Genomic DNA, 133,244 nt, shown 5'->3' on the forward strand with positions numbered 1-133,244 from the left:
TTTGTCTCACAATGTGATTCCTGCATCAGACAGAATAATTCGGGAAGAAGTAAGGCACCATTACAAAAACTGCCGGAAACTAGTCAACCTTTTGAAAGAATTGGGTTAGACGTCGTCGGTGCTCTGCCGAAGACTAAGGATGGAAACAAGTACATATTGACGATATTAGATCATTTCTACAGATATCTTATGATGGTACCAATACCTGACCAAAGCGCTGAAACCATAGCTAAAGTTTTTGTGAAGGAATGGATTCTAAAGTTTGGATCTCCATTAAGCATTATCAGTGACCATGGGACGAATTTTATGAGTGATTTACTTAAACAAACATGTAATCAGATGCAAATAACGCAGTTGAGAACCACACCTGCACACCCTGAAGGCAGTGGTCGCATCGAGAGAGTACAGAGAATCATCATTAAAATGCTTAACCACTATGTAAGGAGCAAACACGATAATTGGGGCGTCTGTCTTCCGTATGTTGTAAATGCCTACAACGCTAAAATGCACTCATCAATGGGCCTCAGTCACTATGAAATTGTATATCAACGGAATATGCGTTCACCCTTGGACTTTGCACGATCGACAGCTGGAATCAGCAATAAACACGTAAGGGAGTTAGCTCGCAAACTGAAGGACGCATGGAGGGGAGTGAAACAGCGGAATTATCAGTCCTTCCTTCAGCAAGCCAAGCAACATGATTGCCAAGCAGTCACGCCACAGTATCGAGTGGGAGACTATGTCTACCTGAGCAATGTAGTGCTAAAAAAGTCGCAGGTCAAAAAGTCTAAGAAGTTTTGGAAGGGACCAGACCCAATATTGGAGGTGGTGTCAACTGTCTTTCTAAAGCTCCAACTGCCTTTTCGTTCGGTTGTCGTCCATGTCAACCGTGTAAAGCCCTACCAGGGTAGATTCTCTGTAGCAACGCAGGACGACGACGAGGACCGACTGTGGGGCAGACCAGCTGCTCCAAAATCCAGGAGCCGAGCACCACGAGTTCACAGTCCAGACTTCGAGCCCGAGGCGTCGCCGCCGCCAACCCAGCAATCCAGTCCAAGGCACACTTAAAGCCTCCGTAAGCATGTGTAGTGTGAGTGAATGCATGGTGTGTTGCGTTTAGCCAAGTGCATATATGAATGTGCTGTGCAACATAATATCGCAGCTATTGCGCAAGGTGCTCAAGCGAAAATAATATCTGTTCCACAGGTCACCGAAGACGCATATCTCTTCATATTCATTGTTTAATTCTAGTGTGTAGAACTTTTTAACCATGTTTATTGTAATTCCATTACTTGTTATGTTAGTGTGTTCCATTAATGCTGTAGACATAGTATCACAGAACGCAGGTGTGTTGTTTGAACCACAATCAGACATGGCAGCCCCAACGCACAGTGCTAAAATTGTGTTAAATATAATTTGTCTGAGATTCACCAACAATTTTATTCTGTTAAAAAACAAATTGATTTGATCCGTTCAATTAAGAATAATGATACAGTCTTGGAAACTGGAACCATTTGGTATAACAACTGGATTACTGCAAAAATGCAAGTAGAATACACTTTCGCTAGCTATGAGCAAGAGATTAACTGTTTCTTAAAACTCTTGCCACATAAAAACTTGATTAGGCGCAAATGTGCCTGGTTGGATTTTTGAGGTAGAGTTCTTTGTACTGTGTTTGGTACCTTAGCTAGCCAAGATCTATAAGACATAAAGGATAAAACACTAGCCCTAGAGCAGCAGTCTAACACAAATTCAATTAAACTTTCTAATGAAATAATTGTGTTAAGAAATATGCAAAAGACCATTACTAACTACACATTGTTTATTGAACAAATTGTGAAAGAGTTCATTACACATTTTAACACAATTCGTGGTGAAATGAATGCAACCATCTGTGAATTATATGCAATTCTTCAAGCTGTGAGTGCACATTTAGATTTAAACAACCTACTGTTAAGAATTACTGATAATTATCAAACGCTAAATTTGATGCTCTGTATTTAAGAATAGTCTTAGAAAGTAGTTCAAATGATTGCTTGAGTAGTGTTTTATTGCATCCAGACCATTTTTTACAACTGTTGCTGTTGATTGAATGTAAGCTAGATGAATCATCTACCATGATTTCCCTGTCAATTCCTACAATTTATATGCTTATTACAGATTAACTACCACATATTCTTTAATGATTGAAGATCATTTAACTGTAATTGTTTCTATACCAATTGCCAGATCCAAGCATAATTTTGAAATGTATAAAATTCATACTGACCCTGTGAAATGGAGCCAAGTAGGTATTCATGCAATGTATCGGTCAAAGGTTTATTTATTAATCAGTAAAGATAGAAGATATTTTGTATCCCTGAATGAACATAATGTTCGTATGTGTAAATGTAGTCATAAACTAATTTACCCAGAGATGGCAGTATTCTTAGATAATAGAGTGTACAGTTGTGAGAAAGATTTGTTTATGAACAATCCCCACAGTGATTGCCCTAGGAATTTAATGCATCTTCATCAACCATGCATTAAAAGATTTTCTGAAGGTATAATATATTTGTTTAACTCAACTCTCGAAAACACATTTACTTGTAAAACGTTTGACACACCTGAACTACCTTTCACATACAAATTAACTGGTAGGGGATTAATTCTGAATGTTACGCACTGCGATTTATGATGTGATCTGTTTGAAATACCTTCTGTATTACCAACCACCTGTCATGCAGATGCAAAATTCCCTTTAACAAGGATATTACCCGTTTATTACAATGAATCATACTTACTGACCTATGCAAATCATTCTCTGTCCAGCTAACCTGAGTATGACAATTTAATTGCGGATATCCATGAAAGTGTAATAAATACTAATGAGTTAAATTTCTTAGAAGTAGCAACTAAAATTAAATCTATTGAATCTTCCAATAATGCTAATCCATATTTGATTGTCAGTATTGTGTTCTTTATGCTTTTATTGTATTCTTGTATGTACAGCCTATGTAATGTATGAAATTGTTGTCCTGAAAACCCACTCGTCAGTGTCCATCGTCACTATGTCGGCAAACAGAATAAATGTTGAAGTGCCCCCCAACACTGCCATTGGCGAGACAAACTCATGACGCCCAGGAGGTCGTCTCGAGCAACCTTCGGTAGCTCGTTTTCATGAGAGAGGGTGATTGTAAAGGCAGAATTTATGACCGTAGCGGACAGCGCCAGAGTCACCGCGCTGTGCGCTTATCATGCGGAATGCTCACGGGAAATGCAATCTGATACGCGCGGTGTGGCGTGTACACAGCCACCAGCTATGAAGAACAGTCTGAGACTGGCCAGTTGCGAACATGTATCGCTCTCGACACAGTGATGACGGGATACCAGACGAGCGTAATGCATTGTCGCACCGTCTTTATTAATAAATGGTAAAACTAAGTTTTCCATGTTCCACATTCTGCACTACCCGAATCTACCGCCCACGCATCCCATCCTAACAGCAAATGGACGCAATAACATTTTACTCGGCTGTCCAAAAGACCCTGTTAGACTATGCACTTTTAGTAAAGTTATCATATGCAAAATATCTGATTTGAGTCTTGCAATCAGGTGCTATCAAAACCTAAATCTAACAGGCATTTTTACTTAACGTGGTCTAACAATCCCAGTTAAGATATTCAACTATAGAGTAGAAGGACTTGTCTATCAAAAAGACTCTCAAATTCTATTTAAACCGTGCTTTATCTGAAACCAAGTTTCTAATGGCTGTTGGCAACTTATTGAAAATGTGTGTTCCTGAATATTGGAAAGCTTTTTGGACCAAAGTAAGTGATTTTGGGTCTTCATGTAAGGTGTTCTTATTCCTAATATTGATTTTATGTACTCAGCTATTGGTTAGAAATAGAACTATAGTACTTGCAACGAATTGCATTAAAGAATAAATATAATGCGAAGCAGTGGTAAGAATACAAAGTTCCTTGAGCAGGTTTCTACATGATGTTCTTGAATTTACACTACAAATGTGTCTTATTACATGTATCTACATGCTAAAAACTTTTTCTCGGTTTAATAGTTATCCACAATATGATCCTGTATGATATAATATAACGAAATACACAAAAGTATGCAAATTTATTATATTTGTATCTTCTACATCTGACATCATTCTCACTGCAAATACAGACTTGTTTAGGCCCTCCAGCAGTTCTGTGGTATGCCCTTCCCAGCAGAATGTGTTATCGAGTTTTAATCCCAGAAATTTAATACTGTCAATCTCTTCGATCTGCGTATCTTCATATGCTAAACACATCCAGGAAGGAAATTTCCTATGGGTTCTGAATTGCATGTAGTGGGTCTTTTCAAAGTTTAATGACAATGAATTACCTTTAAATCATTTATTAATGTAAGTGAAAATTTGGTTAACAGCGATTTTTAAATGTGTGCTTCACTCACTACTTCTTGCAATGTTTGTATCATCTGCAAACAAAACAAACTTAGCATCAGGCAATGTAATAGCCGAGAGGTCAATAATGTACACAAGTAAAATCAATGGACCTAAGATGGAATCTTGAGGAACACCGCGTGTATTTAATTCCCAGTCAGATGAAGTCTGACTGCTTACTGCAGAGGCACTTCTCAATGACACTCTTTGTTTCCTGTAGTAATATAAAACTCAAGCCATTTCGCAGCACTATTGGTGACACCATAAGATTGTGATTTTCTTAAGACAGTGCTGTGATTCACACATTCAGAGACTTTTGACAGGTCACAGAAAATGGCAGTAGCACCAAATTTGTTATATAATGAATCAAGTACATTCTCACTGTACATGTAAATAGCTTTCTCAGTATCAGAGATTTTAAGGAACCCAAACTATGACTTCGACAATCTATTAAAATTGCAGTCACATACTATAAGAGATGCTTGAACATAAACTATTCAAATATTTTTGAAAAGGCCAGCAGAAGTTCAGCTGCTCGATAGTTTGATGGTATCTCTTTATCTCTCTTCTTGTAAAGAACTTAACTTCAGCATATTTCAGCCAGTCTGGAAATGTTCCACTGGTAAGAGATTGATTACACAAATAACTCAAGGTAGAGCTCAATTTCCGTGAGCATTCATTGATTAACTTCCTTGATATGATATCATAACCATTAGAATACTTAGATTTTAAAGATTTTATGATGAATGCTACCCCTCTGGAAGAAGTGAGTATAATTTCTATTTTACTGAAGTTATTTGTAAAGAGTGGTCTCAGATACCCCATTGCACTGCTTACGAACCTGAAAAGCACAAGCTGTCAGTAACAGAAATGAAGTACTTGTTTAGGAGGTTTGCAACACCACATGCACTTGTTACCAATGTCTCATTTATTTTTAGAGCCATCTGTTCTTCTTCCTTTTTGGCAATACCTGTCTCTGTCTTTTCTATATCCCATAAAGTTTTTATTTTGTTGCCTTATATAATTATCTTTTTCTCATAATAAAGCTACTTAGATTTCTTGATTACTTACTCCAATACTTTGCGGTATTCCTTGCAATGCATTACAAAGCTAACATCAGAGCTGTTCCTAGATATTAGATAAAGTCTCCTTTCTGTCCCACAAGATATCTTTACTCCTTTTGCAATCCATGGTTTACTTACAGATTTTTTGATTGAGTTACCTTATGGGGAAAGCAATTTTCAAACGAGGAAGTTACTTTCTTAATGAATGATTTGTATTTTCTATGTGATTCAGAAGTACTGTAAATATCTGTCCAGTTCATGTATTTCACTAATCTCCTAAAATTCTTAATTTTTGACTGATTTATTACCCTCCTTGTGGTGTGCGTACTGTAAGACCTTCAGTACACACACCATCAGATTATTTGACTTGTCGCTCTAACGAAGTAGGCGAGTGTCAGCAATATGTCTCGTGGTCTTATCGTGGCGTGTTTATCTTCTGCCGTTAGGTCAGACGATAGAAATGCCACTTGCACACTTAGAGTAGCAGATTGACGGTAACGAACTTTAAACAGAGCTTGATTAATTTTCACACACATTTATTAAAATAATAACAAGCATAAAAATTACTTAACTTGGTTCTGGATGCTATTTACAATTGACAATCTGAAGTTCCTTTGGTATTGGTACGTTACTCTTATTCTCACATATATCTCTGATACTTGACAAAAGTGTCTATACATTTATCTTCGTGGCTATGTACAGGAATGTGGTAATCTTATTAGGTGCAGACTGAAACTTGACTATAGACTGGTACAGATTGCTGCAGACAAATGCAGACTGAGTAGTGGTGGGCAGGAAATCGCGTATCTGTTAGAAATAACAGTGATTGAGAAGTCACAGATATCACAATAACAACTTTACAAAATCTAGCTGCGATTTCAGTCACAGTTAGCAGTCGCAAGTAGCATTTCACATTCAACGCCGTGAGCCATCTGTTGGCCGAATTCCATACTCCTTTCTGCGATTTCAGTGACAAGTCGCAGCTAGAAGTCGCAAGTAGCAACTAAAAATCGCAGTTAACATACTTTTCCTAGTGCCATCTGTTGACCGACGTACGTACTTCCTTATGAGAGCCTGTGTGTGCATATGAAGGGCTTATTTCAATAGTGGTACAAGTCCATTTTTGTTCATTTTGAGATACAGAGTCCTAAAGTTAAGTGAGCGCTGAAAAATCTGCAGTTGAGATACCAGAAATATTCAAGCATATGGCTTCTTGCTGGAGATGAACCTTTATCAATAATTTCAGAAGCATTACAGACAGAAAAGTGGAGGTAATGGAGTTGTACCACTATTGAAATAAGCCCTTCATATTATATGACGACACGCACATTCAGCATCAGTTATGGTTGGTCAAACACTGCTGTGACTCTGACTGTATTATATTAATAAGAAGCAACATTGCCTTTTTCTCCTGAAAATATCAAGTAACGTAACAAATGTGTGTGATTCTGCTTCCAATATGACAGTTTTGGTTAATACTCCACATGCCTACAGGACTTTGCAGTGTTAACACAGCAGAACTCAGGCATCTGTATAAGTGTAGTGAAATGAAAATAGTATTATTGAGTCATATGAATGCCTCACTTTTGTTCCGACACTGTTCAAGACTCAGGAGAAAAGTTCTGCACCTGGTGTTCTACATGGCAACTTCACACACAAGAACTTTTTGCCGACACTACTACCACCTACACAAGTAAGCTTTTCCTGTGTTACTTTCAAGTAATGCACTTAAGCTATTCCTGATTAACTGGATATCAAAAGCCTCAAAATGCATATTGTAGACTTTGGGATATGTTACAGGGCAGTGTCACACTAAGATTATGGAGAAAGGAGGGAGGGGGCGGCATGTCACTGTCCAACAAGTGTTTACCAATAAGTAAGTGGCGGAAAATTACGGGTATTGGACAGCTTAACATGTGGAAAATGAGATTTTCATTATTCACTAAGTGTATTTAACATTTATTATTCCTTTAAAATCGCACAACAATTTCCATAAAACACAGTTTAATCACTCACACACTTATTTCACAATTATTTCACTTTTAAACTGCAAATCCTCTAAGAGCTGTCTTGAATCTTCACGAGTCTGTCTCATCAGCCTTGATGTGGATAGATGCGTACAGCAACCAGTAATCAGAGTCAGAACTGTGTCTGCAAAAACACAAGGATTATTAAACAATTTTTGCTCTCACTAATTACTAGCAATATAATTGACAGAGTAGATTGCTAATATTTGCTGTAATGAATATCACATTTGCAAGAACGATCTCACTGAAGTAATTAAGTCCATCGAAACGCTTAGAAACTAACGTCTCGTCTGACGAAAACGGTCTAAAGACGCAGTGGCAATTTCTTCAGATCTGTTGACAATGATATTTTGAGTTATCACTTTACTGAGTGACTGAAATATAGTTCAGGTACCTGTGAACATAGCAATATGTTAGAATTCATTTTCTAAACACGAACTATTGCGGTACTGTGTGGCCACTTACATATTAATTACACTATTAATATTTTCACAGTTGTTTCTTTAATACAAAATTAAAGCCAACGGAAGAAAAAACGTAAAACATACTTACCAATGACAGGTTTGTTGAGGTGCAATTTTCTGTGTGGACAGATGTAACTTTTTCATACGGTGGTGAGTCACAGAAATCGCAGAAGTAGCAGAAGTCGCAGAAATCCCGGAAGTAGCAGAAATCGCAGAGGCGGAGGGATACACGACCTATGTTCCTTAACTGCGACAAATCACAGTTAAGAATAACAGTTACTGAAAAGTAGCATTCACAGAAATCACTGATATCGGATAATCGCAGTTTAGCCCATCATTAAGACTGAGTAATCGGAGGTCTGTACACTCGTTGTAATACCTCGTGCATTCATGTATCACTGGGCGAGTGTGATCCGCTAGGAGAAAAGGTTCTACGTTAGTAGCAATCTCATTGGTTGCATTACATATTAATACGCGGATCGGCGGAAGCACAATTTGGTCCGTCTCTATGGCAGCGCCATCTTGTAGTGTGCAGACGGACGAGTGCTGCGCCTGCGCTGCTGTGCTTAGTGGGGCGCGCTCTAGTGAGAAAGTTGAGTACGGGCTGACTTTGCGGAACTATGTACACAACACTCCTGTACTCAGATTTAATAGACTTTTCTCTTGACACGTTTCAACATTAACGTAATATACTGCATGCTATGATTACACAGCCCATTTAATATTGGTTTTGTGATATGACTTTTTCTCTAGATTTGTCTACAAAGATATTATCAATAGAAGTCTCAGAGAACTTACATACTCTAGTTGTATAGGAATGAAATTGAATGACAGTGTTAAGGCCCGTCCACATGCAACGATCTGTCTGCGCACATCACATCTGCGCAGACAGATCGTTGTGTGTGAACAGAAGATTTGCACCAAACTGAGGTGTGTCCAAACCTGGAAGATGGAGTTGGAGGTTTGAGCGAAAACTCTCAAATCTGTGAGTTCAAACCACATCTGCGCAGACAAGTTGGAGAGTGTGGACAGGAGATCGCCGCAAATCTGGCGCAAAACAGCTGTTTGCTCAGTCTAGTGTTTGTATTTGTGCGCACAGGGCATTAAAATGGCCGATACTCGTCAGTGTTCTCGAGAGTTTGTAAGTGAATGCATTGAAATATACAGAAACCACCCATTTTGTGGAAGATTAAAGTAAAGAATATATTGACCGAGACAAAAAGACAGCAGCATACAATGCTCTAATTGAAAAATTGCGGGTATTATTTCCCTCAACTCTTGTTTCGATATTGCAGTTGAAAATTCCAAATCGTTGTAGCTCCTTCCTGTTGCTATGAATCTTAATGTTACCGCCAGCTGTTCGTGAGGAGAAATTGCCCTTCTCTATACAAGTATTTTTTTCTCATAATATGAGGGGTTACAAGCTTTAAGAGATAATTATAAGTTTCGACATCCATCCGCAAATAATTTTGCCAGTCGTTAGGTTCGCCCTGCTAGTCTCACAGTAAATTTACGTGAGAAAATTGCTTTCGCTTTAGCAGCCACTGTCTACACCATTTTGACTGCTTTCTCTGTTTCCTGCGGTTGGTCTGTTTGTTTTTTGCAACACAAGTTGCAAACACAGACCACAACAGAACTACCTCCATTTCTACATTTCAAAGTAACTGAATTAAATTTTTGATGTTTTCGGGGAGTGTAGTCGCTTGCTACTGATATTTCTTTTCTACACCGACAGATGGCGGGCGAGTAGTAGATTGGGGTTTGTGTCATGTGAACACACCACATTTGCAGCGATCTTTTGCATGTACAGACATCTGCGCCGATGTCTGCGCAGACAGATCATTGCGTGTGTACTGGGCTTTACTGATTGCAATAATTCTTCACTACCAGAGCTTCTCAATAAATCCACATAAAAATCACCAGCAATCGCTATTTCCATTTTTTTTGTTGTGAGATGGGACAATGCAGAGGTTTGTCATGCAGAGGTTAAAGTTTCCTGAAGGTGTTCTGTTGATATTTAGTGTTGTAAAGGACTTATTGTGAAATACTACTTTTGTTGCGCAAGCTTGTAAGTGCTGCTCTAAACTGTACGCCCCATTCACACGTAATGCCTGCACAGATATCTGTGCCAGTGTCTGTGTATGGAATAGATTACTGCAAATGTGCATAGAGTGAAAATGTCTAGTCTGCACAGATGTGGTTCGTTCATACAACATAAGTTCCGTCTAGGGCTCACTCGCCATGTGTCCTCATAGCAAATAAATGGAGGTAGCTTGTGGCTATACTCTTGTACATTAACCTCAATTTTTTTTTCATTTATTCAATAATAGAGGAAAGTATCTTGCGATCTGTTTTTGCGACTTTGTTGCTGACATATTGCAAACAGAGTCTGAGAAACAGAAATACAGATCAGAATTATCTACAAAATGGCTGCTTAAGCGAAGTCATTTTCGCAGAAAAATTTATTCTTCGAGTTCCAGTAAGATCACGACCACTGGCGTAATTATTTGAGGATAGGTTTAGAAACATGTAATTATCTATTGACACTCATAACTCCTAGTATGTATATTTGTATGAGTAGAGGAATTTCTCAACATGAGCGGCTGACACTGATGTTAAAATTCCTGGTGATAGTAGCTACAAAGATCAAGTATTTGCTACTCCAGTTTCGAAACAAGCATTGAGTTAAATCCTATCTACCACAAGTGAAGCTATTTACACTGCCATGAAGGATGATTTTATGAAGGCAGGTAAAGTACTGCAGCTCGATTCCGTCACGTTGCAAATAATATTTTTTTACAGTTTAAGCCTTTTTTGAAACACAATATACACTCCTGGAAATAGAAAATAGAACACATTGAAACCGGTGTGTCAGACCCACCATACTTGCTCCGGACACTGCGAGAGGGCTGTACAAGCAATGATCACACGCACGGCACAGCGGACACACCAGGAACTGCGGTGTTGGCCGTCGAATGGCGCTAGCTGCGCAGCATTTGTGCACCGCCGCCGTCAGTGTCAGCCAGTTTGCCGTGGCATACGGAGCTCCATCGCAGTCTTTAACACTGGTAGCATGCCGCGACAGCGTGGACGTGAACCGTATGTGCAGTTGACGGACTTTGAGCGAGGGCGTATAGTGGGCATGCGGGAGGCCGGGTGGACGTACTGCCGAATTGCTCAACACGTGGGGCGTGAGGTCTCCACAGTACATCGATGTTGTCGCCAGTGGTCGGCGGAAGGTGCACGTGCCCGTCGACCTGGGACCGGACCGCAGCGACGCACGGATGCACGCCAAGACCGTAGGATCCTACGCAGTGCCGTAGGGGACCGCACCGCCACTTCCCAGCAAATTAGGGACACTGTTGCTCCTGGGGTATCGGCGAGGACCATTCGCAACCGTCTCCATGAAGCTGGGCTACGGTCCCGCACACCGTTAGGCCGTCTTGCGCTCACGCCCCAACATCGTGCAGCCCGCCTCCAGTGGTGTCGCGACAGGCGTGAATGGAGGGACGAATGGAGACGTGTCGTCTTCAGCGATGAGAGTCGCTTCTGCCTTGGTGCCAATGATGGTCGTATGCGTGTTTGGCGCCGTGCAGGTGAGCGCCACAATCAGGACTGCATACGACCGAGGCACACAGGGCCAACACCCGGCATCATGGTGTGGGGAGCGATCTCCTACACTGGCCGTACACCACTGGTGATTGTCGAGGGGACACTGAATAGTGCACGGTACATCCAAACCGTCATCGAACCCATCGTTCTACCATTCCTAGACCGGCAAGGGAACTTGCTGTTCCAACAGGACAATGCACGTCCGCATGTATCCCGTGCCACCCAACGTGCTCTAGAAGGTGTAAGTCAACTACCCTGGCCAGCAAGATCTCCGGATCTGTCCCCCACTGAGCATGTGTGGGACTGGATGAAGCGTCGTCTCACGTGGTCTGCACGTCCAGCACGAACGCTGGTCCAACTGAGGCGCCAGGTGGAAATGGCATGGCAAGCCGTTCCACAGGACTACATCCAGCATCTCTACGATCGTCTCCATGGGAGAATAGCAGCCTGCATTGCTGCGAAAGGTGGATATACACTGTACTAGTGCCGACATTGTGCATGCTCTGTTGCCTGTGTCTATGTGCCTGTGGTTCTGTCAGTGTGATCATGTGATGTATCTGACCCCAGGAATGTGTCAATAAAGTTTCCCCTTCCTGGGACAATGAATTCACGGTGTTCTTATTTCAATTTCCAGGAGTGTATTTTTAGAAGTTGTACATGTGGCCAATATTTCTAAGTGGAGATTTAGAATTCCCTGCCTGAAATCTACTAGCAACTTTTGCACCAGAATACAAAATTCCATTCTGTATACCTGGAAAGTCTTACTTCTGGCATTATGATGGTGATTCTACAGCTCACTTTTAAATCACTTTCGTTATGAACCATTTATTACATTAGGAAGTAAAAGAAGTATAATAATAAATATGTCCCTGAAGGCACTGTTCCAAGTCTTCGATCACCAGCTTAACACAATATTCTGATTGCATTCTTCTTTAGAGCAAATGGAGCGGCATAGGACAGCACTAAGTGGAAGTAGACTAGCAAACCCCCGCCACAAAATCGGAAAGATTTCTTCACTTTGCTAGCTCTTTGAGGTGAACAGTCAGCATCGCTTTTTTTTAAATTTATGTAGCAGTTTCCTGTTTATCGTCAGGTCATTCTTTGAAAATTTCTCTGTTAAAGAATTATAAGCAGCTGCCTTCTTATCCCTATAACTGTACTCTCTGACTTTTAATTTTTCATACACATGTATGACTCCTACATATTTTAATAAATTCGGCAATCAGGTCTCTGGAACACTGACGTAGATGAAGTGCATCTGCCATGTCAAAGTTTATTATACACATTCAGACAAGAAATACAAGACTGAACAAAAAGCCTACTCTGGTACTATAAGCGGCTAAGCGCCAGTTTTGATGCGGTCTCCTGTCGAAAAGTTCCGACTTTCTGTGCAGATGTGATTTGAACCCACAGATTTCAGCAAATCTCCAACTTCTACGTTTGCGCTCATCTAATATCTATGTTAATCTCCCGCTCATACGTAACGAACAAAGCAATAAACTGTCTGCGCAAAAGTGATGTACGGAGGTATTTGCGCAGACAGTTTGTTGCGTGTTGACTGGCCTTTAACCAAACGTGATTACGTAATATATTAAACGTAATCTTTGTTTTGTTCGAGGTAACCGCTGTGGAGTGCCGGGAAAAAAGGCATTTAGAGAGCAGTTGTGCGTGAACATGTGAAACGATAATGTTGTCAGTGGCAATGAAGGAACAAGAAGTTGAATTTAATTAGTTAGCAACCTTGAAAAACAACCTTGTCGCAATGTAGCCAGTGTTTTCCGAAGTGATGTTACGTATAATATGCTGCAGAATCGTGGCATCGAGTAGAAGTGCACATAACTTAGTTCTGTCCTGTATTTGTGTGTGATTGAATGTGTTGAACATTTCAGTACGTAAAGCGGTAGGAACTGTTCATGCTCTATTAACTGTATGGGCCTTCTACGTTTTGCAAAATAATCCGCAAGTTCCAATAGGATGGCTGTCACAGTCTTCTCTCTTTTGCGCAAGCGCTTATATCCAATGCATATATCTGCGAGACGACTGATTTCTTGGACTGTGCTAACGAAGAATGAAAAACTACATCGGCACACAAGGTTGTCATCCGAACAGGTGACGTTGAGAATTGTGTGTGGTAGATATTGGAAGTTGCGCTGCATGAACCTGGTTGCTCAGTATAATACCACAGCTCCGAAGAGCTACTGTTATAAAGATGACACGACCTCCGTCGTTAGGAAAGAATCACCTGACAATGCACCACATACAAATAATTTATTGCCAGCTCTCTTGCCATATGCCCAGTTAATGCGGCTTGACCGTCCGATAGGTAAGTCTCATCGCAGGTAATTAAGAGTTTCTTCTAGAATTGGCCATTGATGAATTTTTCCGTATTGCAACTTATTGACAGAGGAACATGTGCAAAAACAAGATCACGTTGTAAGTATGTAGGGCCTATCTCTCACTCTGCTATATAAGACATACATAATGATTTTGTTTGGTCAAACAGCGCCCACATGCTTATTTGTAAAACGCCCCCTCTAGAAGAGTCATGTGCAAAACCCCATTGTGCTGCGTTCATTGCCAATTTTGCAGGTGGAAAAATTTTGTACGTGTCAGTGCATAATGGTTTCAGTGGGGCATTTCAAAACTGTCGTATTTTTGGGTGTGTAAGATTTAGAAGTTAAACGTACCACTGCACCAGCTGTCTGATAGGATTCATGAACCGTTCAATTTTTAAATAATTATAGCAACTAATATGCTTAGCGCAATCGCTAATGATGTGGTAGAATTTTATTTTTGTATATGAAATAAATTATTTTACACCTATTAGGTGTGTGGCAGAGAAAGGAATGGGAAAAAATGGTTTTTATAATTTGAGAGAATATCGTGAAGTTATTTTTTCAAGTTTGCTGTATAATATTTTACTGGTAGTCATAACCTTTAATTATGATTGGATGGTAATGACATTTTGTTTTTCTATTACTTTTTATATTTTATTATAGCTGCTAGTGCGTGTTAGGTGTGAGACGCTTTGCCCATAATAAATTTATCTTACAGCTTACAAAAATGATTGAAATATTTCAGACAACTATGAAACGAGTGAAGGCATATTAGCCTGAGTTTATTATGCAACTCCATGATAGTGGCTACACCTTTCAAAAAATTTTTGAAGTTAGTTCCACAATTACTCTGTAAGGCTAAATTCATAAACGGTCATTTAATAATTTAATAAGGAAACAGTATTCTTAAACCAGCTACTTAACACGTATTGTACCCAGAAATCCTAACAGTAAAAACCAGTTAATTTCTCCTCCCCGGTGCTGGTTCATGTAAAACTGATGCTGACAGGACTGTTAGTCAGAAAATGTATGTGCTGATCGTCAGACTACACAAAGGTGGATGGTGGCATTGTTTTTACAAAATTAGTCTGCTTAGTCTCAACATATACATTTGGTGTAGCAACTGAGATATCACATAGGCCTGTATTAGACTCAGAATTGGCAATAAAAAGCCCTAACCACCTCACAAATATCATGTAGCCTACAATGTTATCAGATCTCTCTTCGCATAATGTTTGTTTCGGGTGACAGTTTGCAGTAGACATGTAGTAGTACCACTGCCTGTTGGTAGACATTGGCAGTACGTTCTTAGCCCTGCTGACTGCTATTCCCAATGCTTCAGAAGAAATTTTATGAAAATTTGTCTCTTATTGCTGCTTTTTAAGTTTTCTCACCCTCATTGTCAATGTATCCTTTCTGCAGACCATTTTTTGCTGTTCTTCCTTTCCTGCCAATGTTGCACTGCTTTCTTATTTTGGCAAAACTCATTGCATCTCTCTTACTGCTTCTCTTTACAATGTTTTTCTTCAGCTGCTAGCTTCTTCGTCCAGTTCTGATAGCTGACTTGTCAAAGTATATGAGGCATAGCCACTAGATTTAACCAATATTTTGAAGATTATATCAAGTTAGACACATGCCTAACAAAATGAAATTCCAGAATGCTACACCTCATACCTCAGAAACAAAACATAATTAGATGATCATTAGTTTATTTTCTACAAACCATGAACTTAGGTCATGAACTGTACTATTTGAAACTGGGCCAATGTTGCACAAAACATCTTTTACTACCAAGTTCATGTCATCAGCAAACAGAAATATTTGAGTTACCCATAATACTAGAGGGCATATCATTTATATAAATAAGGAACAGGAGTGGCCCCAACACTGATCCTTGGGATCACCCCTGTAATGGTCCAACTTCTGGAGCAATATTTTGTGATCAACACAATCAAACGCCTTAGTTAAATCAAAAAATATACCTAGTGATGGAAACCTTTTGTTTAACCCATCCAGTATCTCACAGGGGAAAGAGAATAAAGCATTTTCAGTTGTTAAACGACTTCTAAAGCCAAACTGTACATTTGATAGCAAATCGTGTGATACAAAATGATCAATTATCCTTACATACACAGCCTTTTCAATGAATTAGCAAACACTGGTGACATATGAATATGTCTAAAATTGTCTCCATTATCCTTTTCTCCCTTTTTATAAAGTGGCTTTACTGCTGAGTACTTTAATCTTTAAGGAAACTGACCATTACTAAAGGAAAAATTACAAATATGGCTAAATACAGGGCTAACATGTGCAGCATAGGCACTCCATGATATCCATGGGAGTCCTTAGTCTTCAGTGATTTAACTATTGACTCAATCTCCTTGTCTTTACCACAGAGGAGTATTTCAGACATCAGTTTCGGAAAGGGATTTGCCTAGAGAATTATATGATTCCTTGTAGAAACTGAACTTTTATTTAATTCACCAACAATGCCCAGAAAAGGATTGTTAAATACTGTACATATATCGGATTATCACTAACAAATATTTTTACTACAAACTGACTTTATATCGTCGACCTTGTGTTGCCGACCAGACACTTCCTTCACAACTGACCACATGGTTTTAATTTTATCCTGTGAATTATCTGTTCTATTTGCATACGACATACTCTTTGCGTTCCGAATAACCTGTTTAAGCACCTTACAGTACTGTTTGTAATGGGCTACTGTAGCTGTTAATGTGTGGAACTGTCGAGAAATAGCTTGAGATGGTTCGATGAACCCTCTGCCATGCACTTAAATTGTGAATTGCAGAGTAATCGTGTAGACATAGAAGATATTGTTAGGCGTGTGACTAGATCTGCTCATCTGAATAGATTGTTGGCAGCCATTTTTAGTAACTTAGGCAGTGATGCCAGATATGATTTATAGATCCTATGTTCAACTATCAGTGGTACAAACTTTGGAAAATACTTTCCTCTTGCCCTGGGAAGGAAAAAAGGTCACATGCCTGATAGGAATAGTACTGTTCCTATGTTTACTTGTACAGCAGTCTTAGTACATGAATTTCTGGTGGTTACTTTTATTTTGTATACCAATTTAGTTTCGTTGAAAATGAAATAGACCTATCTTGTCCAAAATACTGTGAAATGCACTCAGTAGGAAGACCCAAGTAAGGTAATTTATTAATGAACCAAAACAGCTGAGCTTTTCCCATGCCAACGTCTTTGCCTTCCAGTTCATTGTGATACAGTACCTAAATATTTAATTGTTTCTGTTTACTTGAATAATGTCTCTTCATTCAAATGAAATTGATTTTAAGGAAGTGGGAGGGCAGTGTTTCAGGAGCATAATTACAGATCAACATAGGATATAGACTTAGAAGAATCCGAAATATTCTGACAGTTTTCCTGTTGTCTTGGGATTTTTACACTCATGTGCCAATACATTTACTCTGTAATGATATTTGTAATTAATAGGTAATAAGATTGAAGTTAGGACACACTTTGGAATCTAAAAGTGAAACACAAGAAGACTATGGTTCCTTCTTTATGGTTTAGAATATAAATTTCTTGTGCAAAGTAATCTGAAACTAATTCACATTTGTCAATAACAAAATATTAGCTCTAGTCATAATAAGTTTTATTAATATGCTTCATGTAAGTAGTCTGCATTGGATGCTTCTCTTTCCTAACCAGTAACTTGACTCTTTCCACATCTATAATTCTTCATGGAACATGTGTGACTGAATGACTGTGCAGTATTGCTTTCTGCGCTGTCGATGATAATGTATGCGCCTTATATACAGCACGGTAGCCAGTCTGTTGTGGTTGGTGGGGCTGCCATGTACCCTGTTGGTTGTAACCCCCTGACCACACAGGGATTGCTGTGTCGAGGCCTGCACCATTAACTCCCCACCTATGCCAAGGAATAGATACCAGTCACCCTGGGGCACTGGGACTCCCGGCAATGGCCATCCTGCCAGGTGGCCTTTGTTGCGGCTGGGTGGCGCCTGTGGGGAGGCCCCCTGGTTGGAGTGGGTGGCATCAGGGTGGATGGCATGCCATGAAGCGTAGTATGTCATATCTTGCTAGTGATCAAACACCAGCAGTCTCTAAGCGGTCAAGGTCTTAATTCAGTGCTAAGAAATATGACCTCAAATTGTTCCTGCCCCCTGGCCACACCATGGGAGGAAAGACAGGCTAAGGATGGCAGCAAACCTTGTATGTATGAGAGTTGATGGGGAATCTTTCTTGTCAATGAAACCTCAGTTTTTTGTGGAGCATTTAGAAGACAAGTTTGGGGAGGTGGAGGACTTGTCCAAAATGCGGTCAGGGTTGGTCTTGATCAAAACAGCTTCCTCTGCCCAGTCAGAGGCACTTCTCACCTATGACAAGCTGGGCATGTTTCTGTTTCCACAACACCCCACAAGAGCTTAAATATGGTCCAGGGTGTCATATTTCACAGGGACCTCCATTTGCAGTCTGACAATGAGCTGTGCACCAATTTAGAGCTGAGAGGTGTCCATTTCATCCAGCACGTCCACTGAGGTCCAAGGGATAATCAGGTTGCCGCCGGTGCCTTCATTTGGCCTTCGAGGGTGACACATTACCCAAGAAGGTCAAAGGTGATGGTTTACCGCTGTGACATAAAGCCATATATCCCTCCCCCAATGCGATGCTTTAAGTGCTGGAAGTTCAGCCATACGTCTTCCTGCTGTACCTCCAGTGTCACCTGTCGGGATTGTGGATGTCCTTCACATTCCAATACTCCCTGTGCCCCACCTCCCATCTGTCAACTGCAGAGAGCACCATTTGCCTTGCTCGCCAGACTGCAGGATTCTCCAGAAAGAAAGAAAACTTAATGGAATACAAGACCCTGGACCGACTGAGCTACACTGAGGCTAAGAGAAAATGTGAGAGGCTACATCTTGTGCATATGACATCAACCAATGATGCCGCTATGACAATGGTTCTACCATCTTCCGTTCCGCCGTGTACAGTTGGCTCTCAGAGCAGTCAGACTCCACCTGCACTCTGCCCTCTTGGTGCTGGGGGGCACTTCCCTCCCTGTTGCTCCTGCACAACCTACTTCAGGGGCAACCCCCCCCCCCCCCTCCCCCCAACCATCGGGGACGCCAGTTCCCCCTTCTCAGCTGGAGAAATGTAAGTCTTCTTCGATTCCTCTCGCCAGGAAGGGATCCCTTGTCACTCCCTTCCCAGGTTCCTACCAGTGGCAGAGCTGACACCCGCCAGTGGCTGAAGCAACCACAGGTAGTTAGTTGGTGCAGTGGTTTTTTCCACCACCTGGCTGAGCTATGGCACCTTCTTTCTGCCTTGCTCTCCAGGAAACCTGGTTCCTGGCAGTGCGTGCCCCTGCCCTCCGCAGCTATAAGGGATATTACAGGAACCGTAGCGACTATTATAGTGTGTCAAGTGGAGCTTGTGTCTATGTCCTGGACTCGGTATGTAGTGAACCTGTGCCCCTTCAAACTCCTCTTGAAGCTGTGGCTATCAGGATAAGGACGACACAGGAAATAACTGTCTGCAATGTATACCTTCCTCCAGATGGTGCAGTACCCCTGAATGTATTAGCTGCACTGATTGATCAACTCCCTAAACCTTTCCTACTTTTGGGAGATTTTAACGCACACAACCCCTTGTTGGGTGGTGCCATGCTTACTGGCCAAGTCGACCTCTGCGTCTTAAATACAGATGCCCTGACACATTTCATTGTGGCACATCGCACATATTCTGCTATTGATCTCTTGGTTTGCAGTCGTGGCCTTCTCCCATCTATCCACTGGAGCGCACATGACGGTCTGTGTGGCAGTAACCACTTCCCCATCTTCCTGTCACTGCCGTGGCGTCATGCCCATGGATGCGTACCCAGAGGGGCTTTAAACAAGGCATACTGGGAAGCCTTCGCCTCTGCTGTCACCACTGAATCTCCCCCTCATCTTCCCTAGAGCACCTAATAGCCTTTAAGTGGCTCGGTGCCCGCATTTGCCAGCTTATAAAAAGATGGAGTGTTGTGAGAGGTACGTGTCGACTATTGGGTGCCATAAGTCACATTCCTGAGTCTGGACAAAGATAGGATGTCTTTTTGGGTACCACACCCCAACAGGTGTCCCTGGCATTAACATCAGTGGTGTGTTATCTACCAATGAAACGCAATTGCTGAGCACTATGCTCGAGCCCTCAAACAGTGGATGGAAAGGAAAGTCCTCTCATTCACTACACTCCACAGTGAACCCTGTAACGCCCCATTTACAGAGTGGGAGCTCCTCAGTGCCCTTACACATTGCCCTGACACAGCTTTTGGTCCGTATTGGATCCATGGTCAGATGATTAAACATCTCTCGTCTGACTATAAGCGACATCTGCTCGTCGTCATGACCCGGATCGGATGCAATGGCATCTTTCCATCGTATAGGCAGGAGACCAACATCATTCCGGTGCTCAAACCCAGTCAAAACCTGCTTGATGTGGATAGCTATTGGCCCATCAGCCTCACCAACTTTCTTTGTAAGCTGCTGGAACATATGGTGTGTCGGTGTTACATGGCCTTCTGGCTCCATGTCAGGGTGGCTTCCGCCAGGGTGACAGCCTTTTCCAGATGCCAACATCCGCTTGCCTTCTTCTTTGACTTATGTAAAGCATACTACACGACCTGGCGACATCATGGTCTCTGGGGCCTGCTCCCTATTTTTATCCAAAACTTCCTGTGGCTCTGTAGTTTCCATGTCCAAGTTGGTGCCTCCCATAATTCCCTCCGTATTCAGGAGAATGGCATTCCACTGGGCTTCGTTTTGAGTGTCTCTATTTTTAGTGGCTGTGAATGGTCTAGCAGCAGCTGTAGGGCGGTCGGTGTCATCTTCTCTATATGCGGATTTAGTCTGCGTTTCGTACTACTTCGCTGGTACTGGTGTTGCTCAGCGGTGCCTACAGGGAGCCACCCACAAGGCACAGTCATGGGCTCTAGCCCATGGTTTCCAGTTTTTGGCCGCAAAGTCGTGTGTTATGCACTTCTGTCGGCATCATACCAGTCATCCAGAACCAGAACTTTACCTTAAGGACGATCCACTCACTGTTGTGGAGACATATCGATTCTTAGGACTGGTTTTCGATGCCCAATTGACTTGGCTACCTCATCTTTGTCAGCTGAAGGGGAAGTGCTGGCAGTAGTACCTCCATGCCCTTCGCTATCTGAGCAACACCAACTCTACACTGCTGCAGACTGCAGAGCCCTTGTTCAGTCCCGCCTTGACCATGGGAGTCTGGTTTATGGTTGGGCAGCACCCTCAGTGTTGCGTTTACTTTACCCTGTGCCCCACTGTGGCATTTGCCAAGTGACAGGAGCTTTTATGAAGAGTCCAGTGACCTGTGTCCTTGAGGAGGCCGGAGTCACTCCATTTCAGGTTTGCTGCTGGCCAGTTACGTTGCACACGTTCATAGTTCTCCTGCGCATCCGAATCACCACCTCCTTTTCCCACGCACGGTGGTTCATCTCCAGCATCAGCGGCCCAGGTCAGGGCTTCCAGTTGCAGTTCGTGTCTGATTCCTTCTTTCCAAACTGTAGTCCTTGTCTTTACCATCTCTACTTGAGGTCCATTCACATACACCTCCATGGTGTACACATAGGCTGCAACTTCACCAGGGCCGTTCACATGGCCCAAAGGACTAAGTTCACCCCCGCAGCTCTCCGCTGTCACTTCCTCTTGATTCTTGACATGTACAGAGGTCGTGAAGTGGTGTCCGGTTGACAGTGGCCCATATTCTGGTGCACGGTCCCACTTTGACTGCCCTGCGACGAAACCTTTGGTTGCCGGACTCGTTGCCGCTAATTTTATCTGACAACGCCTCATCGGCTGATTTAGTTTTATGTTTTATTCATGACGGTGGGTTTTATCATTTGATCTAAATTTTAGTGCATGTCCTTTGTCCCTCGGTGTCCTCCACCCTAGTGCTTTTAGGGTGGAGGTTGTAATGTGTTGCAGAGTGACTGGCTTCTCCCTTTTATTCTATGGTCAGCCAGCCATGGTAATATGTTTTATCATTTTAATCTCTTCTACCTGCTTCTTGGGTTTCTGTGGTTTTCTTCTCCCCTTTTGTCCATTAAGTGTTTGTTGCCTCCAGTCTCACTTGTTTTATTTTCACCCTTGTGGCATTGTTTTATTCAGAATAAGGGACTGGTGACTTAGCATTTTGGTCCCTCCTCCCCCTCTTTTTAAACCAAACAACCTTGCCTCATGTCTGATACCCCTGTAATAGACCTAGATGCTAGACCTGTTCCATACGTCTGCCCACCATGACCTACTCCAGTCCGGTCACAAACATAACCTATCCTGTCAAAGGCAGGGCTACCTATAAAACTATTCATGTGATCTACAAGCTAAGTTGCAACCACTGTGTTGCATTCTACTTCAGGATGACAACCAACAAGCTGTCTGTCCACATTAATGGCCACTGACAAACTGTGGGCAAGAAATAACTGGACGGCCCTGTTGCTGAGCATGCAGCCCAACACGACATTCCTTATTTCAATAACTGTTCCACAGCCTATAATATCTGCATCCTTCCCACCAACATCAGCTTTTTCTGAATTGCGCAGGTGGGAACTCTCCTTGCAATGTATCCTACATTCCTGTAACCCTCCTGGCTGCAATATTCGTTAGTCATTGTCCTTACCCATCTAGCCCCTTCCTGTTCCCATTCCAGCACTACACAGCCTTCTATTCCACCAACGTACCCAGTCTTTTTACTTCTCTCCTTTTCTGCTACCCCCTGCACTCTCCCCTCCCCCACCCAACTGTACCTAGCTGTGCTACCCTCTCTCTACCTCATCCCTCCTCACTCCCACGGGCAGCACATTACCATCCCCCACCTCTTCCTTGCTATCCCTCCCCACCCCAACTGATTGTGTGTGTGTGTGTGTGTGTGTGTGTGTGTGTGTGTGTGTGTGTGTGTGTGTGTGTGGTTTTGGTTTTATTTTTGACAAAAGGTGTTGTTTACCGAAAGTTCACTTTGTGACAGTCTTTTTGTTGTGCCTGTCTGTGACTCGACATCTCCGCTCTGTGGTGAGCAGCAACTATCCTTTTCATAATATTGTTACATTCCATCCTGGATTTTCCATTTTTAGATCTGCTACACTACGCCTGTTTGTCCTCTTTTGGAGTACTGCTGCACGGTGTGGGATCCTTACCAGATAGGTTTAATAGAGTACCTCGAGAAAGTTCAAGGAAGGGCAGCACATTTCGTATTGTTGAGAAATAGAGGCAGAGTGTCACAGACATGATACGGGATTTGAGGTGGACATAATTAAAACAAAAGTTTCTCATTGTGAGGGGTCTTCTCATGAAATTTCAGTCACCAACTTTCTGCTCCAAATGCAAAAATATTTTGTTGATACCAACCTGCATAGGGAGAAACAGCCATCATAATAAAATAAGGGAAATCAGAGCTCACACAGAAAGATGTAGGTGTTCGTTTTTTCCACATGCTGTTAGTGTGGAATAACAGAATTCTTGTGAATGTGGTTCGATGAACCCTTTGCCATGCACTTAAGTGTGATTTGTAGAGGTAGATGCAGATGTAATGCGTGCATCCAGACCAGTGAGGGTGCAGTGTCATACTGATAAATGGGCTTGTATTGCAAAGGTTTTTGTAAATTTACTCAGTTTCGTAATCACTGACATAACATTACATATGCTCTTAATCCCTGAAGTTTCGCTTTATTTCCTCCTCCTCCTCCTCCTCCTCCTCCTCCTCTTGGTGCTTCAGTTTTTTGCAGGGCAGAGTAACTACTGCATTATACAACACATTGTTTTGACCTTGAATGAGAACCTCTTGGACACACTGTATTTTCGCAATGATATTATAGCCATTGGTTGCCACCCAGTCACAGTGATTATGAATGCAGTTGCAGTTATCTCTTTTCTGTAATATATGTGGATCTTTTTTTTTTTTCATGTTTGTAATAGTTAACAATTATGCTCAGTATACATGCAGGATTCATTTCATGTGATAAAGTTGGCAGTGAAAGTGACCAGATTTGCCCCGAATTCTGTAATACTACAAACAGAAGGATTAACTGGTAAAGCTAATGTGTCACAGATGGCGTCAACTATTAGATTGCCCCCAGGGGGCTCGCCACTCTTTGGCAGGCTTGTGCTTGGCTACCACGGGGCCCAGCCTTTGCATCATTTTTTCCCTCCCTTGCTGCATGTCTATCCTCGGGTGATTACCTGAGCTGCAACCATCCCAAATTGCCGATTGGTCCTTCTATGAGGTGTTTGGGAGGTGCGACCGGAGGTGTGAACAATCACCTGAGGTGGGTGCATCCCCTTGTGAAGGGCGTCCCCAGTTGGAAGGAGCATGCCATCGGAGACACTGGCAGCCATGGGGATTTTCTCGCAGTGAGTCAATCATCTTCACAATCAACGTCTACAAAATGTAAATGTAATGAGGCTAATGATTCAAAGACCCTTACCGCTGCACTGTGGTTCCTTGTGATGTTAAGTACTGAAGACGGTCAGTCCTTCGCTAGAATAAATCTTGTTAATTTTTCAGAAAGATGTTAGTGCAATTGATGGCCTTGTGAAATCCTGTTCTCATTTATGGAATGTGGAACTTTGCTTTTCAAGACTACTTCTGATTCTCAAGCATAATATCTGCTTGCCACCTCGCTTCTCCATGGTTACCCTGTTTGTGTCGGAGCCATAGAACTTTGAATTCTTCCCACAGTGTTATTTATACTAGGCTGCTCGACAGTCTAATTGAGGCTGAAATCCAATGTTACCTCTCTGATCAGGGTACAGTTGCCATCCATTGTGTAATGGAAAAGGTAGATTTCTCATTAGGGCCCACATGCACTAGTTTTCTCACCTTTGATAGACTGTTGCTTCCATCCAAGATAAAAGCAGGCTATGAAATTATCACAGTCCAGCCGTACATTCCAAACCCTATGCGTTGCTGTCAGTGTCATCGTTTCAAACACATTAGAATGTCTTTTCGACACCCAGTCAAATGTGTAACCTGTGGTAGGGAAATGTCTTTTCGACACCCAGTCAAATGTGTAACCTGTGGTAGGGATCTCCTTCTCCCCACTGTATCAACTGCAATGGTGGCCATGCTGCTGCCTCTCAGTATTGTCCTGTGTATCTTGATGAGCGGACTGTCCAGGAGATCTGGCTCCTTACCCATCGCTCGCAAGTTATTGGCTAGTTGCAAATGCTGTGTTATCCCGTCTGGCACCTATAGCTCTGTTCTTGTTAGTCCTCGCTCCATGAAGGACACAGCCACACAGACATGTGACACCCTGTTCAGCTCTGTGGTTTTGGAAGTCCCCATTATAAAGGTAGCATATTCATCCCCCCCCCCCTGTCCAGCTGTGCACCAAGATATCAAACTGTCCCTGCAAGGGGCAAAGCCACCAGCTACACAACCGGTAGCCCGGAAAGGACAGTAGTAGTTCTCCCATGAAGACTTCCTTCATCTCTCCAGCCAAACAACACCCGAGTCTTCCTCTAAACGGAAAGGCTCGAAGAAGTCCACCAAAGGCAAATGGTCTTCTCCTTCGCTAACTCGAAGATCCTCTTCCCCAGTGTCTCCACGTGATACCTTTGTCTGGCCGGCCTGCATGTCACCGGTGCGCGCCACCAACTGTTTTCCGCTTTGGACTCCACAGGCCGACGGCACAAGCAAGCCGACGCTTCTGTGGACCCCATGGAGCAGGATCCTCCTGCTTCTGTGCCCTGTAGTAGAGACTCTTCACAGGCTGTCAATCGTCAGCTGCCAAGATGACACCCCTACATCTCTTTGTCATGACTCTCCTCCAATGGAACGTTTATGGCCTTCGGTCCCACAAAGAAAATTTATGGCTGCTTTTAGCATTCCAGTGTCCCCTTATACTCTGCCTTCAGGAAATGATGTTGCGTCCTCATGACTGCTTTGAGTTTTCGCATTTTTTACCAGTTTGTTTTGACCTCCCCCGTGCAGTCGGCATTCCATCTCATGGGGGTGTCATGCTGCTCATACGGGATGACATTCATAGTCAACCCATCTCCCTGACTTCCCATCTTCAGACTGTTGCAGTTTGCCTTTTCCTTCCTCACCTGACTTTTTCCCTCTGTACCATTTATGTCCCTGTGTCATTCAGTGTCACCAGGGCAGATTCCTTCAGCTTATTGGGGAGTTACAGACCCCTTTTAGCTACTTGTTGATTTTAATAAGCATCCCCCCACCCCCTCTTTGGGGTTCTCCCAGGGCCTGTCAGAGACCCCTTTCGGGTCCAGGGGTTAGAATAGGCCCGAGGTATTCCTGCCTGTCGTAAGACGCGACTAAAAGGAGTCACACATTTCGGCCTTTGTGATGGTCCCCTGTCAGGTTTGACCTCCATCTTTTTAAATTTTCCTGAAGAGTGAGCCAACTGGGGAAGGGCGCATTACATGGTGCAACGTGTCCATCGTGCATTGAGATCTTGAGCCCACTTTCTCATTGTTGCATTGCAGTCCCGCCCATTCTCCATCTCTTGGGTGAGAATACCTTCCTGGCTGCGTTTTCCACCATGCAGTATGCAGTGTTGCTTTCTGCACGAACGATGGTCATGGACTTAGCAACTCGTATCCAGCATGGTAGCCAGTCCGCGTTGTGGTGGGGTCGCCATGTACCCTGTTGGTTGTAGCCCCCTGACAACACGGGTATTGCTCTGCTGATGCCTGTGCCGTTAACTCCCCACGTATGCCATGGAGTAGATGCCCATCTCCCTGGAGTGTCGGGACTCAATGCAATGCCCATCCTCACAGGTGGCCCTTGCTAAGGCTGGGTGGCACCCGTGGGGAGGGCTCCTGGTCAAAGTGAAGCGTAGTATGTCATCTCTTGCTTGTGGTCCACCACATGGGGGGAGGGATATATGGCTTCATGTCACAGCAGTAGACCATCACTGTGACCTTCTCGGGCAATGTGTCACCCTTGAAGACCAAGATAAAGGCACCAGTGGCAACCTGATTATCCCTCGCACCTCAATGGACACATTGGACGAAATGAACACCTCGCCACTCTAAATTGGCGTGCAGCTCATCATCAGACTGCAAAAGAAGGTCCCTGTGGAATATAATACCTTGGACCATGTTTAAGCTCTTATGGGGCATGAGGGTAACAGAAACATCCCCCAACTTGTCACAAGCGAGTAATGCTCTTGACTGCCCAGAGGATGCCATTTTTATCAAGACTGATCCAGAGCGCATTTTGGACAAGTCCTCCCACCTCCCCAAACTTGTCCTCCAAATGCTCCACAAAGAACCAAGGCTTCATGGGCATGAAAGATTCTCCGTCAACTATCATACATACGATGTACTGGGGCAATAAGCTTCATTGCCACCCTTAGCCTGGTTTCCTCCCATGGTGTGGCTAGGGAGGGGAATGATTTGGTGTCATATTTCTTAGTATATTGTCTGAGGGTCTGGCAAGATCTAGGTCCTCAGTGGACACCAGAATCTTCACCTCATACTCAGACACAGAGCTTGTAGGTAGTGGTGGTGTGGGTGCCACCCAATTCGCTTGGTCTTTGTGACCTTGCTTTTGGATTTCTCTCGCTGTTCCTTGGGTTTCCCTGGCTTGGAGGGCTTCAATGATTCAGTCTCAGGGACTGATCGTGAAGCCCTACGACCAGCTGCTTTTGGGCACTTCAGCCACTGGCGGGTGTCATCTTTCCCACTAGCAGAAACTTGGGAAGGGAGTGACTCAATGGGCCCCTTCCTAGTGAGAGGAGCTGAAGAAGACGTGTGCTTCTCCAGCTGAGAAGTGGGGACTGGTATCTCCGATGGTTGGAGGGGGGGAGGGGCAGTGCTCCTGAGGTAGGTGGTGCAGGAAATACAGGGAGGGAAGTGCCCCCCAGTGTGTGCTTGAGCAGTCTACAAGCTATCGATCAGTGCTACCCTCATCATCCTTTGGTAGCGTCCATTCACGAGTCCGTCTATGCCCTGGAATGGTCCAGTTGTTTAGTAGTGTTTGTCGGGACCCCAAGTCATGTTGAAATCCCAGGCAACGAACATGCTGACAGGCTGGCAAAACAGACTACACGGAAACTAATTAGGAAGATCGGCTTCTCTGCAACTGACCTTCATTCAGTACTAGGCTGCAAGGTTTTGCGGCTTTGGGAGATGAAATGGCATAACCTCAGCAAGCACAACAAATTGTGTGCCATTAAGAAGACTACGAATGTGTGACAGTACTCCATGCGGGCCTCTCGCAGGGACTCTGTGGTTCTCTGCCGGCTCCACATTGGCAACACTTAGGTGACACACGGCTACCTCTTGTACCGTGATGAGCCACCTCAGTGTCGGTGCAGTGCCCAGCTGACAGTGGCCAATATCTTGGTGAGCTGCCCTTCTTTGGCTGCCCTGCAGTGGGCTCTTCAGTTACCAGACTCGTCGCCATTAATTTTAGCTGACAACACCTATCGGCTAATTTAGTTTTATGTTTTAGACATGACGATGGGGTTTATCATTCTATATAAGTTTTGGCACATGCCTTTTGTCCCTTTGTGTTCTCCACTCTAATGCTTTTAGGGTTGATGTTTTAATGTGTCGCAGAGTGGCTGGTTTTTCCTTTTTATTCTTGTGGTCGGCCAGCCATGGTCTCTGCTCTCTTGTTTTTACCCCCTTCTACCTGTTTCTTGCTTCTGTGTTTTTTTCCTATTTTATTCATAGTAGTGTTGGTTGTCCTTCTGTTGTTCTTCTGGTTCTTCATTTCTCCTGTTATTGTGCTGTACGTCTCCTTTCTTTTCTTCTTTCCCTTGAGTAATTATTTTACCAGGAACAAGGGACTGATGACCTTACAGTTTGGTTCCCCCCCCCCCCCCCCCCCTCCCTCTTAAACCAATCAGCCAATCTGTCAGAGAGGTGCCATCTGGGCTGACCTTCTTAACCAACATAACCTCTTCTGCCTTAAAACTGTGGTACTCACTTTCCTTTCAGACTTCTCACACACCTATTCTTATTTGGACCTATCCTGCTGCACTGCCAACTTGCCCATCGTTAGAGTGGTCCCTTCTTTTTGACATCTACTTGAGCGACCATTTCCCGTGTGCTGTCCGTTTGCTGACTCCTACCCCATCTGTGTTCACACCCGAATGGCAGCTTACTAAGGCAACTGGCAGCTTTATTCTTCCCTGGCGACCTTCGAAGAACAAGATTTCCACATCTACATCTACATCCATACTCCGCAAGCCACCTGACGGTGTGTGGCGGAGGGTACCCTGAGTACCTCTATCGGTTCTCCCTTCTATTCCAGTCTCATACTGTTCGTGGAAAGAAGGATTGTCGGTATGCTTCTGTGTGGGCTCTAATCTCTCTGATTTTATCCTCATGGTCTCTTCGCGAGATATACGTAGGAGGGAGAAATATACTGCTTGACTCTTCGGTGAAGGTATGTTCTCGAAACTTCAACAAAAGCCCGTACCGAGCGTCTCTCCTGCAGAGTCTTCCACTGGAGTTTATCTATCATCTCCATAACGCTTTCGCGATTACTAAATGATCCTGTAACAAAGCGCGCTGCTCTCCGTTGGATCTTCTCTATCTCTTCTATCGACCCTATCTGGTACGGATCCCACACTGCTGAGCAGTATTCAAGCAGTGGGCGAACAAGCATACTGTAACCTACTTCCTTTGTTTTGGGATTGCATTTCCATAGAATTCTTCCAATGAATCTGTCTGGCATCTGCTTTACCGACGATCAACTTTATTTGATCATTCCATTTTAAATCACTCCTAATGCGTACTCCCAGATAATTTATGGAATTAACTGCTTCCAGATGCTGACCTGCTATTTTGTAGCTAAATGATAAGGGATCTATCTTTCTATGTATTCGCAGCACATTACACTTGTCTACATTGAGATTCAATTGCCATTCCCTGCACCATGCGTCAATTCGCTGCAGATCCTCCTGCATTTCAGTACAATTTTCCATTGCTACAACCTCTCGATACACCACAGCATCATCTGCAAAAAGCCTCAGTGAACTTCCGATGTCATCCACAAGGTCATTTATGTATACTGTGAATAGCAACGGTCCTATGACACTCCCCTGCGGCACACCTGAAATTACTCTTACTTCGGAAGACTTCTCTCCATTGAGAATGACATGCTGCGTTCTGTTATCTAGGAACTCTTCAATCCAATCACACAATTGGTCTGATAGTCCATATGCTCTTACTTTGTTCATTAAATGACTGTGGGGAACTGTATCGAACGCCTTACGGAAGTCAAGAAACACAGCATCTACCTGTGAACCCATGTCTATGGCCCTGTGAGTCTCTTGGACAAATAGCGCGAGCTGTGTTTCACACGACTGTCTTTTTCGAAACCCATGCTGATTCCTACAGAGTAGATTTCTAGTCTCCAGAAAAGTCATTATACTCGAACATATTACGTGTTCCAAAATTCTACAACTGATCGACGTTATAGATATAGGTCTATAGTTCTGCACATCTGTTCGACGTCCCTTCTTGAAAATGGGGATGACCTGTGCCCTTTTCCAATCCTTTGGAACGCTACGCTCTTCTAGAGACCTACGGTACACCGCTGCAAGAAGGGGGGCAAGTTCCTTCGCGTACTCTGTGTAAAATCGAACTGGTATCCCATCAGGTCCAGCAGCCTTTCCTCTTTTGAGCGATTTTAATTGTTTCTCTATCCATCTGTCGTCTATTTCGATATCTACCATTTTGTCATCTGTGCGCAGTTGTGATGACGAGGTGGAGTATTTCACAAACGTTATCCTCACTGATGCAGAACGTTCCATTCCTCACAATTCCTCTTTACCACGCCATGTCCCATTTCCTTGGTGGACTGAGGCATGCCGCGATGCAATTTGCACATGGAGATATGTTCTCCGCATTTTTAACCGCCATCCTACAATGGCAAACTGCATTCATTATAAACATATGCATGCAAAGTGTCGTTGCATTCTTCAGGATATCAAAAGAGCTAGCTGGATTTCATTCAATAGTTCCTTGAACAGTTTAACCCTTTCCTCTGTCGTGTGGGCCAATCTCCAATGGCTCTCTGGAACCAAGATCCATTTGCAAATTTCTGGCCTGACAGTAACAGACAATGTCATTGTGGACCCTATGGCCATCTTGGCAACACCTTGGGCTGCCATTTTGGGGACCTTTCGAGCTCTTCTCACTATCACCCAGCCTTCCTCCATCGGAAACGAGCAGAGGCGACTCGGGCAATACCCTTCTCTTCTCCGAATCATGAGTGCTAGAATGCCTTTGCTGTGAGGGAGTTAGATCGTGCTCTGAGTTCATCCCAATCCCCCGCTCCAGGGCCAGATGCCGTCCACATTCAGATGTTGCAGCACTTTCTCTTGCGGGCAAACACTTTCTGCTTAACAAATACAACCGCATATGGTCAGAGAGCACATTTCCTGGACGTTGGTGTGAAGCCACCGTTGTACCCACACCTAAGCCCGATAAGGACAAAAACCTTCCTTCTAGCTACTGCTCCATCTCTCTTACCAGCCACTTTTGCAAGGTGATGGAACATATGATTCTTACCTGGCTGGTATGGTGGCTAGAGTCGTGCAATTTACTGAGTGCACAGTGTGGATTTCGAGCATGGCATTCTGCAGTTGACCATCTTGTTACTTTGTCCACCTATGGCATGAACATTTTTCTGTGGAAATTCCAGACTGCGGATGTGTTTTTTGATTTGGAGAAGGCCTACAACACCTGCTGGAGAACCGGTATCCTCCGTACTTTTCACACGTGGGGCTTCTGTGGCCACCTGCTGTGTTTCCTTCAGGAATTTTTTAAGACACAGTTTTCAAGGGGTGTGTGTGTGGGTGTGTGTGTGTGTGTGTGTGTGTGGGTGTGTGTGTGTGTGTGTGTGTGTGTGTTCTGCCTTGTTGGACACTATCCAGGAAAACGGTGTGCCTCAGGGTTCCATCCTGAGCGTCTTTCTCTTTGCTATTACCATTAACGCTGTAATGGCCTGTCTCCCACCAGTCATCTCTGGCTCACTTCTTGTTGATGATTTTGCTATCTATTGCAGTTCTCCACGAACCTGTCTCATTGAGTGACGTCTTGAGCGAAGTCTCAATCATCTTTACTCTTGGAGCAACGACAATGGCTTTTGTTTTTCCACTGAAAAAACCATTTGTATGAATTTCTGGTGGCGCAATTGGTTTCCCCCACCATCTTTACATCTTGGGCCTGTTGCTCTTAAGTTTGTTGAAACTACAAAATTTCTGGGGCTCATGCTCGATAGGAAACCCTCGTGGTCCTCCCATGTGTCATACCTGGTGGCCCGCTGTACGTTGTCCCTCAGTGTCCTACATGTCCTCAACAGTACTTCCTGGGGTGCAGATTGAACCACCCTGCTCAATTTGTACTGGTCCCTTGTCCATTCAAAACTAGACTACAGGTGCTTTTTTTATGCATATGCATGTCCGGCCCTCTTACGCTGTCTCAACACAATTCACCATCTTGTCATCCATTTGGTCACTGGCACCTTTTATACTAGCCTGGTTGAGAGTCTGTATGCCAAAGTCTGTATGCCAAAGCTGCTGAACTACCACTGTCCCACTGCTGTGACTTTCTCCTGAGCAGGTATGCATGCTGTTTGTCTGCCATGCCTGACCACCTATCCATTGCCTCCGTCTTCAATGACTCCTTTGATCGCCATTATAGGGAGTGTCCCTCTTCTGTTACCTCATGGAGTCCACTTTCGGTTCTTGCTCCAGTGGCTTAACTTCACATGACCTGCAGCTTTCCTGGTGGGTGTGAACCCTTCACCACCTTGGCTTTGTCCGGCGGCCTGTGCTCACTTGGCCTTCATTCGCTTCCTAAAGACAGTACTCCAGTCCCCCCCAGGGGGTCCACAACTCTTTTGTGGATACGTGCGTAGCGAGCACAGGACCCTGAGCTAATGTGGCCTTCCTTCCTTTCCGGGCTGCATACCTTCCCTTTCCGCATCCCTCCCCATCCCCCATCTTCGCCCCCCGCCCCCCACCCCACCTCCGCGTATTTCCTTCCCTTTCTCCCCCTCTGGGAGTATGTTTTGTGCCTACGTCCGGAGACGGACGCTCGAAACTGTAACAAATTCTTTGCTTTCTCTGCTTGCAAGTCTTCGTCCTTCCTTTGTCCTTCTCTTTTCCTTACCTCTTCTCTTTGCCCTTTTCTCCGCTGCGGCGTTCGAGACCTCTCTTCTTTCTCTTTTTTCCTCCCTGTGTGTGTCTGAAGGCCGACCCACGCATTTCCATGCGTAGCCGGTGACGGGGTAACGCGTAATTCCTCGCCCCGGGTAGACAGGTAGGACACATACGTACCCCCTGGTAACAGCCAGGCCCAGGGAGGGGTGATTACCCGAGCTGATACCTTCTGAAAGTGCCGATTGGTCCCTCCGTCCGTTTGTCGGGAGGTGTGACCTGAGGTGTGAACAATCACCTAAGGCGGGGGTGCCCTCAGAGAGGGCCCCCACAAGGGAGGAGCGCGCCATCGGAGACGCCGGTAATCATACGGGATTCTTCCGCAATGGTTTCCTCACCTTCCACTATGTCTGCTCACAAGCGTAAGTTCACTGAGTCTCAACCACAGACAGTTCTTCCATCGTTGCCACAGTTCCTTGTTGTTTCTCGGTCTGACGAAGGTCACGACTTCTCCACGGTCAACCCTTTCATTATTCAGAAAGGTGTCGACGCAATTGCAGGTCCTGTCAAGTCTTGTTCCAGATTACGGAATGGCACCCTGTTGTTAGAAACACACAGTGCCCTCCAGGCACAAAAATTGCTGCGTACTTCTCTGCTCCACACCTTCCCTGTCCGGGTGGAACCGCACCGTACCTTAAATTCCTCGCGTGGAGTCGTTTATACACGCTCCCTCGATGGATTGTCTGACGAAGAAATTCAGCACTATCTGTCTGACCAGGGCGTAACAACTGTTCATAGAGTTATGAAACGGGTTGACACGAACATCATTCCAACCCGTACTGTCTTCTTGACATTTGACAAAGTTCAACTCCCATCGAAAATCAAAGCAGGCTATGAGATAATTTCCGTTCGCCCTTACATCCCAAACCCTACGCGTTGCTATCGGTGTCAGCGGTTCAATCACACCAGCCAGTCCTGTTCCAATCCGGCCAAATGTGTTACGTGTGGCAAGGATGCCCAGGAGGGTGCTTGTCCACCTCCATCCTCTCGTTGCATCAACTGTATGGGTGATCATGCTGCTTCCTCTCGAGATTGCCCCGTTTTTAAGGACGAAAAGATCATCCAGGAAATCAGAGTGAAGGAAAAGGTGTCGACCTTTGCTGCTCGAAAATTATTCGCCAGTCGACAGCCCACCGTGCCTCAGACAGGAAAATACAGCACTGTCCTTGCCTCTCCTCGGCCAACAAAGGAGGCGGCCACGCAGACTTGTGACCGTACCTTTAGTGCCACGGTCGTCAGATCGGCCAGCGCAAAGATCACCCGTTCAACCTCCCCACCTGCCCACTCTATGGCTCACCCTTCATTGGGTTCTGCTAAATCTCGAGGCCAAAAGTCAGACACCAAGACTTCGAAAAAAGAGCATACTCGTGAAGATGTTTTACGTACTCCAACTTCACAACCATCAGTTCCTCCTTCATCTAAACATCATGTTTCCAAGAAGGCTAGTAAAAAACCCACTTCATCTCCTTCTCCGCCAAGGCGTGTCTCATCTACAGCACCACCTGGCGGTAATCGACCCTCGGCCGTCTTCTGTGTCGCCGAGGCGCACTGCTGGCGGCCGATCAACCGGCCGACCGCTGGTGGCAGGAGCTGCTCCTGAACAATCTATGGATCAGGATCTTCTGCCTTCGGCTGAATACCATTCCATGCTGTCGGTCGCAAGCTCTGAGCAGTCGCTGAGTTGACGGCAACCTTGGTCACATTCCTCCATTTTCTGTTCACCCTATGTCCATTATCCACTGGAATATCTGCGGCCTTTGAGCCAATCAGGATGAATTGTCGATCCTCTTACGATCCTACTCGCCGGTCATCTTCTGTCTTCAGGAAACAAAGCTGCGTCCCCATGACCGCTTTGTTCTCCCCCATTTTCAGTCCGTCCGAGTTGATCTCCCCTCTGTTGAAGGCACTCCAGCACATGGAGGACTCATGATTCTTCTCCATGATACTCTCCATCATCACCCAATGCCCTTAAACACTTCCTTCCAAGCTGTCGCCGTCCGTCTTTCCCTTTCTGTATATACCTTTTCTCTTTGTACTGTATACATTCCATCGTCCACACCAATGGCACGAGCTGATCTCCTTCATCTTCTTGGTCAGCTTCCACCTCCATATTTGCTGGTTGGGGACTTCAGTGCCCACCACCCGCTTTGGGGATCTCCACATCCTTGTCCGCGTGGCTCACTATCGCTAGAAGTCTTCCACCAAGCAGATCTAGTTTGCCTCAACACTGGGGACCCTACATTTTTGTCTGCCTCCATGACAAATTTCTCTCATTTGGACCTTTCGGTCGGTACTGTTCCGCTAGCTCGGCGCTTTGAATGGTTCGCCCTTGATGATAAACACTCGAGTGACCACTTTCCATGTGTCCTTAGACTGCAGCCTCAACAGCCATATATGCGCCCACGACGCTGGAAGTTTGCCCAAGCCGATTGGACACTTTTTTCGTCTCTAGCGACATTCGATGACCATTACTTTCCTAGCGTCGATGATGAGGTCATACAATCTACAGACATTATTCTTACAGCTGTGGAACGTTCAATACCATGCACATCCGCATTGCCCTGGCACCCCCCAGTTCCTTGGTGGAACGCGGCATGCCGTGACGCAATACGTGAGCGGCGACGTGCTCTTCGCGTTTTCCACCACCATCCTACTTTGGACAACTGTATCCGCTATAAGCAGTTCCGAGCACGATGCTATCGCGTCATCCGTGATAGCAAGAAGGAAAGCTGGAAATTCTTTACTAGCTCATTTAACACCTTCACTCCCTCCTCGAAAGTTTGGAGTCGGATTCAACGGTTCTCAGGTGCGCCTAGTTTCTCCCCGGTCTCTGGGCTCACTGTTGCGCGTGATATATTAGTGGACCCCGTCGCAATTTCTAGCTCATTGGGTCAACACTTTGCTGAGATTTTGAGCTCTTCAAATTACCCACCAGCATTTCTCCCGAAGAAACGTGCAGCAGAAGTGCGACCTATTGCTTTCTCCTCTCAAAATCGCAAAAGCTACAATACTGTTTTCTCCATGCGGGAACTCCAACATGCACTCTCTTCTTCTCGCTCCTCCGCCCAAGGACCGGATGGTATCCACATCCAAATGTTGCTGCCTTTATCATACCATAGTCTGCTTTACCTCCTTTGCCTTTATAATCGAATTTGGACTGACAGTACTTTTCCCAGACGATGGCGGGAAGCTATAGTCATTCCTGTTCCGAAACCTGGAAAGGACAAACATCTCCCCTCTAGCTATTGCCCCATTTCTCTCAGGAGTAGTGTCTGTAAGGTTTTGGAGCGTATGGTGAATTGCCGTTTAGCTTTGTGGCTGGAGTCCCGCAGTCTTTTAACACCTGCCCAATGCGGTTTCCGAAAGCATCGTTCTGCAGTTGACCATCTTGTTGCTCTCTCCACTTATATCATGAACAATTTTCTCCGGAAACGCCAAACAGTAGCAATATTTTTTGGTCTGGAGAGAGCATACGATACCTGTTGGAGGACAGGCATCCTCCGCACACTGTTCTCTTGGGGCTTTCGAGGTCGGCTGCCCCTTTTTCTTCACGAATTTATGGCAGAGCGCACATTTAGAGTCGTCTGTGGCGTTCCTCTGGCTCCCAGGACACGTTGGTATCTGTGGCAATGAGGCGGCCGATATAGCGGCCAAGGCTGCAGTCTCTCTTCTTCGGCCAGCTATTCGATAGATTCCCTTCGCCGATCTATGGAGCGTTTTATGTCATGTTGTTCTTTTATGGCACGCACATTGGTAGACACTTCCCCATAATAAATTGCGGGACGTGAAAGCTCTTCCCTGTGCTTGGACCTCTTCCTCCCGAACGCGTCGTCGGGAGGAGGTAATTTTAATTAGACTCCAGATAGGGCACTGCCTTTTTAGCAATCGACATCTTTTAAGCGGCGATCCTCCCCCACTCTGTCCCCACTGCTCTCAGCTGTGGACGGTAAGACACGTTTTAATTGAGTGCCCCTATTTTACTCCGTTATGCGCCTGTCTGCAGCTGCCGCCTGATATATCGTCCATTTTAGCAGATGACACGCGCTCGGCCGATCGCATTCTCGAGTTTATTAGTGCCAGTGAGATGAGATGACGGCAGTCATTTGAAGCTCTTTTTGGGGACAACCAACCCCTTTCTGTAGTGGATTTTTAAGCTTTCCTTCTGCTTTTAGTTTCTCCAGTTTTTTGAGTTTTGTTCCCATTGCTGCTGCTTTCCATTTTCGTTTTTTATCGTTTCCTAAGTCACAGACCGGGTGCTAATGGCCATAGCAGTTTTGCGCCCTAAAAAAAAAAAAAAAAAAAAAAAAAATACTCCAGTCTCACTCTATCACCTTCAATTTCACGACCTTCGCATATTCGCATATAACTTCGTGATAGTACCTTTGTGTACACTGATGGCTCTCGGATTGACTGTGGTGTCGGGTGTGCACAGATGTTTTTCAGTATCAGCTTCTGGCACACTGCTCAGTATTCACAGCAGAGCTCTTCGGCCTGTATCAGGCCACAGAATACATCTGGCAACACAGGCTTTTCAATTGTGTCCTCTGCTCAGACTCTTTCAGCAGCCTTCAAAGTCTCTTTTTGCTGTACATCACCCATCTGTTAGGGCAATTGGTCCAGGAAAACTGTTACATGCTCACGCCTGATGGAACCACTGTGATGTTTATGTGGATTCCTGGTCATGTTGATCTGCAAGGAAACAAGGCTGCTGACGCTGCTGCCGAGCCGGCAGTTCTTGCCTCTCAGCCCTCTAGTTCCTGTATTCCCTCCAATGATCTCTGTGTTGCCATCTGTCAGGTGGTGGTATCACTTTGGCGTTGTCGTTGGTCCTCCCTTCATGGGAAGCTTCAGATTATTAAGCCTCTTCCAGTGGCTTGGACAACCTCCTCTCAGCCCTCCTGCTATGAGGAGGTAATTTTAACTAGGTTGCTTATTGAGCACTGCCTTTTTAGCCACTGCCATTTGTTGAGTGGTACTCCCCCATCACTTTGTTCACATTGCACCCAGGTTTTCCTGACAGAATGCCTATTTTTTAACCATTTACGTTCCCGCTTAGGTTTGCCGTCTGATTTATTAGCCGTTTTAGCCAACGACGTGCGGGCTGTGATTGCCTTTTACTTTTTATCCATAATAGCAATATGGCAAAGGCCATTTAATTTTTAGTTGTGGACCTCTGTTTTTCTATGGTGTGGTGTATTTTATAGACCTTTCACCACATCCCTGTAGTCATTTTTTAACTTCTGTGCCTCTTCATGTTCTATAATTTTGACATGGGTGCGGACAACCGTAGTTGTTTTTGCTCCCAAAAACAAGACAAAACAAAACAAAACAAAACATCAGTTTCCCATGGCTAAGGACACTATGAATATGTGTATGTACAGACTCTGCTGAGTTAAAGATAGTACTGTGTGGTTTATGAAAGATGCAAATTTGATCTGTTCATCAACCACAGTACGAGTAGTGATGTGATAGTATGTTAATTCGACCTTTTTCTTCTTTTCATATTAGGATCATGGCTGTTGTATTGGCCATGTGCTTGGAGTATAGCTATGGCAGCCTCTCCTGGTTCCTGGCCTGATCCACTCCTACTGGGACTGTTTGGCATTGGTGCCATTTTGATGCGTGGTGCAGGCTGTACTGTTAATGACATGTGGGATCGTGATATAGATTCAAAAGTAAGTGTATTTTGTTTTGTATTAATATTTCTTGGTAGAATGTGAGCTCTTTAACTTTCTCATAAAATATATTGTTCAATTGGTTTAATTTGGAACAAATTTCATTACTTAAGGATTGTTTTCGAATTGTTGTTGAAAGCATATCTGCCAGGGTATTTGTAGTTTTGGAGAAGGCAAGCATGAAAACATAAGTAACATTTCAAAACAAAATATGAACACTGTGTTATTATTATTATCATCTTCTCATGTCTGTAGCTGGAGGAAACAGTTGTCTTGACACAATACATCAGCCATCTTCAGACTGAGTGCTGTTTACTAAATCTTGCCATAACTGATCTAGTGAACAGCGCTCTCACCTGAAGAAGGTGGCCGTATTGACACCTGAAATATTTTAGTAAGATAAAAGTATACCTGAGAATAATATGGTGGATTAATATGCTGGGAAAATTCACAGTGTCACATCAGTGCTGTATGATCTTAAAGTAACTCTAAAGTGAGAATTTTCTGACTAACACTACTCAATTTGTGATGGTACACCGTACCGGAACCTCTGCTCTGACCCCCCCTCCCCCCGCCCCCCCCCCCCCCCAAAAAAAAAAAAAAAAAAAAAAAAAAGAATATCAGAACAGAACCACAGGTTTTTAGATGTGGTGCAATAAAACTTTATTTTTTATCAGTACAGATGCTGTACTTGCACTTTTAAAATGCACAGAAAGCATTAAAATAATGTTTTAAGAAGTAGTATAAACCTAAAAAACACCCCTCCCCACTCCAGAGGGTCACCGTGCTGGAACCTCATTTTTACAAATGAAGCACTGTGAATAAATATAAAGATATAGGAAAATGGTTTTGCTGAGTGTGTAAGAGTCAGACAGCAGATACAATGGTTATATGTGTATGCTATAAATACTGATTGCAGATTCAACTTTAAATAGTAGCTCTTCCTATAACTGACTAAATAAGTTGGTTCCAAGTGATAGTAAGGCAACTTATGAAGTACAAAGTTCAGAAGATTCAAGTGCTGTGATGGATCTTGCCTTCAGATCCCTTAGATACATCAGCTAAGAGAGATTTGAAACTTCCTGGCAGATTAAAACTGTGTACCGGACCGAGACTCGAACCCGGGACCTTTGCCTTTTGCGGGCAAGTGCTCTACCAACTGAGCTATCCAACCACGACTCACGCCCCGTCCTCACAGCTTTACTTCCACCAGTACCTCGTCTCCTACCTTCTAAACTTTACAGAAGCTCTCCTGTAAGAGCATACGTACTGAAAATTTTAGTTTGCAGGAAATTGATTTTAAAGAAAAAACTTATGAACTTTGTTACTTACATGGCCCTTCTTTGGCCTCTAGCAGGTCTTCCAGCTTCTTTTTCACCTTCCTGGATGTTTGTCTTGCTTTCTTGGCCATATTAGATGCAGACCTGTCTACATCGGCTATCCTCATTTTATCGCAGTGTTGCAGCCCAGTGATGATATTATCACCAGGGTTAATTCCCAGCTTTTTCAGTACCCAACACTTTCCGGTATTACCACAGTTAAATGTAATTACAGCATCATGAACTCCTAGTTTCATTGCATGCATGTCTACAAATACAGTTTTAGGAAGGCGGTTCCAAGTTATGCTGTTGAAACATTCATTTGGGTTCTGTGTCTGCCCATGCAGACATTTCCTTAGAAGGTCAGGATGAGCCAAATCTCTGAAAATAGGTTTAATTGCTGTAATGACAGTAGCAGGAAGAGAATGCTGGTGAGAATAAGATTCTCCAGTTGCCTGAGCCCAATTTTATTTGCGCCACTAATTTTCTCCAGATGGACACAATCTGTGACATGGCTCATCATCAGTAGAGGACATATGGAAGAATATGGCTCAAACATCTCTCTGCATTGCCTCCATATTTTCTTTATTTCTCCTAATTGCCTACCCATAGTATACCTGCAAGTTTTCTATTTCAGTTTTAGTAAACCGACCCTGTCGGGTCAACAATTTTCCATCTTCTAATTTTTTTCCTCTCATATCAACAGTTATTTTTCTCAGCCTTGTTCCCAAACATTTTTGAACATGGCCTACACATTCTATTTTGCTAATAATGGCATCTCCATATGGCTTAGAGTTCACCACATTGTTGTATGCCTTACTGTCACCATCACCCAAATATTGGGTGTACTGTATGCCTCTTGTTTCTATTGAGCGATGAAATATTTCTTGTACTCCATGAACTTCCATACTACCACTTGTTTCTCTAAAATTAGCCACACAGTTGTTCTTTATGTTCATTGACTTTACAACATTTGCAATATTTAGATATTATCTCCACATCTAACACTTTACCAGTGTCTACACTCATGGCAGTCACTACTCCATTCAGAGTTCAAGTATGTCCTCTTTTCTGCCAACTTCCATCAAGTGTAACTGAAAAATCCGAACATCCATCATTTTCTTCCACTGCTTCCCTAGCAGCCAGTTTCATGCTTTCCTCACTGACCTCACATACAGTCAGTTTTTCAAATTTATTTGGTGGTTGACATAAGTTCATCACTGAACAAAATGTTCTCCCTGCAGCCATGACCTTGCCAATGGATCGTAAGGCATAAACTGATCTAGTATTGTTTCATAAGAGCCACTTTCATCTGGTTTTGAAGAACTCATAAATGAAATCACAGCTGAGCATTTAGTGCAAATTAAATCCAAAGCAATTGCTAGGTCTTTTCTCCCATTGTCACTCTAACAAATTTTAACACTCTGTGACTCACCACACTGTCTACATTGTACAAATTTAGAAATTACATCTGATAATATTCTCAAATTTATAATAATATTACTACACCCCCTTGTCACTTACAGTAAATTCATTGTAACTCTTGAAATGGTGAGAGCTTCATTTATGATGTACTTGTTGAAGAATTACAATTAGAAACATCGTTGCCAGGTGACATAATCTCCTGTACAGAAAGCTTTCTAAACTTGTTTCCTCCAAATTGTTGTTTCTTGAAAATGCCTTTATGTTTAATCATCTTCAATAAACACTACAAAACACACGTAAACAAGCACTGCAAACTTAAGTATAACAGCTACTCGCAATCACACTTCAACAAAACTAACCGCGTGTTCGAAAGCGTGTTGTTTACAAACAGCAGAAACAAAAGAATACCGATCTTTGCATTCCAAGGATAGCCAACACACTCGGGAGTAAAAAAATTCCTAACGTGCAATGTAGGGGATATAAAGATCTAAAATATATGCAGAAAAATGGGTGAAAGAAAAGTGGGCGTGGCACATTAACACACGTGGCAGGAAAATGCTCTTTAAATGCTCGAAAAAAAATTTTTTTCAGCAAAATCCTTTTCAGAGTACGTAAATAAACCGTAATCGTATTGATTGGCGACTCCATGTTGTCTTGTGCACTACGACCAGATAACAGGTATACTTGAAAAAAGAGACAGCATTGGTCGTGTATTTTTTACTATAGCAAAATCGATTTTCTGTCACTGAGTGACCATCTTCAGTGCTAAATTGGGATACACTGTTGTCACTAAGCTTACGGCCCCCCCAGGGGGTCCACAACTCTTTTGTGGATACGTGCGTAGCGAGCACGGGACCCCGAGCTAATGTGGCCTTCCTTCCTTTCCGGGCTGCATACCTTCCCATTCCGCATCCTTCCCCATCCCTATCTTCGCCCCTCCTCCCCTCACCTCTGGCTATTTCCTTCCCTTTCTCCCCATCTGGGAGTATGGTTTGTGCCTACGTCCGGAGACGGACGCTCGTAAATGTACTGCATTCTTTGCCTTCCTTGCTTTTATGTCTTCTTCCTTCCTTTGTCCTTCTCTGTCTTCTTCCTTCCTTTGTTCTTCTCTTTTCCTTACCTCTTCTCTTTCCCTTTTCTCCGCTGCGGCGTTTGAGACCTCTCTTCCTTCCTTTCCCTTTCTCTTTCTTCCTCCCTGTGCGTGTCTGAAGGCCGACCCACGCCCTTCGTGCGTAGCCGGTGACGGGGTAACACGTAATTCCCCGCCCCGGGTAGACAGGTAGGACACCTACGTACCCCCTGGTAACGGCCAGGCCCAGGGAGGGGTGATTACCCGAGCTGATACCTTCCGAAAATGCCGATTGGTCCCTCCGTCCGTTTGTCGGGAGGTGTGACCTGAGGTGTGAACAATCACCTAAGGCGGGAGTGCCCTCAGAGAGGGCCCCCACAAGGGAGGAGCGCGCCATCGGAGACGCCGGTAATCATGGGGGATTCTTCCGCAATGGTTTCCTCACCTTCCACTAAGTCTGCTCACAAACGTAAGTATACTGAGTCTCAGCCACAGACGATTCTTCCATCGTTGCCACAGTTCCTTGTTGTTTCTCGGACTGATGAAGGTCACGACTTCTCCACGGTCAACCCTTTCATTATTCAGAAAGGTGTCGACGCAATTGCAGGTCCTGTAAAGTCTTGTTCCAGATTACGGAATGGCACCCTGTTGTTAGAAACACACAGTGCCCTCCAGGCACAAAAATTGCTGCGTACTTCTCTGCTCCACACCTTCCCTGTCCGGGTGGAACCGCACCGTACCTTAAATTCCTCGCGTGGAGTCGTTTATACACGCTCCCTCGATGGATTGTCTGACGAAGAAATTCAGCACTATCTGTCTGACCAGGGCGTAACGGCAGTTCATAGAGTAATGAAACGGGTTGACACGAACATCATTCCAACCCGCACTGTCTTCTTGACATTTGACACAGTTCAACTCCCATCGAAAATCAAGGCAGGCTATGAGATAATTTCCGTTCGCCCTTACGTCCCAAACCCTACGCGTTGCTATCGATGTCAGCGGTTCAATCACACCAGCCAGTCCTGTTCCAATCCGGCCAAATGTGTAACGTGTGGCAAGGATGCCCATGAGGGTGCTTGTCCACCTCCATCCCCTCGCTGCATAAACTGTATGGGTGACCACGCTGCTTCCTCTCGAGATTGCCCCGTTTATAAGGACGAGAAGCTCATCCAGGAAATAAGGGTGAAGGAAAAGGTGTCGACCTTTGCTGCTCGAAAATTATTCGCCAGTCGCAAGCCCACCGTGCCTCAGACAGGAAAATACAGCGCTGTCCTTGCTTCTCCTCGGCCAACAAAGGAGGCGGCCACGCAGACTTGCGACCTCACCTTTAGTACCACGGTCGTCAGATCGGCCAGCGCAAAGATCGCTCGATCAACCTCACCACTTTCGCCTGCCCACTCTATGGCTCACCCTTCGTCGGGTTCTGCTACATCTCGAGCCCAAAAGTCGGACGCCAAGTCTTCGAAAAAAGAGCATACTCGTGAAGAGTTTTTACGTACCGCAACTTCACAACCATAGGTTCCTTCTTCCTCTAAACCACAGTCTTCCAAGAAGGCTACAAAGAAACCCAGTTCCTCTCCTTCTCCGCCAAGGCGTGCCCCCTCTACAGCACACCCCTGGCGGAAATCGCCCTCGGCCATCTTCTGTGTCGCCGAGGCGCACTGCTGGTGGCCGGTCAACCGGCCGATCGCTGGTGGCAGGAGCTGCTCCTGACCAACCTATGGATCAGGATCTTCTGCCTTCGGCTGACTGCCATTCCATGCTGTCGGTCGCTAGCTCCGAGCAGTCTTTGACTTGACAGCAACTTTGGTCACAGTCCTCCATTTTCTGTTCACCCCATGTCCATTATCCACTGGAATATCCGCGGCATTCGAGCCAATAGCGATGAATTGTCGATCCTCTTAAGATCCTACTCGCCGGTCATCTTCTGTCTTCAGGAAACGAAGCTGCGTCCCCATGACCGCTTTGTTCTCCCTCATTTTCAGTCCGTCCGATATGATCTCCCCTCTGTTGAAGGCTCTCCAGCCCATGGAGGACTCATGATTCTTCTCCATGATACTCTCCATTATCACCTAATCCCCTTAAACACTTCCTTCCAAGCTGTCGCCGTCCGTCTTTCCCTTTCTGGATACATGCTCTCTCTTTGTACTGTATACATTCCATCGTCCACACCAATGGCACGAGCTGATCTCCTTCATCTTCTTGGTCAGCTTCCACCCCCCTATTTGCTGGTTGGGGACTTCAATGCCCACCACCCGCTTTGGGGATCTCCACATCCTTGTCCACGTGGCTCCATATTGCTAGACGTCTTCCACCAAGCGGATCTAGTTTGCCTCAACACTGGGGTCCCCACTTTTTTGTCTGCCTCCACGACAACCTTATCTCATTTGGACCTTGCGGTCGGTACTGTTCCGCTAGCTCGGCGCTTCGAATGGTTCGCCCTTGATGATACACACTCGAGTGACCACTTTCCATGTGCCCTCAGACTGCAGCCTCAACTGCCATATATGAGCCCGCGACGCTGGAAGTTTGCCCAAGCCGATTGGACACTTTTTTCGTCTCTCGCGACATTCGATGACCGTCGCTTTCCCAGCGTCGACGATGAGGTCACACATATTACCGACGTTATCCTTACAGCTGCGGAACGTTCAATACCACGCACCTCCGAATTGCCCCGGCGCCCCCCAGTTCCTTGGTGGAACGAGGCATGCCGTGATGCAATACGTGAGCGGCGACGTGCTCTTCGCATTTTCCGTCACCATCCTACTTTGGCCAACTGTATCCGCTATAAGCAGCTCCGTGCGCGATGCCGTCGCGTCATCCGCGATAGCAAGAAGGCAAGCTGGAAATTCTTTATTAGCTCATTTAACACCTTCACTCCCTCTTCGGAAGTTTGGAGTCGGCTTCGACGGTTCTCAGGCGCGCCTAGTTTCTCCCCGGTCTCTGGGCTCACTGTCGCGCATGACACCTTAGTGGACCCCGTCGCCATTTCTAACTCGTTGGGTCAGCACTTTGCTGAGATTTCGAGCTCTTCAAATTACCCGCCAGCGTTTCTCCCGAAGAAACGTGCAGCGGAAGTGCGACCTCCTGCTTTCTCCTCTCAAAATCACGAAAGCTACAATACTGTTTTCTCCATGCGGGAACTCCAACATGCCCTCTCATCTTCTCGCTCCTCCGCCCCGGGACCGGATGGTATACATGTCCAAATGTTGCTGCATTTATCAACCCCTAGTCTGCGTTACCTCCTTCGCCTTTATAATCGAATTTGGACCGACAGTACCTTTCCCAAACGGTGGCGGGAAGCTATTGTCGTTCCTGTTCCGAAACCTGGAAAGGACAAACATCTACCCTCTAGCTATCGCCCCATTTCTCTCAGGAGTAGTGTCTGTAAGGTTTTGGAGCGTATGGTGAATTACCGTTCAGCTTGGTGGCTGGAATCCCGCAGTCTTTTAACACCAGCCCAATGCGGATTCCGGAAGCATCGTTCTGCAGTTGACCATCTTGTTGCTCTCTCCATTTATATCATGAACAATTTTCTCCTGAAACGCCAAACGGTAGCAATATTTTTCGATCTGGAGAGAGCATACGATACCTGTTGGAGGACAGGCATCATCCGCACACTGTTCTCTTGGGGCTTTCGAGGCCGGCTGCCCCTTTTTCTTCGCGAATTTATGGCAGAGCGCACTTTTAGGGTGCGGGTGAACACTACTCTCTCCCGTACTTTCTCCCAAGAAAACGGGGTACCCCAGGGATCCGTGCTGAGTGTTGTACTGTTTGCCATCGCCATAAATCCAATTATGGATTGTCTCCTTCCTGATGTCTCGGGCTCCCTCTTTGTGGACGATTTTGCGATCTACTACAGCTCTCAACGGACCAGCCTTCTTGAACGACGTCTTCAAGGATGTCTCGATCGCCTCCACTCGTGGAGCATCGAAACTGGCTTCCGTTTCTCACCAAGTAAGATCGTTTGTGTCAATTTTTGGCGACGTAAGGAGTTTCTTCCGCCCTCCTTACATCTAGGTCCTGTCAACCTTCCATTTTCAGACGTTGCTAAATTCTTGGGTCTTATGTTTGACAGAAAACTGTGCTGGTCCTCCCACGTCTCCTATCTTTCGGGTCGCTGTCTGCGATCGCTTAACACCCTCCGTGTCCTGAATGGTACCTCCTGGGGAGCGGACAGAGTGGTCCTTCTCCGCCTCTATCGCGCCTTAGTGCGCTCAAAATTGGATTACGGAAGCATAGTTTACTCCTCTGCTCGGCCGTCTATTCTTCGGCGTCTCGAGTCTATCCACCACCGTGGATTACGTTTAGTGTCTGGAGCTTTTTACACTAGCCCTGTGGAAAGCCTTTATGCTGAGACTGCTGAGCCTCCGCTGTCCAATCGGCGAGCAGTCCTCCTGAGTCGTTATGCTAGCCATCTGTCTTCCATGCCTGCTAATCCAGCCCATGACCTTTTTTCGACGCCTCCTTTGATGTAGGGTATGCAGGCCGCTCCTCCTCCCTACTACCCCCGGGAGTCCGCTTCCGTCAATTGCTCGATTCTCTTTCCTGCCGCTTTCCGAAAACCTTTTTGACAACTTGGGGTACAGCACCGCCTTGGCTCCGTCCCCGGATCTGCCTGCTCCGTGACCTTTGTCAATTTCCCAAGGATGGTACCCCTCCACTTGTTTATCGTCGGGCATTTGCTGCTCTATGTGCACAAATGACGGACGCCACATTTATTTACACCGACGGCTCGAAAACATCATTAGGTGTAGGGAGTGCCTATATTGTTGGCGACACCCCAAATCGCTTTCGACTTCCCGACCAGTGTTCGGTTTATACTGCGGAGCTTTACGCTGTTCTCCAGGCTGTCCACTACATCCGCCGCCATCAGCGGATACAGTACGTTACCTGCTCAGATTCTCTCAGCTCTCTCCTCAGTCTCCAAGCTCTTTACCCTGTGCACCCTCTGGTCCACCGGATTCAGGACTGTCTGCGCTTGCTCCACCTGGGGGGCGTCTCGGTGGCGTTCCTCTGGCTCCCGGGACACGCTGGTATCTGTGGGAATGAGGCGGCCGATATGGCGGCCAAGGCTACAGTCTCTCTTCCTCGGCCAGCTATTCAGTCGCTTCCCTTCACCGATCTACGGAGCGGTTTATGTCGCCAAGTTGCTCATTTATGGCATGCGCATTGGTCAACACTTCCCCGTAATAAATTGCGGGAAGTGAAAGCCCTTCCTTGCGCTTGGACTTCTTCCTCCCGCACGCGTCGTCGGGAGGAGGTAATTTTAGCTCGACTCCGGATAGGGCACTGTCTTTTTAGCCATAGACATCTTTTAAGCGGTGATCCTCCTCCACTCTGTCCCCACTGCTCTCAGCCATGGACGGTCAGACACCTTTTAATTGAATGCCCCTATTTTAATCCGTTACGCTCCCGTCTACAGCTATCGCCTGATCTATCGTCGATTTTAGCAGATGACACGCGCTCAGCCGACCGCGTTCTCCAGTTTATTAGTGACAGTGAAATGACGTCAGTCATTTGAAGTTGTTTTTTTTGGGGACAACCACCCCCTGTCTGTACCGGCTTTTTAAGCATTCTTTCTACTTTTAGTTTCTCCAATTTTATGAGTTTGTTTCCATTGCTGCTGGTTTTCAATTTCGGTTTTTTATTGTCTTAAGTCACGGGCTGGGCGCTAATGACCATAGCAGTTTTGCGCCCTAAAACCACAAAAAAAAAAAAAAACTAAGCTTACGGCATTCACATAGACTCAATGTGAATGCCGTAAGCTTAGTGACAACAGTGCATCCCAATTTAGCACTGAAGATGGTCACTCAGTGACAGAAAATCAATTTTGTTATAGTAAAAAATACACGACCAATGCTGTCTCTTTTTTCAAGTAAACCGTAATCTATCGAAATATCATGAAAACTGAAAATCAGGTTTTTTCGACCTGAACTACTGTCGTCCCCTTATCCAACCTGGTACAGATTGCAAACACTCAAGCAGTGCTTAAGAATAGGTTGCAATAGTGTCATGTATGCGGTCTCCTTTACAGATGATCCACAATTTCCTAGAATTCTCCCAATAAAATGAAGTTGACCATTTGCCTTTTGTACCACAATCCTAATATGCTCATTCCATTTCTTATTGCTTTGCAACATTAGGCCTAAATATTTAAACGATATGACTGTCAGGCAGGACATGTAATGAATGTGACATTTGAAACATCAGTTTTCGTTTTACTATCATCCGCTGCCACACCAGACTGGTCAACAAGTTACTGGATCAAAGCCTTAGACCCACTTGAAGATTTTTAGTAGGACCAGAATTTTCTCAGGTTCTCAGCCAGATCTTTTGCTAAGGTGTGACACTGGTAGTTCTTGTATGCTTCATGCATAGATCTTTCCACAGATGCATGAATCTGTGCTAACCTTTACTTGTCATCATTTGCACCTTCTCTTTTGAACCAGGAGTGCAACAGCCTCTGCTTCATTGTTTTCTGAATCTCCTTATTAAACCATGGTGGATCTTTCCTGTCCTTAATCCACTTACTAGGCACATAACTCTCGACACAAAAGTTTACACTCTGCTGAAATTGTGCCCTTAATTTCTGTATGTCCGAACTAAGTAATGTCAGTTCACTATCTAAGTGAGATGCTAACAACTGATGATCTGCTCTTTCTAGCAGAAACAATCTCCTACCCTTCTTAACTGCTTTATTAACTTTTGTAACTGTAGTTGCTGCAATGACATCATGACTGCTAATCCCTGTTTCTATATGAGTTGTCGATAAGGTCTGGCTTGTTTGTTCCAAATTACTTTGCCCAACTGCCTGTCTGTACTCCCTGTAATGAATCCATATACATCCCAGTCTATACTCAGTAGGTTAGCCACCTCCAACCAGTATTGCATGATATGGTTATTTACATGCTACTGACCGTAGACTTTCTTTGAATGACTCTAGAACTCTCACGGCAGAATCGAGTGACCATAAAAACATCAAGCAATTAACTTGGTTTCACATACAAACTTATTATGATTAGGCGACAGAACAGACAACAGGTGTTAGTACTGCATAGCAGATGCAGTTACACAATGAGACAAAACATGATACAGTACTAAGTTTAAAATAGCAAAACCTAGAATCATATTAAAGCTGGAATATGATAGGGTCTATAGAATAGAGTATGATAGTATATATAGAGTAATTCCTTAGGCCAGAGCTGCAAAATAATAAGCCATGTTGCCAAAGAGATCTGAATTCATTTGAGAATCCAAATGTATTAAAAAAGAAGTGAACTCGCCATGAGGTAGCATTCGAGGTCACATAAAGAGAGCAGTTGCGATGACAGCTTACCATGTAACAAAGTGTGTTGTCTCACTGCAAGAATGTGAAGTAGTCAGGTTCACCAATTGTGAACAATTGCCCCTATATGCTATCAACATTCCTACCTTCTGCACAAGGTAATGAGCAAGCAAACATTACTCTGACACAATGTGCAGAGTGTCAAGAGTATATTGCGTGGATGTTGGAATCATCCTGCCACAACCCTCGGTACAGAGAGAAACTGGCAAACTGAGTTAGAAGAAAAAGAGGAGGAGGAGGAGGAGAAGAAGAAGAACTGTTTGAATTTTTGTCGTAATTGAACAACTGTCACTATCTTGAGCAAGTAATCAAATCCTCTTAAAAGGATCATTTTCAGATTTAGATACAGATGTAATGTTTCTCAGTATGTCAGGATTCTCCCAGTCTATAAAATTCTCTAAATTTTTAATCAGGGTAAAATTGCATTTAATTTTGGGAACTTCAAAATAAAATTGATGATGTAATAACAAGTTCACCAGTAAGTCAGTTGTTAAAATATATCTGGAATCTGCAGTGATATGTATTGATTTTTAAATATGTGTAGCATTTCTTTCTTTGTTTATGGTATGTTTTGAATGCACAAATGTATGTCATAGTGCACGAAGAGCCTTGGCAAGGTTTTGATGTTGCACTAGTAACTTCGAAAAACATTGTTGCTTCCCGAGTCACATATTAAATAGCAGCTCTTTATCTCATGTTCCTGGCTTAATATTTACTGGATTACAGAAGTAATTTTCAAAGGAAAATGTGTAACTGCATTGGTCTGTGTATGAATGTTGCTATTTGCCATGTGGCTAACAAGAATTTTCAGTCTTTAAACCTAGATAATTTGTAGAAGAAATGGCTAATAAGGTATGTTTCTAATTTTTATTTGAAATTATTTAGATTCTCAATTTCTTGCTGTATATCAGGTGAAAACTTGTTGAAGACATTTTTATCAGACTGCCATAATTCTACTCTGAATACTGAACAAGGAGGCAGTCCAATTGAAAATAATTTGTCATGTATTTTGATTATACAAATCACATTTGAACTAAAACTGATTTTTCATAACCAGCAACAAATACCTTTAAGGAGTGAGTGCAAGCAACCCAACATTCTTAAGACCTCAGAAGGGTGCTGGTTATGTGCTTTACATGATATTGTTCCTGCTTGCATGTACTGAATAGATACTTTCCTTTACCTCAGATGTGCTGCCCTATACTTAAGATGCACTGCTGCAAATAAACTGTAGTGACGATTTTCGGATCTTTACTATTGTGGTCATTGGGTTCTAGATGTATGACTGCTTTGTTTGTTTAAAATATACAGCAACTTTTGATAATGTTAACTTTGTTGACACAGGTACTTTTATAAGAGCATTTATTGCAAAAATGTCCAGGTGACTCGAACGAAAACTCGTCCATTGGTGACTGGCGCTCTGTCTCAGTTTGATGCTCTTGTCTTTCTGGGAGGCCAACTGGCACTGGCTTTGCTCGTGCTTCTGCAGCTCAACACATACAGCATTGTTCTGGGTGCCTCATCTTTGGGTATGCCGAGTTTTATTTTCACGTTATATTTTTATCTTGCTGTGTTTACGTTTCAAATAAACAAAATGTTTTTCCTCTTCATTTTCATTTATGTTAATACTGTTGAAAATATTATTTCATTAGTTTTGTCCTTCGCAAGGTGTGAGAAGTCAGCACAGAAAAAAATGAAGTGGCCATAAAACAGTCCTTTGTGAACAATTAAGGCTGTCAACAAATTAAAATATGTAAAATTTTCCTTTTTTTCCCACTACATCAACCTGAAAACTAAAATTTGTTATCATACATTTTTTAATTTTTTTTACTCGCAATTATTCCTTTATTATTTATGGAATGAGACGAAATTTTAATTGTAATTTTTGTAAATAGACCAGAAAACATGAGCTATGGGATCGCAGTCCATACCAGTATATATATTTGCAAATCTGCACATTTGTTTGCAAAAGTTACCACTAAGAAACAGAAAGTAAGTCCATGTTGGACCATGCAGAATCAGTGTTACAATTCAAGAAGGTAATCTAGACAGCAGCATTAATGAAATACCCATAATTTACTTCTTCAGTAGCCATTAGAAAAATTTTTGGCTAAAAGGTGTCAAATACCTGGAAAACAGTGCATTACTCTTTTGATATACTCATACAGAAATTAGGTGTAATTTGTATTAAGTTCACTCCCTTTCAGTTTGGCTGGTTATAGAATTTTGGAACATGTATTATGTTTGAGTATAATAACTTTTCTGGAGACTAGAAATCTACTCTGTAGGAATCAGCATGGGTTTCGAAAAAGACGATCGTGTGAAACCCAGCTCGCGCTATTCATCCACGAGACTCAGTGGGCCATAGACACGGGTTCCTAGGTAGATGCCGTGTTTCTTGACTTTCGCAAGGTGTTTGATACAGTTCCCAACAGTCGTTTAATGAACAAAGTAAGAGCATATGGACTATCAGACCAATTGTGTGATTGGATTGAAGAGTTCCTAGATAACAGTATGCAGCATGTCATTCTCAATGGAGAGAAGTCTTCCGAAGTAAGAGATTTCAGGTTTGCTGCGGGGGTGTGTCATGGGACCATTGCTATTCACAATATATATAAATGATCTTGTGGATAACATCGGAAGTTTACTGAGGCTTCTTGCGGGTGATTCTGTAGTATATCGAAAGGTTGTAGCAATGGAAAATTATACTGAAATGCAGGATGATCTGCAACAAATTGATGAATGGTGCAGGGAATGGCAATTGAATCTCAATGTAGACAAGTGTAATGTGTTGCAAATACATAGAAAGAAAGATCCTTTATTATTTAGCTACAGTATAGCAGGTCAGCAACTGGAAGCAGTTAATTCCATGAATTATCTGGGAGTAGGCATTAGGAGTGATTTAAAATGGAATGACCATATAAAATTAATCATCGGTAAAGCAGATTCCAGACTGAGATTCATTGGAAGAATCCTAAGGAAATACAGTCCGAAAACAAAGGAAGTAGGTTACAGTAGACTTGTTCACCCACTGCTTAAATACTGCTCACAAGTGTGGGATCCATACCAGATAGGGTTGATAGAAGAGGTAGAGAAGATCCAACGGAGAGCAGCGCGCTTAGTTATAGGATCATTTAGTAATCACAAAAGTGTTATGGAGATGATAGATAAATTCCAGTGTAAGATAGATGCTCAGTAACTCAGTACAGGCTTTTGTTGAAGTTTCGAGAACATACCTTCACCGAGGAGTCAAGCAATGAGGATAAAATCAGAGAGATTAGAGCCCACACGGAGGCATACCGACAGTGTTTCTTTCCATGAACAATAAGAGACTGGAATAGTAGGGAGAACCAATAGAGGTACTCAATGTACCCTCCGCCACACACCGTCAGGTGGCTTGCAGAGTGTGGATGTAAATGTAGATGTAGATATTGTTATAAAAGTTTTATTGACAGAAATTTTTTCACACCTTTGTTAATTTAATGGACTGCATGCACTAATATGCATGAAAAAGTGCTTACTTACTGTACTCCAACTGTATGAAGCTTCAGAATATGAAATAGAAATTAAAGGTGTACATGCCCCAGGACAACCGGGGAAATCTGAGAAAAATCCAGGAATTTTTTCATATGGGAGAATACTGGAAAAGCCTGTGAATTTTTTAGAATTCCTGGAATTTTTCATTGTTCTAGTTTTCAGTTAAATTTTTAAAATGTTGGCTGGTAAGAACTGATACTCTAACAAAGAATTTTACTATATCTGCTGCTGCAGAATAATACTGCAGCAATAAAATATAAACAAGAGAAAAAACCAAAATAAAACTTAAAGTCCAACAGAAATCCACAAAAGAAAGAAAGAAAGAAAGGAAAAAAACCACACAGTGCTCACACAAGCATCTGCCAACAGCAAAATGTGTCATAGGCTTTACAACGAAGCCTATGCAATACTTCTTAATATCAAACTGCTTCCGATGAGTGTGACATCACAACTGTTTACGTTTGTGAGCTTGCGCATGTGCAGTTGAGTTGTGTGTGAGTAGTACTTTCTCCTGTATTTGGCTACTTAGTGGGGCTGGTAGCTGTATCAACAGTAGCAACAAGCAGCCCGACTCTACCTGTAAAATGCTTCTGGCCCACCCATGCTGTCAAATTTGCACATGCTCCTCCTGCGGGTCTGGGCGTTAGAATAGGCGTGAGGTATTCCTGCCTGTTGTAAGAGGCGACTAAAAGGAGTCTCACACATGTCGGCCATTATATGATGGTCCCCTGTGGGATTCGACTTCCATTTTTCAATATTTTCCCGAAGAGTGAGCTAATTGGGGAAGGGCGCCTTACATGGTGCATCGTGTCGGTAATGTGCTGATCCATTGTCTACGTGGCTCTGCACTTCTGCTCGTTCTCCAAGTATTGGGCGAGGTCACTGTCCTGGGTGCATATTTTCCCATCAGCTGTGCAGCATCGTTTTCTATGCTGACAATCATAATGGACTAGTTTGCTTGGTTGCACCTGATATCCAGCACGGTAGCCAGTCCATTGCAGTGGGGCCGCCATGTACCCTGTTGGTTGTAGCCCCATGACCACATAGGAATTGCTCTGCTGAAGCCTGTGCCGTTAACTCCCCACGTATGCCATGGAGTAGATGCCCATCCCCCTGGTGCATTGGGACTCCCAGCAATGGCCGTCCTGCCAGGTGGCCTTCGCTGCGACTGGGTGGCGTGCGTGGGGAGGGACCCTGGTTGCAGTGGGTGGCATCAGGGTGGATGACACGCAATGAAAGGTAGATCATCGTCTCTTGCTGGTGGTCAAACACCAGCAGTCTCTAGGCATTCACAAGCTCAATTCAGTACACAGAAATATGACCCCAAATTATTCCTCTCCCTGGCCACACCATGGGCGGAACGTCAGGCTAAGGATGGTGGTGGCTCTTATTCGCCATGGTACCTTGTATGTTTGTGAGCTGATGGGGAATCTTTCATGACGATGAAACCTCAGATTTTTGTTGAGCATTTAGAGGACAAGTTCTGGGAGGTGGAGGGCTTGTTCAAAATGAGATCTGGGTGAGTCTTGATCAAAACAGCATCCTCTGCCCAGTCACAGGTGTTACTCATTTGTGACAAGCTGGGAGATGTTTCTGTAACCATCATGCCCCATAAGAGCTTAAATGTGGTCCAGGGTCCACAGGGACTTTCTTTTACAGTCCGCCAATGAGCTGTGCGGCAATTTAGAGTAATGAGGTGCACATTTCATTCGGCGTGTCCACCGTGGTCCGAGGGATAATCAGGTTGCCGCCATTGCCTTCATCTTGGTATTAGAGTGTGATACATTACCCGAGAAGGTCAAGGTGATGGTCTACCATTGTGGTGTAAAACCCTATATCCCTCCCCCAATGAGGTGCTTTAAATGTTGGAAGTTCAGTCATATGTCTTCCCGTTACACTTCCAGTGTCACATGTCGGGATTGCGAACACCCATCACGTCCCAATACACCATGCCCCACCTTCCATCTGTGTCAACTGTGGAGAGCACCATTCGTCTTGCTTGCCAGACTGCAGGATTCTCCAGAAACAAAGGAAAGTCCTGGAGTACAAGACCCTGGACCGACTGACCTACTCTGAGGCTAAGAGGAAATTTGAACACCTACATCCTATATGCATGACATCGTCTCACGCTGCTGCCAGTCACCTCTGAGTGAGAAGACTACACCTGCCCTCTTGATGGCGGTGGGCCATTTCCATCCCTGTTGCTCCTGCACCACCTACTTCAAGAACAATCCCCCACCCCCCACCCCCTCCCCCAGCCATCGGGGATGTCTGTCACCCTCTTCTAAGTTGGAGAAGCGTACAAATTCTTTGGCTGCTCTCGCTAGGAAGGGGTCCCTTAGGTCACTCCCTTCCCAGGTTTCTGCTAGCAGGAAAGATGACACCCGCCAGTGGCAGAAGAGCCCAAAAGCAGCTGGTCGCAGGGCTTCATGCTCCCCAAGGAACAGCGAGAGAAATCCAAAAAGGTCCCCAAGACCAAGGGAATTGGGGTGGCACCCACACCACTGATACCTCCAATATCTGCATCTGTGGATGAGGTGGAGATTCTGGCGTCTGCTGAGGACCTAGATCTCGCCGGACCCTCAGACAAAATGGATATAGACTGCTCAGGCAAAAAGTCGGTGGCAGCAGGTGACCGTGAGGCATTAACTTCCTCATTGAATGTTCCATGCCTTTCCCATCTCACAATGATGCCATCCTACAGTGGAATTGCAGCAGTTTTTCCCACCGCCTGGTTGAGCTACGGCAACTGTTAAGCTTTGTACCTGTTTCTGCTTTGCCCTCCAGGAGGAAATGTGGCTCCCAGCAATACAGACCCCTGCCCGCTGTGGCTATAAGGCATACTACAGGAACCGTAGTGTGTGTCAGGTGGAGTTTGTGTTTATATTCTAAACTCAGTCTGTAGTGAACCTGTGCCCATGCAAACTCCTCTTGCAGCTGTGGCTGTCAGAATGACGATACAGGAAATACGCATCTGCAATGTATATCTTCCTCCAGATGGTGTAGTATCCCTGAGTGTATTGACTGCACTGATTGATCAACTCCCTAAACCTTTCCTACTTTTGGGAGAGTTTAACGCCCATAGCCCCTTGTGGGGTGGCACTGTGCTTCCTGGCCGAGGCAGAGATGTTGAAACTTAACTGTCTTAGGTCAATACCTGCCTCTTAAATACTGGGGCCGCCACACATTTCATTGTGGCACATGGCACATATTCGGCCATTGATCTCTTGGTTCACAGTCCTGGGCTTCTCCCATCTATCCACTGGAGAGCATATGGCGACCTGTACGGTAGTGACCATTTCCCCATCTTCCTGTCACTGCCCTGGTGTCAGGCCCATGGACGCATGCCCCGATGGGCTTTAAACAAGGCAGACTGGGAAACTTTCACCTCTGCTGTCACCGTTGAATCTACCCCGCATGGGAACATCGATGGTGATGGTTGATCAGGTGACTACAACAATCGTTTCTGTGGCAGAAAACAGGATCCCTCGTTCTTTAGGGTGCCCCTGACGAAAGACAGTCCCTTGGTGGTCGCCAGAAGTTGCTGAAGCAAATAAGGATCATCAGCAAGCTCTACAGTGGCATAAGCGGTGCCCTTCCATGGAGCACCTCCCAAACTTCAAATGACTCCGTGCTCGTGTTCGCCAACTTACAAAATGACGGAAGAAGGAGTGTTGGGGGAGAGATGTCTCGACCATTGGGTGTCGTATGTCACCTTCCCAAGTCTGGGCAAAAATCAAATGTGTTTTCAGGTACCAGACCCCAACAGGTGTTCCCGGTGTTAACATAAATGGCGTGTTGTCTAGTAACGCAAACGTGATTGCTGAGCACATTGCTGAGCACTATGCACGAGCCTCTGCGTCGGAGAATTACCCCCCAGCCTCTCGCACTCTCGGACAGTAGCTGGAACGGAAACTCCCCTCGTTTACTGTATGCCACAGTGAATTCTATAATGCCCCATTTACAGAGTGGGAGCTCCTCCGTGCCCTTGCGCTTTGCCCGGAGACAGCTCCTGGACCAGATCACATCCACAGTCAGATGATTAAACATCTCTCATCTGACTACAGGCGACATCTCCTCGTCATCTTCAACTGGATCTGATGCGATGGTATCTTTCCATCGCAATGGCAAGAGAGCACCATCATTCCAGTGCTTGAAGCCGGTAAAACCCCCACTTCATGTGGGTAGCTATCGGCCCATCAGCTTCACCAACTTTCTTTGTAAGCTGCTGGAACATATGGTACGTCGGCAGTTGGGTTGGGTCCTGGAGTTGTCTCCTACTGGCTCCATATCAGGGTGGCTTCCGCTAGGGTCGCTCTACCAATTATAATCTTGTGTCCCTAGAGTCTGCCATCTGAACAGCCTTTTCCACACACCACCACCTGCTTGCAGTCTTTTTTTGATTTATGAAAAGCGTATGACATGACCTGGCGACATCATATCCTTGCCACATTATATGAGTTGGGTCTCTGAGGCTCACTCCCTATTTTTATCCTGAATTTCCTGTCGCTTCGTACTTTCCGTGTTAAAGTAGGTGCCTCCCATAGTCCCCTTACCCAGGAGAATGGGGCTGTGCAGGGCTCTGTATTGGGTGTATCTCTATTTTTATTGGCCATTAATGGTCCAGCAGCAGCTGTAGGGCCGTGAGTCTCACTTTATCTGTATGCAGATGACTTCTGCATTTCATACTGCTCCACCAGTGCTGGTGTTGCTGAGCAGCAAACTGCTCAGTGAGTCACTACAGATAGTGAAGGATAGTCCTGAGCAGGAGCGAATATAGTCCAGTGCATGCAAGATGGCTACCAATTCTGCAGTAAAAACACCACAGCCATCTGGCAAGGAATGAAGTTCTGTATGTCGCACATAGGTGTAAGCAAAACCAGTGCGGAAATTCCTGCAGACACAAAAGGCTGCCACCATGCTCTTCAACACTTCAAGACGCGCCCTTCTACTGCTCTTCTTCGCTACTGCGGCAGGGTGATCTCCATGTCTGGATAAGGGAGACCATAATTAGGGTGCTTTGGATGGCAGCAAATGCGGAGCGAATAAGATATCAGCTGTTGCTGGTGCAAAACTCGCAGTGGTGGAATCACCGCCACTGCAAGAAGGCTAAGTACGGGGCTAGTCTGGAAGGCACCAGTTGCAAGTCAGAACCCACAGTGGTGGATGGGGTCTAGTATCTGCAACATTGAAGGCGACACAGAACCACAGACAGGACTTCCATAGTCTAAAAGAGACTGGACCAGCGCTTGATACAATCGCAGGAGAATGGGGTGGTCTGCACCCTAGGTGGTATTGCACAGACACCTAAGAACATTGAGATGGGACCAACACATCCTCTTCAGCTGGCGAAGATGAGGGAGCGATGTCAACTGGGCATCGAAGACCCAAGAAGCAATGGGTGTCCACCACCTCGAGGGGCTGGCCATCGAGGAACAGGTCCGGATGGGGTTGGACTGTAAGGCGACGGCAGAAATGCATGACACACGACTTGGCCGCTGAAAACTGAAAGCCACGGGAGAGAGCCCATGAGTGCACCTGGCAGATTGTCCCCTGTAGACGGCATTCTGCAGCGCCCATTACAGAGGAAGCCACATGGATACAAAAATTGTCAGCATACAAAGAGGGGGACACTGACGGCCCAAAAGCTGTTGCCAGACCATTAATGGCTACGAGAAACAGAGGGACACTGAGCACCGAACCCTGTGGAACCCCATTTTCTGTAGGAGGAGCGAACTTGGACCCGAAAAGAGCAACAAAAAAGGAAGTTACAGATAAAAACGGGCAGAGCGCCACGAAGGCCCCATTCGTGAAGGATGGTGAGGACGTGGTGGTGCCAGGTGGTGTCATAGGCTTTATGCAGATCAAAGAAGACTGCAAGGAGGTGTTGCCGATGGGCAAAAGCTGAGTGGATAACAGACTCCAGGTGGACCACGTTATCCACCGTAGAGCGGCCACAGCGAAAACCACTTTGAGTTGGACAAGAGGTCGCGGAATTCAAGGATCCAAAACAGCCACCAACTCACCATGCGTTCAAGGAGCTTGCAGAGAGTGTTAGTAAGGCTAATTGGATGGTAGCTATCCAACTGAAGAGGTGGCTTCCCTGGCTTCAACACCGGAACAACAATGCTTTCCTGCCACTGGGTAGGAATGACTCCCTCACTTCACAGACAGTTGTAGAGGGTCAGTATACAATGGTGGCCATCCACCAGTAAGTGCTGGAGCATTTGGTCATGTATCCAATCTGGTCCAGGAGCAGTGTCGGGACAAAGGGCGAGGGCACTGGCGAATTCTCACTCGCTGGATGGGGCATTATAAGACTGCAAGCAGCGAGAAACAAAGACAGTCAGTTGTTCTGAACACTCTTTCAGGAGAAGGAATGTGGGCGGATACTGAGCTGATGCCGAAGCTTCAGGAAAGTGTTTAGCGCAATTTTCTGCTACAAAGTCTGGATTGGTAAGGACAACACCATGCACAGACGTTCCTGCAATCCCAGTGAGAGGACGGTGGCAAAGTATTCGCCTGAGTTTCGCCCAGACTTGTGAAGAGGGGGTGTGTGGTCCTATGGCACCTACATATCGTTCCCAGCATCTCCATTTCTGAAATTTGATTAGGTAGCGAGCCCGGGTTCAGAGGCGTTTAAAGACCAGAAGAAGAGCAGTAGAAGGGCGCATCTTGAAGTGTTGGAGAGCACGGTGGCAGCCTTTTGTGTCTGCAGCAATTTCCGGAGTCCACCAAGTTAATGGGGCGAATGGGGTGGGGCTGGGAAGAGGAGTCGTTAGGAGGGAGTTTGGACGTAACTGAAGCAAAAGTAGAAGTTGTAGACACGGGATGAAGCCGGTCATACTTTTGATGAGCCTCAGTGTAGGTGAGCCCATCTAAGGTTTTGTACTCTTGAATCCTTCTTCCTTTCAAAAACACTGGGCATGCAGGCAATTGTGGAGAATGCTGTCCATGACAATTTTCACATACTGTCGGAGGAGCACAGGCACTCCTCTCATGGAGTGGGTGCCCACAGTCACCACAGAGGGGATCAGTGGTGCAGCGGGAAGACATGTGTCCAAACCCTAAGCATTTAAAGCATCTCATTGATGGTGGAATGTAAGGTTTCACATCACACTGATACACCATTAACCTTGACCTTCTCTGGGAGGACATCCCCCTCAAAGGCCAGGATAAAGGCATCCGTAGCGGTGCAATTGTTTGGAGGGCCTCGCTGCACACGGCAGATAAAATGAACCCCTCTCCACTCAAGGCTAGCACAGAGCTCCTCGTCAGTTTGGAGAAAAAGATCCTGGTGGAAAATAGTGCCCTGTACTGAGATCAAAGATTGGTGGGGCGTGACAGGGACTGTGATGTCAGCGAGATGGTCACAAGCACTCAGGGTGTTAGATTGGGCAGCAGAAAATGTCTTTGTGAGCAAAGCACCGGACTGCATTTTACTCGTAGATTCCACTTCACCATACTTATCTTCGATCGTCTCCACGAAAAACAAAGGCTTGATTGTGGCAAAACTTCCGCCACCCATCATGGTACAAACCAGGTACCGAGGGAAAGGCTTCAACCCAAGCCAGCGAGCTTGACCCTCCTCCCAAGGGGTGGCAAGGGAGGGGAAGGCCGAAGGATCAGAAGGAGTGCCACGTCTGCTACCACTCTTAGAGATGGCCACAGAATGGCCAGGATGGTGAAGCTTTTCTCGCTTCATGTGCAAGGCATCCGCCCTAGTACCACCCATTCCAATCAGGGGCTTGCCCTGTGGACGCTACCCAGCCACAGCAAGGGCCATGTGGCACGGCGGCCATTGCCGGGAGTTCTGGTGCCCCAAAGTGATGAGCATAGACTCCTGGGCATACACGAGGCGTTAACAGCTCAGGTACTAACAGTGTGATCCCTGTGGTTTCAGGGGGCTGAGCCAAGTGGGTACTTAACAGCCCCACAACACGGAGTGGCTACTGTGCTGGTGACCTATCAGAAGGGGGGCCAGGGTGCAAAGGGAAAGAGGAGGGCGAGAGGAACCAGCACCATGGAAGCTAGGTAGGGAGTTCATCCCCAAATGGCTCACACTGAACGGAAAATTTTGGAAATGGAGGTCAAACCCCAAGGAGACCAAAAACCCCAAAAAGGAGATGGAAACAGCAAACTAAACAATAGCACAGACCTAAACAAAGCCAGGAGGATAGCCAGGTCGACATAAAGAAGTCTACTAAGAGGGAAAAGAGGGACAGCAACAAAGGAGCAAGGATAGGGACGGGGAGGAACAGGGATGGTAATGCAGCCTCGAAAGGGAGAGAGACTGTAATAGCTCAGGGCCCTGTGCGCGTCACACACATACCCACAAAAGGACTGTGGGCCCCTTGGGGGTGTATGCCTGGTCTGCGTGTGTTATCTTTGCAGCTACACGGCTGGCTGTGGTTTGGCGGGTGTTGACATCCGCCGCTGTCGACCGGTGGCTGAGTGATGGGCAGATGCCACACCTCACATCTCCTGATGCTGCACCTGGCAGCCTTTTCCTACTACCTTCTAGTCTGTGCATGCTTCTCCACATAGTGTTGTCTTGTCTCCCCCACCACACCACACATTGCTGCTTTTGTTAAATGTGACAGTTGCATTCTGGTTGATGTGGCTGGAGATGTGTGCATGAGGTTTATACATGTTTTTGCAGTGTAGTACAGTATTTGACATCAAGATCTTTGCATTTACTTGTAAACTCAGTTGCTCTAATTTTGCATTTTAACTCTTGTCTTCTTGAAGAATATTGTTATTTGTTATTTATAGAGATACTGTAGGATGCTAGATTAATTTTGAACACATTGTTCCACAAATATTGACCATCACTGTAAACTTACTGCAGCAATTTCTAAACATGCAGTTTTAGGTAGCCTGTATTAGTCCAACTGTGCTGTTGTAATACCTTGTGCGTCCCCCAACTATGACATAACACAATCAGTTTAGTTTCATGATTGCAGTGAAGTATTTGCCTTATTAGTTTCTCATACTAACTCAGAACTCTGCCAAAATGAATTAAGATTAGTATTAAATATAAGACATTCATATTTCTGTCAGTGCTCATTGGCTATGACACTATGTGCAATGAGAACCCAATTATGTTTCCATATTTTACCAGATTTTGACAAATTCATACCAATTCTGTATGTCATCTTGGATTTTTCATTATAGTTAGTTTTCACCCATATTGGTCACACCATCCTTACGTAAGTGAGATTCGGCATAGAAAAGTACTGGTCAATGAATTTGCATTTGGTAGAGTGGGTGGTGGCGACAACAGGCTGGGAGACACAGTGGAAACACTGCTAACTAAAAGAAAGCTGTTTATCCAACTATAATTACACTGCAATTACACAGCTCAGTGGACAAACACCCCTCACTCTGTTGACACTGGCTAATGCTGACTTGTCACCAGCTGCAACCATCCAGTGAAGTGAAGTGCTATTGGTGATGCCTGGTCGTATACCATATTTACCCGAATCTAAGCTGCACTTTTTTTCCGCCTTTTGTAATCCATAAAACCGCCTGCAGCTTAGAATGGAGTGCAAAGTAAGCGGAAGTTCTGAAAAATGTTGGTAGGTGCTGCCACAACTAACTTCTGCCATTGAATATATGTAGCGCTACACGGGCATGCTTTGCAGGCACAAAGATAAATACTGGCGCCAAAACTTCTGCGTCAGTAAATAAATTTTAAAAAAAGGTGGAAGATGAGCTTTTTTTCTCCACCCTGAGTTTTGACCACTGCATTTTCATACATTATCCAATGAAGTAAATACAAATTCTGTATTGTTGATCTTCAAATGTAGCAGCATTTCAATGTACTACGAAAATCCGACTGGCAAGACTGTTTGGGATGTTTGTCAATATGGGCAACTCTACGTTCTGAATTTTTTCCTACCTGTGAGAAGAGATGATTGCTAATAGGAACTTTTATGTATTGTGAATCACATGCAGTATTCTCTTCACCATAAGAATAATAAGAATATAAACATTAAGCCATGTATTGTTTCGTGTTGCTGCTATCTCATTTAAATCCTGTTTGCCAAATAAACTACGAAACTAGTGAGACAACAGCAAACGCGTAAGAATATACATATCATGTCATGTTTATATTTGTATTATTCTTATGCCTAATAGTGGTACAGTCAGAAATGAAGCATGGCAATTGACTAGATTTTTAAATCTAAGATGACTCTAATTTCTGTGTAGAATGTAATGTACTAAAGAGGCGTCTACAAAGATTTTCAAATGGAGAAAAATTTTCGCTAAACTCTTGTTCAGAACATCTTCTATCATACGCTGTCTATTATTTGGATCTTGTTGATCATTATCAAAGAAAGCAGCAGTGTAAGTAACAACAAATACCAGGCGTCTTGCCATTGTTTCGCTAATGAGACAATTCCTCTCTCTTGTTTTTTAATTATAAGCGGCGATAGCGTGCACAAAAGCAAGCCATGCCGCGAGCGGCGACGGGCTGTAACCACTCATTATTGGAATGCGACAAACAATGCATGACACAGTACAGTAATGCATTTTCAGCTTAGAGTGACTTAAACACCGATAACAAAGAGAACGGCACTTATCAGATCAAAGAAAAATGAGCAATCAATTCAAACCAGATGAAGCACATGAAAAAGGAAGGGTACCCGTATAAATACGGACGGAGCGCCTGACGCATAGCAGTGGCTACCTGGTAAAGCTTAACTGCTAAGCTTAAGAGTCAAACCAAACTACTGTAGCTGTATCGTCATTCATTCGACCTAAATTGTCGCATATTACAATGGACCAACTTTGTTTCGATTTGGAGGTGCGGCCTAAAACTTTTCTCTCCCCTTGAATTTCGAGTCTCAAATTTACGGTGCGGCTTAGATTCGGGAAAACTTTTTTTCCTTCATTTCGAGTCTCATTTTTCAGGTGTGGCTTAGATTCGAGTGTGGCTTAGATTTGAGTAAATATGGTAATCATCTGTCATGGCCCTGCCATCATGGTGGTGCTGCTGGACTCTGAAGAAGTCCCTCTGCCTCAGAATGCAGACCTATTTGTACAACTCTGGTTCACATTTGTTACAGCAAAATGTGGAAACCAGTCACATAGCCCATAGTGTGTCTTAATCTGATGAAGTGATGTTGATCAACCCTCTATGGCCATTGGTACTGTTCAGTGCAGTTTTCGGTGAGTGTGGCTAGCACATCTTGCAATCCTTCTGCATACATGTTATTCTGACTCGCATGTCACCACATTGCGGCTACCAGCCCGCACAGCTTTTGGAGTACTCCACAGCAGCTTTCTTATCATTTCTTATTAATTTCACTAAAACTGGGTAAAAGCACTCTACTGCTGCCCCCCCCCCCCTCCCCCTTCCACAGAGAAGATCCAGCCCCTGGGATCTTGTTAAGACATAGTACTCAAACATAACTACTTCCACAGTTAATCTGTAGAATAAGTACAACCAGCTAACCTGAAATGTTACATAATTACTACATTAGCCTGTAAAAACTCTATAAACTTGTTTCTGGCTGAGGGAATGCAGTCCACGGAAACTTGAAACGGCCCATGAGCCAGCTTTCTAAGATCAATAATAGCTATACAGAGTGAAACCAGTCACCATAGCACTAGAAATTGCAACACTGTCATATTTACCTGACATCTGCATTAACTGATCCACCGTGATCCACCCCTCGTGTATGACAATTAGTAGACTTAGTGAATTAACTATGCTTGGTTCCCAGGTATTGTTCAGGAAGGTAAGGTTTCGTTTAGGCACTATCTCTAAGGTTTTGCCTGGCCAGTACAGCTGGGGATGTGTTAAATTTAACACAGTAACTCCCCCTCATTGTAGCTAATAAACTGAACTTCAGTCACAAAATATTACTGAGTCACATTGATTAACACTGCAGTGCTTCTTAACTCCAAATGGCTCCCATGAGTTTTCCTTGCTAATAGCAGCTATCTACCACTACCATGTCATTGTGTTGTACTAAGTACACCCAGTGCAAACTGGCTATCTGGAAAGAAGGCTCTGGTTCCAACACATCTTTCTGGCATGGACAACGCCCGGTCTTGCCCCTGAGTTGCTGCATGGCACGCATTCTTACACCCACCTGAAACTCACAAACAGGGCACATCGTGACCACCCTGCTCTGGTATTGCTATAGCTCACCCTCTGTCATTACCATGTGTCAAACCTTATTTTCCATCACTGGTAACACCCCACTCCCTCTCACTTGCACAAACTTCTCTTTCTTCAGCAGGTAGGTGTGCAATGTGTAACACTTAAACAGTGCGTGCTTGTCCACCACCGGTACCTCTCTGACATGTACAGTTGTGTGCTATCTTTTGTTAAGTCACAGTTGCTCCATGGTAATAAAAATGAAATTTCTGGCTGCTCAGCTGTGCCACTAACTGCTGTTCTGAGTATAATTCTTGCCCACACCTTTCTCATCGCCTTCAGGCATTGCTTAGATGACAAGACGACTCCCCCCTGTGGGTCCAGGGGTTAGAATAGGCCTAAGGTATTCCTGCCTGGTGTACGAGGCGACTAAAAGGAGTCTCTCACATTTCGGCCTCTATGTGATGGTCCCCTGTAGTGTTTGACCTCCATTCTTCAAAATTTTCCCGAAGAGTGAGCCTATTGGGAAAGGGCTCCTTACATGGTGCATAGTGTCCATCATGTGCTGAGACCTCTTGCATCCTTCGATCTGCACTTCCACTCATTCTCCAGCTGTTGGATGAGGTCACTATCCTGGGTGCATTTTCCTCCATCCTCTGTGCAGTATCACTTTCTGCGCTGTTGACGATAATGGACTTTTTAGCTCGTTTGTGCCTGATATCCAGCACGGTAGCCAGTCCGTTGTGGTGGGGCCGCATTGTACCCTGTTGGTTGTAGTCCCCTGACCACACAGGGATCACTCTGCTGATGCCTGCACATGTTAACTCCTCATGTATGCCAAGGAGTAGATGCTCATCTCCGTGGGACGTCGGGACTACCGTCAGTGGCCATCCTCACAGGTGGCCTTTGTTGCAGCTGGGTGGCACCTGTGTGTGTGTGTGTGTGTGTGTGTGTGTGTGTGTGTGTGTGTGTGGGGGGGGGGGGGGGGGGGCTGGTTGGAGTGGGTGGCATCAGGGTGGATGACATGCCATAAAGCATTGTATGTCATCTCTTGCTGGTGATCAAACACCAGCAGTCTCTAAGCAGTCAAGTTCTAACTTCAATGCTAAAAAATTTGACCCCAAATCGAAAGCCATGGGAGGAAAGCCAGGCTAAGGATGGCAGCAAAGCTTATTCACCCCGGTATCTTCTATGTACGAGAGTTGATGGGGAATCTTCCTTGTCAATGAAATCTCAGTTTTTTGTGGAACATTTAGAGGACAGGTTTGGGCGGGTGGAGGGCTTGACAAAAATGCAGTCAGGGTTGGTCTGGATCAAAACAGCATCATTTGCCCAGTCATGGGCACTACTCCCCAGTGACAGGCTAGGGGATGTTACAGTTTCCATCACATCCCATAAGAGATTAAATATGGTCCAGGGTATCATATTTCACAGGGACATTCTTTTTTCATCTGACGATGAGCTGCACACCAATTTAGAGCTGCGAGGTGTCTCATTTCATCCGGCGCATCCACTGGGCTACAAGGGATAGTCAGGTTGCCACCAGTGCCTTCATCTTGGCCTTCGAAGGTCACACATTACCTGTGAAGGTCAAGGTGGTGATCTACCACTGTGACATAAAGCCATATATCCCTCCGCCCGATGCAGTGCTTTAAGTGCTGAAAGTTCGGCCATATCTCTTCTCGCTGTACTTCCAGCATCACCTGTCAGGATTGTGGACATCTTCACATCCGAATAGTCTCTGTGCCCCACCGCCCATCTGTGTCAACTAGAGAGAGAACCATTCGCCTTGCTTGTCAGACTGCAGGATTCTCCAGAAAGAAATAAAAAAAATAATGGAATACAAAACCCTGGAGCGACTGACCTACACTGAGGCTAAGAGAGGATATGAGAGGCTACATCCTGTGCATATGACGTTGGCCTACACCACTGCTAAGACAACAGTTCTACCATCTTCCGTTCCGCCGCGTACAGTTGGCTCTGAGCCGTCAGACTCCACCTGACGCTGGAGGGGGGGGGGGGGGGGGGGCACTTCCCTCCCTGTTGCTCCTGCACAACCTACTTCAGGAGCAACATCCCCCCCCCCCCAAACCTTCGCGGACATCAGTCTCCATTTCTCAACCGGATAAGTGTAAGTCTTCCTCGGCTCCTCTTGCCAGGAAGGTATCCCGTGGGTCACTCCCTTCCCAGGTTCCTAACAGTGGCAAAGCTGACACCCGCCAGGGGCTGAAGCAACCACAGGTAGTTGGTCGTAGGGCTTCACGGTCCTCCTCAGTCCCTGAGACTGAATCAGTGAAGCCCTCCCAGCTGGACAAACCTAAGGAGCAGCAAGATAAACCTAAAAGAAAAAGACCCCCAAGAACCAAGGCACTGCAGTGGCACCCACACCACCACTACCTACAGGCTCTGTGTCTGAGGATGAGGTGGAGATTCTGGTGACCACTGAGGACCTAGATCTCACTGGGCCCCACAGGCACAAAGGATGTTGATCGCACAGGTACTCATCTGGTGGCAGCAGGTGACCCTGAGGCATAGACTGCCATCACATGCTACCATCGATGTTGTCGATGAGCAGGTCACTACAATGATCGCTTCTCCAGCGGAAAACTCGATCACTCGTTCTTTTGGGTGCCCCCGGCAAGAGACTGTCGCTGGAAGTTGCTGATGCAATTTAGGAGTGTCAGCGAGCTCTACAGCAATATAAGCGGCACCCTTCCCTAGAGCACCTAATAGCCTTTAAGCTGCTACGTCCCCGCGTTCGGCAGCTTATAAAATGACGGAAACAGGAGTGTTGGGAGAGGTACATGTCAACCATTGGGTGCCATACATCACCTTCCCGAGTCTGGATAAAGATCAGACATCTTCTTGGGTACCACACCCCAACAGGTGTCCCTGGCATTAACATCAATGGCGTGTTATCCACCGACGCAACGCGATTGCCAAGCACTTTGCTGAGCAATATGCTCGAGCCTCTGCGTCAAACTACCCTGCAGCCTTGTGCGCCCTCAAACAGCGAATGGAAAGGAAAGTCCTCTCGTTCACTACCTGCCACAGTGAACCCTATAATGTACTTTCCATGTCCAAGTCGGCGCCTCCCATACTTCCCCGCGTATTCAGGAGAAGCATTCAGCAGAGCTCTGTATTGAGTGTGTCTCTCTTTTTAGTGGCTATTAACGGTCTAGCAGCAGCTGTAGGGCCATCAGTCTCACCTTCTCTGTATGTGGATGACTTCTGCATTTCATACCGCTCCTCCAGTACTGGTAATGCTGAGCAGTGCCTACAGGGAGCCATTCACAAGGCGCAGTCATGGGCTCTAGCCCACGGCTTCCAGTTTTCAGCTGCGAAGTAATGTGTCATGCATTTCTGTTGGCATCGCATCATTCATCCAGAACCAGAATTGTACCTTAATGACCATCCACTCACTGTAGTGGAGATATACCAATTCTTAGGACTGGTTTCCGACGCCTGATTTACTTGGCTACTCACCTTTATCAGCATAAGCAGAAGTTCTGGCAGCATCTCAATGCCCTCTGCTGGGGTGCAGATCGCTCTACGCTGCTGCAGCTCTACAGAAGCCCTGGTTCAATCCCGCCTTGACTATGGGAGTCTGGTTTATGGTTCGGCGGCGCTCTGTGTTTTGCGTTTACTACACCGAGTGCACCACTGTGGCATTAGCCTAGCGACGGGAGCTTTTAGAACGAGTCTGGTGACCGGTGTTCTGGTGGAGACCAAAGTGCCTCCATTGAAGGTTAGCCATACACAACTGCTCACCAGTTACATTGTACATGTTTGTAGCTCTCCTGCACATCCGAATTACCGTCTCCTTTTCCCAACTACAGCGGTTCATTTCCCGCATCAATGGCCCAGGCCAGGGCTTAAAATTGTGGTTCACGTCTCGTCCCTTCTGTGTGAACTAGAGTCCTTCCCCTTACCACCTTTTCTCGAGGTCCATTTTCTTACCTCTTCATGGTGTACACCTAGGCTGCAGATTCTTCTGAACCTTTCACATGACCCTAAGGACTCTCTTAACCCTGCACCTGTCTGCTGTCACTTTCTCTTGATTCTCGACATGTATCGGGGCCAAGAGGTGGTTTACACCGATGGCTTGATGGCTGATGGTCACGTAGGCTTTATGTATGTTCGTGGAGGACATATTGAACAGCACTCCTTGCCAGATGGCTGCTGTGTTTTCACTGCGGAACTGGGGGGGGCCATATCTCGTGCTCTTGAGCACATCCATCCATGCCCTGGTGAGTCATATCTCCTGTGTACTGACTCCTAGAGCAGCCTACAAGCTATCGACCAGTGCTACCCTCGCCATCCTTTGGTATCATCCATTCAGCAGTCCGTCTATGCCCTGGAACGATCCCATCATTCAGTGGTGTTTGTGTGGACCCCAGGACACATCGAAATCCCAGGCATTGAACTTGCCGACAGGCTGGTTAAGCGGAAACTCTGAAACTGACCTGCGTTCTGCCTTATGCTGCAGGGTTTTTCGACTTTGGGAGATGGAACAACGTAACAGTACACACAACACACTGCGTGTCATTAAGGAGACTATGAATGTGTGGAAGTCTTCCATGTGGTCTCTCGCAGGGAATCAGTTGTCCCCTGCTGGCTCTGCATTGGCCATATGTGGCTAACATATGGTTACCTCCTCCATTGCAAGGACCCACCTCGGTGTTGCTGTGGCTCACAAATGACGGTTGTCCATGTCTTGCTGGACTGCCCACTTTTCGCCATTCTGCGGCGGACTTTAAACTTTCCCAGCACCCTACCTTCGGTGTTGGGCAACAATGACTCAACAGCAGCTTTAGTTTTATGTTTTATTCATGAGGGTGGGTTTTATCATTTGATCTAAGTTTTGGTGCATGGCCTTTGTCCTTCTGTGTCCTCCACCCTAGAGCTTGTAGGCTTGGAGGTTTTAATGTGTTTCTGAATGGCTGGGTTCTCCTTTCTATTCTCATGGTCAGCCAGCCATAGTAATCTGCTCTTTTGTTTTGATCTCTTCTATATGTTTCTTGTGCCTCTCTGTGGTTTTCTTGTCAGATTTTGTCCATTTTAGTGTTTGTTGCCCTTATGTCATTCTTGTGGTTTTCTCCTTTCTTTCAGGTGTTTTTTGTATGTCTCAATTATTTTACTCTCACCCTTGTGGAATTATTTAAATCAGACCGATGACCTAGCATTTTGCCCTCCCCCCTCTTTTAAACAAGCCAACCAACCAACAACAAGACTGGGCTTAATTCCCCAAGCAGTGCCTGATGAACAGCTTTCTGCAGGTTTTGTCAATTCCACACCTGTGTCATAGATACTATTCCCTATTGACTGCACCATTCTTGCCAGCATCATTCTAGCATCCAGTGTTAGCACCCATGCTTGAACTGCTCCTAAATCCTGGTTTAGAGTACTGGTTGATGCTCTGGCATAATCCATTACTTTCTTAGTATTCTGCCAAAGCATGTGTGTGTTGTTCAACACACTGCTCTCCAAACTCAGTCAATATTGAATTCCACTCCGTAGTAGCCCTGTTCACTTTTGCGAGTTTCCTTGCATCTTCCACTGTTTGTTTAACCCGCTTACATTGCTCATGTTTGTTGTCCCAAATATAGTCTTCAGTGTTCTACATCCAGTGCCCATCGCCTTTTTACCCTTTGTGACTCGTGCAGCATTACTCGTATCATTTCCTGTATGTATCCTTCCGTTGTGCATATGCCCCGAGCAAGTTCTTAGGTTTTTTTAATACTTTCTAACTGCTGCAAACCTGAAAATGCCATCTTCAACCTATTTATCTTGTTCCACAGCTTCCATAGGATGAACACTAAGATTAATGACAGTCTGTGGCTCCTCATCCTGCTGCCTCTGTCCAGGTGATCTTGCAGTGGTTCTACTCTACCTCACAGAGGTACACCACTACCAAAAACCAACATTCTTCTTCCCTTTCCGTCTCCACACCACCACCGAAGGGCAGGTGCCATCATCACCCTCCTCATCTCCCAGAAGCCTGCCGTCTACCAGTATCATAACATTAAAGGTACTCCGTACCCTAAATATATGTATTTAGATTACTCCAGTAACTTATACAACATAAAAAAAAGAAAATAACCAAAAACACACAACATATTGATTCCTTCTGCGGCCTTAATGTATACTGTGCATGCGGTTAAAAAAACCTCCTTCCCCCATTGCTCATTCTTCCACTTCTTCTCCTTCTTTCCTTCCTTGCTTCTGTTAGTATTCCACCTGGAATTCTTGTGGCACACCCTTTAGCAGTTGTAGACATTCAGCATGTAAAATTGTGGAACTCTTTGGCAGCTGTAGTTTCATATTCACTGGTGACATGGTTTGTCATTTGTATAAGCCCTGGTACCATGTCACGAACATTTTTCTTTTCCTTTTCAGGGTGTACAGACTTACATCACCCACTGGCTGACTTTGTTCTGATGCAACATTCCTAAACACTTCACTGCCTCCTCTTGCTTCTACAGTGCCTTGTGTTTGTTTGCCGAACCTTCTTCCAAACCTCTCTCACTGTTTTTGCAAGCTCTGTGACTGATTCTCCACTCCTTCTTCCTGTCTGCCTAATAATGTTGAATGGTGATGGTATCTTCTAACCATACACCACTTCAAATGGTCACAACCTGTACTGGTGCGTGTTTTTTTAATTATATGCACTTACCGTAAAAGATAAGTATCGCAATCAGAGTGGCCGGCATTTACATAATAACCAAGCATCTTCTCAATCTTCTGATGAATCCATTCTGTCCTTCCATTTGCTTGATGATGAAATGGAGAAGTTCTTAACTCGAAATGATAATTAAATAAAGACCCTTTGCTGCTGACAGGCGTTGATATACATAAACAGGGACAGTTGAAAATGTGTGCCCCAACTGGGACTAGAACCTGGAAACTCCCGCTTACATGGCAGACGCTCTATCCATCTTGGCCACCGAAGGCACAGAGGACAATGTGACTGCAGGGACTTATCCCTTGCACGCTCCCTGTGAGACCCACATTCCCAACTTAATGTCCACACACTACATTCGTAGTGCCCCTGCTATATAGTTCTTAACTCCTGTAACTGATGCAATTCCTTCATCAAGCCCAACATGAAGTTCATCCATTGATCAGTTATTGGTTCTAGTATTCCAAATTTCAGTATTCATCTATTCACCAATGCAAGCCCGACTGAAATTGGCTGCTGATCCAGCATCGGCATAAGGAGAAAAATGATGTATGATGCTTAAGACACAAAGATTTCATGCTGGTGTTCGGTTGAATGGCCCTGATCACTGAAGAGCCGAAGAAACTGGTACACATGTAGGATCCCTGCAGGCGACACAGAAGTGTCGCAGCACGATGTGGCCTGGATTAGACTACTGTCTGAAGTAGTGCTGGATGGAATTGACATTATGAATCCTGCAGGGCTGTCCATAAATCTGTAATAGTAAGAGGGGCTGGAGATCTCTTCTGAACAGCACATTGCAAGGCGTCTCAGATATGCTCAGTAACATCTATGTCTGAGGACTTTGGTGGCCAACAGATGAGTTTAAACTCTGAAGAGTGTTCCCGGAACCACTCTGTAGCAATTCTGACCATGTGGGGTGTTGCATTGTCCTGCTGGAAGTATCTAACTCCATCGGTATGCACAATGGACAAGAATAGATGCAGGTGTCAGACAGGATGCCTACATGCGTGTCACCTGCCAGAATTGTATCTGGACAGATCAGGGATTCCATAACACTCCAACTGCACACATCCTACATCATTACAGAGCCTCCACCAGCTCGAACAGTCGCCTGCTGACATGCAGGGGCCATTGATTCATGAGGTTGTCTCCATACCCGTACATATCCATCCACTCGATAAAATTTAAAATGAGACTCATCTATCCACACACCATGTTTCCAGTCACCAAAAATCCAATGTCGGTGTTGACAGGCCAAGGCGAGATGTAAAGCTTTGTTTTGTTGAGTCATCGAGGGTACACGAGTGGGCCTTCAGCTCCGAAAGCCCGTATCAATCATGTTTCATTGAATGGTTCGCACGCTGACACTTGTTGATGTCCCTGTATTGAAATCTGCAGCAACTTGCGGAAGGGTCCGACTTCTGCCACTTTGAACGATTCTCTTCAGTCGTCGTTGGTCCCGTTCTTGCAGGACAGCCTCTTCTTGTAACTCAGTCCTACACACGCTCGTTGTGGTGGCATGTGTTGAGTGCTGCTCTCCAGCAGGAGTCGATGGCAGCTAGTGCTGAGGGGTCAAGTCCTGCAAGGAACTCGGTGCTGGCAGAGACTGACCCAACCCAGACTCGAACTCATGGCTGCTACTGGCAATGTCCAGTTGTCTCCTTGTCTGGCATGGACCTGGCTTGCGTTGTGGTACTGCTGGACTTGGAAGAAGTACCTATGCTGCAAAACATATTCTTTTATTTTTCAGCCTCGGGTCTCACAATGAGAACAGATTTCAAAATATTATCATATGATACTAGAAGTCAGCTAAATGTCGTCTTCCTACAGACATGGTTTACGACTGGCAAACTGGTCACCGGTAGTCACAAGCATAAAATGAACAGTCAATATGAAAAGTATTGACAATCTATATAGATTGCAGAAGCTTTGGCTTCTTGATTGATTGTATCTTCTCCTTCTAATTAAATTCTGATGTACAGTGTGGGCCATTTTCATCCATAATGGGGAATAACTCGGGACAGAGAAGAGATACAGCAAAATGTTTTAGACAAAGGTTGTAAGTGACAAAGAGGGTCGCGAATTGCTACTAATGGCCATGACCTTGAAAGTGATTTTCAGGGTGACTTGGAGCTAAAATGATTTTTTAATGGGAATCCTGGTGTTTGATTTAAGAAATGAAAAGAGCAACAAAATTTACATATAAAATGATACAGTATTCAAAGTCATGACAAGGTTCAGTGAAGGTCAGATAAAAATGTATGTTCAATTCTGGTAGATTAACTCAGAAGAGAGGAGGGATACAGCAAAATACAAATTGTAATGAGCTTAAGGGACCATACATCATTACGAACAAACATAATCTTAAACATAGTTATCGAAGGTCTTTCAAAGGTTGAGTTTTTGATGTGCTTTCCCTCGTGATCTGCACAGTTTCAGAGTGCATGTCCCCATACAGTTCAGAGGCCTGTTTATAGAGGCCACGTGGGTCACCCCCCTGGTGCACTCTGGTGAGCCGCCAAAGGAACTGCATTATTTAAGTGATAGCAAACGAGAGCTTGGTCTATTATTTATGGTGTATTATTGTTGTCCAGTCAGTGTGTTCAGTGCTATGCACAACCTGTATCTTAAAATAAAGCATTTTTCTGTAAAATATTACATTCCATAAATCATGTTTGTTCTTGCTATAACAGACATGGAGATGCGTGAGGGTTATATTTCTCTGTGTTTTAGTGTCAGTGCTAAGTCGCCTGAAAAACATCTCAGTGGAAGAAATCCTCCAGTGTGTCATTGCCTAGCAGCAAGCTTTTATGGAACAACAGTAGGCTCTGGCCACCACTCTCAATCAAGTGGCATGTGCACGTTCGCAGCAAGTTACTCTCCCATCAGTGCAAGCATCGCATTTTCCAGCATATGATGAATTGGCTGAAGATTGGAGCTCGTACAAGACACGATTACACAAACATTTCCAGGTTTTTTGCATGGGTGATGCAAACTTGTTCAGTAAGACTTTTTTGCTTTCTTTCCTGGCTTTCACCATGCATGTATTGTTGTTGTGCCCTTGCCAACACCAGCCAGCTTATCATTTGACAAAATATGCAAGCTTCTGTCAACCTACAGCGGAAGACTGCATGTCATTGCAATGCGTGTAGAATTTTAACATTGTCAGAAATGCCCAAACCAATCTTAAAAAATTTGGGTTACAAAATTACACAGGTTGGGCGGTTGTCGTGAATTTGTAACTAGTACCCATCACGAATCCTACACTGATCACATGGTGCATGATGTTTTTATTCGTCTGGCCCTGGACAGGGAAGTCTGCAAAAAAGGATTGCGTGTGAGAATCCAATGCTTGCAGATGTGCTCAATATAGCTAGTCCTTTGAAGTGTCATGAGCTGCAGGCAGTCAGATTGCTGCATGGGAGAAGGTTAGGAAGTTGCTCAATCAACTCCAGGTAGCCATGCTGCAAGTGTTCAGGGTGATGGAGAAGCTGTTGTGGCGGTGCAACTTTCAACTCAGTGTCGCATGGGGCAGCATTGGTTGCAGCCACAGCAACAACAGGCCGCGTGACAGCAGTGGCTGCTTGGACCCCTTCCGTCTTGCTCATACTGCTTCTTCCAACAAGTGTGCCCTAAGTGTTGGGTGGTTTGCAACAGGTATTGAAAGAAAGGCCACCTCACATCAGTGTCTAACTCCTCTTCAAATGTGGAGGACACACTCGTACCAGTGGACGTAAACTGTATCTCTGCAATGACTGACTCCCCGAACAAATTGTTTACTGATTTTTACATGTTTAATAAACCGCTGAAAATGCAAGTAGATACAGGAGCTGCAGTGTCTGTAGTAAACACACAGACATACGTGAACTTGGGTTTCCCTCCTCTCACACCGATTTCACAGAAGTAGGTTAACTATGTTAAACAGCTAGATTCTGATCCTAGGTCTGTTCTCTGATCTTGTCTCTTACAAATCTCTTGTTTGCCCTCTCACCTTCCTTTTTGTAGATCATTCCCATATCGCAGACCTGTTCGGGTTAGATGTACTTAACGCTTTTGGTTTCTCTATTGCCGATGAAGTAAATTTAGTGTCAGATCAACTTCTGTATCAGCAACTGGAATCCCTCTGCCCCGAATTTTTGACTGTTTTCCCTGGGGCTATGTGGTGCTGCCGCTTTTCAGGCCCACATTACCATGAAAGAGTCCGCCTGTCCTCTTTTTTTTTTTTTCCAGGCATGATCGGTGTCTGCTGAATTGAATGACTCTGTCAAGGCCAAATTAGACCATTTGACGTCGCTCGATGTTATTTGGCCTATTTCTTCTAATGAATGGACTGCACCACTGGTCATTGTTAAGATGCTGATGTCATGATTAATGCACAGTCCACGATAGATACATACCCTTTACCCTGCCGTGACAATTTGCTTGCAGAATTGTCAGGCAGCCACTACTTTCCCAAGATTGATTTGTCGGAAGCGTACATCCAGTTCCCCTTGGATGAGGCCGCTAGGTGCCTTCTCATTGTCAATACACCTTTTCGCTTATACCAATATCCACACTTGCGTTTTGGTGCCACCAGTGCACCCTCAATTTTTCAGCATTTCTTAGAACACCTGACACTCTTTGTACCTGGCTGCATCAGTTACCTTGATGATATCATTTTGGGTTCTTCCATCAAAGACCGCCTTAGCAGTCCCCGATTGTTTTTTGTTTTGCAGTCTGTGGGTCTCAAGTGCACTCTTGCCAAATCTGTTGAGTATCTAGGGTTTGAGGTTTCTCGCACAGGGGTCAAGCCTTGCGCCGCCATGTTGATGCAGTTGCGATTTTGCTGTGCTCAACTTCCGTTGAGGAACTGTAGGCATTTCTAGGTAAAGTTGTGTACTACCATAAGTTTCTACCAGGCGCATCCACTGTTGCTAAGCCACTGCATGCACTTTTGCTTAAAAATGTGCCTTTTTTTCTGGTGCCCAGCTTGTGACCGAGAGTTCGCTTTACTTAAATCTAAGCTTCAATCGGCTCCGAGTCGGGCAACTTTTCAGCTGAGTCGGCTTCAACTTGGTGCAGTGTTAGTGCACAAATACACGGACTGGTCTGAGCAACCCATTGCATATGCTTCTAAGACTTTAATTCCCACTGAGCAGTAGTATTTTTCAGATTGGAAAAGAGGCTTTAGCAATTGTGTTAATCCTCAAGAAATTCAGGTTTTCTTGTACAGTTCTAAGTTCCATTTAATCACAATCACAAGCCATTGGTTCCTCTTTTTAGCCCTTCAGCTTCGGTGCCGGACAAGACAGTGCATTGTTTGCAGCAGTTTGCTCTCCTTGTCTACTACTATCATCATCATCATCATCATCATCAGATCCATTACCAGTCGACGGTGCAGCACACCAATGCTGATGCCTTATCTCACATTCTGATCGGGCCAGACCTGGCCTTTGATCAGGACAAGTTACTTTGTTTCTATTTAGATACTGAGAATCAGAACACAATATCTGTGCACTAGTGCCATGATAGCATTGGCCATCACCATTGATCGTGTACGTAGTCGGGTCTTTTCTTGTGCATCTAAGTTGGCCGAAAAAAACCCGCGGCTGTGCCTTGGATTGCTTGCATAATTACTTGTCCCTCCAGCACCTCCTTTTTGTGTTTGATGAGGTTCTTTAGTTAACTGTGGAGGACACTGCTCCCCGCGTTGTGACTCCCTTTTCCTTGAATCATAATGTACTGTGGCTTCTGCATACTTGTCATTGAGGGACCTGTTGCAACAAAGTTGTGGCCACTGGGGTATATATTGGCTGTGCAGAGACGGGGACATTATGTGGCTTATCACTGCTTGCAGTCATTGTGTTCAGCAATAGGTTGCCCTGCAGGCATCTTTTTCTCCCTGGCAGATGCTGCGTTGCCTGTGGGAGTATCTGCACGTTGATTTTACTGAGCCGTTCCTACATCAGTATTGTCTCATTGCAGTGGACGCGTATTCCAAGTTTTTGCTACATGGTGCACTGTCTGCCCACATCCACGGCAGCCACTATTTCAGCCCTGTCTAAGATTTTTGCAATTGAGGGACTTCCACATACGGTGATTACCGATGACACCCCCAGTTCTTTTTTCTCAATAATTTGCACCTTTCTGATAGGGTAATGGTGTTTGCCATCTCACAGCTCCACCATTTGATCCTAAATATAATGGTGAGACTGAACAAATGGTTTGGATGTTTAAAACTCAGATGCAGAAGTATATATCTGACAGGTCTCCTGAAGCTGCTTTAGACTGTTTTTTGAATTCTTACCATTTCACTCCCCAGTGGAGCTGCTGTACGGACACCAAACACAGACCCTTCTTAACCTGCTGCATCCGATGCCACATCTGTCGGCATTGCTGGCTCCACAATGGTTCCGGACTGGTGAGCCTGTTTGGGCTTGTGGTTCCGGCCACTGGCAGAACTGGGTTCTTGCCACACTGAGTGTTGCTGGGGCTGGCACCTATACATCATCCACACTCCTGACAGGTGGATGTCCTGTCACTTTGATCAGCTGCGGCCGTGCACAGCGGGACCTGTTCCAGAGGCCCACGACCTATCTTGCCCCATCACTGCCGATGCCTTTTCCTGTGTCACAGACGGTCTGGTTCTTACCACAGAGGGGTCACTGCGTGGTAGATCGCTGTCTGGGTTTCCTGCCTCCACACATACTCCTCGACTGCCGTTGCCTGTGCAGCCCCCACTGCACCTGATGCCAAAGCCGCCACAACTGCCACCATTGCTGCCTCCATTGCTGGATCCTCTGCGGCCATCACTTCCAGTGCCCCTGCTGATGCCTCTGGCACCAGCCGCTGACGTCGACGAGGATGTCGCTATGGGGATGCTGTCCCTAGTCATGCCCTCTGGTCTCTCAAGAGTGGGGGGACAGCACGCCAACCAACCCCTCTATCACTTCCGTCACATGCTGCAGGAGCCGCCGTTGTCGTGCAATGAAATGGATGTCTGTGTCATCATGGGTTTTTCTGTGACCCGTAATCTCAGTACCTTGTGATATCAATGTTTCTTTCATGGTACCAGTGTTTTGGTACCAGTGCATTTTTCCTGTGCGTAGTGTTTTGTGTGTGTGTGTGTGGTTTCCCACCACCTAGAATGGAGGAATGATACACGCTTCCTCACGATGCATGCGCTTTCACATTGAGTATATCCATACAATTGAAAGGCCCACTTACAGAGGACAGCTGTGTTGGCTCCCTGGTGTGATCTTGTGAGGCACCAAAGAAACAGTATTATTTAAGTAATCGCAAATAAGAACTCGGCCTGTTCTATACACTGCATTATTGTTGCCCAGTCAGTGTGTTCACTGTTGCACCAAAGCTGTATCTTATGGGTTGCTCTATAAAGTACTATATTCCATAAATTGCGTTTGTTCTTGCTATAACAGTTTTGTTTCATGGAAACCTCTATTTGTCACATAAGATTTGGAAAAAAATGAACACAGATTTGAACTTTGTTTTAATATTTATTTTGGCCAACGAACACAATATGTCATAACTTATAAATGTTATTTTGACATTTGCAAGACAGAACAATCATAAATAAAATGTCGATCATTAATTTAAAAGTCATCGAGTGAGTGCTCTTGCCTCTCATTCATCGCAGTGCTCCTTTCACTTTGTATGTAACATTGTATTTTGCTGTATACCTCGCCTACTCAGTCAATCCCTACTAGAACTGAATACGTGTTTTCTTATTTGATTTTCATTTAACCTTGCCATGACATTGAATAATATGTCATTTCATATGTAAAATCTACTGCTCTTTCCAAATTTTAAGTCAAATGTTAGGGCTCCCATTTTAAAAAATCACTTTAGCCTCCAAATAACCTTGAAAATGATGGCCATTAGTAGCAATGTGTGACCTTTGCCACCTACAATTTTATCTAAAACATTTTGCTGTATCTCATCTCTATCCTGAGCTAGTCCCCATTATGGAGTAAATGATCAACCCTGTGTTTGTGGGATTTTCCGTGATAATCACGCCCAAATTGTGTTTTTTATTTATTGTATACAGCTGTGAGTTGTGCAAGATAGTTGGACCACACGTCGATACAAACTGATTTATCCTTGCTAATTCCGGCTCTGCAGGATCTTTGATATTAACTGAGTAATTCAACTGTACTTACCTCATCTTACTCATGATTTAAAAATCAGACATCTGTGTACACTTCCATTGTAATATTCATCTCACAGATACATCATCCTGTCAGTATGGTCTGTTGTTGTCTTCAGTGCAAAGATTGGTTTCATGCAGCTCTCCATGCTGCTCTCGTCCTGTGCAAGCCTCTTCATCTCAGAGTAACTACTGTAACTTACATTCTCTGCTTACTGTATTCATCACTTGGCCTCCCTGTATGATTTATACCCCCTAGTTACGTGATCTACCCATCTAATTTTGAACATTCTTCTGTAGCAACACTTTTCAAAAGCTTCTATTCTCTTCTTTTCTAAACTATTTATCGTCCATGTTTCACTTCCATACATGGCTACACTTTGTATAAATACCATCAGAAAGGGCTTCCTGACACATCTGTACTCGACATTAACAAATTTCTCTCCTTCAGAAACACTTTTCTTGCCATTGAAAGTCTACATTTTATAGCCTCCCTACTTCAACCATCATCAGTTATTTTGCTCCCCAAATAGCAAAACTCCTTTACTACTTTAAGTGTCTCGTTTCCTAATCAAACTCCCTCAGCATAACCTGTTTTAATTCGACTATGTTTCATTATTCTCATTTTCCTTTTGTTGTATCCTCTTTTCAATACACTGCCAATTCCATTCAGCTGCTCCTCCAAGTCCTTTGCTGCCTCTGACAGAATTACTATGTCACATGCAAACATCAAAGTTTTTATTTCTCCTCCATGGATGTTAATTCCTACTCCAAATTTTTCTTTTGTTTCCTTTACTGCTTGCTGAATATACAAATTGAATAACACCGAGGATAGGCTACAGTCCTGTCTCACTCCCTTCTCTACACTGCTTCCCTTTCATGGCCCTCGACTCTTGTAGCTGCCATCTGGTTTCTGTACAAATTGTAAATAGCCTTTCGCTCCCTGCCTTCTCTACACTGCTTCCCTTTCATGGCCCTCGACTCTTGTAGCTGCCATCTGGTTTCTGTACAAATTGTAAATAGCCTTACGCTCCCTGTATTTTACCCCAGCCTCCTTCAGAATTTGTAAGAGAGTATTCCAGTCAACATTGTCAAAAGTTTCCTATTAGTCTACAAAAACTAGATTCGTAGGTTTGGCTTTACTTAACCTATCTTATTAGATAAGTCATACGGTCAGTATTGCCTTGTGTGTCCCTACATTTCTGTATCCAAACTAATCTCCTCCGAGGTCAATTTATACCAGTTTTTCCATTCTTCTGTAAAGGATTTGTGATAGTATTTTGCAACCATGACTTATTATACTGATAGCTCAGTAATTTTCACACCTGTCAGTGCCTAATTTCCTTGGAACTTGAATTATTATATTCTTCTTGAGATCTGAGGGTATTTAGTCAGTCTTGTAGATCTTGCTCACCAGATGGAAGACTTTTGTCATGACTGGCTCTCTCAAGGGTATCGGTAGCTCTAATGGAATGTTGTCTACTCCCACAGCCTTGTTTCGACATAAGTCTTTCAGCCCTTTGTCAAATTCTTCATGCAGTATCGTATTTCCCTTCTCGTCCTCATCTATGTCCTCTTCCATCTCCATAATATTTCCCACCCTTCTTAGACCCTCTGTACACTCATTCTACTGTTCTGGTTTCCCTTCTTTGCTTAGGACTGGTTTTCTGTCTGAGCTGTTAATATTCACACAGGTGGTTCTCTTTTCTCCAGAGGCCTCTTTTATTTTCCTGTAGGCAGCGTCTATCTTACACCTAGTGATACGTGCTTCTACATCCTTAGAGTTGTCTTGTAGCCATTCCTGCTTAGCCATTTTGCACTTCCTGTCAGTCTCATTTTTTAGTCGTTCGTATTTCCTTTTGCCTGCTTCATTTACTGCATTTTTATATTTTCTCCTCTCATTGATTTAATTTAATCTTTCTTTTGTTACCCAAGAATTTCTACTAGCCCTCGTCTTTTTATTTACTCGATCATCTGCTACCTTCTCTATTTCACCTCTCAAAGCTACACATTCTTCTTCTACTGTTTTCCTCTCCCCTGTTCTTGTCAACATTCCGTAACACTCCCACTGAAACTCTCTACAATCTCAGGTTCTTTCAGTTTATCCAGGTCCCATCTCCTTAAAATCCTGTCTTTTTGCAGTATCTTCAGTTTTAATCTACAGTTCATAACCAGTAAATTGTGGCCAGTCCACATCTACGCCTGGAAATGTCTTACAATTTAAAACATGGTTCCGAAATGTCTCTTATCATTATGTAATCAATGTGAAACCTTCCAGTGTCTCCAAGTCTCTTCCATGTATACAAGCCTCTTTCATGATTCTTAAACCAAGTGTGAGCTATGACTAAATTGTTGCTCTGTGCAAAATTCTACCAGGTGACTTCCTCTGTCATTCCTTTTCAACAGTCCATATTCGCCTACCACTTTTCCTTTTCCTTTTCCTACTATCGAATTCCAGTCCCCCATGACTATTAAATTTTCATCTCCCTTCACTATCTCAATAATTTCTTTTATGTTGTCTTACACTTCCTCACTCTCCTCCTCATCTGCAGTGCTAGTTGGTTTTGTAACCCCAACTTGTAACTGTAAGACGTACAGTGTGTATACCACCCGGGAGATACGGGAAAAAACCTGGGAATTTTTTCATCCATGAAAAACCCGGGAATTGTTTAGAATTCCGGGAGTTTTTCATTGTTTTAGTTTTCATTTAAATTTTTGTGATTTTGACTGGTAAGAACCAATACTCTAACAAGGGAATTATTGTATCCCGCTACTGCAGAATGATACTGCAGCAACAAAACATAAAAAAAAACATTTAAGTTGCAAAGGAAATGCCCCGTATACAACAACAAAACAGTGCTCGTACAAGTGTCTGCCAACAGTAAAGTGTGTCAAAGGCTTTAGGAACATTATGCAATGCTTTATAACAACAAATTGCCACCGATGAGCGTGACGTGACAACTGTTTAAATTAGATTCGTTTGAGCAGTTGCGGGCGGGCTCTTGCGCATGCGCAGTTGAGTCGCGTATGAGTAGTACCTTCTCCCGCTTCTGGTTACGGAAGTGTGGCTGGGCGCCACTGCTTAATATTGCCCCGGTTCGGAAATATCATAGATCCGGGGCTGATGCACAGAACAGTCAGAGTTGTGGTGGGGAGGTGGGTCGTCTCCATGTGACCTGTGTTTACGTTCGGTGATTTTGTTGTTTCCTCTTCGTTTATTGCTCTCACGTTAAATGATAACAAAACGGATTTTTGTGGCCGGGAGCTATCAAATGATTTAAAATACGTTAGCATAATTACGGCAGGCTAAAATATGTTAATAATTTCAGATTTTATTTCCACCTTTGACAGTCAAGCATTAATCGCCTTACAGAACAATGAAGTTATTTTTGCTGGTTTGCTAAAGAGATTTGGCTTTTATTAATCCTTTCTACTGAGGCAGTCAATTTATTTGAAACGAAGTGTTTAATTTCACACTATTGGCTAGTTTCAACTGTTCGCTTCATTTCAAGTGGACGTATGGCATTATGCTGTAATAAAGAACCAAACTTGAGTACTGGTACTCAAAGAAAATTTACATACGGATGTGCATTTTAAGCTGAATTATGCACTTTAGTATGGTTCGCAAAATCCCGACGCTCTTGAAGTATCCTTTGATGTCTTGTTTCTTTTATGCCATATGTAAGATCTTTTAATGTTTTACACGTACGAACATATGGGCTTCCTGCGTCATCGTAGCTGTGCAAGCGCGGTGATGCCAGTTATCTGGCGCTTTCTTGCAACTGATGAAACGAACCTATTTCTAACAGGTGGTGGGAAAATATTGTGAATGGTGGTTTGAAAAGCGTTACATTCAAAGCAGATTTTCTTTTACGCAAGATGAATTAATGTGCGAGAATGTACAATGAATTTCTTAAATCACAAAGCATTTGACTCTCATTTAAAAATCAACTCTTTGAGGACGACCATTTAGAAGTGTTTCGAGCCCAGAAGATGACACATTTACGGCGTTATTAAAAATTTTACTGGCACATTTGTGTGTGTGTATCTTAAAGTGCAACAAGCGCAAAAAAGATCAACATTATATGTGGAAGCTTAGCTTCTCTTCCAACTTATTAATCTTACAGACCAATATTATATGTGAATGCTATGTATATATATTTAAGCCATTAACTTTTCTTATTTGTGTATTCGAGCTACTTATGAGTGATCTTGCTATTGGCTGACTGCATCACGTGTCCTATTGCTGTCATAAGCTGGCAAGATCATGTGAATGAGCTATGACGCTTACAAAATCGCATAGCAGTCCCAGTTTCAATACTTTGGAAAGTGACATGCGTTATTTGGTGGAATTCAAATTTATACCTTCGTAATACGAAAATATGCAGCGTACATGCTGCTGCACATCAAAGGTCTTTCAGAACGTGTTTTTCCTCCTGAGTTTCGTTTTCTAAAGTGCCGGGAAATTATACGTCGGTATATAAAACCATAAACATTCAAAGGATTGATGACTTTTACAGTGCCGAGGAAGAGTATACTGTCACTTAACACGGAAAAAGTGTGTTTTCATCCGGGAGAAAGTGTATTTTTAACCGGGAAATCCAGGAATTTTTTTTTTTTCTTGTCCATGTATACACCCTGACATAGTTTCTCTTCTTTGCTCTCTATGCTGGAAAGTCTCTGTCCTCCCTTTGTGCTTCTGTTTTCCTTGCCTCTTCTCTTTACCCTCTTCTCCGCTGTGGCGTTTGAGACCTCTCTGATTTCCTTTTCTTTGTTCCTCCCTTTCTCTTTCTTTCCTCCCTGTACATGTCTGAAGGCTGACCTACACGTATACGCGTGTAGCCAGTGCCAGGGTAATGCGTAATTCCCTGTCCCGGGTAGACAGATAGGACATGTACGTACCCCCTGTTAAAGGCCAGGCCCAGGGAGGGGTGATTACCCAAGCTGGTACCTTCCCAACGTGCCGATTGGTCCCTTCGTCTGTTTCTCGGGAGGTGTGACCTGAGGTGTGAACAATCACCTAAGGCGGGGGTGCCCTCAGAGAGGGCCCCCCAAGGAAGGAGCGAGCCATCGGAGACGCCTGTAGTCATGGGGGTTGCTTTCGCAATGGTTTCCTCTACGTCTACAACTTCTTCCCATAAGCGAAAGTTAGATGAGTCTCAGCCACGGACAATTCTTCGATCAGTTTCACAGTTCCTAGTTATTTCTTGGTCTGACAAAGGTCAAGACTTCTCCCCAGTCAACTCTTTCATTATTCAGAAATGTGTTGACACAGTTGCAGGTCCTGTAAAGTCTTGTTCCAGATTATGAAATGGCACCAGTCAGTGCCCTACAGGCACAAAAATTGCTGTGAACTACACTGCTACACACCTTTCTTGTCTAGGTGGAAGTGCACCACACTTTAAATTCATCACATGGGGTGCTTTATACATGCTCACTTGATGGATTGTCCAACGAGGACATTTAAATCTACCTGTTTGCCCATATGGGTGTCAGTGGTTTGATCATACCAGCCAGTCATGTTCCAATCCGGCCAAATGCGGTACATGTGGCAGGGATGCCCATGAGGGTGATTGTCCACCTCCATCCCCTCGTTGCATCAACTTTATGGGCGACCACGCTGCTGTGTCTAGAGATTGCCCTGTTTTCAAAGATGAATAAATTATTCAGGAAATCCGTGTGAAGGAAAAGGTGTATACATTTGCTGCTTGTAAGTTATTTGCCAGTTGGAAGCCCACTGTCCCCCAGCAGGGAAATATGCCACTGTCCGTGCATCTCCTCGACCTACTAAGGAGATAGCCACGCAGACTTGGGATCTTTCCTTTAGTGCCACGGTCGTCAGATCGGCCAGTGCAAAGATCGCCTGTTCAACCTCCCCACTATCACCTGTTCACGCTACGGCTCACCCTTTAGCAGCTCCTGTCCTTCTCCAGCACAGTATGTCTCATCTACAGCGCCATCCGGCGGTAATCGCCCTCGGCTGTCTTCCGTGTCTCCTAGGCGCACCGCTGGCGGCTGATCAACCGGCTGATCGCTGGTGGTGGAAGCTGCCCCCGAACAAAATTTCTCTCATTTGTACCTTTCGGTCAGTACTGTTCAGTTAGCTCAGCACTTTGAATGGTTCGCTCTCGCTGATACACACTTGAATGACCAATTTCCATGTGTCCTTCAATTACAGCCGCAACTGCCATCTATCTGCCCAAGACGCTTTAAGTTTTCCCGAGCCGATAGGCACTTTTTTGCTCCCTAGTGACATTCGATAACCATCACTTTCCTAGCATCGATGATCAGGTCACTCGTGTTACGTAAATTATTCTTACAGCTGCAGAACGTTCAGTACCTCACACCTCCGATTTTCCCCGGTACCCTCCCAGTTCCTTGGTGGAATGAGGCATGCCGTGACGCAATACGCGAGAGGAGATGTGCTCTTCGTGTTATCTGCCACCATCCTACATTGGACAACTCTATCCGCTATAAGCAGTTACATGCACGATGCCGTCGCATCATCCGCAATACCAAGAAGGCAAGCTGGGACTTCTTTACCAGCTCTTTTAACACCTTCACTCCCTCATCAGTAGTGTGGAATCAAATTTGATGGTTATCCGCCATGTCAAGTTTGTCCCCGATCTGTGGGCTCACTATCACGCATGGTACCTTAGTGGATCCAGTCGTAATTTCTAAGTCATTGGGTCAACACTTTGCTTAGATTTCAAGATCTTCAAATTACCCACTAGCCAATCTCCCAAAGAAACAAACAGCGGAAGTGCGACCTCTTGCTTTCTCCTCTCAAAATAACGAAAGCTATAATACTGTTTTCTCTATGCAGGAACTCCAAAACGCACTCTCTTCTTGCTCTTTCACCCCATGACTGAATGACACCCACGTCCAAATGTTGCTGCATTTATCATACCGTAGTTTGCGTTACTTCCTTCACCTTTATAATTGAATTTGGACCGACAGTACCTTTCTCAGAAGATGGCAGGAAGCTATCGTCATTCCTGTTCCGAAACCTGGAAAGGACAAACATTTCCCCTCTAGCTATTGCCGTTTAGCCTGGTGGCTGGAATGCCAACACCTTTTAACACCTGCCCAATGCGGTTTCCAAAAGCATTGTTCTGCAGCTGACCATCTTATTGCTCTCTCCACTTATATCATGAACAATTTTCTCAGGAAATGCCAAACGCTAGCAAAATTTTTTGATCTGGAGAGAGCATATGAAACCTGTTGGAGGACAGGCATCCTCCACACACTGTTCTCTTGGGGCTTTCGAGGTCGGCTACTCCTTTTTATTCATGAATTCATAACAGAGCGCACATTTAAGGTGCGGGTGAACACTACTCTCTCCCGTACTTTCTCCCGAGAAAACAGGATGCCACAATGTTTGTAATGTTTGCCATCGCCATAAATCCAATTATGGACTGTCTCCTTCCTGATGTCTAGGGCTCCCTCTTAGTTGAAGACTTTGCGATCTATTACATTTTTTAAGGTACTAGGCTTCTTGAACGACGTCCTCAAGGATGTCTCGATCGCCTCCCTTCATGGAGCATCAAAACCTGCTTCTGCTTTTCTCCCAGTAAGACAGTCTGTGTCTGTGTCTTGGCATCATACGGAGTTTCGGAAGCTACCGTGTTGTAATTTGTGGAATTTGTGTAAACACTTTCGCAATACGAAAATAATTCTCTCTCATGAAACAACTTTCCAAACGCATTGTTTTTCCAGGATTTCGTTTCCTAAAGTGGTGGGACGTCCTCCGCCGGTATAAGGCCTTTACGATTCAAAGGACTGATACGTTTTATAGCTCCGAGGGAAAGTATGCTGTTACTTAACCCGGATGTATTTTCACCTGCTTTATACGCAATTTCATCCGGGAGAAATTGTGTTTTTAACCGGGAAATCTGGGAAAAATCCGGGAATTTTTTTTTCTTGTCCACGTAGACACCCTGTTTTTACACCAGGCCCGTAGAAAGCCTTTATGCTGAGACTGCTGAACCTCCGCTGTCCAATCGGTGAGCTGTCCTGAGTCGTCATGCTAGTCATCTGTCTTCCATGCTTGCTCATCCAGCCCCCGCCCTTTTTTTCGATGCCTCCTTGGATTTAGGGTATGCAGGCCGCCCTTCCTCTCTACTACCACTGGGAGTCCACTTCTGTCAACTGCTACATTCTCTCTCCTTCCACTTTCCTAAAACTTTCTTGACAATGGCACCACCTTGGTTTTGCCCCCGGACCTGCCTGCTCCATGACCTTTGTCAGCTTCCCAAGGATAGTATCCCTCCTTGTTCAACATTGGTCATTTGCTGCTCTACGCTCACAAATGGAGGATGCCACATTTATTTGCACTGATGGCTCAGAAACAACATTTGATGTTGGGAGAGCCTGTATTGTTGGCGACACCCCTAATAGCTTTTGGGTTCCCAACCAGTGTACAGTTTTTACTGTGGAGCTTTACGCTGTTCTCCAGGCTGTCCAATACATCCGTCACCATAAGCGGATACAGTATATTATATGCTCAGATTTGCTGAGCTCTCTCCTCAGCCTCCAAGCTCTTTATCCTGTTCACCCTCCAGTCCACCTCTGCCTCCACTTGCTCCACTTGAGGGGTGTCTCTGTGGCATTCCTCTGGATCCCAGGGCACGTTGGTATCTGTGGAAATGAGGTAGCCAATATAGCGGCCAAGGCTGCACTCTCTTCCTCAACCCGCTGTTTGTATCGTTCCCTTAGCCGATCTACAGAGCATTTTATGTCATCGTGTTGATCTTTTATGGCATGCACATTGGATAATAAATTATGGGACATAAAACCTCTTCCCTGTGCTTGGACCTCTTCCTCCCAACCTCTTCCTCCCGACCTCATCGTCAGGAGGAGGTAATTTTAACTAGACTCCGGATAGTACACTGTCTTTTTAGCCATCAACATATTTTAAGTGGCGATCCTCCCCCGCTTTGTCCCCACTGCTCTCAACCATGGACCTTTTACTCCAGTGGCCCTATTTTAATCCGCTACGCGTCCGTTTACAGCTGTCGTGTGATATATCTTCCATTTTAGCAGATGACATGCAATCAGCTGATCGCGTCCTCGAGTTTGTCATTGAGATGACATCGGTCCTTTGAAGTTCTTTTTTGGGGAAAACAACTGTCCCCCTCCCCCTCTATCGTAGCTTTCTAAGATTTCCTTCTGTTTTTAGTTTCCCCCTTTTTGAGTTTCACTCCCATTGCTGCTGATTTCCCATTCGCTTTTTTACCCTTCCCTAAGCCACAGAACCGGCGCTTATGACAGTAGCAGTTTTGTGCCCTAAACCCCAGATGGTTGCTGGGCTCATCATTGATGACTTTAGAAAGGCGAAGGAAAATCGACTGAAGGCTTCAGAGAGCAGAAGCCATCGGGTGCTCCAGAAGGGACCCAGAAAATTTACATGTATGCATTGCCATGGGACGGACGGCTTCAGCCAGCTGAAGAATTGCTTTCTGGGTGGTGCCTGGTTCTCAGTACAGGAGCTACACTGTCCAGTCATGTGTTCGATGTATTGATCCATGCCAGTCCAATCGCAGTGCTGACAGGCTAGTTGCTTAGTTCTTACTGCACCCCAATATTGTTGATGAAGCAACTGCAAAACTCTTTGGCGCAAAGACTGATGGATGATGACATACATCTGACCATTCTCTGTGTGCAGGAGGAGGACCCTCAAGTGACTTGACAAGAAGTGACGGATGCCAAAAAAGCGGCAAACACTGGCATGACAAATCGAAGATCTCAAGACAGCCGTCCGTCCCGAACATAATGGAGTCACGGTGAGGTCGGAATCCTTGGCTGACTCTTGAGTAATATGTTTGGCATCCAGTGGAAAATGCTTGGAGCTGACTGTTCTGCATCTTCAACTTGGAAACAGGTGGCATCCGGGGAATTGAAGGCTGCATCCTGTCCTGCAGGGAGCCTGGAGAGGGGTCCACATTGGCGTGTTTTGTGGTGGTCTGAAACAAAATGTCTTACTGATAGTTGGACAAAATGAGAGCCCATAACTGTAAGTTTGATGCTGTCCGATCAGGTAGCCCTTTTGTTGCATTGAACAAGGATGTCAGTGGCTTGTGATCAGTGACTAAGTAGAACATTTGAACGTGTGGTAGTGATAGAATATGGTCACTCCATATATGATCGCTAAGGCCTCTTTCTCTATCTGAGAACAGTTTCAGTGGATGAGGACCTTAGATGTGAACCCAATAGGCCTTCTACACCAACTCGGTGAGACAGGATTGACCTATGCCATAAGAACTTGCATCAGTTGCCAAGAAAAGTGGCTTTTCCAGATCATAATGGACAAGGCACTGATAGGAGAGAACAACTCCTCGTTTAAGGTGCTGAAATGCATGGTCACACTCAGTAATCCACTGCAACGCTACTCCTTTACAGCGAAGCCTGTGGACTGGAGCGGCAATTTGGGCAGTGTCCGGGAGAAACTTGATGTAGTAAGTTTGCCCATAATTGCCTGGAGTTCAAAAAATTCATAGGTGCATAAAGACACTGATGGCTTCCAAAAGACGACGACGGGGATGGATAGCCTGTCCATTTATTACATATCCAAATTACTCAACTTTAGTGGCAAATAATGTAAATGTCCATCTGTTGCAACACAGACCAGAGTAGGACAAGACCTGCAATAACTGTTCTAAGTTCAATAAATGTTCCTCAGGGGTTCTACCAGACACAGTGATGTCATCCAAATAGCTTGAGCAAGAACGAACCTTCGTGACCAGCTGCTTGAGAAACTGTTGGAACAAGAGATGGGTGGACACTGATCCATATAGAAGATATTGAATCTGAAAGTGTCACATGTGCATACTGATAGCCACAAATTGTTTGGAAGCATCATCCAGAAGCAGCTGAAGGTATGCTTCAGCGAGATCAACTTTGGAAAACTATTGTCCTCCATTCAGGTGGTCCATCAAATCTTCAGGTCAAAGGAGTGGGAACTAATCAACAACTGTCTCCGAATTAACTGTTGCCTTGAAGTCAGCACAAAGGCATAACTTTCTTGATCACCACAACTGATGATGCCCATTGAGATGCTGAAAAGTGGCCAAGAGATGTCAGTGTCCTGTAGCCTATGTAACTGAGCTGCAATGGCGTCTCTGAGTGCTTGCAGGGCCGGCCGGGCTCAGTGAAACAGGCTGTGCACCCTGTTTAAGGGCTGAACCCCTTAGCTTTACCGAGTACGTCTTGAAATGTGTCAGAATATTTGTCACAAAGTTTGGCAGTTTGGTTCTAAAATTGCTGTGGGAGTACATTAGAAGGTACTTGAAGCACATTGTCCATAGCAAAAATGTTCTGTGAATCAAATGATTCAAACACTATAAAACAAACAGATTCCTTTATGGATCGGGGCGGGGAACGTCAGATCCCTTAATCGGGCAGGCAGATTAGAAAATCTTAAAAGGGAAATTGATAGATCAAAGTTAGATATACCGGGAATTAGTGAAATTCAGTGGCAGAAGGAACAAAACTTCTGGTCAGGTGAATACAGGTTTATAAATACAAAATCCAATAGCGGTAATGCAGGAGTAGGTTTAATAATGAATAAAAAACAGGAGCGCGGGTAGCTACTACGAACAGCATTGTGAGTGCATTATTGTAGCCAAGATAGACACAAAGTCCACACCTACTGCAGTAGTAAAAGTACATATGCCAATTAGCTCCGCAGATGAAGAAGAAGAGATTGAAGAAATGTATGATGAGATTAAAGAAATAATACAGACAGCGAAGGGAGACGAAAATGTTAGTAGGTGAAAATGGAATGGAGGTGAAGGAATGAAAAAGGAAGCCACCTGCTAGTATTTTGCACAGAACATAACTTAACCATCGCTAACACTTGGTTTAAGAATCATGAAAGAAAGTTTATACATGGAAGAGGCCTGAAGACACTGAAAGGTTTCAGATAGATTATATAACGGTAAGTCAGATTTCGGAACCAGGTTTTAAATTGTAAGATATTTGAAGGGGCAGGTGTGGACTCTGACCACAATCTATTGGTTATGAACTGTAGATTAAAACTGAAGAAACTGCAAAAAGGTGGGAATTTAAGGAGATGGGATCTGGATAAACTGACTGAACCAGAGGTTGTACAGAGTTTCAGAGAGATTATTACGGAACAATTGACTCTTAACGAGGGAAATAAATACGTTAGAAGAAAGAACCAGAGGTTGTAGGGAGTTTCAGAGGGAGCATCAGAGAATCATTGATAAGAACAGCGGAGAGGAAATCAGTAGAAGAAGAATGTGTAGCTTTGAGAGGTGAAATAGTGAAGGCAGCAGAGGATTGAGTAGATAAAAAGACGAGGGCTAGTAGAAATTCTTGGGTAACAAAAGAAAGATTTAATTTAATCAATGAAAGGAGAAACTATAAAATGCAGTAAATGAAGCAGGCAAAAGGAAATACGAACGTCTAAAAAATGAAACTGACAGGAAGTGCAAAATGGCTAAGCAGGAATGGCTAGAGGACAAATGTAAGGATGTAAAAGTATATATCACTAGATATAAGATAGATGCTGCCTACAGGAAAATTAGAGGCCTTTGGAGAAAAGAAAACCACTTCTGCTCTGATGGAAAACCAATCCTAAGCAAAGAAGGGAAATCAGAAAGGTGGAACCATTGTATAGAGGGTCTATAGAAGGGAGGGCAATTTTATGGAAGAGGACATACATGAAGATGAGAAGGGAGATATGATACTGCGTGAAGAATTTGACAGAACACTGAAAGACCTAAGTCAAAACAAGGGCCTGGGAGTAGTCATCATTCCATTAGAGCTACTGATAGCCTTGGGAGAGCCAGTCATGACAAAATTCTTCCATATGGCGAGCAAGATGTACGAGACAGACAAAATACCATCAGACTTCAAGAAGAATATAATAATTCCAATCCCAAACAAAGCAGGTATTGACAGGTGTGAAAATTACCGCACTATCAGTTTAATAAGTCACGGCTGCAAAATACTAACACAAATTCTTTACAGACAAATTGAAAAACTGGTAGAAGCCGACCTCTTGGAAAATCAGTTTGGATTCCATAGAAATGTTGTAACACATTAGGCAATACTGACCCTACGACTTATCTTAGAAGATAAAGGGAAGACAAACCTATGTTTCTAACATTTGTATACTTAGAGAAAGCTTTTGACAATATTGATTGGAATATTCTCTTTCAAATTCTGAAAGTGGCAGCGGTAAAATGCAGGGAGTGAAAGGCTATTTACAATTTGAAGAAACTAGATGGCAGTTGCTAGAGTCGAGGGGCATGAAAGTAGTGTAGAGAAGGGAGTGTGACAGGGTTGTAGTCTATCCTCAATGTTATTCAATTTGTATACTGAGCAAGCAGCAAAGGAAATGAAGATAATTTTGGAGTAGGAATTGAAATACATGGAGGAAAAATAAAAACTTTGAGGTTTACCGATGACATTGTAATTCTGCTGGAGACAGAAAGACCTGGAAGAGCAGTTGAACAGGATGGACAGTGCCTTGAAAGGAGGATATAAGGTGAACATCAACAAAAACAAAAAGAGTATAATGGAATATAGTAAAATTAAATCTGGTGATACTGAGGGAATTATATTAGGAAATGACACTGCTAATTGTGGAGCAAAATAACTGATGATGGTTGAAGTAGTGAGGATATAAAATGTAGCCTGGCTATGGCAAGGAAAGTGTTTCTGAAGATAAGTTTGTTAACAGCAAGTATATATTTAAGTGTCAGGAAGTCTTTTCTGAAAGTATTTGTATGGAGTGTAGCCATGTATGGAAGTGAAACATGAACAATAAATAGTTTAGACAAGAAGAGAATAGAAGCTTTTGAAATGTGGTGCTATAGAAGAATGCTGAAGATTAAATGGGTAGACCACATAACAAATGAGAAGGTACTGAATAGGATTGGGGAGAAGAGGAATTTGTGGTGCAACTTGACAAGAAGGGATCGCTTGGTAGGACATGTTCTGAGGCATCAACGGATCAGCAATTTAGTATTGGAGGGTAAAAATCGTAGAGGGAGACCAAGAGATGAATAAACTAAGCAGATTCAGAAGGATGTAGGTTGCAGTAGGTACTGGGCTTGCACAGGATAGAGTAGCATGGAGAGCTGCATCAAACCAGTCTCTAGACTGGAGATTGCAACAACAACAACAACAACAACAACAACAACCACCATGTGCACCTGACTTTTGTAGCACACGGACAGACTCCAAGTAAGTTGCTAGTTTACACTCAGAGCTTACCACATTAACTGCAAAATTGATGGCCCCATGTGAACCATTGCTATCTGACATTGATACAAATTCACAATTCAAGCATTGTCTGGAGAATCACCTTCAGAGTCTACACAACCACACCTATGTGGGTCAGAGGCAGCGGGCAGGAGTCCAGGACCTGCCACATCACCTGTGGTGGAAGATATGAGTTCAGATACTACTCTCGGTGTAACTACTTACTGATGTGTGGTGGATTGTGACACTAGGGATACACTGGGCAACCGAATCTAATTGGGGAAGTTCCAGCCCAATTACCAGTAACATGGAGAACATTTAGACATAGTTAGGGCTGGGAACCACTGGATTCACCTGAGCATTACTGGAAGAGAGAGTACTGATGTCCTTACACCGCTGTGTGCTATTAGGCGTACTAGATTGACAAACAATTGAAACATGATCCTGTTTTCCACATGTAAATCGCGTAGCATTATGGAATTGACAGTCCTTTCTTTTATTTTGGATTCCATGTTGTGTACAAAATTTATTACTATCAGTAGGGACTTAGAGGAAAACCTAGACACAGTTTGAACTTGATAACGCAAGCTGTGGCACATGAAAGTATTGCAGCACCAGCATGGAGCATTTACAGCTCTGACCCTTGTGCACCTTATACAATCACGTGATATGTGACACTCAAATTCTGAAGATATGTCCTGCTCTGCATTGAAACTAACTTCCTGACTGTCACTAATGCTTAGCACATACAGGAGGGAAGGATTTTGATGCTGCAAGAAACAACAAAGATTTACCTCTTAACGACATGTATCAAAGAACATACATTTCATAAAGAAAATAAAATGAATTGTCTATCTTTTTTGAGAAGTCTACAATTACCATTGTAATTGCATGAAGTATTTATAAACGTTGACATTCAAACATTTTCACATAGCTATTTAGTAGTGGAATTTTGGTTTTTATTCCTTCAGTGTTGTATCGTTCACTTCATATGATCCAAGATAGGTTAGTACTTTCACCATAATCAGTTTTATTACGACGTGCAAGTGTCATTCATATAGTCACTTATATTTATATGTTTTAATGACAAAGTGATGTGCAACTTTAGATTTCAGTAATTGGCAACCAAATTCAGTAAATTCTACCCTAACAACAGATGAAAACTAGGTGCAAGTAGACAATCAAAAACATTAAGTAGATTTGCATAGGTCTTTCATATCCACAGTACATCAAGTTTTTGAACTTTATCGTTACTGAGATCACATAAATCATAGGTCACTAAAGAGTAGACCCTTTTTTTCTGTTATGGTATTTCAACAAAAGTTACCTTTATAATCAGTTGGTGAATCAAGGGTTGTTTTCTGGACGTTTGAACCGTACAATAATAACGCCTAAAGGTGGAGATGCAAGTGGTCTCTGATTGCAGACCCATCTCTTCTTCTTTTCATGTTCTCAAACATTTTTGAGTATTTAGCTTATAGCAGAGTATGAATTCACTTTTCCAGTACTAATCTTTTAACTGCTCAATTTGTCTTACATAAAGTATTATCTACAGATTGAACAACATATGAGCTCACAAACTCAAGTTCTGGTAAAACTAAACTATAACATTGTTGGCATGTTCTCTGACCTACAAATGCCTTAGATTGTGTATATCATAAAATGCTTCCAGGAAAATTACAACATTGTGGCATTAATGACAGCCCCTCGTGAGTTGGAGTAATATCTCAAGAATAGAATCAAGGGCTCCACATTGAGGATAGATACCACAGTTAAAAATCTGAATTCTGAATGGGGAAACATTAGTGTCCTCAAGGTTCAATACATGCCTTGCTCCAGTGTTTGATCTATAATATTGGTTTACCAATGTTACAGCACTCCTCAGAAAGTTTTAATGTTAACTGATGATAAAAGTATAACAAATGGAAAGGATATTAGTAGAAAAGATTTACAGTTAGTTCATAGCAAACAGCTTAATTCTAAGTCTGTAGGAAGACTTTGTCCAATAGCATGGACTACTTTTAAGTGTGCCGGTGTACTGTTAAATGCCTCCTCTATGTGAGAGTGGCAATCTGTTCTTGTACCTTGATTCATATTGTTACATCTATCAGAAGTAGAGAACAATGGAGAAGGAATACACACTAAATGAAACTCTATCTCTGAAATTTATAGGCATCTATTTGCATGACAAAGGTGACAACAACATGTGGGGAAGTTAACCAAAAAGCTCAGTTCTGCCTTCTTTGCACTTAGAAATCTCACTCAGTGTATTTCCATTGACCTATATGAAAGATTGCAAGCATAATTTGCATACTTTCCTAGAGTACAGTCCTATGGCATTGCAGCCAAAGTCACAAATGTATTTAGACTAAAGAATTCTGCAGAAGAACATTATGTGAAGTTACCTGAGCATTGTGCAGAAGCCTCTTAAAGGACCTTGAGATTTTTACACATATCTGCCATTACTTACACTCCCTAATAGTTTTGTGGTTTATAATAATAGTGAATTTAGGATTGACTGTCAATTGACAGCTACAGCACTAGGGGTGAAAATAATTGTCCCATAGGCATATGGCTTTCAGAAAAGAGTTTTATGTTCTAGTAGGCTTTCTACCAGTTAATGTATGATTTCACTTATTCCATGTCTCTGAAAGCTTTTGTTCATTATATAACTAGTGGAAGATTGTGTGTGACTGAATCAAGACAGTTTAATAAGCCAGGTGGGCAGTTGAGAAATAAAAATATTATCAATTTCCACTGCATCCGATACAAGTGGCACACATCTGCCCACAGTGGAATAGTACACATTTATGAAGAGAAATTTGATATCTATGTAAATACATACATAATTTTTATTCTTGTTGTGTGTGTGTGTGTGTGTGTGTGTGTGTGTGTGTGGTTTTTTTTTCCAGAGGAGTGTAAATTTTAACTGAAATCTGAACAGGGGGGATTACTGAACGTAGAACAGCATTGTTCACCAGGCGGGGAATTCCATCTAATTCACTGGAGTAGTCAGGATAATAAGCAAATACTATACTACGAACCTCTAATACAAATAAGCTTTCACCTTGTCATCCAAAATACACAAAAAATATCACAGTAGGGAAAATTAAATGCGAAGTGCAAAGAAAAAGTGACCTGAAGCAGGATTGACCTGGAGACAAACAAATATTGGAAAAATAATTAATACTATCCCTTGATTATGCAGTAAGATAACTACACATAGGCTGAAATCATTGGCCATCAGATGCAGTGAATCAACAATAAAAGTTGTAGATACTATAGGTTATGTTTTTTTCATTCAGTTTCAGTGCTATACCCAGTGAACGGTGTATATTTTATTGTGATGTTGCTATAACAGATACAGAGTTTATAGAAAAGAAAAAAGAAGACAGAAAAAGTTTGAACTGTAGCCAGTTACTAAGAATGGTCAGTTGTAGATAGTGAATCCTCATGTTTAGCTGAACAATAGATAATAGTAATTACTAAAGTTTTTTTATAGTAAACTTTCTGTTCTTATCATAATTATTGTCATGTTTCTTTTAATGTTTGCAAACATAACATGTTACAGGTTTGGTTGCCATGTATCCATTGGCAAAACGCATCACACACTGGCCACAGCTTGTGCTGGGAGCAACCTTTAACTGGGGTGCCTTGTTGGGTTGGAGTGCAGTGCACGGCTCATGTTCCTGGCCAGTTGTCTTGCCTTTGTACTGTGCTGGTATATGCTGGACTATCATATATGACACAATTTATGCACACCAGGTATGATCTGAATATTTCTTTCATTTTTGTTCTCATCGTCCTGATTTCCTTTGTGATGTGAATGGAGATCTACTGCTCTCATCTTTTCATAAATCTGTTTTTCTTGCACTTGTTTACTGTAATGATTTACAAGTACTCTGGTGGTCGTGGTGATTAGGGGTGGCGGTGTGGTACTAATGTGCAAGACTCACACTCCCCTTTTGGTTGTCGAACTTACTTGGAGCTGCTTCGCTGATCTTCTCTCAGGATAACAGGCGGCGATATTCTGCTCAGCTTCTTCTCCGAAGAATAGATGCTATTCTGGAGGAATTTTGTATACTTTAAAATAACTCTATACACTCGAGATTGCTTTGAACACTGTATTTTCATAACACGTAGCAGTTTTCATACACTAAACATTTCTCGTAAGATTGACGCCTTCCAGACCGACAGACTCTATTACAATCATCTTTCAATACATACAATTTATAAATCTTTTCAAGCTTAACAAGACAACAGTCGCGACATTACGGCAGTGAGAGAGTGAATAATAGTCTCTTCTTTCAACAACCTTCAAATGTTTATACCAATAATGTTTTTTTAATTTCACAGAGTATGATGCATTTACTCCATTAGTGGTACATTTAACTTCTCAGGCGGGCTCGTTGACTGCCTGCTCGCACCGATTGCCCGTCAGATAGACATCCGTCCTGTACACACATAATTGTGGGGCAGTAGACATAGTTCTACTTTACCACCCTTATCTCTAAAATAACATGTGTTTGAGACGGTGAAAATACAAGTGTCTCTAGAATTTTCTCCGAAACTCTCGAGGCACTTCGTACCCTCCTCCTTAGCTCGAACACATGATATTTTATACACGTTCATTATGTACAGTATTATCGTATTTATATAATGTTACTTCATGGTTATAACAGTTTTCCTTTTAACACTTGATTACTTAATACATCATGTACCTTTGGATTAATTTAAACTATGTAAGGACAAGGATTTCTGTTCCCTTTCCAGTCGTAAACTCTGAGTCTTCATTACCCAAGCACATTTTGCTATTTGCTCTTACTTTGCATACTGCTTTCTCCAAGTATGTATTTATTCACTATTTATTACAGTCTGGAGGAACCCTGGTTAAATAAAGGTGTTCTTCTTAACACATGTGTCTTCACACAAACATAACACTGTGAGTGGGAACAAGAATTCAATCTTACCAGAATAATCTCTACAAATTGTGTGACTTTTGTCACAATACTGCCCTCTTCCTTTAGGCACAGTACCTATACCTTACCCAATGGTAGACACTATGAATGCACTACATCCTTCTGTTTTGGTAGGTATGCCCCTTTAAACAAATTCCTAATACACTAAGGTACACGTCAATCCCCTTCTTGCTGCCCCTGCCTGCACAGTATAGGTCAGCCTTCATTGGGTCTGCCCGCCTGCCCATATGCATCCAGTCAACTCTGGGTGCAGTCTCCTTATCCTTCATGTGTAGGCTTCCTCGTCCATTGCCTGAATTTATGTACACTCTGTTTCAAAACTACCTGGAAAAATTAATATCCTGCTTTATCCATCACACTCACTTCACAATACTTCCTTTAACCCTTTTTGTGTCCTCCACTTCTCTTGCAGTCCTAACTTTTCAATAGACACCATACTTTGGAATATTATTTTGTGTGTGTGTGTGTGTGTGTGTGTGTGTGTGTGTTTATATAGATTTCTACTTATGCCCTGCTTATACCATTATCCTACAATTCGTCAGAATAGTCATTAAACAGACACCAATTCCGTCCATTGAAGTATACACTGTAGCATAACTATTAACAAGATGTTACTCCTTATACTCTGTAACCAATGTACATCTACCATGAAGTATAATACTGTCATCATAACCATAAATACTCTCAGCTCTTACCTACATCAATATCCTTGTACATGACCATGAATACTCCTCCATACATAACTTTATGTAATGTGGAACCGTCAACTCACATGACCATGTTTGTATACCTATTGCTATGTGCACAATTTTACCCCTCCAACAGATGACGGTTCTTACATTATCTTAAACTATATCCCTCTGTTTGCGTATTTGTATTTCACTGTGTGTTTGTGTATGGGTAGTCATGTAGCCTGATTCTTTGGCCAGCTTATGTAAAATAAGTTAAAGGTTATAGAAAACCACGGAAAGTGAGGACGACTTCAGCGATAGAAGTGTGTGCATATTGACAGAGGGAAAGATAGACTTGTACTCAAAAGAGAAGTAATAAAGGAAAAAATAGAAATGGTTGCTAAGATCGAAGAAGAGAAAGAAGATAGCCCCAAAGACAGGAAACCCTTCCCACCCCCCTCCCCCAGGATCCCCACTTCATGCTGGTACTAGAGTGCGAAGCAGGAGGTGGTATGATGTTAAACGTCTCCTGCAGAAAGGACATTCTCACCTTCACCTTTGAAGTCCCCGAAGAAAGATCTTAGCAACTCCTATGGAGTGAAGAATCAGTCACACTTTGTGTGTGTGTGTGTGTGTGTGTGTGTGTGTGTGTGTGTGTGTGTGTGTGTGTGTGTGTGTGTGTGTGTGTGTGTGTGTGTGTGTGGTGTTAACCTTGTGTACCTACACTACCCACCCCCTTTCAAAATTGATACAAACCCTCCTCCCCATTAATATCACATTTTGCAAAAGGTATAAATTATTAGTTATCAGGAGAAAGAAAACTGGCGTTCTACGGATCGGAGCGTGGAATGTCAGATCCCTTAATCGGGCAGGTAGGTTAGAAAATTTAAAAAGGGAAATGGATAGATTAAAGTTAGATATAGTGGGAATTAGTGAAGTTCGGTGGCAGGAGGAACAAGACTTCTGGTCAGGTGACTACAGGGTTATAAACACAAAGTCAAATAGGGGTAATGCAGGAGTAGGTTTAATAATGACTAGGAAAATAGGAATGCGGGTAAGCTACTACAAACAGCATAGTGAACGCATTATTGTGGCCAAGATAGATACGAAGCCCACACCTACTACAGTAGTACAAGTTTATATGCCAACTAGCTCTGCAGATGACGAAGAAATTGAAGAAATGTATGTTGAAATAAAAGAAATTATTCAGATAGTAAAGGGAGACGAAAATTTAATAGTCATGGGTGACTGGAATTCGAGTGTAGGAAAAGGGAGAGAAGGAAACGTAGTAGGTGAATATGGATTGGGGCTAAGAAATGAAAGAGGAAGCCGCCTGGTAGAATTTTGCACAGAGCACAACTTAATCATAGCTAACACTTGGTTTAAGAATCATGATAGAAGGTTGTATACATGGAAGAACCCTGGAGATAGAACCAGTCATTTGAATCTCCATCTCAGTCTGTGTCTACTGAATGTACGAGGGCAGTTCAATAAGTAATGCATCTCCCGCGTGCGGGCCGGCCGTGCACAGCTGTGACTCCTCCAATGGCGGAGCGTGCGAACACACTCGTTCGAGATGATCGACGATCACCATCAAACAACTCAGTGCTCAACTTGACATCTCTGTTGGTAGTGCTGTCACAATTGTTCACCAGTTGGGATATTCAAAGGTTTGTTCCCGCTGGGTCCCTTGTTGTCTAACCGAACACCATAAAGAGCAAAGGAGAACCATTTGTGCGGAATTGCTTGCTCGTCATGTGGCTGAGGGTGACAATTTCTTGTCAAAGATTGTTACAGGCGATGAAACACGGGTTCATCACTTTGAACCTGAAACAAAACGGCAATCAATGGAGTGGCGCCACACCCACTCCCCTACCAAGATAAAGTTTAAAGCCATACCCTCAGCCGGTAAAGTCATGGTTACAGTCTTCTGGGACTCTGAAGGGGTTATTCTGTTCGATGTCCTTCCCCATGGTCAAACGATCAACTCTGAAGTGTATTGTGCTACTCTTCAGAAATTGAAGAAACGACTTCAGCGTGTTCGTAGGCTCAAAAATCTGAACGAACTTCTCCTTCTTCATGACAACGCAAGACCTCACACAAGTCTTCGCACCCGAGAGGAGCTCACAAAACTTCAGTGGACTGTTCTTCCTCATGCACCCTACAGCCCCGATCTAGCACCGTCGGATTTCCATATGTTTGGCCCAATGAAGGACGCAATCCGTGGGAGGCACTACGCGGATGATGAAGAAGTTATTGATGCAGTACGACGTTGGCTCTGACATCGACCAGTGGAATGGTACCGTGCAGGCATACAGGCCCTCATTTCAAGATGGCGTAAGGCCGTAGCATTGAATGGAGATTACGTTGAAAAATAGTGTTGTGTAGCTAAGAGATTGGGGAATAACCTGGTGTATTTCAATGCTGAATAAAACAACCCCTGTTTCAGAAAAAAAATGTGTTGCATTACTTATTGAACTGCCCTCGTAAATCAAATAGATTCAGTGACTTTCTCAGCTACACCTCAGTTTCTCATGGTTTCACATACCGAAGGAGGTCCTTGTTTCGCTACAGTTAATCCAGTTATTTTTCAGAAAGGTGTTACTGCAATTGCAGGCCTTGTGAAGTCTTGCTCTCATTACTTACATAATGAGACTTTGCTTCTGGAGGCCAATTGTGATTTCCAACAACTGCTTACAGCTCCTTCATGGTTATCCTGTTTGTGTTGAGGCCCATTGCAAACTGAATTCTTTGTACGGTGTTATTTACCCTTAGCTGTGTGAAGGTCTGACTGAGAGGAAAATCCAAAATTATCTCTCCAATCAGGGCATCACTGTGGTTCATCAGGTAAGGAAAAGGTTGATACAAACTTAGTGCATAAACGCACTCTTTTTTTCTCACATTTGATCGAGTAGTACTTCCATCGAAGTTTAAGGTTTGCTATGAAGTCGTCATGGTCTGGCCATACTTTCCAAACCCAACACATTGCTACCAGTATCAACATTTTAACTACACTTGCGTGTTCTGCTAAAACAAAGCCAACCTTTTTACTCGTGGTAGAGATGCTTATGAGGGTGACTGCCCACCTCCCTTTTCTCCGCTGCATGAACTATAATGGCAACCATGCTCCTTTGTCCCATAACTGTCCCATGTATCTCAATCAGTGGCCCATCCAGGAGATCTGGATGAAGGAAAAAGTACCCTACCCTGTCACTTGCGAGTTGTTGGCTAGTCCAAAGCCTTGCATTTTGCCATATGGCACTTACAGTACTGTTCGTGCTACTCCTCACTCCACAAAGGATATGGCCAAGCAGACTTGAGACTTCCAATGCAGTACTGCAGTTCTCAGATCACCCAGCGTCATGGTGGCATTCCTGACTCCTCCTCCTGCAGCTGCGCAACAAGCCACCAAATCTTTGCCCCTGGTGGCAAAATCACTACTACACAACCAGCAGGCTGGGAATGACCAAAGGAACACTCCCGTGAAGACTTTTTATGTCCCTCCAGCTGACAAAAGTGTGAGTCTTCATCTGCCAACCATAAAGGCTCTAAGAAATTAGAGGCAAATGATCTTCTCCTTCCCCGGCTTGGAGCTCCTCTCAAATGGTGTCGCCATATAATACCATACCCTCACCTGGCTGACTTAGGTTTTTCCTGGTGTGCACTGCCTACCGGTTTTCTGCCTTGGAGTCTGCAGGCTGACCCAGGGAGAATGCTGATACCTCCATCGATTTCATGGAACAGGATCCTCCAGTCACTGCACATGGTAGCAGTGAGTCTTTGAAGGCTGGCATTCAGCAGCTGCTGAGGTGACTGCCCTCCATTCGTTTGCTCTTCCCCATTATGACTCCTCTTCAATGGAACATTCATGGTGTAATATGCAACAAGGAGGAATTGCAGCTCCCAGTTGCTTGCTGCCTCCAAGAAATGAAATTGCAGCCTCACAAACGCTTTGCTCTGTCGTCGTTTCCTCCCGGTACACTTTGACTTCTCATCGACAATGGCACTCCGTCTCATAGGGGAGTCGTGCTGCTTGTTTAGGATGAAGTCGACAGCCAAGCCATCTCACTGAACACCCAGCTCTAAGCTATTGCAGTCTGCATTTTCCTTCCTCATTTCATCTTTTCTTTTTGTAACATCTTCATCCCTTTATCATTAGCTGTCACCAGAGACGAATTATGCCAGCTTATTGGTCAGCTCCCTCATGCCTTTTTGCCACTTGGTGCCCATCATCCCCTTTGGGGCTCTCATGGACCTGTCAGAGAGGTTCCCTCTTGGCGTACCTCATCTGCCCAGCTTACCCATTGTCTCCATAGTGGCCTGTTCTGATATGTACTTGAGCAACTATTTCTAGTGCACTGTCTGTCTGCTGACTCCTACGCCACCTGCATATGAACCCAGTTGAGAGCTTTCTAAGGCAGACTGGTGCTTTACTCCTCATTGGTGACATTCAATGAACATTTCCCCAGATGTCAAGACCAGGTAGAGTACCTTACAAACGTTATCTTTTCTGCCACATAATGTTCCATACATCACACATGTGCTTTACCGTGCCATTTCCTGGTTCTCTGGAGGACTGAGGTATGCCACAATGTGATTCACACACGGAGATGTGCTCTCTGCGTTTTTCAGTCATTCTGCAATGACAAAATGTATTCTTTATAAATAGCTGCATGTGCAGTGTCGTCACATTCTTCAGGATAATAAATAAATAAATAAATAAAAAACTAGCTGGATTTCCTTTACTATTTCTTTTAACAGTTTCACTCCCTCTTCTGTTGTGAGGGCAACCTCGGGCCAGTTCTCTGGGACCAAGGTTCATTCACCAATTTCTGGTCTGACTGTAGCAGATTGTGTCATTGTGAATCCTGAAACTTCCTGGCAGATTAAAACTGTGTGCCCGACCGAGACTCGAACTCGGTCCCGAGTTCGAGTCTCGGTTGGGCACACAGTTTTAATCTGCCAGGAAGTTTCATATCAGCGCACACTCCGCTGCAGAGTGAAAATCTCATTCTGGATTGTGAATCCTGTTGGTATCTCCAACACCTTTGGCCACTATTTTATGGTGATTTCGAGCTCCACTCAGTATTAACCTACCTTCCTCCCTTGGAAATGAGTGGAGGCAGCTCTTGTAATACCCCTCCCTTATCTTCTTCTGAATCGTGAATGTTACAATACAATACTTTTACTATGAGGGAGCTTGACTGTGCTCTCACCTCATTCCGACACTCCACCCCAGGGCCAGATGATGCCAACATCCAAAGGTTGAGCACCTTTCTCTTGTGGCCAGGCACTTTTTCCTTTATAAGTACAATACCATTTGGGCAGATGGATGTTTTCCAGACACCAGTGTGAAGCCACTGTCATACCCATACTTAAGCCCAGTAAGGACAAACACCTTCCTTGTAGCTACTACCCCATTTTTCTCACCAGCTGTGTTCGCAAGGCGATGGAGTGTTATGATTCATCAATGGCTGGTATGGTGATTAGTCTGTCTACTCACCACTGTACAATTTGGATTTTGCGCACGCTGTTCTGCAGTTGATCATCTCGTCACTTTGTCAACCCATGCCATGAATGGTTTTCTGTGGAAATACAAGACTGCAGCAGTGTTTTTTGATTTGGAGAAAGCATACGACGCCTGCTGGAGTACTGGTAGCCTCTGTACTCAATACACATGGGGCTTCTGATGCTGCCTGCCACATTTCCTTCAGGAATTTTTAAAAGACAGAGTTTTCAAGGCATGAATGGGTTTGGCCATGTCGGACACCTTTATCCAGGAGAACGGAGCACCTCAAGCCTCCATCCTCAGTGTCGTCCTCTTTGCTATAGCCATTAACAGTATTATGGACTGTCTCCTGCCAGAAATCTCCAGCTCCCTTTACGATGGCTACTCTGCGCTCTATTGCAGTTCTCCACGGACTTGTCTCCTTTAGTGGCAGCTTCGAATTTCTGGTGGCACAGTGAGTTTCTTCCATTGTTTTTACATCTTGGGCCTGTTGCTCTTCTTTTCGCAAAACTACGAAATTCCCAGGGCTCATGCTTGACAGGAAACTTCTTGGTCCCCCATATGCAACAATGGTTGTTTCATTTATACAACTACACATCCATCCATGTTACACCATCTTAACACAATCCTCAATTCTGGAGTATGTTTGGCCACTGCCACCTTTTACATTAGCCTGGTTGAGAGTGTTTATGCCAAAGCTGCCAAACTACCGGCATTATGTCCTCCTCACTGGGTACGTGTGCTGTTTGTCTGCCATGGCCAGCCACCCATCCTATATCTGTTTTTTTCGATGTCACCCTTGTCTGCTAGCAGCTTAACTTCACATTCCTCTTGGACTTAATTCACTTCCCAAGGACACTACTCGAGATTCAATCCATCGCAGTAAGTTTCTCGACCTCCACAACAACTTAGTGACAGCAACCTCATGTACACTGATGGCTCTAAGATTGACCATGATGTCGGGTACGCCTTCGTCATTGGCACTGAGAATTTTCGGTACTGGCTTCCAGAACATTGCTTGATTTTTACAGCAGAGATCTTCGCCATCTCTATCAGGACTCCCAGTACATCTGGAGACACAGGCTTTTTTAATTGTCATAATTGGCATTCTCTCAATGCCCTTGAGAGCCTCTGTGTGTTGTGCACAGTCCATCCTCCAGTACAATGGGTCGAAGAAAGCTCCTACTTGCTCTCTGTTGAGGCAGCCACTGTGATATTCATGTGGATTTCTGGTCGTATTTGTCTGATGGGTATGAGAAGTAGAGAAGGAATAAGCATATTTCATCAGAATATAAGAGGTATTAGAGATAAAGTTAGTTAACTGCACATAGATGCTGACTCTGAAATTATTGGTATATCAGAGCACCACTTAAATAATTTGACAGTTCAGAGGCTTCCTTTACCAGCATACAGATTAGCTGGCTGTTTCTCAAGGGGAGTGGCTATGTACGTAATAAACAGTATTCCATTTGAGTCCATAGAGGTATCACGACACTGCACTAAACAGATATTTGAATGTTGTGCTGGGGCAGTTGAATTTAGTGAAATCAAACTTCTAATTGTTGTTGTTTATAGGTCTGACTTCAGAGCATTTCTGCTCAAGTTAGAGCGGGTTCTTGATTCAGTTTGTAGAAAGTACCAGAAATTAGTTATATGTGGTGACTTCAATATTAATTTTGTATATGACGGTGCAAGAAAAAGGATGTTGGGAGATCTCTTAAATTCATATGATTTGATGCAGACAGCGTTTTTTTCCAACTGGGGTGCAGGGGAACAGGAGCACAACCAAAGACAATATTTTTATTCATTCTTCATCACTAGATGGACGTTCTCTTAGTAAAAGCATTAATGGCCTTTCAGACCATGATGCACAAATTTTAACACTAAAAGGCTTTTGTACTCAAACCAATGTTATATTTAATTACAAACTGTGAAGGAAAGTTAATCCAACAGCAATAGAGAGTTTTTTAAACCTTGTCAAGGAACAAGAGTGGCAGGATGTTTATAGTGCCGATAACATAGATGATAAATACAATGCTTTCCTTAACACATTTCTCATGCTCCTTGAGTCGCTTCCCATTAGAAAGTTCTAAACGGGGTACTAGCAGTAATAGGCAGCCCAGGTGGCTGACTAGTGGGATAAGGATATCTTGTAGAACAAAGTGGGAATTACATAAAAATGTTTGAAGTGGTCACAGTAAAGCTACAGTAGCCTATTACAAACAGTATTCTAAGGCAAAGAGTATGTGGTATGCAAGTAGAATATCTAATTCACAGGATAAAATTAAAACCATGTGGTCAGTTGTGAAGGAAGTGTTTGGTCAGCAACACAAGGTCGACGATGTAGTCAGTTCATAGTAAAAATATTTCTGTTACTGATTAATCAGATATATGTACAGTATTTAACAATCCTTTTCTGAGCACTGCTGGTGAATTAAGTAAAAGTTTAGTTTCTACAAGGAATCATATAATTCTCTTGGCAAATTCCTTTCTGAAACTGATGTCTGAAATACTCCTCTGTGGTAAGCTAAAGACAAGGGGGAGATTGAGTCAATAGTTAAATCACTGAAGACTAAGGATGCTCCTGGATATGACGGAGTGCCTAGCAGAATATTAAAGTACTATTATGCACATGTTAGTCCTGTATTTAGCCCTATTTGTAATTTTTCCTTTAGGAATGGTCAGTTTCCTGACCGATTAAAGTACTCAGCAGTAAAGCCACTTTATAAAAAGGGAGAAAGGGATAATGTAGATAATTTTAGACCTATTTCTATTCCATCAGTGTTTGCAAAAGTTATTGAAAAGGCTCTGTATGTAAAGATAATTCATCATTTCATATCGCATGATTTGCTATCAAATGTACAATTCGGCTTTAGAGGTTGTTCAACAACTGAAAATGCTATATTATCTTTCCTCTGTGAGCTACTGGATGGCCTAAACAAAAGGTTCTGTTTGGTGATGACTCAAGCTTGGTAGTAAAGGATGTTGTGTGCAACATTGGCTCGGTTTAAAATAGTGCAGTACATCACCTAATTTCATGGGTTGTAGAAAATAAACTAATACTAAATCACAGTAAGAGTCAGTTTTTACAGTTTAACACACAATTCAACAAAACCTGAGGTTTTAATTTCACAGAACAGGCAAATGATTAGTGAAACTGAACAGATGATATTTCTAGGTGTTCAGATAGATAGTAAGCTGTCGTGGAAAGCCCACATTCAGGATCTTGTTCAAAGACTTAATACTGCCATTTTTACTATTCGAACGGTATCAGAAGTAAGTGATTGTTCGACATGAAAAATAGTCTACTTTGCTTTTTTTTCATTCATTTATGTCATATGGTATTATATTTTGGGGTAACTCTTCCCATTCTAAAAGGATATTCTTGGCTCAGAAACGGGCGGTTCGGGTAATAGGTGGTGTAAGTTCGCGAACCTCTTGTTAACCCCTGTTCACTAGTCTGGGTATTTTGACATTGAGCTCTCAATATATGTATATTTGTAACTGTCATTTCTTGTTAACAGTATTAGCTTATTCCCAAGAATAAGCAGCTTTCACTCGGTTAATACTCGGCTGAAATCAAACCTGCATTTGGATCGGACTTCCTTAACTCTCGTGCGAAAAGGTGTGCAGTATATTGCCGCATCCATTTTCAATAAGCTCCCACTCGAATTCAAAAATCTTAGCAGTAATCCACTCGCTTTCGAAGTGAAACTGAAGAGTTTCCTAATGGGTCACTCCTTCTATTCTGTTGAGGAGTTCCTTGAAAAATTAAGCTAATTCTTATTGTATTGTCAATTGCGTTTAAGTAAACTTATGGACTGACTTTCTTCGGGATCATAAACATTTATTTTTATGTGTTATTACTTTCATGTTGTAATTTCATGTACTGACACGTTCCATGACCTTGGAGATTTGCTCCTCAGTTTGGTCCTACGGAACTTGACATGTAAATAAAAATAAGAACTGAGGCTACTGATGCTGCTACCAAGGCTGCAGTCCTCCTCCCTCGGCCTGCTAGCTCTTCCATTCCTTCAGATAATATCTGTGGTGTCATTTGTCAAAAGATGGTATGACTTTGGCATAATCACTGGTATTTTCTTCACAGGAACTTGCTCTGGGGGAATTAAACCTCTTCCAGTGACTTGGCTTACCACCTGCAGGCCCTCTCACTATGAGGAGATAATTTTAGCTAGGTTGCATATTGGGCACTATCTTTTTAGCCGTTGCCTTTGTTATACAGTGACCCCCCACCACTTTGTACTCACTGTCATCAGTCTTTGACGGTTCACCATTTCCTGACCCGATGCCCTTTTTTAACCACTTGTGTTAGAGTGTAAGTCTGCCGTCTTGAATTACTGGCCGTTTTAGTGAACGACACACAGGTCGTCAACTGTGTTTTACATTTTCTGTGTCTTAGCAATCTGATGAAGGACATTTTAATCTTTGGTTTGGGTCCTCTACTGTCTCTGTGGCATTTTTTGTGGACCTGTCTCCAAGGGGAAGTCCTTGTCTTTCCATCCATCGATTGGGCCTAATGCATAGTCACTTAACTTATTTTACTAATTGGTGTTCTAAGATTATGACGTGGTGCTTATGACCTCAGTTGTTTTTGCACATAGAAAAAAGAAAACTTATTCTACCTGCCCCCACAAGAGGCACTAGATGAAAAGGCTCTCGATCACAACCTTTCTCAGCTCTCCATCCCTTCATCCTCTGTGGTGATTTTAATGCACACAATGTCCTTTCAGGCTCTGCAACCACCTGTCCATGGGGTAGAGCAATTTAGAATCTTCTCAGGTGCTCAAGTGCACGTTTGTTGAACATATGGTGGACTATGCACTTCAGCAGTGCCGTAGGGTTATTCACTGCTATCGATCTCTCTATATATTCTCCTGCCCTTGCACACACTGCTCAATGCGAAGTGGTTGATGGGATGCATTCAAGTCATCACTTCCCGATCTGGGTTCACCTACCAGAGTGGTGCCCGAAAGAAAGCTGGCATAATAGGTGCTCAGGATAGCAGACTGGACACAAACTTGCTGTGTTTAAACACCATGATGGTGTCATATTATCAAAATGATCCATCATGTTGCTGAAGCATCCATTCCACTGTCTTCAGGACAGCTGAAAAGGCAGCTTGTTCTTCGGTGGAGTGACAAATGCTGCTCTGCAATCAGGACCAGGTGGGCAGCCCGCTGTAATGAACTTCGCAGCCTTTTCAATAATGAGGGAGAAATGTCGCTGAATTGCTAGACAGCAAAAAGAGATCATAGCAACAGTTCCTGACCATCATAAACTGTTCCGCTAACATTACTGTCATATGGGAGATCATTTCTGAGAGAGAAAGGGGGGGTGGGGGGTGTCTTCAGTGGCTGCTGTAAAGGGTAATGGGAGTTTCCAGACCAAGACATGAGACATTGCCCAGGGCATGGCAACTTTTTTTGTCACAGTTATCACCGCTGTCAGTCAGATTTCAGCTTTCTGATGCTATAGAGTTGTTGCAGAGACGAACAGTTGGGACTTAAGTTCTGGTGTAGATGAAGGACACAACTGCCCCTTCTCCATTATAGTATGTTATGGCATCTCGCAGGCAAGCAAAGGATTCCACCTTGCTCTTTATACCCTCAGCTGCTTACCAGGACACTTTGCCAACACATGGCAGGAGGCTGCTTTACTTCTGTGTTTAAAACTTGGGAAGGACCACATATACCACAATAGTTATTGTAGTGTTTCCATCATGAGCTGCATGAGAAAGCCCTTGGAACAGATGATCAATTGCCACATTGTCTGGATCTTAGAATCCAATCTCTTAGTTGCTTTCAGTGTGGTTTTGGGAGGTATTGCTCCACCGTTAAAATCTGTCCCTCCTAGAAGTGGTTGGACAACAAACTTTCCTGCACCAGCATCACTTAGTGGGTATATTTTTTGACATTGAGAAGGCCTACAGTACTATTTGGAAGCTTCTTACCCTTGGGCATCTCCATGCATGGGATTTTTGAGGATGTCTTTCCATTCTTATGTGGACGTTTCTGTAACCATACAATTTAGATGTGAAGTTGGTGATATCCTCCCTGATTGCTTTGAGCAGGAGAACGGCGTCCCTCAAGGTAGTGTTTTAAGTTGGACTGTCTTGTCACACCTATTAGTACTATCAAGTCAGTAGTTAAACATCATCTCCAGTGTTCTTTGTTGACTTCTGTGTTTTGTTCCACCTCTAGCCTCACAACAGTAGTTTGTTAGCTGCAACTGGTTTTTAATAATTTTGCACATTATCCACACTTGTCTCGTACTATTTTTTAATATGGGCACTATTTTTAATATGGGCACTAAAGACATTGCTATCATGCACCCACACCAATCATATCATCATCATCATCATCATCATATTTGATATTTTGTAACACAGTGTTTTTCTTTGGTATAACGCATGTGGCTGTGCAGACCAGGAGTTGATGAAATGAGATGTTTCTTTTTGGGTAAGGGTACTAGTGTCAGACCACAAATTTGCAGATTCAGGCTTCAATCATTAGTTGTTCCTAGGATGTTTCCTGTCACTTACTGTTCCTTTCAACTCTTGCAATGATTTAAATTGTGGAAAAAGCTTAATTACACTGTGGTTTAGAGTCCACTTTAAATTGTTGATTCTGCTGTCACTGACTGTGTATACCAGTCCAGGATAGCTTTGCTCGAATCATGTTATACAATCTTTTCTTCTATCAATTAATGTTGGTCAAATATACCTCCAAATCACAGCACTGACATCAGCAATAGCCATTGTCTTCATTACTTGTCAGAAACACATGTATCCTCAACCAAAGTCAAGATGTAGATGCTGTAGTGTCCTCCAACCAGAAAAGCCAGACTGCTTAGGATGTGCCCATCTAAAAACATGTGTGTAGCTCTTCCAGTCCCATCCTCACTACAAGTGGTTTCCTCTCATCTCAACATGTGACTGATCTCTCATTCCTTTTTAACTTTTGCTGATCTATCCACCTCTGGAACCAATTAATTGTTCAGATAGCTGAGATAGTCTTGCATTTTTATGTATTTCTATTGGCAGTGCTAATTATTGTGGCCCCTCCCCCACTTTCTAAAAAGTAAATACTGGCTAGCAGTTCTGTCTCATAATTTTAGTTTTTTATTCATTTTTCCTTTTCACATAATTACATTGAAACTTAATGACAATATAATTACATTGATACTTAATGTCAATATTATGGAAAGGGTAGAATCAGTACTCGCCGTATAGTGGAAATGTTTTCGCACTCAGGCACAACAAAATGACTGCTAAAACACACAAACACACACACAAACACACACACACACACACACACACACACACACACACACACACACACACACACACAACTTTCTCAGACATGACCACTGTGTCTGGCTGCCTATACGAGACTGCAAGCAACTGCACATGATGGGAGAAGCAGTCGGGTTATATGGCACTGTGGGGATCCTGGGAGGAGGAGGAGGAGGGGGGGGGGGAATAGCAGGGTGGTGGTGGTGGATGACAGTATAGTGCTGCTTGTTGGTGCACACATGTAGGAGGAGGTGGAGAGGGAGTAGGGCAGCTTGGTACAGCTGGAAGGTTAGACAGAGATGAGGGGAGTGGAAGAAAAAAGAGAGAAATAGAAAGACTGTGTGGGTGCATTGGTGGAATAGAAGGTTGTGTAGTGCTGGATGGACTAGGGAAGAGGATGACAGGTGTGTGAAGGACAATGGCTAACAAAGTGGAGGTCAGAAGGATTATAGGAACATAGGATATATTGCAATTCAGAAAAGCTGCTGTTTGTAGGAAGGATACATATGGCACAGACTGCAAAGCAGTCATTGAAATGAAGAATGTCGTGTTGGGCAGCATACTGAGGAACTGAGTGGTCCAGCTGTTTATTGGCCACATTTGTCTTGTCACATCAGCTGTCCGCATTCTCTGTGCGCATCCACTCACAGACCTGCAACCAAAATTATATCATTTTGTTTATTATTAACTTGAGCTCATTGTGTTTTCATGTCGATTGCAGTTCATTTTTGTCATTTACTATCAGCCTACCCTTTCAGGTTTCCCCTTCTTTCCCCATTCTACATCTTTTCTGATCTTAATGTGATTTTTTTTTCCCAGCACATTTTTTCAAATTTTCCCATATGTTTTTCTACGTTATTTACGTATTCTTACGCGTTTTTATCTTCCACCATGGATCCTTGATCCTTCCCTTTGTGCCAGTAAAGAGCCAAGTTTCATATACTGTTCCTCCATTGTTTCTTGGCTCATAGAATCTCCCCCCCCCCCTCCCACCCACCCAAATGGCATTACCATCAAATTACCCATCTCTGGCTGCAATCCCTCCTTCCACAGTGACGTCCATTTGTTCAGATTCCACCAGTCCTTAACCCTCACTGACATGGTCCTCCAAAACCATGTCAGTCAGGCCCAAACCTTCTTGCAATACCTCCTCTCCCTCCACAAAATTCTCCTGCTGTGCAATGGCAAATTCCAGATCCCATTTCTCACATTGAAACTTGCGCCCTCCAGGAACTGGAGCAGCATGCACAATGCCATATCAAATAACTCTCCAACCTGTTCACTTCCTGCTTCCACTGTGTACTACTACTATCCACCAACTCTAAAACAACCACAAACCATCCCCTACATCCCATCATAGCTGACAAATCCTGCCTTCCAGACCTACTACTTTTACCCCACCCTCACAAATTATCTCCCACCACAGCACAGCATCCAGAACCTAAACAGACTGGGCAAAACAGTCTTGATCCTTTCCTCCAAAAGCCATAGCTACGCAGAAATATCCATTGTTTCCAAATGCCTCACATTTTGGTCCACTCCCAAATTCAATCATACAGAACCTGTTGAAGACCTTCTCTCCTTCTGCCAGTCCCTGCAGTGGAAACACTTTTTCACCATCAACCCTACCAATCAGACTCAACCAAGGACTGATGTGGAACCCAGCCTGATTCAGTTGATTCCTCCATCCAACTGTGATCCACCACCACTGCCTTCATATCACCCCCTTTATCTTTCCAGAATTCTTTAACCTCAAACCTTGTCTCACTGTCATCCCCCAAATCCCTTGACATGCAAGCTAACCTTTACATCTAAAGAAAGAACTATAATCCACCATCTAAAACTGATCACCACCTTATAATCCTACCTGTTAACTAAGGCTCCATAACTGTTGTTTTGAACCGCAGGGATTACCTGGCAGAAGGGCTCTGCCAGCTGTCAGATTTGTGTGGCTACAAATCCTGCCACAGTGATCCCATTCCAGAAATCAAGCAGGATATCCAGTCTCTCCTCAAATCCTTAGGCTCAGCTCAGAACCTCTCCCCCCAAATCTCACTCTCTCTTCTTACCTTTATCGCTCCCCACACTCCGCACTCCTACCTTCAACATTTTTCTTAAAGTCCATAAACCCATCCACTCAGGATGCCCCGTTATGGCCAATTACTGTGCCGCCGATGAGAGGATCACTGCTCTCGTAAACCAACACATTGAGCCTATTACCTGCACCTGCCTTTCTATATGGAAGATACTAACCACTTCCTCTACTGACTCTCTGCAGGTCTTATTCCTTTACCACGTGCCGCCCTGCATGTCACTGTTAATGCCACCTTCCTTTACACTAACATCCCTATTGCCCTTGGATTTACCACTATTGAACACTATCTTTCCGAACTCTCAACACATTCGAAACATACAACCTCATTCTTGGTCACCATGACCAACTGTGTGTTCTCCTTTAAAGGGATCACCTACAAACAAATCTGTGATATGGCAATGGTCACCGCATGGCACCATCCTGTGCCATCCTGTTCATGGATCATCTACAGGTATCTTCCCTAACCACCTAGAACTTCAAGCCCTTCATCTGGTTCAGGTTCATTCATATAATCTTCATGAACTGGATCGAGGGCAAGGGCACCATATCCACGTTCCTCCAGAACATTGTCTTCTCCCCCATTTGCTTCATTTAATCCTCCTAAACCCAACAAGCCACCTTCCTCAGTGCTGACCTTCACCTCAAAGATGGCTACATTGTAACTTATGTCCATATCAGACCTACCAATCACCAGCAATACCTCCAATTTGACAGCTGCCCTGCATTCCATACCAAGAAGTCCATGCAACCTATCCGCCCATGGTTGTTGTATTTGTAGTTATGAGTAATCCCTCTCGAAATATACCAAAGGGTCTCTCTGAGGACTTCACAGACTGTAATTACCCTCCAAAGCTTGTACTGAAACGGATCTCTCGTGCCTTATCTCTCCAGTCACCTACCACCTCCCAGAGTCCCATTGTCCGGTCACAGAGGAGTATTCCCCTTGTGACTCAGCACCACCCAGGACTGGAGTAAATGAATTACATTCTCTGCCAGTGTTTAGACTACGTCTCGTTGTGCCCTGAAATGAGAAGTGTCCTTCCCACTATCTTTCCTACCCCTCCCACAGTGGTATTCCACCATCCACTGAACCTATGCAATATCCTAGTTTACCCTCAACAACCCCTGCTCCCAACCCCATAACTCAAGGCTCATATGCCTGTAATAGACCTAGATGCAAGACCAGTGCCATACATCCTCCCACCACCACGTACTCCAGCCCAGTCACGAATGTCACCTATCCCATAAAAGGCAAGGCTACCTGTGAAACTAGTCACGTGACCTACAAGCTAAGCAGCAATCACTGTTCTGCAGTCTACATGGGCAAGACAACCTAAAGTCTGTTTGTCTGCATGAATGACTACCAACAAACTGTGACTAAGAAACAGCTGGACCACCCTGTTGCTGAGCACACTGCACAATACAATGTTCTTCATTTCAATGACTACTTCACAGCCTGTGTCATCTGGATCCATCCTACCAACACCAGTTTTTCTGAATTGCGCAGGTGGGAACTCTCCCTGCAATATATCCTATGTTTCCATAACCCTCCTGGCCTCAACCTTCATTAGTCATTGTCCTTACCCATCTGGCCCCTTCTCTGTTCCCGTTCCAGCACTATGCAGCACTCTATCACTCTATCCCACCAACGCACGCAGTCTTTTCACTTATCTCGTTTCCCGCAATCCCCCTTCCCCCCTCCCTGCCCTCTGTCTAACCACCTCATTGCATCTGGCTGCCCTACTCTCTCTTCATTTCGTCCCTATATGCTCCCACAAGCAGTGTTTCACCATTCCACACCCCTACCCTGCTATCCCTCCTCCCACTGTCCTCATTACCTCTTCTCCAATCATGTGTAGCTGTTTGCAGTCTGGCCCCGGCAGCCGGAGACAGTGTTTTTGCATGAGAGTGCTGCATTTGTGTGTGTGTGTGGGCACATGAGACATCTGACAGTCATGCTTGTGCTTTTCCTAATTAAAAAAAGGCTTTCTGGCTGAAAGCTTACTTTTTAAGCAGTATTTTTTTTGTGTCTGCCTGCGACTGAACGTTCCCACTATATGGTAAGTACCACTGTATGCTTTTCATAATATTGTCATTATTCCATTCTGGATTTTCCATTGTTTAATTTTACCCTGACATTTACATCTGTATGGCAGTTGCATTCTAACAGTTCGATAGTACACTGGAAAATTTAAAATTTTCATATATGCCAGTAGTATGCAAATCATGTTTCTTAATTGTAATGGTTATAGGAAATGGGAATACCGTGAAGTTAAGTGACTAAAACACTATGATTCAGTAAACTATAATGCCCTCTGGAGTTTGCTTGGTGGTGATGAATGCACACCGTATTAGTAAGTTCACAAACAGCATACAGCATTTTAGTGATTGAATCCATTCTGAAAGAAAACTAATATGTATGAATGTTGTAGCAGCCAATTTAAACATTAACAACAGTTCAAATGAAACAACGGACAGGACAAAAAATTGGGTGAAGTTCCTTATTTTTCTACTATTATAATGTTAACTAATCTAATGGAAGTAGCTGTGATGCTTGACGTTGTTAAAGCCATAGATTCAAATGCTAGTGACAATTGTCAGTTTAATAGTCCTTTAAGAACTGCTTCAGCACTAATGAATGCCAATGTGAGCTGTGATTTGGATTGCAGAAGATATGTATAAGATGTCATATTTATGTTAAGGAGTGAGGGGAAATTATCACTCCCCATTGTAATGGTGCATGATAATAGACCATTAATATTCGAAGAAATGTAAAGTTCGTGACAAGATTACTTCAGTAAGGTGGCTCTGTTATTACATGTTACCTGATAAATATTTGATGCCATTATTGACTCTTCACTTGGGCATTGATATTTCCGAAATACAAATTCGTTCTTTTATTCCAGGACAAAGTAGATGATTTATTGTTGGGTATAAAGTCAACTGCAATAAAGTTTGGAGAACGTACTAAGCCTTGGTTGTGTGGTTTCACCATAGCAATGGCTACAGGTCTGGGCATATCAGGGTTTCAAGCTGAACAGACATGGCCTTATTACTTAGGTCTTACATGTACAATAATGCACATTGCACATCAGGTTGGTGACAAAATTTTGATCTTTTCTACTACAATTTTTAATCTCATTTAATGTCATGAGCAGTTTCTGTGTGTACTTTATCGAAAGAGTAAATGTTTTCTTTTTACTGTCAGAATTGAATTTAAGTTGTGTTTACATTAAAATCAGTCTTTTAATTAATTTCTCCTGTTTTCAGATTTATACACTTGACATTAACAATGTCAGAGATTGTCAGAAAAAATTTGTTTCTAACCAAAAAGTTGGAGCTTTATTGTTTTTAGGAATAGTGATTGGTAATTTCTTAAAAAAAGACAACTCTGAACGCACAGACAAAGAATCTGCAAAATAGTCTTGGAAGACTTGGCTGTTGACATCAGTTATACTATCACTGGTCACATCTAGTCATGTGTTTTGTACGGTCAGTGCATGGTTGAAAATGTTTACTTATTAATCAAAATGTTAATTGAAGATTACACCATTCATGTGGAAACTCCTACAATCGTGTATTGTTGCTATACATCTTCAGAGATGAACTGTACCCAAAAGATAAACAGTATCTTCTGTGAAGAGTGATACATGTTATTTATTTTAGACACTTGTGTTTTGTTGATTGTGAAATGTTTTTGTATTTGTACAATCTGCTGGCAGTTTGTTTTTGTTGTTGTTTACTACAATATAATTATGTATATGAAGTTCGTAACATGTTTTTCTTCTTCTTCCTCCTTCCCACAGAGTGCTCAAACATCTTAATTCAGTTAAATTTTCATACAAAAACTAATTTTTGTTAAATTAGGGTAAGAATCACAGAAAAATGGCAATAAAAGCGGGAAAAACATTGACACAATTTTGAACCGCACTCGTAGGCCTAAAATGTTTTTATGTGAAACAAAATAATCCTATTTTGCAATGGTATATCTTTTACATGCATGCACTTAGCACCTTTGGGCACTGTCTATGGCTACGTTTAGGATCAAAGTTTCCATTTACCTTCCACAAATGTTCAGAGTGCTCTCCACCAGCCATCCAGATTATTATCAAACTTGTCCTATATATCTGCGAAAATGTCTGGAGTTACTGTGTTCACTGCTGTTTGCATGTGATGTCACATTTCACCCAAAGTGGTTTGAAAGCAAGGCACAGGGACAGAGCCTCTCTTTTTTTTTTTTTTTTCCCCCCTGCTCTGTGCTTATGCTACATCCAACTTTCATTTTTCTAGTTAAAGCAATTTAACTTCATGTATTTGACTTCAGTGTTTCACCATCTGTTTTCTGTGCATCACTCATTTCCACTTCTGCTGGCTCCCAATAGAATTCAGCATCTGATTGAAGAAAACAGTTTATCACTGTGTTATCATGACTTTGAGAAATAAAGGCAATTTCTGGTTGTTTTTAGTAATTTTGAACTATAATGTGTTTAGAATATGATGTAATATGCCAATATAACCTATGCTATTTTTTCGATGTATTTGGCAACCCATTCACAAGACAGATTGTAGTAAGAAAAGTGGAGAGTGCAGGAAGGAAACGGGGAGGGGGGGGGGGGTGACAAGGATGCTACAGTTCCAATGAGGAAGTGTCCCAGAACACCATGCCTGTGCCATCAACAACAGCAAGGATGATCTGTGCCATGCATCTACCCGAGATGATGAATAAAATTAGGAAAATGCATTTCAAATGTGGGTTGCCTGGATGAAAACGTTTCATATTTGTGCAGTTCACTGAATGCAAACTGTATTGTTTCGCAAAAGGAACTGTTTTTCACAATTCCTTAAAATAAAGGGAGACAGAATAAACCACATATGTAGGGACTTCAGAAAGTAAGTTTCACATGTTGTCCCATGCGAAGATTATTATGTAAACAGAGTGGTGCATTGACAGAAAAAAGTACATGTTCTGGGTTTTGTGAAATATGCAGTTCTGTTGTAGTCTGGATGACAGGCGCATTAAAGTGTGGGAGTGAAATGGTGCTTTAATGGAAACGTACTCCAGAGTAAGAAGTACAGCATAGGGTATGAATATTGTGTGCAAAATGTGTGAATTGCACACATTCACCACGAAATTCTGGCAGTATATGTATGAAATCATTGTGGCATTAAGCTGCAGCAAAATTGCATCAACAGTTTGACCCAGGCCACACAGGAAGGAAGGAAGGCCATCAACATCGACCACAGATACAGGTGGCTAAGGAATTTACTTCCAGCAGTTGCAGGTGAAAGAGATTTTCCAACAATGGGGATGTTCACACAGAAGTTCTTGAAAGGCTCTGTGACCAAAGAAAAGGTTTTTACCGTCAATTAATTGCACAATTGGTAAAACGTTCCAAATGGTGTCTACAGAGGCTTGGTGATTGTTGAAAAAGTGTCATGTATCTGTGTCACTTTGAAGTGTGTTGCAGCATTCAATAAAAGTTAAGTGGCCTACCATAACAGTGTGTAACTTAAGTATTGAAATCCCCTTGTCTGAAAAATTTTGAAATTGTATTTTCAGATATAACAGTAAAATTTTTTCTGACAATTACATAAATATATTTACATATTTCAGTTGTCAGTTTATTTATAAAATCCATCAAAGGAATCCATGAAAACATGTCATCAGTGCGTTAAAAAACCTACGAATCCCAAAAAAAGCATATGAGATGCGATCAAAAAGTAATGGGAATTTTTGTTTTTCTTAAGGAATCTTCATCAGCATCAACTTTGTACTCCTCATATATAATGCACTTGTGCCCATCTTGGAAGCACTTTTGGAACTCACTTGTTATGATGTTCAGCTCCTTCAGCAATTCTGCTTTTATCTTATCAATGGTGCTAAAATGATGTCCTTCCATGGTTCTCTTGAGCCTCAGGAATAGAAGTCTAGGGCAAATATGGTGGCTGAGGCAACACAACGTTTTTGTTTCTTCCCAAAAAATCTTGAACAAGCTTCGAGGTGTGAGCATTTCTATGATGGTTTTGTTACAATTCTGGTAGTTTTCTTCAAATTGCTTTGTACAAACAGCGCATAACTTCCAGGTAGTATGCCTTATGAACTGTAAGAGTGTAATGCAGGAACTCATGATGCCTTGGCCTATGGTTAACAAAGAAAACAGGGAGAACCACGTTCACATGTGATCAAACTTAAACAATATTTTTTTTTTGTCATGGCTCTTCAGGCAGTTTCCACAGGGACAATTGGGCCTTATTTTCGGCGTCATACCCTTATACCCATGTTTCATCGCCCGTTGTAACCAACCTTCTTTAGAATTTCTGGATTGTTGTGGACTTCATTCAGCAATTCCTGAGTGATTTCTACGCGACTTTGCTTCTGGTCAAAATTCTACAGTTTTGAAACAAACCTTGCTGCTAAAATTTTCATGCCCAAAATAACCAAAAAGTGTTTGGGAAAAAATGAAAGCTATGCTGACATTACCAGCAATCTCTCTGATGGTAATTCAATGATTCTCCAGAACCATTTTCTTTACATATTCTATGCTGTCATCAGTAATTGATGTGCAAAGGTGTCTTGGACGCTCTTCATCTTAAGTCTTTTTTCATCTTAAGTCTTCTTGATACACTTTGAAACATTTATACCACTCGTAAATTCTTGTCTTAATCATTGATTTACGAAAAGCCACCGTTAACATTTTTAATGTGGTGCTGCACTTTATTTCATTTTTTAAGCAAAATTTAATGCAAATTCTCTGACCCTTCTTTTTTGGAAGTAGAAATTCACTGAGCACTGGAAAATATCTATAACTTTTCAGACCATCAACAATAAACTAAATACTCTAAACAGCAAAAGTGGAAGCATACGTCAGGAACAGTTGTACCAAGAAGTTAAAAAAATTGAAAATTGTATGTATAAAGCCCACAAACTTATGAAAAAGAATTCCTGTTACTTTTTGAACACACTTCGAATGTGCTATGTGCCCTTATAATTCGGTGAATCACAATTTTTTAAATGGGGTATTCTAGTTTCACTCTTTCCCAGAAAAATGCACTAACCACAAATATAAACTTTTCATTGACAAAATTTAAGCTCAAGTCTGAGCCAGTTGAAAGAGTGAGATCAGGTGATTTTGTGGGTCAGTGGTTCAGTGAAAGATTGGTATGAATGATACATTGGAGGCTAGTATGCCAATCTACTGTTGAAGCAAATGAATTGTGAGGACAGGATAGCCACACCAGACAGCAAAATAAAGATAATGTGGAACATACTGAAGAAGAAACCTAGTAGAACCAAGCAAGAAGTGGTGCAGATAGCTTTAATAGTGAATGATATGCTGGTGACAGTTCTGTGTAGCAAAGTGAACCTCTTCAGCAAACTCTTCATACTTCTTATTGGTAAGAGTGGATTGTAAGTTACAGTGAATTATGTCCTACAATACCTAAGATCAGTCTGCATAAGTAATTTATGTATGGTGAATATGACCACTGCTCCAGACATTGTCTGCCATAAAATCTTTAAAACTTCAATGACATGACAAAACATTGATAAATATCAACAAAATTTAATGAAGATGTGTTTAGTTTCATTTCAGATTATTTGCATAACCTCTCATTTGTTTGTACTAATGTATAAAGACAAGTTATTATTTAATGTTAGTCACAAAAATTGCTTGGCCGAGTTGTGTAAAAATTTTGCAAGGTGCTCTAACAATCCTGCGGATCGACATATACATTAGTATATTTGGTGTACAAATCTATATTTAAAATCTGTACTACTATAAAAAGACAAGCCGATGTCCAATGTTACCAGAAATCCTAGAGTTCTTGAACAATTTACTTCAAATTTTTACCCAATACTCAAATAAACATTAGGAACTTGCAGTAGTTTAGCAAGGCATTTAAACCATTAGACAAATTATTTTTCCCATATATATTCTTTGTCCTTATGTTCCACACACATTCTTTGTCCTTATATATAATTTATAAACAAAAATTGTATACACAACTTTGTGCTGTTTTATTTTCATCATCACAGTCTGTTTACACAGAAAGCAGGGAAGATGTATTTATGGTGTAGAAGCTAATAATTAGAATACTATTATAGAATCTGAATTGTCCAAAACTTCGTAATTCTATGCATTTGCATGATTTAAATGTGAAATTTTGTCAATGGAGCGCCTGTCTTCACAGATCCAGCAGTAGGAGCAGTCTCTCATATGCCATATATCAATGATCCCAACCAATTTACCCATTCATTTTAAATGGTCAACTATTCTTTGGAAGTGACAATAAACAAGGCTCAATAACAGAGACTGGGGGGTGGGGGGAAGAGATGGACGGAAAGGAGGGGGAAATAAATATAGTGGGGGGGGGGGAGGGGGAGGGAGGTGGATATGGACTGAGAGAGGCAGGAGGAGGAGTTGGTCAGAGAAGGGGGAACATATATCCAGTTTCCACACACATTTAGCTGTTTCAAAACATTCCCACATTTGCTACTCATTAGCATATTTTTCCAGTTGTCTAAAAAATATTGAAGTATCCTCTGTATAAAAAGGGGATAAGGAAATACCATCAAATTTCAAGCCAGTTTCACTTTTCTCTATCATTCTCTAAAATTTTTAAGAAAGTGGTGCGCAAGTGGCTTGTTAATTATATGAATACAAATACTTAACTGAGGACAACAGCATTGCACCAGCTAGAACTGCGGATACAGCCACGAGGAATGATAGAGCTGCCACTTGCTTATCTAGCAGCGGTAAGAATGTGAGTAGCTGCAGTGAAGATTTTTTATGGACTATCACCCCCCAGCCAGTGCCACAAAAACTGTAAATATAGAAGCATCTAATTCTTTGCCTATCCTTCTCAAAAACAGAACTTTAATTATGCACCTAAATGTATAGTTAATCAAAAACAAAATAGATGAAATTGATGTGTGGAACCAAAAGTAGTCATAGAGAAGTCGCTATTTTTATAAAGAGATACTCTAACATTGAATATGTAGCACAAAAAGTCAATCATTTTTGCAAAGAGCAACTTTTTGAAATTGCTGCATTATTGCTTCCCAAACTTAAATTAGTGATCATCTCTCTTTATCGCACTCCTGGCTCTGATATTCATCAGTTTATTGACCAAATGGAGACTTTAAATAAGTACCTGCTGGTAAAATACAGACACCACAAGATAGCATACATTTGTGACATTAATATAGACATATGACTAAAAACACCAACTGCCACCCACTTTCAAAACATGTTAAGGTCTAACATCTTGTACTGTATGAATAACAAGCCAACCAGATTAGATGCCTGCCTAGATAACATAATCTCCAATTTGACAAAAGATGAGTGTCAGTAAGGAGTGATAAATCCAGTTTTATCTGACCATGACAGCCTATGGCTAATGGTCAACTGTGAAAACTATCCTACTCAGCAACCTGAACACATTAAGAGGATCAGATTATTATATCCTGACAACATTACAAAGTTAAGGCAAAAATTATCAGAAGTTGAGTGGGACAGAGAATATAATTGTAATAACAATGATAATGCTTTTAACTTATTCATGAGCATACTAACTAGCTTAGTTCAAAACTGTTGCCCACAAATAATCAAAAAGATGAATATAGATGGTGCACTAAATAGAAAAAAGAAGCACGACTGATTCACTCCTGAACTGCATGACCTGAGAAACACACTTACTGCCCTACATAAAATGGCTAAAACTGGTAACCTAGAATCGAAGCAGAGGTACAAAGTTGCCAGGAAGAATTATGGAACTGAAATACAGACAGCAAAGCAGAGAGCCAATGATGCTTTCATTGAAAACTCCAGCAACAAATGCAAAGCAGCCTGGCAGGTAATAAACAAAATAGCAGGGAAGCATAAAAACAGACAAATTCCAATAGTGCCAGAGAAATTTAATGAATTTTTTGTTAACAGTACTAAGTTCGAAGCTACTGCTATCTCTGCACCAGATGATGCAACTTCTGAAAGTTTTACCTACAACATTCCTGCCCTAAATAACTTATCCTTTAAATGGAAACAGGTGACCTGCCAAACTGTATACAAAGTCGTCACAAACCTACATGGCTTGTACAGTGAAGATCTCTATGGCATCTCCAACACCATCTTGAAACAAATAATTGACATTATTGTTGCCCCGTCTTACCTTTCTGATCAATAGTACTTTTACAGCTGGAAAATTTCCTGAGGTCCTGAAGGCTACTATTGTTATCCCAATCTATAAAAAAGGAGGGAAAAAAAACCTGAAAGTTACCGTCCAATATCCCTCATACCTATATTATCAAAGATAATAGAATGCTGCATTAAAAACACAACTTTGCAACTACTTTGCTGAACATCTTTTTTCCTCCTCACTCTTTGGTTTTAGGCCAGGATTGTGTACAATAAATGCAGTAGAAACTCCTGTGACAGACATACTTGGTGGCTTCGAGAACAATTCCATCACTTGTGCTGTACTACTAGATCTGAGTAAAGCATTTGATACTGTATCCCATGAAATACTAGTAAATAAACTAGAGTGCTATGGTGTCAAAAATAACGAACTGGCATTAATCAGATCATACCTGACAAACAGAACTCAGGTAGTTATAGTAAATAGCCAGCAATCAAATGCCCTACCAGTTGTAAGAGGTGTGCCACAAGGCTCAGTGCTTGGACCTTTTCTGTTCCTAGTATACATGAATGACTTGCCTACTTTCATGCTTCACAAGTCAATAATATATGCTGACGACACAACCCTGATTACATCAGATAACAAATTGGAGGAAGTGAAGAAACAAACAAACAAAAGTAATGCTTGAAAAGTCTGCCATATGGCTCCACAGTAACAAGCTGATACTCAACGGTAGCAAGACTGAAACTATGTATTTCTTCTTGCACAGTCTACAGGAAAAATTGAATGAGTCTGACTCTGTAAGACTTCTAGGGATCCACCTGGACCCGAAATTAACATGGAACACCCACACGGAACTGTTATGTACCAGACTATCTAGAGTAGTCTTTTTGCTAAGGAAACTAAAAACATTAAATAGCAGAAAACTACTTTTATCTTCTTATTATGCCTTCTTTGAATTTCACTTACAGTACGGAATAAAATTATGGGGCAACTCAACTCGTGCTCAGACAGTGTTCATGTGGCAGAAGAAAGCAATTAGAGCAATTGGAGGTATTAAAAGCCAAGAATCATGTCGAAAGCACTTTAAGGAACTTAACATCTTAACATTACCCTCTCTGTATATAAAAACGTGTCTTCTTCCCATAAAAACAAATACATACCTTACCTTCCAGAACAGATGTTCATTCGCATGATACCAGATATAAAAACAATCTTGATGTAGACTTTTCTAGGCTATCTAAGGTCCAAAGTAGCTATAAGCAAACAGGATTAAAATTATATAACAAGTTAGCACAATCACTGAAAAACTACAAGATGATGCCTTCAAGAAGCAGCTGCACAAATTGATAGCTGATAAGTGTATCTATGAAGTAAAGGAATTGGAATGTGGTAGAGTGTGAGAGTAACTATGATGTAAAGGAATTGGAATGTAGTAGAGAGTAACTATGATGATAAGGAATTGGAACGTAGTAGAGTGTACCTGTGATGTTAAGGAATTATAATGTAGAGAATAACTCTTTATCCTCATGTAATGTAATCTGAATGTACATAGTTTCCCAATTTTAGATTCACTATCAAATGTAATGTCAAAACTGTCTATTTCAACAAATGTTGGCTAATGACAAGTAATAAATAAATAAGAATACAAATACCTTATTGTCAGAGTTATAGTTTTGATTCCAAAAGAATTCAGATTTTGAGATGGCTATTTAAATTTACAGTGAGAATGTGCTTAAATCAGCAGACAGTAAATTATAAAATACTTGTGTATTGTGTGATCTGTCAAAAGCATTGGCTGAATCACATCACCATTTTAAGTACATTAAAATACTGTTGTCAGAAATTCTTTCCAAATAGTAAAAGTTGCATCCCTCAAACAGGAAACACATGTTGTCAATAGATAAAATGTAGTGTCACTTTTCATGGCCATATTTGTTAAAGATATCACCAACTTTACTTGTCCAAAAGGAACTGTGGAAATTTTTGCGGCTGGTGTTGCACTTCTAAAAGAGGGTAATTCAGTGGTGTTCCACTTCTCTAAATCTGATTAGAAATTTCAGTGAAATTACAATATTCAAAGCTTAACATGTATTTGTTTTGAAAAGAAAACAGACTGCTGTCTCATGCAAAACTCATGTTACATGGTAATGTCACAGGCTGGTAGCACATTCCAGCCTGGCACAGCTAAGTGCCTACCTACAAAAGTGGAATACTGGAGAAATTTCAAACTGTTGTTATCACACTTTGTTGGGTGTGGTTGTGTGATCGCAATCTGCACTATGATGGCAGCAGGAAGAGTGCTAAACCCAGACTGCAGTACGTACTAAAGACATTGTTCATATGCCGCTGCTGACAATGAAAGGTGTTCATACTGATTAACATTTCCCCAGCCGTGTTCGAATGGCTGGTGACATCACACTAAATCGTCGTCAAACGCTATGCGAAACATTGCTCATTGAGTGAGTCTTTTTTTACAGTTTGTTTTGTTCATTACGAAAATTGAGCATTATGTAAGGTGCCCATTAAGCGAGGTTCCACTGTATTGAAACAGAAATTACATCAGCACTACAGCAAAAAGGAAATCACAAAAGAATATGGCCATAAACATTTCTTTTTAAAATTCCATTTATGTCAACTGTTTGAAATGACTAGTCTACTGCAGTACACATTAGCAGTCATTGATATAAGGATTTCTGGAAAGACTGAAAAGATTCCTTCATTGTCATTGCACATTTAAGTCAGGCGACGTCAAATCAGTTGAACATGCAGGCCTTTTGATAACACCTTCATGCACTGTCCAGTGATCAGAAGAGAGACGGGTGAGTGTTTTCGTAGCCTCAAGTGACCAGTGAGCTGAGCAGTCATCATGTTAGTATCACTTACATGTGCATATTTCAAGTGATGCTTATTCTAGGAGAGCCAATAATGTTTTGGTAAGAAAATGTACATAACTGTTATGTTTCTGCACTGAAGTAAACACCAATCAGATAGACCGCAACAATCCCGCCCAAAACATTCTCTCTCCACTGCCCGTGATGTTCAACCTGTCTCAGCCAGTGTGGTTTCTGTGACCCAATATCACACATTCCTTATATTCAGCTTTATTGTTAGGGAGTTATTTGAAGTAAGACGCTATTGTCCTGATGTTGCATCAGAACCAAGTGACAGAATTTGATGTGTTATCTGCAGTGCTGTTGGTCAATCTGCTGGTAAAGTGACACAATACAGATGGATGATCTCTGTGTGCAAAATGCGAATAACACTAGGCTGACTTATTTGATAGGCTCTCACAGTTCCTCTTGAGCTATCCTGTGAATTATGAGCAAAGGATGCTAGAACAATTGAGGCCATCAGTGCAGCAGTGGCCAAAACCCAAGCAAGTTATGAGGCAGTGACACTGTAAAGTTCCTTTGTTTAGAAATGGTGTTCTATATATTTTATTTTGCTGTACACAAACATCATTGTGGAACACACAATATTTGTTACTAGAAACAGTTGTATATGCTGAAATATCACTGTTCTCAGCTTTAATCCTTAAGAGCTATCACAAATTACATGGTGTTGGCAGAACAAACTCCAAATTTGTGAAAAAGTGAAGTTATGTCAAAGGGAAATGTTCTTAGCAAAGAAAATATAGTCAGTGCTCCAAGATCCAATTCTGTTTTGTGCAGATATTGTATAACAGGTTCTTGTGGTATTTCCAATAAAAATGCTAGACAATTATGCAGTTATAAAGGTCCATTTATTCCATTAGTCACTTAAGTTTATTTCAGTGTGAGAACACAGTTCACAAGAAATGCCTCAGTCGTGCATTACTTGACATAGAAGAGCACACCAAAAATATGTCTGTACACTTTTAATATTAAGAAATACTGCCCATTATGACTGATCCACTCCAAATATCAATTGATTGATTACATTTTGCAGATTATATTCATGAAAAATTCTGTATTTATATAGCAACCATTATTTGTGGAAATACAATTATTTAGTTTCTGCATTTAATAGTACAGGTATATCTGCATCTGCATCTACATCTATCAAACAATGAAAAACCCAGGATGGAATGTAACAATATTAGAGAAGGAAAGTTGCCACTCACCATATAGTGGAGATGCTGAGTTACGATAGTCACAACAAAAAGATTCGCACAATTATAACTTTTGGCCATTAATGTGTGTGTGTGTGTGTGTGTGTGTGTGTGTGTGTGTGTGTGTGTGTGTGTGTTTTTTGCTGACAAAGACCTTATTGGCCGTAAGCTATAATTGTGTGAATATTTTTGTTGTGCCTATCGTGACTCAGCATCTCCGCTATATGGTGAGTGGCAACTTTCCTTCTCTAGTATTGCATCTACATCTACACAGATAGTCTGCAATCCACCATATGGTGCATGGTGGAGGGTATCCTGTATCATTATTAGATGTTTCCTTTCCTGTTCCACTCACAGACAGTGAGTGAAAAACAACCGTCTATATGAGACCTAATTTCTCGTACTTTATCTTCATGTTACATGCAGTGTATGTTGGCGGCAGTAGAATCGTTCAGCAGTCAGCTTCAAATGCCACTTCTCTAAATTCTATCAGTAGTGTTTCTTGAAAAGAACGTCTCTTCCCTCCAGGGATTCCCATTTGAGTTCTCAAAACACCTCTGTAACAGTTACTTATTGTTCGAACCCACTGGTAACAAATCTAGAAGCCTACCTCTGAATTGCTTAAGTGTCTTCTTTCAATCCGACCTGGTATGGATCCCAAACACATGAGCAGTATTCAAGAATCCGTTTCATCTAATACCATTTACAACATTATAACTAAATATTTAAATGACTTAACTGTCAAGCAGGACACTAGTAATACTGTATATGAACATTACAGGTTTGATCTCCCTACTCACCCACATTAACTTACATTTTTCCACATTTAGGGCTAGCTACTATTCGTCACACCAACTGGAAATTTTGTCTAAGTCGTCTCGTATCTTCCTACAGTCATTCAACTTCGATACCATACCATACAGCACAGCCTCATCAGCAAACAGCCTCAGATCTCCACCCACCCTTTCCACAAAATCATTCATATTTATAGAGGACAGCAGTCCTATCACACTTCCCTAGGACACTTCCGACAATACTGTATCTCTGATGAACACTTGCTATGGAGGACAGCTAAGAAGTGACAATATACTGATTTTTATTACCTAAGAAGTCTTCGAGCCAACCACATATCTGAGAACCTATTCCGGATGCTCGTACCATCATTAACAGCCTGAAACGGGGCACAGTGTCAAATGGGTCCTGGAAATCTAGAAATATGGAATCGGCCTATTGCCCTTCATCCATAGTTCGCAGTTTATCATGTAAGAAAAGGGCAAGGCTGAAAGGCACGCGTTTAAGCTCACACAGGCTGGCGTGAGGTCTGGAACAGGACAAGGTATTGAGAGTAGCAAAAAAGGTACGTAGCTTCTGGAATACCTAACTTTAATCCATAATTGGTGAACACCGCTCTTGACGGTACATGTTTTACAGCATCAATAGTGATGGGTAATGGCGCCTTGCTAGGTCGTAGCAAATGACGTAGCTGAAGGCTATGCTAACTATCGTCTCATCAAATTAGAGCGTAGTTGGTCAGTGAACCATCGCTAGAAAAGTCGGCTGTACAACTGGGGCGAGTGCTAGGAAGTCTCTCTAGACCTGCCGTGTGGCGGCGCTCGGTCTGCAATCACTGATAGTGGCAACACGCGGGTCCTACGTATACTAACGGACCGCGGCCGATTTAAAGGCTACCACCTAGCAAGTGTGGTGTCTGGCGGTGACACACCACATTCCTCCCCCGCAAATCGGCGGACGGTTGTGGCATAAGGCTTCCGCTCGCTGTGGAGAGGACGCCATGTTGGCGTATGCGACGAGGTGGGGAGCCTAACTACAGGTGAGGCTGTGCCACCCACACCCTGCCATTCGGACCGAGGGGAGCTAGGAAACGCCTGAAAACCTGCTTCAGGGTGCACGCCAACATGCGGTGTAGGTGCCTGTAGAGAGACAGGAGGGGCCGAAGGGTCGATCTCCATCGGGCCGGGGCACCCGACGGGCGAAGACGACAGATGGTCCGGAGCGGGAAAGAGTTCCACGGCGGAGGACAACTGGTCACAGGAAGCGACCGGCGGCGCGTGACCCAGGGAGGCGCCCGGCGGTTGCAGCGACGCGTCCACTGCAGGCGTCGCCGGCGGGAGAACAGGCAGCGGCGGCGCGTCGCCATGGGGCAAAATGGAAGGCATCGTCGGGAACACCTGGGGCTGAGGCGAGCCAGTAGATGGGTCCCCAGGGCGCTGACCGGACGGCACTGTCGCTGAAAGCAGACGGGGAGCGGCAGATCCCGTGCGACGACAGAGGCGCAGCTGATTGAGATGCCGACGCACCTCAGCAGAGGCCCTCAAAACCAGATACATAGGGCGGCCGAGGCAGCGAAGAATGCGCCCTGCGAGCTAACGCCGTGAACTTCGACAGTTGCGGTGGTAGACAACGTCGCCTGGGGCAAAAGCAGGTGTCTGCCGCTGCACAGGAACCTGATGCGGCGGATGTAGCAAAGACATCAAGGTGCGATGAGGGCAACCGTGAAGCAACACAGCCGGAGAGTGACCATCTTGAGGCTGAGAGCGATACGAGGACAAAAAGAGCAACAACGCGTCCTCCCGAGAATGCGACTCTTTTAACTTCAACATCTGTGACTTGAAAGTCCTGACCAATCGTTCAGCGGCACCGTTTGACTGTGGCGAAAACGGCGCGGACGTCAGATGTTGAATACCATTGGCCTTGCAGAATGACTGAAATTCTGCAGACATGAATTGTGGGACATTGTCGGAAACAATAGTCTGTGGAAGACCTTCAATGCAAGAGATAGCAGATAACGCTTGGATGGTGGCAGATGACGTCGTGGAAGACATCCGGACAACAAAAGGAAAATTACTGAATGAATCGACCAGAACCAACCATCGAACATTCCAGAAGGGACCAGCAAAATCGATGTGGAAGCGTTGCCAAGGGGAAGTGGCTTTTGGCCATGCAAAGAATTTCCGCTGTGGTGCTGATTGTTGTTCGGCACACACCATGCAAGAAGAGCACATATTCGTAATCGCGGCATCGATTCCGAACCAAGTACAGTGCTGACGAGCAAGTTGTTTCGTTCTCACTATACCCCAATGTCCTTGGTGCAGAAGCCGTAAGACAGAGGACTGTAACGAACGTGGGACCATGACCCTGGACTGATCATTATCAGAACGCAACAGCAAAACACCATGTCGTACAAAAAGTCTCTTTGTGAGCAAAAAATCGGCGAACCAATGGATCCCCGATCCGTGACTTTGACAAGGGCCATTGCGTAGCAACAAAACGCAGAACGGTAGCAAGGACAGGGTCGGCAGCTGTGGCTGTAGCTACACGACGAAAATCAATCGGAAACGATTCAACCACGTCATCGGTTTCCGAATCAATGAACATGCAAGCAAGTTCAGAGGAATCGAATGCTCTATCCTCAGCAACAGGCAAACGGGACAACGCATCGGCGTTTCCGTGCTTAGCAGTGGACCGATACAAGATATCGTAGCGGTACTGCGAGAGGAAAATAGACCAGCGAATGAATTTCTGTGCTGTACGTGGAGGGACAGGCTTGGTCGGATGAAAAAGCGATGTCAAAGGTTTGTGGTCTGTGATGATGGTAAAGTGACGACCATACAAGAAATCACGAAACTTTGTACCACCAAATACGAGAGCCAATGCTTCTTTCTCGATCTGTGAATAATTTCTTTGCGCAGACGGGAGCAATTTGGATGCAAAGGCAATAGGGTGATCGTGCG

General features: G+C 43.4%; 1 protein-coding gene across 1 annotated transcript; it reads left to right on the forward strand.

Moving 5' to 3' along the window:
- The first annotated feature begins 13,176 nt into the window (after nucleotides 1-13,176).
- Nucleotides 13,177-119,031, forward strand: LOC126094984 (4-hydroxybenzoate polyprenyltransferase, mitochondrial). The gene is made up of 6 exons (XM_049909639.1): nucleotides 13,177-13,916; nucleotides 38,651-38,817; nucleotides 51,360-51,507; nucleotides 98,268-98,461; nucleotides 118,172-118,360; nucleotides 118,536-119,031. Exons 1-6 carry the CDS (start codon nucleotides 13,568-13,570, stop codon nucleotides 118,686-118,688), a joined length of 1,200 nt encoding a protein of 399 aa, XP_049765596.1. The 5' UTR covers nucleotides 13,177-13,567; the 3' UTR covers nucleotides 118,689-119,031.
- Nucleotides 119,032-133,244: the final 14,213 nt, after the last annotated feature.

This window comes from Schistocerca cancellata, chromosome 8 (genome assembly GCF_023864275.1).
Source record: "Schistocerca cancellata isolate TAMUIC-IGC-003103 chromosome 8, iqSchCanc2.1, whole genome shotgun sequence".
Taxonomy (NCBI): Eukaryota; Metazoa; Arthropoda; class Insecta; order Orthoptera; family Acrididae; genus Schistocerca; species Schistocerca cancellata.

Bases quoted from the DNA above. Each gene is read 5' to 3' on its own strand.
- LOC126094984 (XM_049909639.1), top strand. From the start codon at position 13,568: ATGGCTGTCACAGTCTTCTCTCTTTTGCGCAAGCGCTTATATCCAATG. The intron at 13,917-38,650 runs GTAAGTCTCATC...TTTTCATATTAG, and splicing joins GCGGCTTGACCGTCCGATAG to GATCATGGCTGTTGTATTGG. The intron at 98,462-118,171 runs GTATGATCTGAA...CTTTTATTCCAG, and splicing joins ACACAATTTATGCACACCAG to GACAAAGTAGATGATTTATT.